At 37.1% G+C, this 125450-nt stretch overlaps 1 long non-coding RNA gene across 1 annotated transcript; it reads right to left on the bottom strand.

Moving 5' to 3' along the window:
• Positions 1-4969: 4969 nt before the first annotated feature.
• Positions 4970-66548, bottom strand: LOC125700993 (uncharacterized). Its single transcript, XR_007380132.1, has 3 exons — positions 66513-66548; positions 21289-21376; positions 4970-5062 (listed from the first exon to the last, which is right to left on the bottom strand). It is a non-coding gene; the product is annotated as an uncharacterized LOC125700993 (long non-coding RNA).
• Between the last annotated feature and the right edge of the window lie 58902 nt (positions 66549-125450).

The following is a 125450-nucleotide window of genomic DNA, read 5'->3' as shown; positions in this document are numbered from 1 at the left end:
AAATGGTACATCAAAGTTGAAATTAGTTGAAATTTTGGAGGGGATTTGAAGAGAAGACAAAGGCAGCCCATATTCAGTCATTTCAGTTGCATGTCTTCTGCATCAAATTTGGAACTGTGAAGCAACAACAGGCTGAACGCAGATGTGACAAATAATTTGGACAATATGGTCAGAGGACAGAAATTTATTACAAATAGTTGCAAGCTTTTCCTAAATTAATGCAGTGTTCTAGCTCAAAAGGAAGCTGTGGGAAGCCTACAGGAAAGGGATCAGAAGAAGATACTCGAGCAAGCTGGGGGCAATTACAGCAAACAGTACACATTCAGAGTTGACACTAACCTAACATCCCACCAAACTGCAAAACTATTAAAAAAAAAATTAAGAAAAAACAAAAATGAAAACAGTCAACCAAAACTTTTTCTTGAGAAAAGAGGCCGCTCGTCAAAATTGACATAAAACAAGTAACATAAAGAAGGAGACGCTCTGCAGAAGACCTGTGAAAAAGATTCCGGGGACTTGCCAGATCTGTGGAGAGGAACATTTTATTGAAGCACGAGTCATGGACATGGTGTACTCTGCTGTTTTTATGGATATGCTTTCTCCAATATGACTTCATTTTAAATAATATTTCGCGTTAAGAAGGCAGTTTGGTGACTTATTATCATTGCCCAGAAGAGAAAGGAACTGCAGGATATACAGAGAGCTGCTGAGATAAATCACAAAAATAGCCAAGCCCATAACCTCCATCGCTGCTTAAGGACGGAGAACCATGCAGAGGCATTCAGTAGCATGAGATCTGAGAGCCAAAAGGGAAAATATTCATTCAAAGACAGAAGATAGGGTCACACCGTCTGCAGTACTGATTGTTATTGGTGCTTTTTTTCTTTTCTTTTTTTTGTTGTTATTAAAGTTGGAAATTATAATATTGTCCATTTATAAAGAATTTTCTGTTTTATAAATTTCAAACCAATGTATGATGGGGCATCTGCCTTTGAGCTTTCCTTAAGAAAGCTGTGAGAGGTTCCAGTGAGTTCTGGAATAGCCAGATAATTAAAGCAGTATCTTCTATTATTTTATAGAAAATTGAACATTCTGTCTCAGATTAAACACGATTTTGGCAAGATTTTTTTTTTTTTTTTTCAATGAATCTCCACAGAATTTGTCAGATGAGCAAGTACATTCAAATTCCTGTCAAATATTTCATTTCAGAAGTTTTGCAAAGGAGAAAAGTTTTGCAGAGGCTTTAGAAGTTTAACTCATGGCCCCCAAGCTCTTAGTAGAGGAAACAAAACGTTGCTTATTAAAATGTTAGAAAGAGGACTCTATTTTTAAAAGATGTTACTATTTGTATTGGAGTTGTAATGGAGCTGTGCCACACCTACATAGAGAACTGGGCCAAACACTGCTCTCAGTTACAGCAGTTTAAATCCTTGGAGGCCTTTATTACTAGGAAAATGGAGTAAGATTTCAGTAAAATCAATTTTTAAAAGCACTAGGAGTTTGCTGTTGACCTCAGCTACAGCAATCTCTGCAGTTTAGCAAAAACACGCTCTCTCTTAAAACTGACTGACGCCATTGATGAATTATGCTGTAAAATTTATTGCTTCAGTCCCTCAGTACACAGAAGCTGCTGCTTATGTTTCTGGACAATGAAGTAACCTGTGAGAAGAAAGAATATCTCAGGCAAGAGAGCAATCTTTCCGAACCAACTGCAGAATTGCTTGCATTGAAATACAGCTATATTGCTCTTGTGTCTGACATCTCTTTGGGGCAGACTGTTCCCAGCTCTACATCTTTGTAAACTATTAAGCAAGCAAAAAACTGACCACAGAATAATTTGGTTCATTCTCATGCAACTGGAAACAAAATGACCACCTTGTTTTGTGCAATATTGTCTTTTTCCTTCATACTAAGTCATCGTGTGCATTATTTCTCTTGCTTTACATGTACTACTCTAGCTCTTCAGAGTTTTAAAGGTGGTGGCTATATTTTGTTTTGTATTATTGCAAAAAGAGATATTTGCCCATGACTAAACGGTACCATAATATACCACAGCCAGACAGGCAGGAACTATTCCACTCCTTCAAACCTGTTTGGAGCATTCTTTGAGGCTTTGGAGCTTTCTCACTGAGATAGAGAAAGGCAAATTTTTGTTTCATGGCCTTCTAGTGTTCCAATGCAGCAGTGTTATTTCCACAATGTCAATGGATTTCCATTTTGCTTTTATTTGTTTTCTCTCTTCAATTTTTGTCTCCTTTAAGGATTGTCCTTGATGGCATCTCATACCTTGAGAATCAGTGATGATACTCAAATAACTTATCCAGTGCTCACATATTAATAACGTGCCTCTAAACTTCCTAAGTCTTTTTATTTTTACCATGTCTTTATGCGCCATCAAGTCATCGCATGCACTCTGGCCCTGCACACTTGACACATTTTAGTAGACAGAAGGAAGAAAACTATCAGTTCTTCCTGGTACCATCTGGGGTTCTTTTTCAGTTACTTTCTTTCTAGCTGCCTAAATCTTAACCCTTTTTTTTTTTTGTTTGTTTGTTTGTTTTTTGGTTTTTTTTTTCCACAGCATCTTCCTGATCTGCTTCACTTGGCTCAAAGATTCCGCATCCCTCAGTCATCCACCTTTGTCACGCATTCCAGACAATGCTTCTGTAAAGCTCAAGAGGGTTTTTTTTCTCTGCTGCTATTCTCTTTCTGCTTCAAGTGCACTGCAATTACAACAGGATATGAACTATCCTCCACTGTTATAGATGTGTTCAATTTTCTCTCTGTTAGTAGAAGTCTTTTCCCATCACTTTGGCCTGACAAACGTGACATTCACACATTGATTGTATATGTCTGCTTTACACAGCATAGCTAATGACTTTCTCTTATCCTGACTTGAATTTTAGATTAGTTTTTTGCACTACTGAGTATTCCATTCCATCAATAATTGCAGAACAATTTATCTCATTCGTGATTTTTTCACCAACTGCTGAAATAATCCATGGATTATATTTATTGTATCATATACCATAAGGTTTTAAACTAATACTCTGTTCCAGTGACTTGCCTCACTGTGTCTTTCAGCCTCCAGACACACTGATGACTTCCATAGGGCTGCATATTCTCAGAAAGAAATACAGTGTGCCTTGTGCGTTGTCAACAATTAAGTTTCCTCTGCAAGTAGCTGTGGTTTTGTGACACTTAATGTTACAAAATTTGAATCTTAATCTTAAAAGCCAAGATGAAAAATAAGTTTCTATCTTAAACCCTCGTTACCATTTCATTTGATTCTTGTATCACTTGCCTTACTATAAAATGCTTTACAGATCATGCTGTTTTTTAAAGAAAAAGGCCAATCCTTTCACAAATGATTTTCCTTTTATCCCACGGGGATCTCAAACATCATCCCCTTTGTCAGCTGCTATTTTGGGCAATGAATCATAGGTACTCTTTATTGTATCACACATCTCTTCATTTTGGAATTTCCATCTTGAGTGTAAATATCAGGTCTCACTTGAACTCACTGGTCCATTCCTGCCATTTTAAAATGCTTTATAGACTTTGAACTGAAAAAAGAAAATGGTAGTGCCACCAGTTTGATTTCAGACATCAGAGAAAAATTTTCTGGAAAGTTCATTTTCCATAGACTCCTTGCCATTACATATGCCGGAAAACTAGCCTAATTTCTTCTCACTGAAGAATACTGTGAGATCCTGAACATTAAGGCATGCAAAGCTATCTCTGAGTCATGCTTCTTATTTCTAGACCACATCATTCTAACTCTGAACAGATCTGATTTACACAAATTAAAAAAAAAATGCAGAAATAAACTTCTGATGGTAAGATAAACCTATTGTCTTTCTGATTGGAAACAAACAAACAAACAAACAAAACACTAAAGTATATAAAGTAAAATAAAGTATATATTTAAATCTTCCTCTCTCTCCAGCATTCCTGAAGATTAAAAGGGAAATGTACAGAATCCACTGAAACTTAGTTCACTTTCATCATTTTACAAATGGGAGAGGAGAAAAATTGAGTTATCCAGGCGTCTTGTTTTCATATTCAAACAAAATTGACCTCAGTGAAAGACTGAGGTAACTGTAATTCACTAGTCATTTTTCTACTTTGTGGTTAACAGAAAAATGAATACAGTGACAACATGACAGAAGGTTTTCTTTTGTAACAAAAAAGAGGGGAATAAATATGTACAAGGGAAATCAGGGCTGCTGTTTCTCAGTGCATATTTTGAGAATTGTAGCCTTTATAGTTTAAGGCAGCCATTTCAATAGCGAGGACAGAACTTATTCTCCGGAAGAGTCTAATGGGTCAAAAAGATAACCAGCAGAAGCAAGAAAGTGGTTACAAATCCACTACAAAAGTTGAAGGGCATGTTAGAACAAAGAACACTTAAAATAAGTCTCCTTTGAAATGCGACTATATTTCACGCTTATCTCCAGACGAGGTTGCGAAGTGATACAAACATCTGTGTGTTGTCCCTCTGTCTCACTGAGTTTTATTGTCGATCAATCACCAAATACTCTACATGCATAACTACATTCCTGGCAGTGCTTTAGCTATAGATTTTTCCCTTATTGTTTTTCAATTCCTTCTTGCGCTACTTTTATATAGCCCTAGTCTTTTTCACTGTCCTCCTAGGAATTATATTGGTGGTGTCAGATTTTCCTATTTCACAGAAAGGAACGACTTCCTTACGTAACATTTTTATCATTTCACCACACCTCCCCATCAACACATCTCTACAAGCACAAACATGAATGTAAGCAACATATATAATCAGTCAATCTCTTTTTGCATGATTGCAGTACCTAGAAGTACTAATCAAGAGCAACATGCTTTGGAGCTGTGATCTCTGAGAATGCAGCCCTCAACCATGAAGTCCTTGCTATCAATCCAATAAGATAAACAAGGTGCAGGCATGAAATGAAAGAGAAACAAAACCACAGACACTTATTGCTAGGGTGAAGACAAACTGGATTCTTAAAAATCCGTTCTCTGTCTCATTTTCCATTACTAGGTCTTCCTCTCTTAGAAAGAATAACTGTAAGCGGGTAAAACAGTAGTTAATCAAAGAAGCTCAAGTTAGAAACATTACAGAAACAAAAAATGCTATCTTAGGCAATATCAAAGGGCAAAACTACCACTTTGATAATGTCTCAGAACAAAGAAATAACAACTAAGGTTTTGGTCTATAAAATCCTATATAGCAGGGTTCCCCAGTTAAGCATGGGAGGATTTGGTGAGGTGCTACTACTCACTGGGCAGCAAATATCACCTTTCAGGTGATGACTATCAATCAAAGAACAAATAAAGATTTGAAATGTTAATTAGCAACATTACTTCTTTATAGCTCAGCTATTACTGTTGTAAGAGGGGCAGAGGAAGGAAAGACAGCTTGATATTGAAGAGATTTTTACAGCTTTCTAAGAACTGATACTCTGCACTAGCAAGTGATGTTTTAGCTATTGGCAGAATTGCAAATAATTGCAGAAGTAATTTTGCAAGAAAAGCCAAAGAGAGGATGTGCTGTTTCTGTACCACTGGTCAATTCACTCTTTTCCTTCTCTTATACATCCTTGAATCTTTTCTGAAAATTGTGAGCTTTCAACCAATATGTTGTTTGAAGATCACATTTGGGGAGTGTGGTTGTCTGCACAGACATTCCAGTTTTGCAAGGCATCTATGTGAGGTTGCTGAAATAAATAGGGCCAGGTAGGCTCCTGGCCTGAGGGTTTTCAAAATACCTACTCCATCTTTGAGCAGCCACTGGGAGAACAGAAGAGCTCATGGGCAGTAAGATACTTGCGATGGGTGCTGGCACAACTTGTGCTCAGCGTATCCAAATTGAACCAGTCAAAATGAATAACCCTGAAAGCATACCATGTATGTAGCAAGCTCTCTTGCCCCTACAACACCTAGATGCTTTAGGAAAAGTAATGCAAAGCTAAAGCTGCTATCCCATCAGCAGGTAAACACCACAAATTAGGACCTATACTGCAACATGCTATGCATAGGATTTTTATGTTACTGTAAGCCCTAAGACACAACTATTAGGAACTTGGCAGGCATAATGTAGACACATTTTGTAACACAGTAGAATTATTCTGAATAAGAACTCAAAAGCACTGCTGCTTGAAGGAAAATCTTGTTCAGAGAAAAAGAGACAAAAAAAAAAATTAAAATGTAATAGCAAACAAAAACAATAACAGGTAGGACACTATTTCTGGCACCACTCCTGAATCTTGCCTGTTAATTTTTTGGTGGGTCACTAAAGCAGATACTCTTGTCTCAGAAGCTATAGCAATAGTAAATCCAGCAATTCTGTGGCAAACCAGATGAAAACACCTGCCCCCGAAAATAATACAATACACTCCTAATGGTGAAAAGAAGTTAGCTATGGAAATTTAATGGCTGTAGAATAAAGGAATAGAATTCAGCCAGTCATAACCACTCAAAGTCATCAAAAAGTAACCAGCTAACTCCAAGGAACCAGCTTTGGTCTGCTGACACCTGCTTCTCAGCGAAAGGAACAGCTGCACCATCACCTAATTTGCACTAGTGAATATAAGTTGATACAGTGAAAGTAATACTCAAAAACCCTCATGTTGGGAGGCAGCAAAGCCCTATCAAATAGCCTGCTTTGACAGTACTGAAGGACACAGTTGAGCCTGGTCCCATGCTCCCTGCAGGTCACACCAAACCCAGGCACATTAGATGCTCTACAGGAGTGTACTGCTGGGCTTCAGGTTGGCTGACTGTGCAGATGTGTGAATGAGCCTGTATTCTTCCTGGGACTGATACACTTCATCATCTTTATCAGTGACATAGATGATAGGATTGGGTGCACCCTCAGCAAGTTCACTGACGGCACCAAGCTGAATGGTACAGCTGACACAACAGAAGGGAGGAATGTCATCCAGAGAGACATGGGCAGGCTTGCAAAGTGGGCTCATATGAACCTAGCGAGATTTAACAAGGGCAAGTGCAGTGTGTCGTGCTTGGGTCGAGACAATCCCAGATACATGTGCAGACTGGGAGATTAACTTCTTGAGAGCAGCCCTACTGAGAAGAATTTAGGGGTCTTGGTAGATGAAAAACTTAACATGAGTCAGCAGTGTGTGCTTGCAGCCTGAAAGGCACATTTATACTGAGCTGCATCAAAAGAGGGATGGCCAGCAAGGAGAGGGAGGTGATGGTCCATCTGTGTTCTACCCTCCTGAGTACCTATTTAGATTACTGTCTAGTAGTCTTCAGCTCCCAGCTCAAGAAAGATGTGGAGCTTTTGGAACTGGTCAAGAGGAGGGCCATGAAAATGATTAGAAGGCTGTAGCACCTCTTCTACAAAGATAGGCTGATGGAGCTGGGTTTGTTCAGTCTGGAGAACAGAAAGCTTAGAGGAGACCACATTGTGGCCTTCCAATACTTAAAGGGAACTTGTAAGAAGAAGGGGGAATGACTTTTTACACAGTCTGATAGTGATAAGACAAGGGGAAATGGCTTTAATCTAAAAGAGAAGAGATTTAGATGTTAGGGAGAAATTTTTCACCAAGAGGGTAATGAGGCACTGGAACAGGCTGCCCAGAGAAGCTTGGATGTTATATTTCTGGAGGCATACAAGACCAGGTTGGACAGAGACGTGGGCAGCCTGATCTAGTGTCTGATTAAGTGGTTGGTAACCCTGCCCATGGCAGGAGGGTTGGAACTGGATGATCTTTGAGGTCGCTTCCAAATCAAGCCATTGTATGATTCTATGAGCTTGTTTCCCTTTAAGATCAAAATCCTCAATATGCTTTCCTGCTGCTTCATCAACATCAGTGGTTATTAGGAAAGGGCACCTTTTAGGACTGTGCAAAGCCAAATTTCTGGTTCATGCTCCTCTTTCTGTACAGTTTAAAATACTTTTGGTAGGCAACTTGAGACAACAATCCACAGATGTAATCTCACACTACACAGATTTGCTGAATCGATGCCATACTGAGTCAATACCTGAACTATTTTCCTTAAGAAGATGAAAACAAGGTGAAATTACTAGAGTTTTGGCAAGTAGAGCAATTTTCCCCACAGGGAATAGGTACAGAGAGCTTGAATATGTATTCCTGAAATACAACAAAGGTATTCAATTAATTTGCATAAGTCAGTATCAATTTCTAAACTTCCATTGAGATACCATAAATAGCACTTTGCAAGCCTATTAATTTAATAGCTCTGATATTTGTTCTATTTCATCATGTGTTTCCTATGCTTTTATTCATTTTGATTTGTTTTTCCCTCCTCAAATATTATTTTAAATAGCTTTCAATAAATTGCTGCATAATAAGTGAAACATTTTATTCTTTTTCAAGGAAACTCAGCAGAAGTATAACAAATAATAAAGCTGATAAAAGGATACATGAAAGGCATACCAAAATCCAGGGGGTTATTCTGATATCTGTACCACTTAACTTCAAGCTCAGAAATGAACCTCATCAGACAGCTTCTTACCAAGGTCTTGGCCAACAGATTAAGGCCAGCATCAAAGCCTTGTAAGTATTGGAATTCTGTTTTTACCCTCTTAACTGTAAGCATGCAACATAGTAATGTGTTATTTAGCCACTTGGGTTTGAAAGGCAAGATGATTATTTTATGGTTTTTGACTTTGCTGGGTGAGTTAGAATTAAAATTAGTTGTTAACAAGAAAACGGAGTATGTAACAATCATGATAGAGTCTAAACAAAATTACAAAGTTTATGTTCATGTACCTATATTTGGAAGAGCGGATGTGACTGAACAAGGCAATTACCTTTAATTTGCAGGGGCTAGAGTCCTGTCATTAACTATGTCCATCACAGTTAGTTAATAATATCGATTAACAAGATAAGAAGCAGAATAAGACATTCATCCCTTGAATGATGCTTTATAGATTTTGTAGTGAATTTCTTTAGCATATTTCAAAAGTAAAATAACTGAATTGGTGGTGAAAAATCCGCAGTGAAGCAAGACTTCAAAAGGCCATTCTGAAGAACATTCTTCAATCAATCTGCTTTTGTTAATAAGGAATAATTGTTGAGCTAAATAAACATACAAAAACATTCTGTGAGTGTATCTGACACACACAGTAAAAATACTGTTTGATTGTTGAAGGAAAGGGATTCCAGGCCCAAACTTTGCAGGACTGAAGAAACAGACAAATTAAAATCTGATTGACTGCAAGCAATTAAGAAAAAACACAGATTTGCCACGGGGAGTTCTGAACTAACATCAAAATGGTTGTCTAAAAATGACTCAGTGTAATCCTGGTTTAACTCAGTAATTGACAGTGGAATCAAAGTATAAATTATTTTGTCGTTCAGATATTATGAAAGAGGAATACAAACATACACGTGTTCCCTCTCTTTCACTCACACAGGCTTGCTCCTCCCCATGTTTTGCTGTAGACAAGCACTCAATCAGTGAGTGTCCTACTATTTTAAAAATAAAACTTTTTTTTTTCCCCTTTATTCTTTTTCTCTCCCTTTTTTGTTTTCTTTCTACATAGTCTCATAACATAGTGATCCATCATCACGTTTGGTGGCAAGCAACCAAGTGGATATCAAACATTTGTGGTACTTCTAAAGCCCCAGAGCCAAACTGCAAATTGGAAATGCACTCCTGGTTACTCCATCAACAAAAGAGATCCTTGATGTGCAATTCTACTCATCACTCCTCTTAAGTTATTATCAGACAGCTGAGATGAGACAACAATGAACGAGCATGTGCCTGATCATTAGCATGTCAGACATACATTATTAAAAACAGTAGGGACAAGAAAAAAGATGAGAGGAAAGGCATTTGCTCCTTTGCACAGACATTAGAAAGCTTATTTTGGAAGAAAAGAATTATAGGAAGGACTGACATAGATATAAGGACTTTCTGCAATGAAGGCACCCAAATCTTCAGCATATTTTAGATAAATCAAGTTTTCAAGTATTTTCTGGTCTGTATTAAAGGAATATAAATGTTTAGCTCATATGAATTGGAAATATACTCTTTCACCTGGATAATGGTTCCTATATCTTGGTATTTCATTTTCCTAATGTTATGAGCAAAGTAACTATCCCACACTTAAACAGCACAAAAGCAAACATTCTGACTATCTTTAAAACATAAGTTCTTGATCACATACAAAGTCATCTTCTCATGTTCACTACTTAAAAAGAGGCATGCATATCTTCAGAGTTTTTAGGATATAAAGCAATCACAAAATGTTAACAATAATATTTGCATGGTTCTCTTATTGAAAACGTTTATCGAGCATTTATCTACACAGTTCACAACAAAAAATAAAGCTATCGTTGGGCTGACAATATCTACTATCTTCATTTAGAGAGGAATTAGTCTCTCTCAAACCATCTGCTTCAATCCACATATATAGTAGAACAAATAGTATATAGAGACATTATACATAAATATAGTAGAACTAATGGGAAAAAGTATCTCTATGCAAAATGCACAACTTTTTTCTTTTTTACCCCACTAAAAATGTATTGGATTTTGTTTATTTCTTTTTGTAGGTCTAGTCAAATTCCTCAGGAAAATTTGCTTTAGCAAATAGATACACATTTAACATGTAAAATTAAAACAGCAAATGTTTAGACCAAGAAAGAGTTGTGTGACATTAAGATAAAGTCTGTTAAGTATTTTACATGGGCTGTCAATACCTAGAGAAAAAGATGAGAACTGACTTCTGTCAAACACTGATACTGTTATGTTCAAAAAGTTCATTGTAATTCAAGGCTTGGCAGCAGGTTTCCCAACATACCACTTGTTTGCAAAATTCTAAAAACAATCAGTAAAATATGAAAAATTTTAAGCAGGTTGGATTGTATACTTGTAAACATCCTAACATCGAAAGGACACTTCAAAGAATGGTGCTTTTGACAGCATTACTGACAAAGTTTGTGAATGCCTCTGGCTAAAGCATCTGAGAAAGGTCCAGAAGAGATACTCATTAAAGTCCCTTAAGTAGTAAGGACAACAAAATAAGTGAGAGTGTGTGACAGTGCCCTGAAATTTACAATGTTGATCCAACATGACTCTAATATGTTGTGTGAAATATAAATCAACACATACCTTTGTCCTTGAAAGTAAACAAATAGATAATAATAATAATAATAATAATAATAATAATAATAATAAAAGGCAACAATACAGTTGCTGTCAAGACTGTAAGAAGTTTGGAGCAGCATGTTACTCATGAATTTCTAGAGAGACAGACATGTCAGATAACACAGGATATTGAAGCCATTAACATTCTTTTTTTTAAGTGCACAAGTTACAAGTGACTTAGTAAGCATTTCTAAGCCTCAAAAATGTTTTAGAAAGAAGAGGAGATGTATTGGAAATCATCCCTCCCGTGCCTCGATTCAATGTTATTTCACAGTTCCATTAGTTGTTAATACCCATTGTTAGAGGTGCTCAAGATACAGAGATACAAAGCCTGCCATGCATTCTGTGGTCCCCCAGCTAGGATTTGTCTTTAAACGAGTTTCTGAAACTAACTCTCTTAAAAGTTTATGGAGAGCAGAAGGATTAAAATTGGAATGTAAACTATATTCATCATCATTTTCTGGTGTCTGCACAAGATCACATGAAATATGAGATACCATCTCAGAGTTACATAGTGGAATGACTCCTGTTGATATCAAAAGGCTACAGCTGAGGCTACGTTCTTATTTACCAACAAACTTAAGTTCACATCAAAAACAGTTTAACCAATGGAGAACTATGATCAGAGAAGCGGTGATCCCTGTGGAGACTGTGATGTGCACTGGATTAGACTGGAGAGAACACAGTGAAAGTTAAGGGAGCAGATGAGAAAAGAGAAACACTGCCAGAACACTGGGAACTTTTGGAATAATTCTGGGAGATAATTGTAGCACTTGATTAAACCATGCTATTGTTTATACATTTTAATGCATTCAGCATTTCAAAAACAAAGCAAAACTGATGTCTTTTTTCACTAAGTACAGAAAACGTGGTTTCTAACCAAATTATTTGAATGCCAGAAGATATAAACTACAGCGTAACCATAGTCTTACTTAAATTCACAGTATATCCACACTTCTTTGAACCTCCCAGGGATGGACACTCTACTGCTGACTTCTGTGGTTGAAATCAAAGCTGTCTCATTGTCTTGTCTGCGTGCTCCCCTCTTCACTATGCTTTTAAAACAACCCTTATCCAGTATACACCTCTGCATCCTTGTAGCTACCAAGACTTTCCTGACAAAGAGAGAGGCTTTGAATGGTATCGAGTGTAATTATTCGATATTTTTATTCCTACAAATACTAACATTTGTTAAAGAGCAGCAAACATCATAAGATACTTTTTTTTTTTTTTTTTTTTTTTTTTCTGTTAACCAGAAGTGGTACCTTTTATTCTAGCTATGAGGCACAGGTAATTCTATTTCTGCTCACATTGCAGATGTCCTGCAAAAAAAGTCAGATTCATAAAACAAGTGTAATTTCTTCTTTCAGATGGGTGCTCAAAGGTGATTTTCTGTGCCAAGATGCAATTCTCTGCTTCTCTAAAAGCACAGATTTAAGATCCAAAGAGGAATTAGAAGCAAAAAAATAAAAAAGCATATTTAATAAATTCAGTAGCATGCCAGACCTCTTACCTGTCTCATGATACTTTCTCATAGATTAAGCAATAAGCATCTTGTTAGGTGAGTGCTTATCTGCAGTTTCCAGACTCTTTAGCTTTCAGTTATCAAGCCCTCTGTTTCTTCCTCTTCTCCTTCATACTCCTGTGATGTCCCTCCTGTGCTTCTTAAGGGCTGTGGCATTTTACAAACAATACATGCTGGTGACAAATGACAAACTGCATTGTTATGCACTTATTTTCATAATTTGTTTCTTGGTAGAAGAGCAGTTCTAAATGGTGCTAATCCCTCTATGCTGGAGTTTGGTATATTTAATTCTGACTGTTGCCATGTGGTTGTGGTTGACTGTGTCCCTGTTTCATCCAATTGCAATAGGAAAACTTAGTGAAGTGGAAGAATTGTTGCCATACAGGAAGGATGCGAAGCTGTTGGAGTGAGTGTAGTGGAGCGCCATGAAGATAGTCACAGGGTTGGAGCACCTCTTCTGTGAAGGAAGACTGAGGGAGTTGGCTTTGTTTATTTTGGAGAAAGCTTTGAGGAGACATCACTATGGCCTTCCAGTACTTATGGGGAACTTATGAACAGGAGGGAGACCAACTTTTTACGTGGTCTGATAGTGATAGGACAAAGGGAAATAGCTTTAAGCTAAAAGAGGGGAGATTTAGGTTAGATGTTAGGATGAAATTTTTTACTTAGTGGTGAGGCACTAGAACAGCCTACCCAGAGAGGTTGTGGATGCCCCATCTCTGGAGGCACTCAAGCCTAGGTTGGATGGTATCCTGTGCAGCCTGACGTAGTGGAGCAGCACTGCCCATAGCAGGGGGGTTAGAACTAGAGGATTTTTAGGATCCCCTCCAGCCTAGGCCATTCTGTGATTCTACGAAAGTCCCAACTCAAAGTGTGCCATCACAACTGTAATGTCTACATTGCAGGGAAAAGATGGTTGCATGGAAAAAGAATTGGTATACCTTGCATCACAGAGGTTAATCTAGACAGCTTGCAAAGCTGTGGAACTCAGTAGATATCCATCTTCTGAAGGTCCCAAATGTAGGTTACACTACCTGAAGTAGCAGGACCAAAAGAGCGTTTGAGCAGCTGAGCTGCACTACGATGCCAGGACCAAGCTTCTTCACAGCATCATTAAAAGTAGGAGCTATCTGACAACCTCTATGAATGCTGTCACACCTAGAAATGGCATGGATATAAGTAAACACATAATCAAGGCCAACAGGCAAGCTTAAATAAACTGAGTCACTTAAATAAACTGGCCCAAGGCAGAACACAGTTTGTTGGCTCTAAGAACCACAGGAGTAGGTTTTCTAACTCTTTGTTCCACATCTCGCATAGGTGAAATAAGAGATTCTGGTATACTGAAACAGCCACAACATTGGACTTCTTTTGCTCATGGGAACTGGCTGTACACATACTGATAACCAAGGACCTACTAACTCTTGTTTAATGAAGCCACAACCCACTGTCAAAATCTAAGCCTTATGTCTATATCTATCTTCGACAGTGCATTTGAGCCCACTGCTGTCGGTAACAACTCAAATATTCACATTTCACATATGAGAATAGATATTGCTTGTGGGACATAGCCACAGGGTTTAAAAGAGTCAGAATTCACATAATTTATTACTCTACCTTTTTTGAGCAGACAAAAGCTCAAATATACCAGCTGTCTCTAAAGGAACTGCAGTTTGTTTTTGCCAGTATTCATCAGAAACACAACAGATCCCAGTAAATTGGCAAGAATACTCTGATTGCAATTCTTAGATAAGGCATATTGCAATGCAAAGATATTAGCAAATATATTTTTGATCAATTGGAGCCTAAATACTGCTCTGAAGGTAATACCTCCTACTTATTTCCATGGAAACTAAAATAGTTAGAAAGATCACAAAAACACTGCCAGAGCAAATTTTCAGCTACATAGCACTATCTTTCAGCATAGTCACTACCATAAGCTATTTGCTTTTGTCAGTGGTGAACAAGAGTCTGCATGGTGCACTGTAAAATTCTGTGTGGTATCTGAAACATCCTCCACCTGGACAAAGAGCCATTGACCACATCCTTCTGGCTGCAGTCATCCAACAAATTCTATGTCCATCAAGTAGTCCAGCCTTCAAATCCGTAACTCTCCAATATAGAGAGATAAGGAAGTGGTGTTGGGCTGTGTCAAAGGCCTTGCACAAGTCCAGATAAATTATATCTGTAGCCCTTCTTGTCCACTGCAAGAAATTTTTCCCATTAAAAAAAAATCTTTAAATACAAAATTCCTTTATGTTTTTAAATTTTAAAAAATACAAAAATAACTTGGAATTTAAGAAGGCTTAAAACATCAGAAGAGACATCAAGTGTGCAGTGAATTCTAATGATCCCTGTTGTTAAGCCAGAAAAGCATTAACCACATGAGATGCAAACAATGCTTCTTCAGAAGTACCATTTTCTTTGTGACCAAGAGTAAATCAGTTTGAAATAGGTTATCAGAATGTTATTTAAGTACTATTAGCAACACCACAGGCCAACATTATGAATGATAATCTAACACTGCTGATGGAGGGTTCACAAGGAAGCACTAAGTTTATGTCACCAAGAGGTGGGCAACAACTGTGATTTCACAGCACAAAAAACTTGTGCCAATGTCAAGACAGTTTGGGTAGAAGATTAAATTAGCTCTCGCTGAGATTCATATTCCCCCAGAGACAATGCTTACTATTCTGCAAGAGTGAATTTTAAGCTAACATTTAGTAACACAGTAGTGCTTTCGATGAAGGTCTGCAAAGGCTTTTTAGTTTAAGAGTCTTTGAATCAAAAGTTGCTACATGCTTAAGTGGATCCAGGTAACAATAAGGTCTGAGGCACAGCTGTTACGGACTTGGCAAGCATACTTTAAACAAATCACAATAAACTTGTTCTGAAAAAGAACAGAATGGAACCCTCAATAAAAAGGCAAAGCCCAAGAGAAACTTGTTCAGGGAAAAAGAGAAGCAAAAAAAGAGAAGGAGAATAAATGAAACAACGAATTGAAACGATAGCAGAAGTAAGATCGATTATTGAAAAATATTACAGGTGATTCTCACAGAGGTGTTTCAAAACTGCTTCTTAAGTGCCATCAATACCCTTAACTGATGTTTCATTCACTGTCTTTTCCCTCTTTACTGTCTCCCGTTGTCTACAGTGAGTTAGGTGTGGAGGGTTCCTGCTGTCCTGAGTGAGGTTATCCTGAGTTGATATGATTTCTTATACGTGGAACAAATTTTTGAGTTGGAGCTTGTGTTTTTGAATAAGTCTAAGAATAACCATTTAATACCTACTGGAAGTTTTCATAGAAACTTCAGTGTATGATTTTTTCAAACTATTGGATGTATTCAAACCCATTTTGAAAAAGAGAGAGAGAAAGGAAAAAAAAAAAAGGCAATATTCCTATTACTTCATTATTTCTACCAGAAATAATCTTTCCCAGGACTGATTCCACGCCCTGTGCCAGATTCAACAGCGAAGACAGAACACAGGAAGTTTCTTTCAGAGCTCATTTCAAGCAGACAAAAATCAAATACCTAAACAAACCAAGCATTTAAAAAAGGTGAGAGAAAATCCCCCAGATACTTTGAAAGCTTTTTTCTTTTTAATCTTATTTTTTAGCAGTACACCACTTGTTTTGTCATTTGTTTCTCATTCCTACTAAAACAACACAAAACTTCAAAATGTAACTGCACACGAAAATTGCAACCAACGTGGACTATTCTAATCTGGATGATGCCTCAACTTCAGAAACACAAAATATGAAGGCTATGAAGAAGGATTCTATGAAGATTAACTGTGCTTCCTGCTGTATATTCACATATTCCACTTCTGCTTTTGCCAAAAAAAGTAGTAATTTTAGTAAATAGGCATAATAGGTATTCGGATAACATTTTCTCCTCTCTGAAAATATTTAAATCATATTAAATATTGACAGTTGTCATCGTCTTGCATATTTCTACTAGAAGGAAGGACAGTCAACGGTTGACACAACAATGATGCTGAAAAAGAGTAAATTGTAAAACTGAACGCATCCTGAATCTGATGACAAAAAGATGTGAAAGGATAACAGTTCAGTATAATTAAGAAAAATCCCCTCATGTTTGAGATTAATATTCTGTGGTAGCTTTCTTTTTCCCTTTCTGAAGGAAAGAAAGAGAAACTTATTTAAGGAAGCTTAACTCAGATTCTAATGAGGTTTCAGTTTAGCCTTCCTGTCTGTTTACTCCAACAAGGAGACATTTTCCACTTAAGAGGCAGATTAATCTAATTAAATTAATTTAAACCATTCTATATGCCTAAGGTAGAAAAAAACAAATCTTCAGTAATTTATGAGTTATTTTTCCGAGATCCTGAAACCGGTGGCAAAAAATTGTAGTGTAATTAATTTTGAAGATGCATCTGATTTGTGTTATTACCCCACACAGCAAAACAATCCCCTTTCCATGGTTGAAGCCATCTCCCTGATGCTTCCTACTGCAGGAGAAAGTGACTACTTTTTTCTTCTTTTCCATCCTAAGGGAAAGTGTTGATCCCAGTAATCTCGCACTTTTACGTATTGGAATAATTAAATTTTTTTTTGAACACTTAAATTGCATTTTGAGGGCTTTTACAAACTTTGGATCTATTTTCCTGTCTGTAAGGATTTTCTGTTCTTTTTAGAAAGGAAACAAAAGATGTTCTGAGCTACAATTTGAAACTGGCAGGCCAGATGATACAACGTTATGCCAGTTCTGAATACTGCTGCTCTGATTATTGACACGAGAAAGTATTGTTCATTTGGATGTCATCTAGATAACACCCCTATCTCCTCAGTTCCCTTTTTTTTTTTTTTTTTTGTCATAGATTGCCTGTAGAAAAGTATGACGCCAATGCAGATATCACACGACCCTCAAGTAATCAAACAAATAAAAATGTACTGTACAAGAGTAGAGCTCTACTTGTTAAGGTTTCTGACTAAGACCGCTGTTTAAATAAGGAGGAGAAAACCACTCTCTGTTTTGCTATCTGTGAGTATTCCAGAGTGATATCCTTAATTTTCACTTAATTCAAAGTTAACTGAATAAAGTAGCAGAGCTTGAATTCTCTGTTTCTTCAATTCCACCGTTGTTTTAATTCTCCTAAAATTTTCTCCAATAATCAACACAGAATAGAAAGTCCTTTTTGTGTTTCAGTTTTTTTACCCTCAGGGTAAAGCCATATAACGGAAATCTTTAGACTCAACCACTGAAAGTGATGTTTTGCATGTCTCCTGCTCATGGTAAAACAAATTGGTGGAATCCGACTTGAACTAATGGCTCTAGACATGGATTTGAAACTCGAGGGCTTGCTTTGCTAACTGTCAGTATCTATCTAATACTTCTGTGTAATGAAGAGAAATCTCTGATTCACTCACAACTGTTTTCACTTTGGGTATATTGCATATCTTAAGTTTCAGCTATAAACAATAATGTTACAGCCCCATTATAATTCATGCACAAAATATTTGCATTTTTCCATAAATGTGTTTCAAATTTTAGCTTGTGCACTTTAGTCTGGAGGGTATCTGTATTCTTAAAATCCCATTTTGAATTGAAAATATACACGTTCTTGTTTTTATACTGCTGAGTTATTTGTGCACATGAGCATTCATGTTCAGATCAGCTGAAATAATTTGCCAATTTGCATCAAGCCAATTATTTGTAGTTCATTTGATTTTAAAGAAATATACCTGGTTCATTTCAATTGTTCTTAAAAGACATTTTTGTAAAGTGTCTTCCTTATTTATGTAGCCCATAAAATATTTTTACGTTCATCCTCATCTCATGATAAAATCAAAAATTTTCTTTAATGCTTGGGCTCGCCTGGCCCACACTGAATGCAGAGGGATTGTTTTGGGCCAATGCTTTGGCTGTTGCTGAGTGATGGGTGCTGCCCAAGGCTGGGCCAAGCCATTCAGTGTGAGAGGTGCAGACATGATGGCACAGTGGCATGGAGTGGGACACATTACTGGCTGTCCTGGGCCACATGCAACCCATAGGCTAGACATGCCTGCTTTGAAGTAATTATATACCTGTACCATTTTCCACAAGAAAATGATGACCTCTGTTTGAAAATATCTCACTTCAGTTACTTCCCACTGATCATAATTCACTTTACATGCACTGAAAGAGAAAGAACCAAAACTATGGTCAGATCCCATTGGATTTGTTGACAATTTACGGCACGGTTACTGTTAAACAAACCTTTGGTATGAAGTAATGAAAGCATTGTTTTTCTGTCTTTTCAAAACACAACATTTGATGTGAACAATTTGGTTACTAACAGCAATGATTTTATGGCTGTAAATTACAAAACAGTCTTTGCTTCTAGAAGAACAATGACTAAAATATTGAAAAGGCAAAGCATTTTTTAAATTTGACATATCTCTTTTGTATAACTATTAGTCATTGCTACCAACCATTTCTTCAACTAGAAATAGTCTTCACATATAAATGAGATTGTCTTTCGTCCTCAAGATCGTGTATAATTTTGTGGATTTTTAACAAATGCATTATTTCTATCTGCTTACTGCAGACCTACTACATTTCATTCAATCATTTGCTGACTGGCAAAAATATCTCACATACCCTATCCCATATCACAACTCAACTATCATTCAGTTGGCAAAGGCTTACTCTTACAACCTCTCTTGTCTAGTTGCCAAAAGATACAAGTAAATGAAATTCCTTTAATGTCAGCGAGGCGTAACTTTGGCGCCTGCTGGAAAGAGCCAAAGCAGCAGTTTCAGATGTGTGAACAACTAAAGAAAGATGCCAAACACATTTTGTGATGCTGACAGGAAATAAATTAGAAACGATAATCCAGAGGTGCGAATGGGTAGTTTGTACCTTAGCAACATTTTCTCTTGTTAGCAATTGTATATTAAGAGTATTTATTATACAATTGTAATTAAAATCTGTGAAGTACTCCCATCAGATAGAAAAGTCAAAGAAATGGGAGTGTATACATGGAAAAGACCATGTTTTAAGACCAGTCCAGCCCGTTTTAATCGGTCTGCAGGAAGATTATTTACTCCTGAAAAGAATGAAGGATCAAGACTTTCTTGAGAAGCAATGCTTATTCAAAGCTCTTTCTGAAATACTTCTGCAACATCAGTTATTTCCATACACTGAAGTAGAAAACGGATATTAATTTGCCTTATTTGTAACAGTGGATGTAAATAGATTTGGATGTCTTAATTTCATGCCATCTGTTCTTTCCTTTGCTTTTATGATAATAACGCATAGGTAGAGATGAAAAATAAAAATACAAGATTCTTTTGAGGCCCTGTATTTGGAATGAGGTGTCACCTGCATAAAGAAAGGGCAAAGACATAATTCATCAGTGAGTGGATTCTCTCCTTCACTAAAATTACAAGGGGAATCTATTCTATTCCTTGGGTTAGCCAGGGAAAAGTTATTTATGTTGCCATATTTCTTCACTTTTTGTGCCAAGAAGCTGAGTAGAATGGCATGAAAATCCGAGCAAGTGTATCAGTGTTTCAGTGAGAAGGCCTTGGGTGCCAGTACTTTCTAACAGTCAGATTAGTGGCTTTGGATCAGAAACTTTAAAGAGGCAATTTTTCTGCCAGAGCTACTTGTCAGGAAATAATTTTGCTATCATTTTCCTCTCTCCATAATAAAGTAAATGGAAGGGAAGAGCCCAGTATAGTCATCTCAGTTTTCTACAGTCTCAGGACTACACCTAATCAGTATTGTTAGTCTTGGGCATGTGAAAATACTGAGACTGGCTTGAATTGAAACACACTGCCCAAGAGTCCAGACAAGAATTTTGATTCTACACTTTCAAATCTTACTCCGTAGACAGAAGTTCATTTGTTTAAATAACACTGAGATTTTTTCATTTAACAAAGAGACTCAGAAATATAGCTTAAAGGGGAAAAATCCCCATTAAAAGTGGTAACAGGCACAAATCTTGTGCAGTAATCTTTCTAAATCTCTGCATATTCCAGAGGGCTGGATAACAGATTTGGTATTTCAATATTTTTAGAAAGCTATCCTCACACTGCACATTTCAGTTTGTTTTTAGAAGCAATACAAACTTCATTCTGCTTCATTCTGCTGAGTGATATTTCCAAAAGCAGAGGATGGAAAGTACCAAGAACGTAACAGTTTATATTCTCATGCTCACACTTAAATGGGTAAAAAATTTCAATCTCAGTTGTGCGTTTTACCAAATGACAATTTCAGCCTACACAGACCTGCCATTTCTTTTTGAACAACTCAGCTAACACAGTTGACCCCAAGATGCATCCAGGATCATTTTTTCCAAGTGTCATCCCTTCTGATTTTCTCTCTAGCTATAATGCAATGGGATGTGATAATAGCACAGTAGGGTCTGACTGCACCCTACTGCAGTCAGCAATGCAGCCACAAGGAGCAACCATCCTCCCACTCAAGCTGTGCTCCAGGACAGGAACTGGAAAGCAGCAGTACTGAGTATGGCACCACCCAACAGAGGACACAACTCTTCTGCTCATCACTGTGGGTCCCCTTTCACAGTTGAGAAAGAGCAGGGTTCCGCAGCTCAAACTTCTTAATTTTAGTATTTAAAAATTAAAAAAAATGAAATCAACATACCCTTTTGTTGCTGACTACTGTTCAGGTCAAGCCCATTCAAAGGGCAGAGGTACTGCAGTGGAAGAAGATTCCTTCTGGAGGTGGATGGCTGTAAAGTAAACAAAGACCACCTTAATCAGATGCAAGAGCACAGAACAGACTCACTATAGTGGGGGCTACAGTACTGTAGAGACAGCAGTTTTCAGTGAGTCTTCAACTACTTGGGCCCCTTGAAGATAAAATAGCTTAAAGCAGCAGCTTTAACTCAGCTCTTTGGCCTCTATCCTTTGTGTTCATGTGGAGAGAGCTCATTGTATCTATATATAAAAATACCTATGCCAGGACATCTTGCAGTTTCCTCTAACTCCTTTTGACATTAATTCCACCACAGTCAATGGTGTTCCATATACATGAACAAAAGGCCCTGTGATATTCGTTAGCTCTGAATGCACCATAAATCTTCCGAAGAATTTAACGCTTAAGGCTCTAAACCATCAAAATACTGTAGAATGAAGTTGTTCACTTCTCTGTGGCAAAGTATGCTAATCTGTTTGAAGTTATCATATTGCTATTTACAGGAGAGGCTTGAACACGATACGGAAATTACTTTCAGATTTTGAAAAAGAAATTTAAAACAAATTTATCTCATACTTTCATATTTTATTATGTTACCTATGTCATCATCACAGACGTAAGTATGACATGAAGTGCACAGAGCCTAAAGAATACATTCTAAAAAGGTTTAGGTAGGTACACCAAGGATGGGACAGGGAGGCTGGTATCTCTAGTGTTAGTCTCCTGGTACACAATGGTTTCTTTACATTGTGTCACAGTAAAGAAACCTTGAAGTGACCCAAGTTTATAATTGCATCATATCAAGAATGCTTTATATTCCCAGGGCCAACCAGTATAAAGGGGAATTGTACCATAAATGAGACCCAAAATCCCAGAGTTCTGTATATTATGGCTTTACATTTCTCTTCCCTTCTGTTTCTGAAATATAGCACATAACATTATGGATAGTTATAACTGTATATTACAAGCAATTACTGGGCAAAATGCTTTTCTTTGTCAAAGTCACTGGCAAAACTTGCATTATCTTCAGAGCAAACAAGCTCAGATCACATCACTGTGTACACTGTGAAAGTGAAATGTGTTGTAAGAAAAAAAAGGAAGACAAATGACATTAAGTAATATATGACGTGCTTCTTATGAAAAAAGAGCACAACTCAGAGAACCATATCAGTATAATAAAATCTGACTTTTCTCCAAAGAACGTGTTAAAAACTCAACACAACAATCTTTGGCACTAATTAAAAAAAAAAAAAAAAAAAAAAAAAAAAAAAAAAACTAAAAAACAAACAAAAAACCTTTAATTTACCTCATTTGTAATCCATATTGTGATGGATCCTAAAAGGCTTATTGTAATGAAACTTGAATATTGCCCAGATATAAGAGCATCTTATATTATTAGCAAATTATTAGCAAATGCAGTGACACATGGCACATGTGCCCTGATCCATTTTTTTCTAGGAAGCTTTTATAGTCTCAGTGCTTTGTAACTTCTAAGAACACTGCATGACCCTGGTGACCCAGGGGAAGATATTTTGGTGCATCAGAATGTAGCTTGTCAGCTCCTACAGTTTTTCTACTTAAGGTCTAAATTATATCTTTCAGGGGGTATACTTGAATCATAGCTAGTAAAGATGACTTTACAGTTATCTCTGGTTTGAAAATACTGCTTCACTCAGGTTTATGGCCCATTAAGACAGTGTGTTTTTCCTTGTAATATCCCCTCTGTGGGGATATCCCCTCTGTGCACTACTAATTTCATTTTAACACGATGATTTGAACTCAACACATACAATTAGTTTCCATCAGGAATAAAAGCTCTTTTGCTCAAGGTCAAATTATACAAAATCTATTAAGCAGGATGAACAGGTTAAATCAGTTCAAGAAAAAACTAGACAAGTCCTATTGTTTTAAAATTATTTTTCTAATTCAAAAAATCTCATTTCGGTCCTGTTTCTCCCCAATAATGTTGTTCTTCCACACATACTGGAATTCTGGAATTCAGTTTTAGTCAAATTAGCAGCAATTATCTACACAGTTAATTAGAACATATAATGAAGCACTGTTTTAGAACTTCACCAAAGAACTCTCTCAATCCTTTCATAAACAATAAATAGAAGTGATGAAGTGATGTAGCTAGTGTGGCATAAGGCACTCTAAGAGAATACTGGGGAATTGTTTTTGTTTATGTTTGTGCTTTTCTCTGTGTAGTTGTTTGTTGTTTTCTTTTAGGTTTTTTTTTGTTTTTTTTTTTTTTTGTTGTTGTTGTTGTTGCTTCTGTTTGTGTGCTTGGTTATTTATTAAAGGAAAATAAAGCAATAAATAAAAGAAAGAAAACTTTCACCACAACAAAAGTTCAGGTAAAACCATACTTATGGGCTTTTTTCCCTTCTTTCATTTGTTAGCTAGTCATTCCTTTAGAAGAGTAAAGGTGACATATCCTATAAAAATTTCTCACTTCTTATTTTAGAAATCACTAAGTTCATAAATTGCCACAGCAATTCTAGAGAACAGCCATTGGTGAATGCGTTCTACAGTGCTTAAATTTTCCTGAATTAACTGTCATGTTCAGTTTTAATGTTTGTCATGTGTCAAATATTACCCAAGTCCCAGCAAAATGAAAGCTTTGATCACTGTCTTCCTTGTGATACCTCCCATTTAGTTTTAAAGATTTGTCTCTAATCTTCCTGAAATGGGAGAATAGATGCATAGGATACTGAATTCATCCATTTATATTTGTATTTCAAATAAAGATCTTCTGTCTACAAATCTATGAATCCAGCAGATGCAAGCAGAAAAATGAAGAGGGTTTCTTCAGGTCTTCAATTACATGTGATCGATTTAAAGGCAAATGTGACACAAAAAGAGCTGAAATTGAGTGGAGACATACAACATACAAGCTGTTTCAGAAAGTAAAGTACCTATGAAGCAGAGAAGAGCTTAGAAGAGCATAGTAGAGAAGGAAGGGGGAAATAAGGAGGAGAACAGAAAGGTATCCTATACAATATGGGGATACTGGAGGAAGGAAACAGGAAGGCTCTATAAAACACCAAATGGATCAGTTGTATCAGTACCTTCTTCTGCAATTGGCTTACTTTAAAAAGACATCTACCTGTCTAAAGACTTTACACGCATTTAGATTTTTAATGGAAAGTTATGTAAATTATCTGAGTCTCTTCAAAACCAAGAAATAAAATGTATCAGCTGCCATGAATCCTTAGCATGAATTTCCCTCTTACAGCTAAATGAGAAAGCGAGCATTGTAGTACCCTCTGATTCAACAATTTTTAATCATTTCCTGTTGAGATGGACAGAAATGGAAATGGAATTTTTCAGTTCACTCCTAAAGCTCACACTCACATCATCTGAAGGAGACCAGCTGCATATTAATGACTGGAGGACATATGAGAGAAGACGATGCATACTATGATCCTGAGGTCTCCAAGACACAGGCTTTATTGCATTTACAATTACATTTTAAAGAGTAGTTTAAGTCTGTACATTTTTCTTTAATACTGGATATTAGTGTTCAAGTTAAATAGTACCTTTTTTGATATAGAACAAGATTCCTCCATCTCATCTCTACTACAGCAAAGACAGCTGTGTTAACTTACTTGATCACATATTGAAAACCTTACCAATTTTCCATATAAGCAAGAGAAAGCTGAAGTACTAAACCTCCAGTCAGTGGAGGTCCTGGTTAGGATTTTCAGATGTGGTTTAAAGACTTGATTGTCGTAACTTTACTGAATTTCTGTTTCACGGCAAATTTAAACAATGAAATGAATACCAAATCCAAACTTAAATTTTACATATAAAAGCAACGTGGCATTAGGCAGCACAGAATACAAGTATTTCTCAATCAATCACTTAACACTGAACCTGTTAGCACCTTTTAGTATAAAAGTCCCAGTTTTGTTCTACTCTTCCTGACAAAAGGAGTCATTCATTCGATGGCACATTTTATTATGCCACTTTGTTTGAAAGTTGCTAGAATTGTGGTTTTATACATGGAGTAGAAGAGCTGCATAAACATTAAAACAGTTTAAGCATCCTCCTATGCTTGTTCTTCCTGCTGAGTTCCCATTGCAGCAAATCCATCTGGTTGGGAAAAATCATTTTGCAAGATTTGATTATTATTATCCTTTTTTAAAGGAAGAAGTGAAGCCAAGCAGAGGGAAGCATAACCAAACACTGTAAGTAAATAAATGTTTCCAGGGGAAAGTGTTTAGCTTGATTTCAGAATGAGTATTTCTAGTTTTATATATGCATATTTAAATATTACAGTTACAGATGCAAGTTTAATTCCAGTCACTGCAGAACCACATCCAACATCTAATCACACCAGCAAGTCAAAAAGTTAAACTGGAGCAAAATCATGCCAAACATAGAAATGGGCAATATCTTATTAGTAACTGTAAAAACAAATTCCAATTTATTAAGAAGTTCCCAATTTCTGTTTCCCATTCCCAACCCTTAGAAAAAATCTCAAGTTCCTGTAGTTGAAGAAGTACCTCATGTTCTTTACTTTCCAACTCTCAGGAAGAGTCTGGAAGACAAAATTAAAACAATTGTAATACACCAAGACAGAAATCTGATTCTTCAGATTTGTTTCTGTAAATATCATAACTTCATCATAACTTTCTTATTTCTAACATCTTTTCAACATATTATTTCCAAATTATAGTTAATTTGACTCCTGCCTTCAATAAATTGTTGGCATCCTCCAGGGTGGAGGGTTACAGGGTTACAATTCATAGTAACAGTGTTTCAAGACTATTTTCACTTCTTGTTTCACCATGAGCTTTTTCCAACAGTCTCAATGAAAGCATGATCATAGGATAACATATACATAACATACACATAACAGTGTATTCGTTAACCCTGTTTGCCTTATTTTTCTAACAAGGAGTCAGAACATACAGCAGAAATATTAAGCACAGTAATGGTTATTCAGAGATTAAGTAATCTAGGTAAAAACAAATTAAAGAGTTGGGAAATTACCCTTTTAAACAGATAGGAATACATTGCTCTATTTGTGATTGTGCTATATTTACATCATAGAAAAATTCTTGAGCATCTGCTGGGCATAAAAGTAGCAGCTACAAGTGATAAAATTTGGTAATAATTATCTGCAAGTGAAATGTGCTTGGGGTACAGAGGATTTTAAACAAGAAAATAGCTCCAAAGTTTCACCATGGGCTCAAGCATTAAGGAAAAAAAATATACAACCTTGCTGTTGTGTGATGTACACCATAATAAGTAAAAAAAATTGCGTAAGTGGTCTTTAACATCCCAGCATACACTATATTATGGTGGTTACAACTTTGCTTGATTTCCTTTGCATCCAAAAGTTCAAACAGGATTGGGCTCTTGTAGTTCTACAGAAATGACAGATTTGTAACGTGCTTACTAAAGCACAAGTTGAGTTGCTCATGAAGTCCAAATGAGTTAGGTTATCTAAAAAATTATTGAATACCAGGAGAAGGGAGAACATACTCAAAGTATCATATAGATGCAGGGTTTATTTTTGTACATTTGCTTTCTGTACATACGTCTGGGCTGTACTCCCTGGAAACTGTTGTATGCTCACACAGTCAGTCAATAAGAATGATAAAATGTGACTTATCCCATTAACCACAAATATGCACTACGGTTTAAATTCAGAATATTCATGATCAATCAACTCAGTAAATCGCATCTTTAAAAGGCTATTAATAAAAAAAGTATTAAAAGAGATGAGTTCAAGGAAACTGTGATCTGTTTGTGGTTATTCTGTAAGTAGAAAAGAGGGACTAAAATCATTCAATATACTACTCCCGTTGGATTATTTGCTCTGCTCCACTGAACACCCATAAGCACATTCAACTACTAAATTAGCACTGCTAAGCTGTGCTATTTGTGTTGGCTATTTTTATACACAGCAGGCAACAATCATTGCTTAATGAAAGACTAGGCTTTAACACCAGGTGTGATTTTGTTGTTAGGAGTTCTGTTTTTCCTACTTTTTGTAGTTTTCATCCAAACCGGTTTTCATCCCCATCAGTACCACCTACTTTTGTCCTGAGAATTGCATGCTGAATGCTGATTCTAAGCTCAGCATGGTGTGCAGTGCTTGACTTGCACTGATTGTCATAAAATGTAACACGCAGCATACTGTGAAGATGTGCAATGGAAGTGTGATTTTTGTTATGTATCTTGAATTAGACATCTCTTCTAATTTCCAGTCTTTTATACTTCAGCTTTCTTTTGCAAAGAAAAGCAAGGCTCTATTTAAAATGTTAGTTTTTCAAGAATCCACCTGTAATAATGAAATAAATATATCACAGTATTTACTTTCAGAATACCACACAACAGAAAAAAAAAAAAAAAACAACACATTTTTTCCTACAATAATGATAAATATTCAGACATCAAGAGCTCAATTTCATACTATAAAAGTCTGACTTTCTACTTTGCTATTCAGCAATTCAAGCAGAAAGAATATTGTAAAATCTTAAAAACAAAAATCAAGGAATTAAAAACAGAACTTCTTCACAATTTACATGAGACAGCTCAGTTTTGAGAGAGTTACAAAACGGCCATAAATTCCAAGTTCAGGCATTTGGAGGCAAGAGACAAATAAACAAACAAAATGACACATGATTGCATTTGCCAGACTGTTGTTGGTTTTGTTTTCTTTTTGACTTAATGAACTTAAATACAACCAGATCGAGTAAAAATATGCGTTTTTTCTCCCAACAAAGTATAAGCAGATCCAATTCCTTTCATGCAAGATTTTTAGTCCATTGTGGAGAAAACAGAGAGCAGAGCCCTAAATATTCACTTTTATAAAATACAGAGACAAATGTGGAACAAACTGGGAGCACCACTTCCCCTGCAGTTTTCATTTTTTAAACATTCTTTACAGCCTGAAAGATGAAGAAGACTTCAGCAGTGGAGGATGTGGGACTACTCTCACAATTAGAGAACACATCTTGCAATGAACCAGGGAATGTAACATGGAATGTAAATAGGAAAATTTGTAATCTATCTTAAAAGTAGTGGAAATGGAATTCAAAAGAATGTATATGAGTCCAAAAACAGCAGGAATAATTCAGGCTACTAGCTACTGTACTTTATCTCAGTTTTCATCTTTAGACTGAAGTACCGCTTCACTATTGCAAAGCTATAGTGTGCAGAATAGTCACATTTAACATGTCATGTGATATGCACAAGCATCCTAATGCTAAAGATAGTCTCTGCTTGTAACAAGTATTATTATTTTCTGTCTTCTACTGACCAAGGTTTCTTCTTGCTGTTGTTGTTTTCTGTATTTTTCCTTTGAAGCGTTACAAGTATCCTCTGTTACTTGTACAGCACCCAGAGCTTTGTCCTTCTCCAAGCTACTGGTAATCAGATTGAGAGTGCTGACCACCCAAGCAATACAGGATAAATTAGAAATAGCTTTGCAGTAATATCATTATCCAAAACTTACTAAGATTGGTTAGGTTTTATTCTGCTAATTATTACTGTAATATGCAAAATAGCGCTGGAAAGATGCTATCTCAGAACAAAACAGAATAGCCCAAGTTGGAAGGGACCCACAGGGATGCGATGGTACAGAAGCCTCCATTTCTGGATTTGAATCCATTGGTGACAATTTAGTCTCATCCTGCTCTATGCACATTTTGAAGCTTATGGAAAATAGGCAGTCTCTATTCCAGTTAACATCAGAATCCATACTTGAATATGTATTTTCCTTAATTAACAAACATATAGGAAGATAAAGTACTGCATCAGTACTACATCATAAAACCTCAATTTTATCAGTATTCTTCTACAATGTAACTCAGTTTACTCTCATAATTGAAGCATTACAGATTCATCATATCGCACACATAAAACTGACATGAAATTAGTAATTATAATCCATGAGCTCTTAAAAACCATAGTGAGCTACATAGAAAACACTATTAACAGTCATTTAAATTAACTTCCATGTTGTGCAACAAAAGTTCACAGCATTCAGAAAAAGCAAGTAGAAACAAGATTTCAGGTCAAAAGAAATAATCATATGATTGAAAAGTATTCACTATTAACAGTTTAGTATATATATCTCTACCATGCAGCCAACAACCACATTTGTACAAGTTTATTTTTACTTCCTAAATAATCAGAAATCTCCAGAATTTCTGTATATATACCCAGATATCACACATATATTGCACCAGGCAGGAGAAAATCAACACATTTTGCTTTTTTCCTGCAACACAAATCATGAAATTCCTTTTGCTATGCTGGCAGTGCTTATCTGCCTACCTAGGAACTTATCACTACTGCAAAAGAGGAAAGTGATCCATTAGTGCCTGCAGCATGGATCACTGTACATCCTGCCACAACAGCCACAACAGTATACCATTCCCTCCAAATCAGTCTTTTCCAGCTAAAATGTGTCAGTAGAGTGGTATTTGTTGAGGAAACCACCCCACTTCTCTTCTATATATTCTATCTGTGTGATCAAAAGCAGTGTAATAATCATAAAATCACAGAATGGGCTATGAGAATATATCTCATATTGACAGATGAGAGTTTAGTGCATAAACAATCACTCTTTTACCAAAGTTTTACCTTGCTTATCCAAGTCATATTTATAGCTTATTGAGAATGCCTTCTACCACTATGTATAATTCACAGCAGTGAGAAACGTAGCTATGTCAAAAAGAACGTATCTCTTCATCAACATATGACAGATCTCCAAGCACCTGAGAAAACCAAAACAGAATACTCATATACCTACATTTAATGGAATGGCTTCTATCAGATCTACACAAAGGACTAATCAGAAGCAACTTATCACCTGGCTTCCGTGTGATCTGTGGTACACTTTGTGGTGCATTTTTCTGAAGGGGATATCAGAATCTCCCTCTCAAATAACAAGACAAAGCCATAGCTAAATTAATCTACTATTGGTGACAGTCTTGCTTTGAGCATTTGCCTGGATCTTCATACCTCCCTTCCAGCCAACATTTCTGTGATTCTAAATTATGCAATTAGAAAGTTATTCATCAACTGGCTGCTCACACCACATTCTTATGTTTTTCTTTAGAAGAGCATGATCTTCTTGTCCAAACATTCTTGTTCCTACAAAGATTTCTCCATTCTTGCCAAGAATGCCCTTTCACTAACATTGAACACTGTCAATTCTCCTTTTGCCAAGTGCTTCATTTTGGCCTGAAACAAGCAGAAAAACTACCCTCAAAAATTAAGTAGAGTTGTTAGGATGGATCTCTAGTGATGAGCACTGCTCAAATCCAACTGCTAATGCAGTGGAAGTGGAAGAAACTTGACCTCTCAGTACTTTGCTTCTCCATTATTTATGTAGCCATAGTATCAAGCATGTACATCTGGATATACGTGCATCCCCTATGCTTGGGATGCACAGTTGCACTGGCAGAAGCTGTAGAAACACCAAAACTAAAAGAAATTCTAGAAATCCTTTGAGTAGGAGATGTCTTGGGGGGAAAAAACCAAACGACAGCGTGATATATGAAATTATTGAGCTTACAGCAGCAGCATTACAAGACTTGGAGGAGGGACAGAGGCCACAACATTAAAGATAGGATTTTTTTCTTTTGTAAGGACAAACTCAGCAGCAAGAGGAGGAGATTGTAACAGCAGTGAGTGAATACAGAATAGCCAGGCTGATCTGACCTTTAGAAGCTCAGAGTATTTAAAGTGTGGCAGTTGCATCGATTTCCTATGTACACCATACTGTATTTCTCCTACACTGACAAACAGGAGACTGGGCTGATTCATGAGAGTCACTATTTGCATGTTAAGTTTATTGACTTTCTCTGCTACAGCTTCTGTCAGTTATACTCAACAAAAATCTTTTCACAATTTATTCTCCATGTTGTTTCCCCCATATAAAAGATTAAAGACAGCCATTATACATACACATACTTCTACTTTCTCTGCCTTTACTACTTTCTAACACTTATAACAAGGCAATTTAGGGAAACCAGTGTCCACAATTTTAAGAAAAATAACGTGACAGCCTATGTAGTCTATGCCAATATTCCTCTCTTTCATTGACATTCTCTTCATTGTACTAGAGAATCAGTTCTTGATTTTCTACTTTCTCTGAGAAAACAGTAGTTTTCCTCACTGGACCTAATATGCAAACATGCTCTTTTCTTCCTTTTGCATCATTGTTCCTGTTCCATTAGCATATGTTACATTGCTTATGATATGGCAAGAGCCAAACTGTCTTCTATGTTCTGGTATTAAAGAGAAGGTGAGGGGATGGCAAAATCACCTCATCTAAGGCTTGAAGAGTCCTTCAAAAATTTGCATTTCAAAGTGACAGGATAAACTTTAATTACATAAGCTTACACATAAAACTTAATATAGGTGCTGAACATTACGATGTTTTTCCAAAGTTCTGTCTGCATCTCATCTGAGTCACCCAGAAAAAGGGACAGAAGGATTGGATCCAGACTGCAAGAGGCAACATAGCTATGTCAATCTGAACTACTTGACACAGGACCACTGGGAAAGGATGTAAGAATTGTGTTTGCAACAGTCCATTGCTGAAAGATAACCTTAGGAGCCTCTGAAAGGGCATGGGGGTGGCTCCACATGCATGAGCATCAGGACATGGCTGCCATCTCTTCTGGGTGCAGTGACAGGATGCTGGAGTAAGAAAAGTGAGGTTCTCTTCCAGCAAGATGAAGATGTTGCATCAAGTGGCTTCCCAGGAACCTAGCAAAAATGATCCTCTCTTCTCAAAGGCAGTCTAGAATCTCTTAGGCTGCACTACTTGCACTAGTACTAAGTTCTCCCCATTTTTCTTACAACACTAAGGAACATTTTTCTGAAATCTCAGCTTATGTTTGAAGCTCCTCTGAGGTAGTTGTTACATATCTCTGGTGTTCTGTCACTCTTGTGCACGCTTAAACTTCTTCCTTGGTTCCCTTAGAAGTTTCTGACTAATGTAATTCGTCTCTCTATTTTCACGTTGCTGGTGCCATATGCTAAGAGCCAGTAGGTCCAACTCTGTATCTTCTTAATCATTACCAAGGCAAAGAGCTTGCAACTGGCATTCCATGATATGTTTATACGATCGTTCCCCTATCAACTCAACTGCATGTTGATGTAAATCACTTGAATATTCAAATTTGATTATCTTTCTTGCTCTTCATAGGACCAGAACGCTCTATTAGATGTTTTCCAGGTACCGCTTTTTGAATATTTTCCTAATTTTCATTTCTACTGTTTGGGTTTTTAATAAGCATCATCACATTCGTAGGTGGAAAAAAAATTATCTCCATATGTATGGCATGCGTGCACGGTAGTAATATAGTCTCACTTGTATAGAACTAAAAATGGTGTTGGAGAACAGTTAAGTAGGAACCTCGCTTGTTTTACTGTGACTGAATTTCCTTCCTCAAATTACTGTTTCTCTTAACATTGCCAGAAACTTAAGCTACCTACTGTCTCCTACGGTCTGTTATCTGCAGTATCTAAGGCACTACAAATGGCTAGCAAAGATTTCTAAAAAACTGCTACAGCAAATTGTTCAAAGCCAAAGCAATTGTGAATAATCAGATGCACTACTTTGGTAAGTTCTTTATGGACTTAATTCTATAATACTCTTTCTACAAAATATAACAGTTACACATTACAAGGATAGCATTCAGCTGTCTAATGAAATGCACCCAATGCCATTTTATATTCTTTAAGATGTGTAAGAGATAAATACTGGGACAGCTAGCATGGCTGAAGTTTTCCACCCTCCTGGAGCACCACTTGAAATCCAGATGTAATTGTGCAGAGCTTCTAAGGCATGATGTTAGATCAATGCTATTTGGCAAGTCAATAACTTTCTAAAAATCTAATTGCTTTAAAAAGAATATATAATCAATAACATTACAATTTGGAAATAAATATATTCTACAAACATAATTAAAAATGTCAAGACTTCAACATTGCAACCCAGCTTACAGCAGAAAATTAGGACATTTACCATGAAACAAAAATCCCATGTTTGACTATCCCTACCACTATACTGATTCTACTACACTTCAAAGAGTCATTAACGAGACTCAGGACGTATTCTGAGATTCTTATCTTCAACACCAAAGCAATCCTTTTCAGTTATCCCTATAAAATACTTTAAAACTCTTATGTTAAATCCTCATCTTTCAACAATTTGACATCATAATACATAAATAATTGCTCCAAAAGTAATGCCTCCAATTCTGTATTATGTTGACTCATGATGTTAGAAGTAGATGTTGGTGTTATGGTAGTAGAGGCTGAACCTCCTCACCAATATTCCATCACATGTTGTTGCTGTGTGAAAGATGGTCGCAGAGGAACAGTCTGACATGGCATGAAGCAAAGGTTTGTCATCAAATTCCTCCATGCAGAAAAAATGGCACCTATTAACATTCATCAATATTTGTTCAGTGTTTCTGGGGACCAAACAGTGGATGTGAGTATAGTGAGGCAGTAGGTGATGTATTTCAGCAGTGGTGCCAGTGACAGTGGGTCACGTCTGCTGGTGCATATTTTTATGAGCATGGCATGAAGGATCTTGTTTACTGCTGGTGAAAATGCACAGCTAATGGTGGTGACTATGTCAAAAAATAGCCTCTTGTAGCTGAGACTTTGCTCTATCAAATAGTTTTAATGTGCTCTTTATCTCTGCTGTAGTTTCCAGGGAAATAAACAGGTGGCATTACTTTCAGAGCAACTTTGTTTTCCATGCATACATTTCCAAGCTCAAATAACACATTTTTCTTGTAAATTTAAATAAGCATGCCACCTAAGAAGAATCATACAAACATGTATTTTGAAGAAAATTCAGCGGTTGAGTGTGTTGCAATGCAGCATCCAACAGAGACATTAAAACCATTTTCAAGATGCAAAAGGTTGTTTGAAAGTTAAATTAATAGCTCCTGTACAATCTATGATGTTGAGAATTAACAAGCTCTAAGTCAGAGAAAAAAAGATTCACTCTGTCCAATTGCGGTCAAGGTTTGTCATACTTATTCCATACACTTAGAAGAAAGTAAGTTCGCATGCATTTTAATAAGATTTTTGCTCACTGTCACAGTTTTAATGATTTTTTGGTCATCATGTGACCAATTAACTTTAATACAGGCAAAATTGGAGGCAAGATATTTCTAATACAATGTTATGATTCTCTTTCTTTGCCTCCTACAAAGTCACGTCTGACTGTACTCAGTTCACTTACAGCACTTGGGATTTACATGAGAAGCAATGAGACACTGCCTGTACTTCCAGTTGTCTCATTTTGTTTTCATATGAATTTTTGCACCTTACTTCAACTTGCATTATAAATCCTTGACTACATACTCATGGATTTGTAGTGACAGAGTTGCAATGAAATTTCAGTAGCTTCTCTGAGCACACTGTTTTATGAGATTTCATCCACCACAAATAATTTCCCTTTGAGGAATTTTTAGTAATTATTGAATGACATTTGCAGGTTTATTTAACTAGTTTAAGGCAGTTCGACTGCTACAAAATTTGCAAGCAGGAAAAGTTATTTCAAATGTTTCTTTAAAGCTGGAAGCAGTCATGTAATATAGCAGACAGTATCAACTCAGGCTTTCACTGTGGCTCTTAGCAAAATGTAATTAATCAAGTAAAAACATTAAAATAATATTCAAGCAATGCTAACTATTCAAGACCTTTAAGACTGTTTAAGACCTCACTTTCCTTTTGGAAAAGCAATAGTAACATAAAAACAAAGTAACAGCACTGACATCACTGAAGTATAAGAAATATGAAGTAAGAATCACCTTCATTTAACTAGAAATGTTAAAGACAAGCTTTCCATTTAAGAAGTCTTTCACTGCTCCCATGAACAAACAATAAGTCATTACTAGAGACAACGATAAAACAAAAACCTCTGAATCCATTTACATCTTACAGTAAAACAGCTTACTACTAGCACTGCATAAAAAAAAAAAAGCCTACCGCCTTTATAAAGCACAAGACCATGCAATATCTATCTTAAGGACTAATGAACTAGAATTATTTTTCAATCTTGGTGTTTATAAGATGGGTTTTGTAACTCTTTCCCAAGAGGACTAATGGTTTTGTTCTAATTAGATAACCTAAGCATAGAGCCAGACTTGAATTTCCCACCAGAAAAGTAGTCAGTTATAAGTTACCTGAGATCTCTGAAAATGTAGGGATTCTAGCCTGTATGGGTCACTAATACAATCAAATGTGTTGTAAGCAAAAACCTCATTTTATTTTTGGTTCTTCATGTTTTAGATTAACACGGATTAAAAGCTTATTACTCATTTGACTTTTACTAAGTGGAAAATTCTCAGTGGCATTACTCTAATGCAGCACACTCTGAGGCAGCTGGTATAAATTGTGAATGTGGCACATAATGATTTGCCTCAAGTATATCATGAGACTTAATTTCAGAGAAAATTCTATAATAGTCTTTTCTTCATTTTAATCAACTTACTCCTAGCCATTTGTTAAGGTGCAGCTTAATTAAAAAGGATCAAGTTTTCATTAGTTTTTGAAAACTTATCCATGTATAAGATTGTTACAAGACCAAGCCACCTATTGTTGCCTTTTTCTTCTTAGCATAAAACATACAGGTTCACACCAGTTCCAATCAAATAGAACTGTCACAATAACAGTTCTCTTTTGAAATGTCACATGAGTTCATAAGTAGTATCTTTTGTTACAGGAAACATTCATTGTCTGTAACTGAAACAAATCTATGAAGTTTGATTTATTTATTAACAAGGAACAATTAATAAACACAGGAGAAATCAAAGACATGGAGCAGTAACTAATCTCACCCACAGAAATTACCCTGCAGTCATAAAGGGAAAAAACACTCAGAAATCACGTGTGAGCTTTCAGCACAGTGTGATGTATGCTGACTTATAAACAGTTTACACTTTTCAGAGACATTTGTGACTAAATAGTGACACGTTGCTTAATGGCAGCAGCAAAATGAAGATGATGACAAAAAGTAGATGCAGCTATTAGTTTTTCCATTTATGCCAAGAAAACATGCCCATCTCCCTTGAGAGATGAAAGTCACAGGCTATGTCTAGACCAAGTCAGAAGCATGACTTGCAGGAAATGCATCTTTGCACAAAACAAGTTGAAGAAACCTAGCTCAGATGTTATCAACAGAAAAAAAGCACCACGCAAATACGCTGCCTAATTATCCTCAGATCTGGCTGGAACATTCTTATTGATACCCGGGCTGGCTAACTAGATTAAAACAGGATTTAAATGTTTTCCTCATCTCATCAAAATCAGCAGGGCTCCTTTAAATTAGAGATCCACTCTGAACTAGAAATAGCTTTTCAGTGCTAAATATTAAAATATTCTGGCCAGTTTGGCTGTAAATATTGGTTTCTTGCCTACAAGAATGTCTACTCAGCTGGATAGCAGAGCACAAGCATTAAGGGCTGGATGCTAGAGATACCTTAGCTCATCCCAGTTATGATATTTTCTCACTAAAATTGCGGGGAAAAGGAGAATAACACTGCACATTGGCATCTGTCCCTGTAAATGGAATGAACAGATGAAAACTTGCCTTTGTAGCAAATAAAATACAACTGTCTCTACACAGGCTATTGATTAAATCTACTTACTGTATAACTAAAGACCTTAGTTCCTCAAAATACAAGTTCTTTCATTCTCAAATCTGAAGTTAAATATCCTATCTATAAGAAAATAATGATGCCTTCATAGCTGAATACAGGACTCCTAATCCATTTAAAGGGACACTGAAGTTATACCTACTCAAGTGAATTTTATCAACAATTTGTCATCACATAGCTCACAAATCAGTTGAAATGATATTATGGACTACACTTGTCCTCTAGGCAGATGATGTAGAAACATCAGTGCTGAAGATTTAAAAACCCATATTTAAGTCTCTTGATTGATAGTTATACCTCTCCTCACCTATTTAGTTTTCCTGGTAAATGATCACCTCAACTGAAAACAAATAATATTTGTACTCTACTTTCTCTCAGATCCCTTCCGAAAGGGGAAAATAGTAATCATCATCATCATCATCTCAAAGAAGTGCAGGGGATAACTTCAGCTAATATGTTCCCATTTTCTTCTAGAACAGCAGTTCTATTCTTCCTGAAGGAGCACTTCCTTACCTGACATTAGGAATGACAGCTTTTACTACAAACCCACCACTGAATGACTAGAATACACTTCTCAAAACAATAAATGCTCCTGTTCATATTGCCAGATTTAAACTGCCAGAAGTTTTTTTGTTTGGTTGTTTTTTTGTTGTTGGTTTTTTTTTTTTTTTTCCAATTAATACTATCATTTTGGCAAACACTCTCAAAATTTGGCAGAAAATGTTCATTCACCATCCCCATGTGAAATTTGCCCCTGAAAAACACAACACATATTAACAGTCATGACAGAAAAATACCAAAATACACAAAGATCCATGGGAATTCCCATCTTTGATCAACGGTAACCAGCAGAAAATGCAGAATCATAGAATCATTAAAGTTGGTAAAGATCACTAAGAGCTTCTAGTCCAAGCCAATGCAACCATGGCCACTAAACGATATCCCAAACAGAGACAATATGAACTCTTAAACATATTAAGGTCCAAATGAGAGATCTGATAAATCTAGAGTATCCTAAAATAGAGAAAGTATGCAAAAAACATTAATTTTCTCACTTGCTAAGCACTGAGCTAACCTTTCTAATGTATGAAGGCAAACATTCCATTTGTTCATCTTAGGAATCCTAAGAAATATTAAACTTAGTGGTCAACTACTGAAAAAAAAAATCAAGACAACTAATTAAATATTTAACAAATTGCCCTGGCTTCAAGCAAAATTTTAAAAAGGAAAGCAATACAGCAAGGATGAGAGGCCCATACAAACATGGAATGACTGCAGTACACAAACCATAATAGGTATGTTCTGATAGTAAGAACATTGCATTATAATAATGTTGAGAAAACAAAATTCAACAAGTGACATCAAGGAAACACATAATCAGAGAATAATCAAGTGACTTGGGATTTGGAAGGCAGTTTCTTTAGGAATACGTTAACTGTTTATGTAGTTGAGTTAAAAAATATGTTAAGAAGAGGGTGTAGAATGACTTGCTAGATGTCTTTGGTAATAATCCAGCAGGTACCACACAAATAGTTTTGTTAGTATTGGCAAAACTAAATAAACCCTGAGGAGAAGTATGATTGGAAAAAGCAAACCTTGTGGTGTAAAATAAACATGTATGTCAAAATCAAGTACCAAGTTCACTTAGATTCCTGACAGCAGTCTAGAGCAGTGAATTGGCAGCCTTATTGTTTATACTACTCTAAATCGAGTGTTACTTTGAAGGAAATTTTCTTTAGCTAATGCTAAGACCTTAACATAGGAAGGTCTCCATCTTATTGACATTTAACAGTAGGAAAAGTGGCTGCTCATCCACTCGTGTATCTCATCCTATCCTATATCCCCATCCCTGGAGATGTTCTACATCAGGCTGGAGGGAGTTCTGACCACCTGATCTAGCTGTAGGTGTCCTTGTTCGTTGCAAGGGAGTTGGAATAGATGACCTTTATAGGTCCTTTTCCAACTTAAAAAATTCTGTGAAGTTATGATTCTATATTTCACCATTGAGGTCTTTGGGATAAAACAGATAATGATTCACCAAAGCAAACATTTTTTCTTGTACTTGACTTAGATTTTAAAAACACAAACAGAAAAAAGAAAACCTTTAAAAACAGAGCTCAAAATTCTAATTAAAAAACATACTAGAAATAAAAAAAAACAATAACAACAAATTGCTCCCAGCGAGACAAAACTGTGGATTTATATGTCAGCTTACAATAACTTAACCATTCCAAGCCAGCAGGTGCAAATGCTGAAGGTAAGGAGAAATACACATTCATGGCCTCATTCTTAACACAGATCTATAATTTTCAAATCTTATTCTGACCTAGATTTTCAAAAGTCTTCTGATGCATTGATATTATGTTACCCAGATATTAATGACAGATTTTGTAAGTGTTTAAAATAATTGAGGGTTTCTTCCACAGATTAGAGTAAATGCTAGGAGTTTTGCAATATTTGCTGTGATTCCTGAATGAATCAGACACAGAAGGAGAACAGATATTTTGTGAAAGCTTACACAAGCATAAGTTTACTTGAGATGAGTGAAGTATTTCCATTGGCTTCAACAGAACTTGAGTTGGCCAAATCAGAATCAGTGAAAGCATCATAATCTCAGGCAAGCTGCCTTCACATCTCCTGCTACGCAGACAACACAAATCAGTGTGACAAATAGTATCCTTCCTAATACAGTTATTTTGTCTGGTAGATGACTCACTCTCTCTCTCTCTCCCAAGACATACCAGTGGTGCCACTAGAAATTATTCACTGAACCATATTTGCTGAGACATATTTGGGTGTCGATAGTATTGAAAGGAAAGTTTTAAAAAACATCCATCCTTGATGGTTGTAATTTTTCGGGCTCAAAATTTCTTATAGTGGCGGTGTGGTTTGCATCCAGGATATGGTTTAGCTGCGTCTGGAAATATAAATTAAAAAAAAAACAGTCTAAGAGCACCCAAATATTTAAAGCACATTTAAAGTACTCTATGCTCAACAGGACGAAATTTTACTAGTTAGCTTTATTACAATGTTGTAACAAAGAATTCTGTCTGCATTGCATGAAAGTTTTGCAGTCAGAAAGTTGTGATTACATATATTTCTCATGCTATTTACTGAGTTATAATTTCTTAAAAGGTTTGATAACTGCTAAGAATAGATTAATCCTGGATATTGTACAACAGTATAATTGCTGCTTAAAGATTACGTTAGTTGTGAAGTCTTCAAGCACTAATTCTACCAGCTACTCAAGAAGCCAATATTTCTCATTTGTGGTTAGGGAAAGACAATGGTGCTTGCTAACTTTGTTACGAAGTCAAAAACCACAGTATGAGGATCATGTCATCCAATCAACTTGAAATTTCCAAAAGATTCAGTAGTGGTTATTATATAAAAATCTTCATGTCATGCAGTCTTCACAAGTAAACAGAGCAGTAAACGCACCACTTGCCTTCACTACACTGGCTACGTAGGAGACTGAAGAAGTTTCTCAAATAGTACCTACTTTTTACAAGCGTATTCCTTTGTCTTTCTGTTCAGAGTGAAAAAATAAAGGATTGTATTTCAACGCATCATTTAATCATACAAATATGTTTTGCAGAAGTAAGCTTTCCCAACAAATTCAGAAGGCTCATGTATTAGAGGAAGGATTACTGTTGCTAATAGTTCCATTGACTTTTTTAACATACAGACTTCCATACACACGTATGTGTACAAATACAAAAATTTTGCATGAGGGGACGAGGCAAACTGGTGAACTACAGACATTCATTCTTTCCTGTGTTCTTATAGATTTTAAATAAAGTTCTTAAATGAGATCAGAACAAGTTTTAGTATTGAATGAAACAGCAGTTGTTATGCATAAGTAGTACAAAGCCAGTCAGAGAGTCCTCTGGAAGACAGAACAATTATTTTCACTAAAGACTTCTTTTTGATCCACATGGGTAATTCTCTAAGTGTTATGTTAAAAAAACTATTATGCTAAGAGGCCCTGCATTAAGAATCTGGAGCTCCAACAGTTACTTTATGAAGCAGATTTATGCCTCGTGACAGTAATTGCTCACACCCAAGGAGCAAGCTGATGCACCATCCAAGAACAACACAGAATATGCAGAGTTATTGCTAATCGGTGACTTTAGGGAACTAATAATGTCTGATTTTTATAACCGGAAAATGACTTCTCATTTAAATAAAAAATGCATACTATACACAAACAGGCACTTGCCTATGTAAATGAACGTAAATGTGGGCATTTCTGTTCAGCTGTTTTTTAAACTAACCTAAATAACAATAAGCGTGGTGTACTTACTACTCTGTGCTTGACTTGCTATGGCTCCAAATGAACTAATTAAGTCCAAATTTAAACTATTGTATTTCTTGAGTTTATATGCTTATTTTAGATGAGCTAAAAAGAAATGAAATCATATAAAAGCAAGGAAAAGTAAAACATCTGTAGGGAGGAAAGTAAATCTTATGCTTATGCTGGAATGAGATCTCTGTATGGGGCAATAGCCAACTCTGTGCACCTTGAATTCTATGTAGAAATTTTAATACCAGTCTATTTGAAGGGGGAAAATAAAATTATTAATAATATTATTAATAAATCAGCTCTATCTTCCTCTTCTCCCTCTTCTCTTGTCCTATTTCACATTTTAAAAATCTTATCAGTTGCTCTATGTCTTTCTTCAGAAAAACAAAGAGGCTAAAAATAAAACAGCATCATAAAGTATACTTTGTTTGATTTGTTTTTCAGATTTTGCTCTGCCAGTAAATTCAAGCATGATCTGAATGGTAACAGAGAGCTTATGGACAATGAGTAATAGCATGACAGAGCTAATTAATGCTATTTCAATCCAGACTGTTTAAACATTCAAGCCTAATTGTGCTAAGCAATGTGATGGTTTTATATAGACACTGGTGAATGGAAAAATTCCAGTGGAGAGTTAAAGTCTGACTGTGTTATTTGGATATAACAAACTCATCCCAGTACCTTCATTACTTACATCTCCTGTTGGTTCTGCAGTCTTTTCTCAAAAAGAAAAAACTCATGCTGCACTATGTTTTGTTTGGACAATATTTCTACTGCTGATTTAAAGAAAAAAACAAAAAACAAAAACAAAAACAAAAAAAAAAAAAAAAACACCCAAAACTGTGATGACTTCTATATAGAACAGCTCAGCTGATGCAGGTTCTTGTGAGTGGCAGCTCTTCCTAATCACCACATTGCTGATCTTGATATGATAGAATATATAAGGCTCTGTATTCTGATTAGCCTCTACAATGTGATCAGAGTTCCTCATGAACAAGAATGATTCTTTTACTTTCTTCAAACAAAGAGAAATCAAAATAATCAATACCAACTGCCTACAAGAAGTCTATTTATTTTTGCATTAAAACAGACAATCCTACCAACATCCAAATTTTCCTTGACAAAGGGAAAAAATGTGAAAGTAGAGAAAGATGGGACAATGATGTAACTTAAAAGAAAAGAGCAGTCAAAAAATGTTTGCATGCTCCCTCACCTCCTCTGCAATGTCTTAGTGTTATTCTTCCTTTCTACAGACATGCCAGCTTTCCAACTACAGCAGCAAGCCTCAGATTTGCACCATCAAACACTACTATTACACTCCCTCTAATTCAGCTTTAAAGGTGTGTGGTGGTACTGACACACTTATGAGGACTTAACAATCTTACCAAGCATTCCTGATAAGGCTGTGTCTTGTGCACCACAGCCCCATAAGTCACTGGCTTCTCATTGATAAAATAAGGGCAGCATTCAATATTTAAACACTGAGAACAACCATATTAATAGTTAGGTTACATTAGGAAAATAGCTTTTGCTGAGTAAGCCTGAATTTCAGATCTGAAATAGTCACTTCTTAGCACTTCTATTAACAGACTTTGTATTAAGATACACAAAATACTTCTTATTGCCTTAAAGAGTTTTATTCACTATTTACAGAGAATTATTTCCTTTCTCTACTTTACTTTTTTTTTTCAGTCAGTCTACTTAAGCACAAGTCTAGTTATCCATACACTTAATCTTCATTATATCAAGATAAAGCTGGTAGTAATTGTCATTCCAATTAAACTGCATTACAGAGCTCTGCAGGATTTCTCTTCTGCAATATTCAAGTTTGCCAGCCATTTATGTTATGTATAACCACTTTTGATACTTGGGTTCTTCCCCATTATGAGGTTCTTAAGTGTCCTACCTGACATTTACATTCTTAATGAGATTCCTAGACCTCTGCTGGGGTCCATAATGGCTAAATATAATAACTCAAGCTGTTTGACTGGATTAAAAAAAGTTTGATTTTACTTTTTTGTTATAGCCAAGTATAAAAATGCTTTGCAGTTCAAATATACTATATGTACAAGCACTTCAGAATTAAATACATTATCTTACTCGTGGTAGAAAAACACTATTAGAGTTGTGGAATACATCAACAGTTTTCCCATAGGAGAGCCACAAAACGCTTCTTTACCACACCTGGCTTTTCTTTCTGCCCCCAACTTGTCTGCCTCTTTTCTGCTGTCTTTACATATACCCCAAAAGTTGTTTCCTCTCAACAACTCTGGGAATAATAAAAAAACCCCTTGGTTTATCACAGCAGATCCAAACTGTGATACCAAGTTACTATAGAATTTTATGGGGAAACAGGTATGCAGGGAAACCAAAACGGCAAGAATCAAAAACATGCTACTCACAGAGGTGGGGAGCCAGCAGGAAGGGCTGCTCTCTCCCTTATCCCTTCTGCCTCCTGTCCACAAGTGAGGAGGAAAGCTGGGATGCCCCAGGCCAGCTACTACTGCTAGATGCGGAGAGGCTTAGGGCAATCCAGGGTGCCTAGCACATGCAGGTAGCAAGGTTATTGTAAAATCAACCCTGAGTTGAAAAGGATCCACAGAGATCAAGTCCCATATCCAGGTCCACACAGCGCTGCCTGAAATCCAAACCCTATGTCTGAGAGTGTTGTCAAACTCTCCTTGAACTCTGGCCATTACGGGGCCGTGCCCACTGCCGTGGGGAGCCTGTTCCAGGGACTCACTACTGACTGGTGAAGAATCTTCTTCCAGTCCTCAACATGACCTTTTCTGATGCAGCTCCATATCATTCTCTTAGGTGTTCCAGACTATAAATATAAATAGGGTTGACCCATTCTGGGTGTTGAACTTCATGTGGCTGGTGATTGCCAAGATCTCTCCACCAGGCCTCTCTATGCTCAAGGCAGTCAACAACTACTCTCATATATTCAACTCCTGCATCTAGACATCATCTCTAGGTCAAACTTTTTCCTTACAGATAAAGCACTTGATCCTGTAGAGAGTGGTGTGATTTAAACTGCTTTGAGAACATCACTGATTTTGTTGGATTACTTTCAAGATTTCTAAGTATCAAATGAAAGCAGAAATGTCTTCAAGTGCAAATTACAGGCAAAGAGAGACAAGAGAAAAATGAAAGTGAACCATGTGCAGAAACTTCTGCTTCTGATTCAGAGAACCTGGCTGAGTCTTCAGGCTGCCCTTCTCCTGACCTCCAGGACAGGATCAAGGAACATCTGGTGATGCTTCCATAGCATTAATAATGGAAGAACAGGATTCAGAAACATTACTGATAAAAGGCAAAACCAAATGTATACCTCATACATCTCCTTAGGAGAACACCGGCAAAGCCAGCATCTTCTCTGCCAACTCTGGGTGTTGGCTGAAAGTTACTGATTTGAGAGCGTTTGGTGGGATCACATTGGAAAGTGTGTTGTAATCATTTAAGAAACATTTCAGGAGGAAGTACTGAGAGGGAGAGGACCTTGGAGAGCTTTTGAGACTGAAAATATGAAAAGTTTTTTTCAGGAACTTAATCTGTATGGATTCACTAAAATGCCACATGACTTCAGAAGACCTCCTTCACTTCCTGAACGTTTGGCAGACAAAGAGGCATTCACTACTCAAAGGAAGGTATGTCTGTTGCTCCTCGTATGAAACAACTTTTGCAAAACTCTGGTGGGAGAGATGGAAAGTCTGATAAAATAAGCCTTGGTAATAGAGGAGATGAAGATGACAGTAAATGTTCTAATCCTAATTTTTTTCTCTGGCTGTTTGCAGGCATTTTAGTGGTAGCATTGCTGAGTACTAGAAATATAGATAAAATATATTTGAGTTGTATCCAATTAGTTTGAACCCATACAATGGAAAGATAAATAAATAGGGATATGAGGAGTCTATTTCAACATAATTGCAACATATCTTGTTTTAGTTGACTAAGTGGTTTATACAGACTGTTAGATATTTTAACATTCATGTTTGTCTTCAGCAATTGAAATTCTTAGCTCGTCAATCTCACTGTCTTTCAGTCCCAAACTGGCTGTGGATCCAGGAGCTGGCACACAGACAATGGCATCCACAGGGACCCCACCACTCAAGTGCCCCAAGAAAGCCACCACCTGAGCCCAGGGCAGTGCTGCTCCAAGCCTGCCAGACCCTGATCCAGCAGCAGGGAGGGAATGGTGCCAGGCAATAATAACCCTTGATTTAATTTCTGAGCTAACATTTACTGAGGTTTGGACAAACCCTGTACTTAGGAGAATCCATCCTTGAAAAATCAGAGAACAGCGTCTGGAAGATATGAAAAGATAAGGCTTTTTTTGGTATAAGGTAATCAGAAATATTTTTAAGGGAAATGATGGGCCAGCCTCACACCTGTCACCAGAAACTTCTATCCTATTTCAGGATCCGTTCGTAAGGAAAATTGAGGTGAAAACTTAGCCATTCAACTTAGATGCCCAAAAAAGAATGGAAATGCACTTTGTTTAATGTCTGAAAAACCTTTTTTTTTTTATTTCAAGACAGCCATTCAAATTTGCACTGCTTGTTTCTTATTTAGTAGGTGAATGAGCAAAGGTGTAGGACAGAGCTCTGCATTATCCACTGTTTGGTCACTTAATAGAGCAGAGAGGGTAGGATAATTCCGATTTGATAACACTTCAGCACTCATTTGGTCAAGATCAAGTGGTTTCAAAACATCAATGATTCAGACTTCCATAATTAATTCATTTTTCAATCATCATCAAGAAATATATTTTAAACTCTACTAACTCCTCACTAAAATATAGATGTTCACTGCAGGGTGAAGATGCTAAATGTAATTAAAACACTAGAGAAACTACTGAAATCTTAGTGAGCAAAGTCTTGATCTGTATCTAAAAGTTTTATAATTGAAGAGAAAAAATAGTTTTTATAGAGTAGGTCGTGAACAAGCTTTGAAATAGAAATGTATTGGCTGGCTTAGCAGTCTGGGATTTTAGTTATATGATATCTTTTTACCTGTTGATATCACTTGTATGTTCTCACATGAATAACAGATAAATACACATTAGAAAGCAGTCATCACCCCACAGTTATAATTTCTCACCTCTAAGAAATTAATGTGCATAATTTGTTTCTGTTTACATGCAATATTATCATGGCACAACAGCTTAAGCAATTGTAGAATACTTTCTGGAAGCCAGTCAGGCTGGATCCTTTCTCTTAAATTAAGCATCAATCCTTCCTCAAGATGAAATGCGACAAATGTTTTTGTCGTGACAGAATGGATTTTTTGCAAATGGAGTTTGGTTAAAGTGGCCTTACAATCATTTTATTTTTTTACAGTTGCTCAATGCACAGTCTCATCTTTCAGTTAATCAATTGAATGATAAAGTATTACCCTCATCGGTGAAAAAGGAGAGCTAAGGAATGCCATGTGTACCTTTTATCTTTTACAGTCATGTTTAGTTGGCTAATAAGATTTTACACGTCCTAGAAACCCTAGCTGCAATAGCTTTCTTAACTTTCTTAAATATGGTAAATACATCTATCTGCCTCAGTGATTTCACATCCACATTTCCTGTAACGCAGAAGTTTTTGAATGCTTATTCCTCAAAGTTAATTGCATAACTATAAGACAAATTCTCAGTGCAAGCATTTGCTAAAAAAAGAGTATACTGACAAAGTTCCCTGATGAAGGGAGAGAATCCCACAGTTTCGACAGCTTAGAGCACTTAGTTCATAGGAAGATCCAAAAACTGAAGAAATTTCATGCAGTAATTACTGATTAAAAGGAATTCCTATTTTTGAAATGCTGTTTCATATTCCTCTAATGGCAAAGATCTTGATCTTCCTTAAAGATCAGTGCATGAACATTCAATACACACAGAGCAATGACAGCATTGGGGATTTTGCCACATTTGGTACATCATTTGAGGCTGAAACGTTAAATAAAAATTGCATAGATTTACTTTGAAGTTAAGAATATATTTGTCTTTGGATTTTCAAACACTGACCATCTCTGTAAATTCTGTCTCTTGATGCTACAGTTCTGTCTTCCTCTCCCTTATCCTCCTCTCATGGGTTATACCAATGTTGCTCATGAGATGAGCTTTCTTCCAAACCTCATGTGATATCACTGCCCCAAATTAATAATTACTAAATCTCTTTTCCTGTAGGTATGAGTTTTGGGTGAACACTTGTTGCCCAGCAGCTGAGCTGCATGTACGGCTGAAGCAGGTATGCAAACAGCCAGTCTTGGCTAGAAACAGCAGTTATTGTGCTGACTCCTCACTGCACATTGAACATGGACCTGAATTTGAGTTGCTCTGGTGATGCATCACATCGATTTCTGGGTGTGGACAGAATACACATCAGTTTTCTTACAGCCTTCGCCCAAATGATTGATCCAGGCAACATTTTTCACCAGATCACTATGTGCTAATTCAATTTGATGGGCACAGCAGGCGGCACTAGGAAATTATTTTCAATAGTGTACAAAGTACAACCTTTGCATCCATACACATTGTTGATGCAGATCAAACGAATTCTCACATAAAACAGTTGTTGGATGTCTTTCTACAAATCAGCACATTTTAGCAACATCATGCTTTTCCTATTGCTTTTTTTGTAGTTTTTTCATGATAATTAAGTGTAACAATCAAACCACCAATACCAACACCACAGGCAAGTTTTCTTCTGCACATAGTACAGATTTCTATGCTGAAAATGCTTTGGATGAATAAAATATTTGACAAAAGTCAAGTAGTATATTTAGCAAAATACATACATTAAAAAAAAAAAGAGGTAAAAAATTTGCATTGCTCTGTATGGCATCAAAAAGGCAGTACAGAAACTGCCCAAAGACAATAAACTGCATTTTTTTTTTTCTACTTTCATTCTGGGAAAGTAAAAGGGGGGAAAAAAACAACAACAAAAACAAAAGAAACAAACAAAAAAAAAACAATGGAGAAATCAAGTTCAATATTAAACAGCAATTAAATGTGGAACTAATAGTGCCCCATACAAATCAACTGAATTCCTTCTATGGATATTGCTAAGCCATCAATTGAAAAAAAAATTTAAAAATGGATCCTACTATTAGTAACCTGCCATTAAACAAACCAGACTATAAAAGAAAAGTATTTTTTATTGATAAGAAATTGCCATAACTCTATAAGTTTATGTTATTCTTTATCCTTTCATTCCAAGAAAAAGAATACAAACAAGTCCTTGCCAGATGTTGTCTTCATTTCTTTCTGTTTTCAGAAGAAAGAGAAAAACACTATTGTGGGGATTGAGGAAGGTATAGAAAATAGAATGAATTCCCTTCTTTTTGAGTCCACAATCTTAAAGTGACATTACTGAGGCTGAAAGGAGTAGAACTTTGGAGCTTAAATCAGAATTGGGATAAAGAAATGATTTCCAGATAAATTCTTGCCACTACAATTTGAAGGCAGGGAAAGCTAAAACAGTGCAGTGGCATTTTGCAAATGATGTAATGCATATTCTGTTAATAGCTCATCGTAGATTGTTAAGGCTCTGATTAAAGGGCAGCTAATTTACCAAGGACTTGAGATGTTAATGGGGAAGAAAAAAAAAGAAGGTAATATCCTCCGTTCCTCTTCTCTCCCCTTTCACCACGGTAAATTTGAGGTTGCTCCAAAAGTAATGCATTTTATTTTTTTTATTTTATTACGTTGGCCTGTAACATCAGAGGTGGATATTGGTGTACAGCAGTAGAGGTTGAACCTTCCTGACAGCATTCCATCCCATTGCAGCATTCTCAGAAGAACCATGCAGACTGAATTACATAGCTGTCTCATCTAGAAGAAACTTAACTATGGCAAACAATTTTCTAGTAGTTTTCTAGTCCAAGGTAAAAGTCAGAGACATTTTACTGCAAAAAGGACATCCATATCCATTAATTGGCTTTGTAAAGCCATACCACAATCAATTGGCATTGGGCTGCAATAAATATTTAACACATGTCCCTTCTAGACAGTGCTGTTTTTAGCACTGATTTCTACTTCAGAGTAGTAGATATCAAGCTAATCAGCTCAACTGTACCATAGATAAATCCTTAATATTAAAATTAACTATTAGCAAAATTGAAAATTCTTCCATGCTTTCAATTATGAATTTAATAAGCACAACAAAGGGAAGGTAAAGATTTCATCACGAGTAACACAGTTGTCTTTACTCTTGCTTTTATGGAGATAGAAGTATGAAAGCCACCTCTACGTGTAACTGTCCCTATAAAGCCTAAATGAACAAATAAGTAAATAAGAATCTGTGTTCATTATATCTATGGCCAATTTCAAGAAACCTGCTTGTTAGATTTAACCTGTAAAAACCTCAAATTAGAAGCAATAAAAGAAACAACTGGATTAATCTAGAGCAAGCGTTCAGCCATTTAAGCTAATTACACTGACCACAAAGAGCTTTCTGTGGAACAGATGCAGTCATCTCTCTGAAGTCTGCTAAATGTTACACCTATTGCATCTCTGACACTTAAGGAAAAATATTACCAGTAGCGATCTGACCTAAGGCCCAATCCTGAAAGCACGCATGTAGCTAACTCCATAATGTCCTACGATGATTACTGAGGACTTTATTCTCAGCTGTCCTATTAAAAACCCATAAGCCACGTAAAAGGGTCAGAGAGCATCTGGGGTTCTTCTTTAACTGCCAGCATAAAATGAGCAACTAAATCTATGAAGGTTGGCCACTAGGAAAACAGTCTCCCTGGTGTTTTAAAAGTAAACCAGTTACCACTGCAAGTTATTTCTCAAGCCACAACACCAGCTGCATTTTGACCAGGATTTGTTTGCATCTGGATTCACTTTTAAGGAGTGGACAGTTAGTAAGCATAACAGATAACAAAGTCATGGCTAAAGAACAGTGAGACAATTCATTTCCATGTGCAGATGACAAGCTATGCAAGGCATTTATAAGGAAATATTGTCATTTTGTCATAGAGAATGTTATATGAAAGAAGTTTATGAACTTTGTGCTTGATATTCTGTCTGTGACCAAAATTTGTCCCTCATGGAGCACAACAGCATCCTGATTGGAGCTCAGATACATTCACAATCAAGATTAGCAAGAGTTTCTAGAGAAACTTATCCACTTCCAATAAAGTGCTGAAACACTTTGACATGTGATAAAGGAAGGCTTGGGTGGAGGAAAAAAATAGAAGGGAAACTATAACAACAAAACGGACATTTGTAATAACAAGGAAGATGTGCTTGGAGCTTACTTTTGTTCCCAAAATCCGTGAGATCAAATGTTAAATATTGCCTGTCAGTCTATATACTCACTTATAAGCTAACACTACCTTAATTGCCAAGGTAATCACACAAAATCCTTCAGTAAAGTGAAATGTGGGGATAGCAGCAGAAACCAGAACCAGTTAAAGGAACACCTGGAAATACAGGCATCTAGTTGCAGGTACATAGTTAATCTTTATGCAATTATCCTCAAAGCAACCTGCCTTTGGATAATGGTCAGAAGATCCTAAGCCTTTATTTCTTGAATTTATTGTTCATAACATTAGACAATGCATCCCCTCAGTGCATTTTTTTCTTTTTTTCTTAAAATACAGGCATGTCCTTTTGACAAAAGCTTTTACCTTTATATTTTCAATATTTATCTCAGTGAATTAAGAAATAAAAAATAGAGAATAAATCAGTTTAATTCAATGTACAATAGAAATGTGTTAACATTCAGTGAATATCTTGTTCACTTCTACTGTGTACTACAGATAATTAACTAGCTAATGTTATTTTCCCAAGCATGGCCTGTTAAATTGTACTGTTCAGACATTTTCTTTTGAATTTAATGAGCAATTCTCAATTAAGAACTACAATAAAATATTTTTAACATTAGTATAAGAGGGAAAAATTTACTGAAGATGGTTTATTGTTAATAAGGTTGCTTGTCCATTCACTGGAGTTCACCGAGTTTAACAATTTAAAATTTTATTGAATTGTTATTGCTGAAAAGCCATTATTTGGTTTATTTTTACTCTCCCATTTCAAGTGCATCTACCTTTAGAAAAGGAAAAAGGCTTTTAATAAACTTATTTTCTACATTGCATTTGCAATCAGAACATTTCTGTATGCAAACTGCACACATCTTGAAAGAAAAGGTAGAACTTTGGAATTAAATAAATTCCAACCTTAATTTTGATTTAATATTACTAAATTCTGAAAGCTAAATCAAATGTTCACAATAGAAGAGACTGGCTCTGTAAAAATATTTTGCCTTTTCAATTCTCAGTGATGCATTTAATTAATTCAAAGTGTTATCCTGTATTGGTAGAAAAACTGCAGTGTTTACAAGGAAGAACTTCCCAAGATTTGTCTTCAATCTAAAAACCCAAATCTTACTACTCCTCCGGATTGCGCAGATGTCAATCAGAATCTACAGGCTTAAATCTTTGACTCCACGAGCATCTTCTTGAAAGCTGCTGCCAAAAGCTGAAGCTCTGTATACTCTCATGTTAAGTAGTCATAGAAATGCCACCACTAACTCCCACACAGTAATGCAGGCTCTGACCAGCTCGCTTTTGTGTCACAGTTATCTCAGCTGCTTCAAATGTGCATAGAATGGCTTGCATCCTGTAAAACACCATACATCTGAGATTGCTATGCTACAGTTTTGGATAGTAGAATTGGACAAAGAATTTAGAACTTCAATACATTATTGCTTTACATCACCAACATTATCTTCCCTAATGCTATTTCTTCCAGAAATTGTTATTTTCAACTCAGGTTTTCCTCATATAAATAAAACGAGCCAACATGACAGGGCGCTCCTCTGAATAATGATATTGCAGTCTTTTTTACAGGACATCATCCAGGACAGTATTTTATTATATTAGCATTTATTTTATAGCATATATTAGGTATTATCTCTTGACAGAAACTGAAACTATACTGGCAGAGTAAGAAATGGTTCTTTTATGAAAAAGAAAAATAACAACCAAAAAACAAAAGTCATTCTCCCAAGCTGCTGTGGGATCCAAAGAATAGCTCCAAGCACTTTCTCTTTTTTGAAAAGATCTTTTGACAATGGAGACCAAGTGTTAAGTTCATGGTAACATTTCCTCAATTATTTAATGCATTCAAAGCTTTTCCTTCAGAAAAGAACACTGCCAACCACTTGATTGTTTTTCTTCTGATCAAGCATAGGTAAAATAATTGCCCAGCTTCTGCCACAGTATAACAGTTATATTTGCATTATACTACGTTATCACCCACTCAATTCCATGCTATGGAAACATAAGGGTACAATTACAATTGCTATCTTTATGCTATAACTCAGACACGCAGCTGAGCAGATGTTCAATTTAAAGCCTATTAGTAGTCCTGTTTAAGCAATGATACTAAATTCTGTCATCTGTTGACTTGCTCTTTTTAGTTCCTTTTGCATTTTATTATCAAGAGAGAAATAAGCAGGTATCTGAAATATGCTTCAAAGCGCTGCCCTTCACTACACCCTGCTGTCTACACTATGAACTTAAGCATTACTTGCTTCACAAAATTATAATTTACTGCATTTAGTACATACTGATACTTTTCCTGCAGTATTCTGCTTGATACCATGTTGTCAACTGATACAATACCAGAATAACATCTACTTATCAACACATACATTTTGGCTACAGAACGCGTGTAATACAATGTTGAATATGGAAGGCTACGTACATCATCCTAGTTATGAATACATAGGCACAACCATTTCTCCAGGTGAAAACCCCATTTACTTCTTGCATTAAAAACTATTTCCCTATTGACATGGTTCCTCTTTTTCAGATCATCTCTCAAAAAGAGAAGAATAGATGCTGTATTGTTACAAGCTAGAAGCACCCACGGATACCCTCCAAATGGCTCCACAGAGAGACGAAGCTTCCTGCAGGAGCATCTGGAGCACTGCCGAGTGGCCATCTGTGTTTTACCGTGAACAGGATTATAAAACTATTTGCCAGATAGAACCTTATGGGATATTCCCCCTGCCCCAAAAGTAAGCTCATTCTTAAGAACGGTATCTGGAAAGTGGGCCTAAAACAACAAAACCTGGATTTAGGCATTTTTCAGTATTTAAAAAAAAAAAAGTTTGCATAAACAAACTTTGTGCACTGTTCTTCAATTTTTATTTGCTCATTGTCTGTTCCTCCTTTTGCTCCCCTCATTTTCATATAGAAATCAGATATTTTGCTTGCAAGATTTTCCACTGCCCCTTTTTCTCCAGCATTTACTCAAAAATAAAGCAACCCATAATTATTTGAATCTCTCACAATAAACAGATTTTGAGAGGAGATAAATCTTTACAGCTCTGTTTAAGTAATTGGAGTGTGACAGCACATCACACTGCAGGAGACGTTCCTCTTAGAAGATTAAGCATTTAAGCTGTGATTGAGTTTGATATAATAGGAAGACTGACAGAGTATTAAGTAAGAGCCAGGACAAAAATCTTAGCTGACAACTGGAAGAAACAGACAATCTCAGAAGATGCGCTGATCACATAGGATCTAATTATAATGGATTAGACACCCACCTAAACCAAAGTACAAAGGAGCATTTCCTTTGCCCTAGAGATGGAGTCCAGACTTGAGGGTGGAGGGAAGCAACAGGGAGGGAGGACCTCCCTTGGAGAAAGAAGCTGTAACTTCTTCGTTTCCCAAACGACTAGTTTTGGCACAAATACACCATGAAACAACAAATCCATTCAATACTAAAAGTTCATTTTTTGTGAGAAGGAGACAAAGATATGAAAGAGACAATTTTCATGCATAATTTAGAGTACCATTGATAAATACTCATTTATAACAAATGTATTTGTAAAGGAAGTAAAAAAAAAGTGTAGCTCAATCTTACATAAATCTGAGTGTTCTACCCATTTGTTAGTTTGCAATAAGACAGAGGAGGGAACAGAGAAAACATCAGAAGAAAAATTTGAGTTCACACAGATACAAAATCAAATTATTACATTCCAAAAAAAACCCCAGTTTATTTCATATTAAAAAAAAAGAGCAGCCATATGTAGTGCCAGCTTTAAATCCTCAGAAGCAAATAAAATAACTCAAGGATCAAATGTCTCTGTGATGTGATTAAACTTTGATGGTTCCTTCACAGAAAAATTCTCAATGACTGAAACAATACATTTTATTCATAACATTCAGAAAAAAAAAAATCAAATCAAGTAATAAAAAAGTGGAAATCTTGGAATTACCATCTTCATAGGCCACAGACACTGAACTGTACTCCTTACTCAGTACAGATAGAAAAGAGTGAAATGTTGCTAAAGAGGAAGGAAATAGCAAAGTAAGTAAAACTCGCTGTGTCCAGTAAGAGGGGAAAAAGAAAAAAAAAAAAGGATAAAATAATCAATTTGGGTTAATACTACTTTAATATTTGCTATAGTCGTAGTTAGATAATATATTGCATCATAGCCAGGTTTGAACAGGGACAAGACTTGGCATAGACAAATATTTCCACCTGAATTGCAAGAGGAAATTCTACAGTTCCTCTGGATGCATGTCCATGGTGGCAGAGCTTATCTGGGAAGTGTTTTGACAAAAAAAAGGTGCAAAGAGATGACACCATACATCTTCCCTTCATGAGCAGCAAATGAACACTTTCCACAAGAGTTTCTAGAAAATTCTTGAATAAAGTTGTCACAAATTAGCTCATCCTAAATAGAAGAGGAACCAAAGTAGGCTTCACTGAACTTGATTTGAAAAGGGAAGACTGAGAAATTAACCAAGTTTGATCAAGTAATTGAGCTGTATGAACCTTGAGGTGAATTGAATCATTTTCAGGAAAGCTACTACAAGTATTAGGAATCTGCAATGTGGGCAAGGACCGAGGAAAGAAAAGAAATTAAAAAAAATAGGAAGGGAGAGGAAATTTTTAGGAAATATGGAGCAAATCAACCACCTCTTGAAGAACATTAGGAATGAACTGGGATTCTACACAAAATGGAAGAAAACAAGCTCATTTACAGGCCAAACTGTCTTGGAAATCAAAACAAGTAACCATGAAGCAGGGTCAGCATCATTGGCAGGCTTTGCAAAGTGTATCAAGAGGAAACAGCACAGCAGATACAACCTAGCAGCAGTATTGTTTCACACCAGCCAGAGGAACTGAAAAATACTTACTCCCGAACATTGGAAAAAGCTGCATGCAAAATCACATGTCTAGTACCAAGGATGTTTAAGCAATCCATCACAATGTATATACTGCCTTGTAATTAGAAATGCAGTAACTTTGGCAGGAAAGGAAATGCTTTGTACAACTGCGGTTTTAACAATACCTTAAATTCTGGCTCAAGCTGTTAAAGAAAAAAGATGAAGTACAAACAAATTTATAAGAAACAGATTGATCCAAACAGACCCAGTATACTTTCTTTTACAATATCTGGCTTCCTCGAAGGAGCAGAGAACAAAAAAATCCTCTGGGATTTTGGGATTCAGTAAAGCATCTTGGCTTAGTACATGTAAGAGTTACTTAGTCATATAGAAGAAGAGAAGGACTGTGTCCAATTTAATGTGAAATGGAGGAACTACTAATTGTGCTGTGGTTTCTCATAGAGTTATCTGTGGACAAATTTTGTTGAGATTTTCAGCATCTTAACAAAGAGCACACAGATATCATAGCACTGGGAAACATTGACTACAGAGGGCCTAGAGGAAGTTCTGGATGAGCTCGTCAAATAGAATTAAAAACCTGGATAAAATAGAGTGAAAAGTTACGCCTTTGAGGACCAGCAAGTTCAGTCATCAGTACAGTGAAGATAAACCTGTGCACACTATTCAATCACAGGACACTAAGAACCATGAGTGCGGCACTTGACAAAGTACTGAATGCAATCCTAGGATCCACTGAGAGAGAAATCATGGTGCTTATTTGATCATTGGAAGGCTTTAAGGGTTTTATTTTAAGATCAGATATATGCATTTTGGAAGAATTTTTAAATATTTTTAATTTTTTATCTCCATCAGCTCCAAAACACACACACACAAGCTCATCAAACACAGTACAAACAGCATGAAGCAAGAGTACGAACTGAAGTATCTATAACAACAGCCATGAGGCTATAAAGATTTCTACCTCTTTGCCTCTCCAGAATTATGTGACTTTTTTGTAAGTATTGAGCTTTAATTCTTTCCTCAGTATACAAGAACAGCAAAATCTTATTGCCTTACTGCATCCTCATTTCACTCCTGCAAATCCCAAAGCCTCAGAGGACAACCGATCACTCTTCTTTGTTTATCTCTGAAAGAAAGACATCCAGTTCCCTAACTTTAACCCAAATTCATATAGCATTGAATTTTTTTTTAGTTATTTGTTGTTTCAATAGAACACCAACAACAAAAATACTGACTTCCAGGCACGTTTATATTAAACAAGCTTTTAACCATCAAGCACATAGAACATGCTTCTGTAGAGTGTGAAAAAAATGACATTAAGTGTTATTAGTTATTTTACAAGACATGTACTGTATAATCTGTTACTAAATGCTAATTTCATCTTTGAAATAGAAAATTTAGTATAATATTTTAATAATCCAGTCTAATTCTACATTCCAGAAAGGGCTTTTTTTGTTGATGTAGAGACCATAATAGAAATCCTCAGGTCAGAGGAATCTGAATTAATTGTTTCTGCAGATAGTTAGTCATAACATATTTTATGCAGTGCATTCAGCATGCAGAGAGCACATATGAACTTTTCAGAGAGCCTTTCATATTCAAATCAGGTAAACATCAAGCCATATACATTCAAGAATACAGCAGTAATTACCATGCTCTGAGGACATGTTGAAATGACATTATCACTTGTCAGCAGGATAGCACTGGCTGCTGTCATTGACAATTTACATTTAGCATCAATGTTAAATTGTCTGCCTATTAGCTTTTTAATGACCCCCCAAAAATTAATGATGTCACATACTTAAGGATATAAAATGTTAGCTTATAACTTTGGTGGATAGCCAAGATTGGCCTATGAAAGCAACACATATACAGCAGCATACCAATTCAAGTTTATATGTCAGTTCTGAATAGGTTATGTTCCAAATGGGAAAACTAGATGATCAAGGAAAAGGGAAAAAAAAAAAGAAAAGGGAAAAACAACAGTGGTGTAACAGTAATTAATAGTAGTTAGGAGAAGAGTATTATGAGGGAAGATTGGCACAGAGTGTTTTTCTCCTTTACTATTACATGATCTCCAAAAGATAAGGAAATATTTTACAGTACCCTAAATAATTACGTCATTCTCTTTATTGTTCATACTTCGTTTTGCCTGAGATGTCAGGTCTCCCTTTTATTTGACAAGACTAGGAAAAAAAAAAACCAACAGTATTTATAGTGAAGAAATAAAAACCTTTAACAAAAATCTCATTATAGCATTCAGAAAAGTGATGGTTGGGATTTTTTTTCCCCGATTTCATGATAAATACACATGGTCTTCTCCAGTGAAACAAATCCAAGCACTGTCTGAAGACACTGATTTTGAAAGAGCAATATTGTTAAGAAATTCCAACAGATCTGAAAGCAGCATTTCCAGTATGTCCTGTACCTGGTTACTTTGCACAAGTGATTGACTCATTTGTGTGCAATAGTTAATTATTGACATATATTCGCCCTGTCTCCATCTGTCATAATACATACACACCCCCTCAGGTACTGAACACTGTTCAGTACACTGAACTACTCACTTTTTCTAGGTCTAACCATTTCTTAGTAGTTTTTTTTATAAATTCTTTTGTCATAATTTTTCTTATCCTTCAGGAGCTGGAAAAGTACATAACACTTGTGCTTGAATAATGATCAGAGATTTTAGAACAAATGAGCTATATTTGAGCTGCTACAGGAACAACAGGAAAATATATTTTCACAACTTCCTTTTCATGTTTCAAAGCAGTGAAGCTGATACTCAAGAAGAGGTAAATTTGAAAAAGTCAACAAAAACTTTGCTCACTCACACAACACAGAGATTTTCTCTTTTTAGAACCACCCTGCAGATGCTGGAAGAATGCATGGTAACATGAAATTTAGAACTAGGAATACATCGAGAGTAAATCTAGGGAACAGTAAGACTCCTGATTAGCATCATTTTAACAATGCATAAACTGTGAAACAAGACCTTCTAGTGTTGCCCACGGAAGCTAAACTTTGCAAAATTTAATTTCTATAGACTTTGATGTGGCAGTAACATGGATAGATTTGACTTCATCCAAGTACTGTAACACTTCTTGAGCAGTAGCAAACTTTCCATTGTGTAAACCATAAATGGTTGCCATTGAAAACATTCTGTATGTGTGGCCCGTTACCTTGAAAGCATTTGAGATATGCCTATAGTAGTAAGATAGCAGATAAAAAGAAAAAAGCAAATACTATGGATATGAGTTTCTTCATGTGTATAATCTGGCTGACATTAAGGATTTCCAAAGAGAATAATGCGGAAATGTCAATAATATTTTACAACAAATGCTTTGCACTACATTCCCCCAAAGTATTGTCAACCCCTAGATCTGAATAAAGTCAGAAGTCAGGTTGCAAATCAGATTCTTCCCATTTCCAGATACCTCCAGAAGGAAGGGAAAGTCAGCAGAAGGTTTTCCTTTACAGCATCATATCACACGTGGGCAAGATAACAAAACCATGACAGGAAGACACTTAAAGAAAGTGAGCACTGGTGCTCGCTGCAGAACTAATATGAAGAAAAACTGCTTTTTATTTGAGTAAAATATTGATGTCCCATATAATAGGAGTCCAGATTTTTTTTTCCATGTGTATTTGGAAAGTGGAAACCAAGTAAATGAAGCAATTAACCAGCACCAGTGACGGGTCAGTGGCACGATAGAATAATCAAGAAGCTTGGTCTAACCTAGAGCAGGATAGGCATTTATCAGTAACTATCAAATTAAAGGATCTTCAAGAACTCCTACTGTGAAACAGAGACCCTCCATTTGATGAGTATTCATTTACTGGAGTTACCCGATCTTCTCTGTAGCAAAACATGCATTTCCACAGACTTTTTATTTCTTGTACTTTACAGGAATTCAAAAAGAGTGCAACTTTTAACAAAGTTTGCATCAAGAAGATGCAAAGAACTGAGCTTGGGAAAGCACTTCTAAGGGAGAATGTACTTTTAGTCTTTCATTACCTAAAGAGAGTTTAAAGGAAGACAAAATCATTGTCTTACCAAAGGTTCACACTTCCCTACTCAAGGGAAAAGGACTCAAGGGAAAAGGCAGAACACAAGGTGCAACTGGAGAAGTTCTGACCGGACAGAAGGAAGAAGCACCACACTGTGAGGGAGCTCAGATATTGAAGCAAGAACATAAAATGTTAGCAAATTTTGCACGTTATGTTTATACCTTTCAATAGAGAATTTATATTTTGCTACTTTTTGAATTTATTTCAGATTTATTCTCTTCTTAAAATCTGTTCTCCTCCTGCTGTATTGTCTTCCTGATCTGCACTGAGGAATATCAGTATTTGGACCTTAGGTGACATCCAAATTTTCAGTCTTTTATCCAATCTAAACCTTCCTGCTGAATTATTCAGCTGTGTTTAAAGGAATCAATCTTCACATGCATAACTTGCTGGCCTGCACTAACAGAATACCCAACATTCTTAAGAACGTAGAGCAGCCATAGTAATATAGAAGACCATTCTTGACCAGCATCTCATCCCAATGACCCACAGGATATCTCTAGCTCAAGAATAAGAAAAGCATACAGCCCATATCCAAAAATACTTTGCAAACTTTCAACAGTTTGTGTCTCAAAGATCTTTGTAGTTAAAATGAATGCCTCCATATCTGCATAGATATTTTTCCTACAAAAATGGAATTTACTCTATCATTAAACAACTCTGTTACACAGATGAAGCTACATAAACATATCAGTCTTATTTTTGCTTTTCCTCATTGTTTTTTTCTAACTTTAGCACTTGGTGCTTTGTGCTTACTCATTATGTTGTTCTTCTTACTTGTCTTGCAGACAGTTACTAAATTTTACTGAAGAGTGAAATGCAGACCAAGAATCTGTTTCAGGATTTGTACAAAATTGTTTTGAGTGCAGAGTGAGTTCCAATGAATACTTAGATTTTTTTTTTTTTCTGGGAAGAGTACAGCTTTACTGGAAGAAGAACTTTATCTCGTTATTAGTTGTTAGCTATTTAGAATCAATGCCTTTCCTTCATGCTCTTAAATGTTGATCCTATGGGATGAAACTGGTGCAATTCTGAGTGCTGAAAACTTCGGTGGTGTCTCAGAGGAAATTTCAGTCAAATGCTCAAATCCATATTAGTACAAATATATCAGTATATAAAGCAATGAAAAACACATAGGCACAAGGTGAGGTACCTAAGTTTAGGCTACAGAAGCAACCCCAAATCATTCTTTCACAAGGAAGTCTTTCTTCTTCAGTCCCTCCCACACCTCTCTGAATGGTTCAGACTCTGATATGGGATTCTTTTAGAGTCCAGGATGCCACGGACAAGCAGATTGAGAGCTGTAGTTAAAATCAGGACTGAATTTTCTAATAAAACCGGGAATACTTTTTCCTCAGAACTGAAGCTTATTCACAGCAATAGAGTAATTGCAATGAAACTGGAACTGCAAAGAGTTTTACAACTCACTCAGGTAGGGCAAGAACTTGGAACTTTACAATCAAGAGTAGTCTATTTTTGACCCGCTAGTCAGCATGAAGAAGCTAACACAGACAGTTCAAGTAGAAAGCCATATTTTAAGTTTCAAACAACTTTCATAATCCTTTAAAATGAAGCCAAACTCTCTGATTTAAACAGGAAATACTATTATCAATATACTAGACAGAATTTGCACAGATAAAAGACAAAGTTCATATTTGTCTCAGTAATTACATGAATTGCCATAATTTTCTACTCAGGATACAAAGGGGGAAGGAGAGTTAGAAAGCAACAACAAAGTGATCTATCATATGTCCTTACTAGAGATAGAAGGATTTACCAAAGCCAAATGCAGGAAGATTTCTTGGTATCTCTAGATAGGATTGGACTCATTCTCTAACATATATAGAAGACAATTAATCTTACTATATTTAAGTGGTTATTCCAATGTTCCAGAAAATAAAAAGTTTTTCCATGAGTTTCGGAGCATCAGTTCATTTTATACAATATAATAAATTTATGCGTAGATTTTTCCACTAAAAATCCTTGAACTTAATCTTTATAAAGGTCATCACTAGAAAATTTCAGTGAGCCAGATGTGGGAAGCATCTTAAAACAACACTAAGGTATTTTTTGTTGTTATGATGTTACTGTTTGTTAATAAAGAAAAACTACACAAGCATCATGAAACTATGCAGGTAGGTGCCATTTTTAATTCAAAGAAAACAAACACAGAAAAAAATTATCCTGAAAGACTCAGTTCATCTGCTATTAATAAAATGCCATCTGCCATTTTAAGTGCATGTATAAACAGTACCAGATAGATGCCAAGGTAATTTAGGTTTTCTAACTAAAGCTAGGCTGGAGCTAATTTCATTCAAGGGATAAATGAGGAAGTCTCTCTTTGCCAACTGACAAATGTAATGATTCATGAGTAATGAAATCTTTTCTCCTCCATAGTCCTTTCCTCTAAACAAGTTTCATTGCTATCAATGGATTGAGAAAGCTATACTTAAAATTAAAAAAATAATAATACAAAAAACAAACAACTGCAGCCAAGGAAACCATCTACTCCTGGAGGAATTTAATCCAATTCTTACAGAAAACTCATGGAATTAATGATTAGGGAACGAGTAGCTGCTTCTACAGAATTCTAGCCCCATGCACAATTCCAAATGTAACACTTTAGGTTAAATTTTAATATAGCAATTGATAAATATTGAAAAAATAGTCATATAGGAAAAGGTGTTTCAATGATAATATTTTTCTCCATTGGAAAATTTTGCCCAGATACGTTTACATTTGATGGAGAGCTTCAAGGGGAAAAAAATCCGTATGATTTTATGTACAAATTCTGTATTTACTCCATTCTCCCAAAGTAAAATATAGCAGCAATAAACATTTCTAAAGATGCAATGTGTTTCTTTTAGCTCTTGGTTTTGATTCTGAGAAGTAACAAATATCCTATCCTTTGCCTTTTAAGAAGCAAGTTATTAATTTTAATACAGGTGTTTGTCTAAGCTGTATTTAAAGCCTCTCAAGTCTGCATCTAAAAAATTTCCAGGGCTCATAATATTTAATATTTCAGTTCAATCTTTCAAACTTAAACTGTAGTAAAGAAGATTCAGTGTGAGATTCATGCCTTTTGAGCATGGACGCAGAAGGGATGCTCTGAAAGTAATGGCTCCTATTTTTTTGTGTTCACCCATGACATTGGAGGCAGATGGTGGTGATATGGCGGTAGAGGTTGAAGTGATTTTCAGGGAAGATTTCTATAATTTCATTTAATTAACTTTTACCAATCATAACTGCAAGATATTTTAACAAATGACACTTTTTACCTGAGGCCAAAATTAGAAAACAATTGTACAAGGTATTTGATTTTATAGAGAAGCTACATAAGCAACCTAATCTAGTCCACACAGTACATTGATACCTCAGAACAGCCCTTCCTCCCTTCAGTATCACTGTGCATAAACAGTGGGTTAGATTTTTGCCAACCTTACATTTCGTGTACTGCAAAGAACCTTGGACTTCTGTAGACCATGCTTTCTAATAGAATGAAAAAATGAATGTGGTCACCACAAGAGATGATTTTTAAATAAAGGAAGAAAAATACGTATTAATAGACTGATACTGAAAAATTATTAGAGGTAGATTTTGCTGCCAAAACACTAAAACTATTGAATAAGCATTCTAGATCCTAGCTAACAAGCAAACACAAAGAGCAGAAATTAGTCACAGTAGAGGAAATATTAAAGGGAGACTGAAAGAATTTCTCTGTATGGGAGATCAGATGTGTCAAAAAGTGCTTAAATGGTAAATACATCATTTCCAATTTATTATAAATAATTATTTTTGCAACTCCTTCGGAGTACTCCAAATGTATAACTGCTGTAGATATGAGTATGATTTCCTGAGGAACATAAATATTTGACGGAAAAGCTATGGCCAATAAGCATTACAGAAACTTAAACATCAAGTCCATTGTTCATTTACCTTGTTTCTGTTATCCTCTAGTTTGGACACAAGGAGTTGAGTTATGTTAAGGTTTTATTGCATACAATAGAAAATATGAACAGTAGTGTTGTATTTTTATTTATGCTTTGTATGAGCTCCTCACAATAATTATTTCTATAATCTGAGATTAAGAGATCAGTAGAAGCTGTTCCCTCCATAATCTATATCTAACGGCTTCTTTGGAAAAAACGACTCAAAAGCTAAAAGAATTGAAAATAAAAATAATTCTGCACCCATTTCTTGTCAAGCAAGCAAACCGAAACCTATCTACATTGGGAGATGATGCAAATTTTATTCTTTAAAATTATACTCCTAACTACTAGTACTTACAGGAATAAACTACCTTTACTGAGAACAAATTCAAATTTCCACACTATTAAAAAATGAAAGCAATGCAATTTCAAAAGGAAAAGAAAAAAAGCTCCATTTCCCTCTATTTGACCTATTAACGAACAGCTAGATGTTTAAAGAGAAGCTTTTACATCTTGAAATTATTTTGTACCCTGAACATCAGATGTGTAAAGACCAACCAAAATAAAGGAAAAATTAACACCGACAGTGAAAGATGTAGCTCTGTAAACTTCTTCTTGGAAAAACATGGCAGTACTTTTGTAATTAATACCGCATCCTGATACTGGTGGTCTGGTTTTGTAAAGCTATCATCAATTGCCTGGAGACAGAAGCAAATTAACTGACTCTCCAGATATGTTTATCTGCAAACACTCAGTGTTATCATCTATATCTTGTGAGTAACTGTACAGATAATTGGGGTGATGACCCATATGAAAATACATCATAAAAGCAATACGGAGAAACATGGAACATGCTGTTAATTCATTAACAATTAATGATAGCTGAAAATGTACCATCTCAATGGCAGGTATTTACCTTAAATTAAAGCACAGAACATCAATGCCACTAAATAAAAATCATCTTGTTCCACATTCAAATTAATAACATTTCAATATCAAGGCCTAGGAGCGACTCTGAAGAGCTTAATTACTGGAACTGTTCCAACACAGCTGTTCATTCCAAGGAATATTGAAACTATTAACACTTATATAAACAGGAAAATACTGTGAAATAAAACTTTATTTACAAACCCACTGCTGCAAGAGTGAACCCTCCTTAAACTTTTATGTTTTGACACCATTTCTCTTGAATTTTTGGCAAAGTTTATTAATATAACTTGGAATTCTACAATTCTCTGTTCCCCTTGTTTTAGCAGAAAATAACCAAAACTTTCAAGGAAAATAACTGTGAAAATTCTGCAATCTTCTACCTATAAGAGACCTAGAGTGAATAAATTTCCTACTGAAATCTCTTTGTCATCCCAGTTTAGTAAACATTCGTGGAAATCCTGACCGGTGTTCAAGCACTAGCAAGGCCATAGAAAACTAAGGTACAGATGTTCATCTTGAAACAATGGACAATGTTTATTTACTCAGCCCTGTGAAGGCTTTTATGCCAACTTCAGCACAAGTACACCAGGAAAATGACTGAAATGGAGCAATTCGAAAGAGACAGCAGGCAATTCCCCCAGAGATACTCAAAATTAAAAAGCCTTTGCCCTAACATTTATGTTGGGGCAATGTAGAAATCAGATCCAAGATGTAGCTCTTTAGTCACACTGCCTTCCTTCCCATAGACTTTAATTTCTGAAGGGAGAGGACAAACATGTCATCCTTCTTTCTGTCTGCGCTATTCTCTTGCAAATTACATGGAGTGCTTTCCTCCTAATTACCCACCTCATTTCCAAAGCTGTCAAAAGGAAAAAAAAAAAAAAAAAAAAGAAGAAAAAAGCTAACTTTTTGTATTTATTTTATTAAACTTTTAATATTCAAATTTATGGGAGTCCTTAAGCCTAAATCCTCACGAGAGCTTATCAAATAATTAATACTCCAGAAATTAACTAGCTGAAACAACATGCACACCCCTCATCCAATTAAGCAGCTGGATAATCCAGAGTGAAAAACAAAAAATAGCTAAAACCTCTTTGCTGCATCCAGGAAAGGAAACATGAGAATATAACATAGAAAAATGAAAAGATTCCAATGTAATGCTAGTAAAAAGTGCTCTGTTCATTAAGGTGTCTGGCATCTGAGAATCTCAACTTCAGTGAAACATCTCTTTATGCTTTAAAAAGTTTTATCTCTTGAAAAGCAGATAAAAGTACTCCTTTCTCCTGTATGACATTTTATAAATATGTGACTCAATAATTCAAAACAAATCATTTAAGCATATAAAATAACTGCAAATTTGTTTGAGAAAGAGCGCATTTCATGACTTTAACTAATCTAGATGCACTTGGGGTGGGCTATCAGCCATCTTCCCTTCTTGGAGGTGCCCTGCTCTATTCCTTTGATACAAATCTGAATTTTTTTCTTGCTTGCTCCTGAAGTGACAGTGTTTCCTACCTCTTCTCTCTCACTTAGAAATACACTTGCTTTTCTCATCAAATCTAGTTTGAAGTTCTATTAATCAGACCAGCCAGCTTGCTGCTCAGAATGTTCTTGCCCCTTCTGGTCTGTTGCATTTCATCTGGCATCAATACACCCAGTATCTCAAAGGTGAATCCAGGATCATAGTACTCAAGGCCCATGCATGACACTATGGATATTAGGAAGACTTTCTTCTCAGAAATGTAGGCATTGGCATAGGTTACCCAGGGAAGTGCTGGAGTCATCGCCCCAGGAGGTGCTCAAGGAATGCGTGGATGTGATACTGAGAGACAGCTAGTGGGCATGGAGGAAATGGCCTGATGGATCTTCAAACCTCAATGATTTTATGGTTCTAAGGCTCATTAGAGTCCATGACTGAATAAATATCAACATTTTGAAAATGAAATTTATCTTCAAGACCTTGAAAATATGAAATTACGTAGCCAGAAAATGCTAAGAAGCAGTGAGGTATAGCATTTTGCATAATCAAAGAATATTAGGGTGTTATAATCACAAAATAAACAAGAGAGTTAGGCAAAATAGACTATGATAACAAAAGAGAACAAATGGAAGGCTTACCCTTATCCTGGGCTCACCCACAAAACTCCAGCAGAGCAGATCTCCAGAAGAGACCCTTCCCCCTTAGTAGCCAGCTCTTAAATAGGTCTAGGAGAGGTGGAGCCAGGCTGCACCCCTTCCAGCAGCACAGGAGAATTGCCTTCACCTGTTCTTCCCTGGTTGACTCATTGCTCACCTTAGGTGATCAATCAGAGGTTCAGGCCGTGACTCAGCAGTTCCCATACACATTTGTTTTGACAAGTTTCATTTCTACTTCCAAATTATTTGAAGTGCTGTTTCAGAGAGAATCATCTTTCACTAGAGCTACAAAGTCCCTGCAGTCCACCTACAAGGCCACAAGTTTTGGAGCACCAGTTCTGTGGGAAGCCTTGTGGAATTCTGGCCTGGAAAGGCAATACCAGAAATTCACTCCAAGAAGTTCAGACTTTGAAAGCTCAGAGTACTCATCCATCCACCAAGCAGGATCTCAGAGGGTACACTAACTTGAGTGTAAGATCGTTAAAAGTGGCAGTGTAGAGAACTACAAGACAGTTTAGATAAAAATATGTCAAAAAATTCCTTACAGTATGGCCAGAGGCCCTCTTCTGGAAGAGGCTCCCTTTTATACGTACACACAGCTGATGAATTGATCACAGGCTACTCTAAGCCCAGGAGAGAAACCAAGCAGTATATTTTGGCAGTCTTCCACCCAGTTGATGACACAAGAGAAGATTTGAAAAGGACATCTTGGTATTCTGGAAAATAAAAATCAACTCTTTATTCTTAAACGTTTTTAGCTGACTTTCCCAAGGAAAAATCTAAAAAATTGCACAAGAGGTGCATATAAAACTAGACTAGCTGGAGACAGCTATAATTTGTATAAAACCATAAGAAGTTTTTATATAACTGTTTAATCTCTTAGCAGCTGCTGCTTTAAGTACTCATTTGCACTGAATATATCACATGTCACTGTACTTATGATCTTCCTAAAACAAAAGAACATCTTCCAAAATGACTATAGCTGGTAATATTCAAGCAGCACCTACTGGCATCATTATATTTAAGTATCTGAAATAGACATTACTGTCAGCAGAATTTTTTTTAAACCTTTCCCCCCTTCTTTCTCTCACAAGAGGTTATTTGAGTTACTTTAGTGTCCTATGTCCTGCAATAAAATGTTAGAAATGAACTATTAAATTGGCAATAAATACTTATATCCCATGAATTTAAGTTTCTCAGATTAGTTAGGTACTTTAAAATTGTGTTCAAAGCAGGTTCTACCAACTACCTTGAATTTTTTTTTTTTTTTTTAGAAGATTGCTGACATTAATTCAGCAGTTTTCTGGAAAAAGACAAATGATAAATTCACCTAGAATACAGTTCAATCTCCTTGTCTGATGTGATGGGGGAGTTTCTCCTGTACGGAAACTTATTCATAAGTTGAATGAATGTGGACCAAACTCAGCTCTATATTCATCAAATTGTTATATTCAATAGGGGAGCTAAATGCAGACATGTCCAAGAACAACAGAAATGGGTAAGGCACAAAATTAAGAACTACAATTGCCAGTTATTTGGGAAAGGTGGGATTTGGCGTGCATCATCAGCTAGGTCTAACTAAAGTTTCTAAAATGATTGTGCTTTCTCTTTCCACCATTGTCAGGTCCCTCAGTATAGGAAGGATTTATGAGTTCCACAGTTTTGCACCTGAACTGCCATGTTCCTTCACGGAAATCTTACTCCCTCTACTTCAGTAATGAAAAGGGTTGCTGTTGGTCTTAAGATGCAAATAAATGTTATGGCAGTTCAGACAAAGTATTTTCTGCTCATTTACCTCAACCCTGTGACACTTCTGCTCAACTATGTGCATGCCCTGCAATATGTCTAGAAGTTGTGTTATGTTTGTTGCTCAGAATGTGTTTAGCTTAATTATATTGTGCTGTCATGTAAATATTCTTGACCTCAACCTGAAAGCACAAACTAAATAAAAAGGTAAAATTTCCTTCCCATACATACCTCCAGTATCCTCATACTGCACTGAAGAAGCCACTAGTATTTATGATACAGCAGTTTGGCTGAAAAAGTGGAAACCTTTCTTTTATGACTAGGGTTCAGAAAACACTGGATGCTACATATCAGAACCCAGGTAATACAAAGAAGCGAAGCATGAACAGCTTTATGAGCACTCTGTTGCTGTAGGAAAGGACAGCAAAGCTGAATGAGGTCAATGAAGGAGGAAGTGTTCCAATGTCAAATATTAAAACTGAATATATTCAGAAAGGATTTACAGAGGAACAAATGGTCTATTTGATGAAATATATTTTCATACAGAAAGACACTATACAGCCTATCTATTTTTATTTTTGTCTTCCGTTATCACTACCTCTTCTGAAAAGAATGTAGATGATTTAAAAAAAAATATCTTAGTATTGTGAAGCATGCAATTTTGAAAGGGTATTTAAAAAAAAAAAAAAGTTTTAAAGCATAGACAAATCCTTCTTGCACAAATATCAGCAAAAATGCAAATTAGTTTATACAGCATTACTAGAACAGGACAGTCTTATTTTTTCCATGGGATCCAATATTAAGTAGATGCTTTTCTAAGCTCATCAATGTCATCCTGCAACTTTCATAACCTGCAGCTCCACGTGAGATATGTTAAGCTTCGCCTTCCTCTTCAGTTCTCAGGCTCAACAATGCTCAGCGGGCAGTAGTCAATTTAGCAAGAGATCTTATCCATCACTGCTGAAAAAGTACTGGGTATTGACTGATGAATGGAAGATAAATCACAAGAGGGTTGTCCATTCAGGCAGGGCTGAATGACACTGACAGAACTCTGCATGAAAGCCCATTTTGTGTCTGCCTGTACAATATGTCGTTTGTAGAGAGTGTTGTTCTCCAATGATATCAGTCCCTTCTCGGTATGAAGCCCTCTCTCTTTATTCTCTTCAACAAAGGTGTCCAGTTTGTGAGAAGGAAAATCCTCAAAGTGAAGAAATGTTATTATGATCTGAAATTCAAGTTCATATGTAGACGTTGGCTTTCTTGTTTGCTACAAACTAAACCAAGTGAAGCCATTTCTAACTTCTAAAGTGGAGGATTAAAAAGGGTGATGGGAGAGTGCTGGGTGAAAGAACAATTCAAGAGAAGGGTTTAAACATTTAATAGAGCAGTAACCTAAATTAGTATTTAATATTACTTATCCCAACAATACATTTCTTTTACTGATCATACCTGTGGTGATGCTTGCTGAAAATGATATTCCCAAATATGACTGGCATTAATTTTGTTTCCTACTCATAATATTACCTAGCTTATTGCTCAATCCTGCAAGGCATAAACACTTCTGTTAGCCAGGACAAGCCCAAATTTTTAATGAAATGTGAAGAATCAGAAGTCCAATTTCCTAAACAACTGTGAGTGAGAAAAGTACTTCAGGAGTTACATAACCTCATGTTCCCACACTCAGATTTTAGTAGCGAATGCTTGAAGTAATATTACAAATGTAATTAACAGTCTAAATAGAATATTTCTAAAGGATCTGTGAAAGGAAATGAGAACAGAGGACACCCTCCCCTCCCTTCCCCCCTTTGCAGAATTCAGAAAAGCCCCCATCTTGGGCATCAGCGTGCATCTGCCCTCACTCAAAAAAGCAGCTCCTGCCAACAGCTGCTCAGCAGGTTTGTGACTCATCCCCTCAGTGGTCAGATAACAGGTTATCCCTTTCAGGACAGGACAGTTACTCTGCTGGCTAATCACAGGATATGCAAAATGGCTCTTTCTAATACCTCACAGCTTCAGTTTAAAGATTAGAATAATAGAATGGTTTCAGCTGGAAGGGTTCTCAGGGATCAGCAATTTCCTACCCAACTGCCACAGGCAGGGTTGCCAGCTACTAGATCAAGTACTACATCAGACTGCCCAGGGGCCCATCCAACCTGGCCTTAAACTCCAGGGACAGAGCATCTACAGCCTCTCTGGGCAACCAGTTTAAAACCCTTGTCCTATCAACAGCATGGGCTAGAAGGTAACAGTTGAGAAGACGTACTTGCATGTGAAAGATAACAAAAGATAATTATTTTCCCCTTTGCCTGCTTCTAAGGATACACGAGATTTGATTGAACTCATTTAAGAGGTATCTGAATAATACATTTACCTATGACAGAAAAAAACTCTGTATTAGAAGGAAGGAGAACTGCCTCCCTCCACTGCAGAATTAAATACCAATTGCTGTTGCCAAACAGTTCTATTGATTCTAGGTCATTCGAATAAACATTGTCCTGAACAATTAAAAAGGCTTCATCAAAAACTGAAGACTCATACATTCAGCTAGTAGTCAGCTACTGTACTGCTGCACATTAGGGTAAATAGATGGAAAGGTACTGAATTAGTTTTTGCCGTGAGAATATTAAAGTAATATCTTATGTGACTTACGTACAATAGATATGCAATTTTCTTGCAGATGTAATAAGAAGGTTTAGCCTTACATTTTAGCCACTGTTCTATTGTGCAATGATAGAAAAAGTGATCAGTTTTATTTTGTGTTATTGCACATTTTTAAGAGATGTTAATAATCTGTAATTCATCCAAAGAATAAAAGTTTTTGCTTTCACATAGAAATCCACTTTCTGTCTACCTCCTGAATTCCTCCCTCCATGAGTAATGCAAAAGCTCAGCATTATCCATGAGATATACCGGGAGGTGGTAGGGAGGAGCAGCAGGAAGAAAGAAGGTTGAATAAATGTGTGATCTGTCCTACAGATAGCACAACTCAAAGTTAACTCAGAGCATTAGCATAAATGTGAAACTTCAAATCACTATGCCGCACCAGCTCACAATAAATATGCACACGTTCCCTAGGCTCAGGATATCAGTAAATGTAACTTAATCTACCAGCATTCCCAAATAAACTGTGCTTATATTTCTTCTCTGTTCAATTAACACCTGTGAAAATTTTGTTCTAGTTCAAGTAAACCATCTGTCTGAATGCAAGATACAGTATTTCTCATGTAAAAAGCAAAGGAAGAGAGAACTTGGTGGGCTTCTTGAGACCTCAGGAAGAAAAACACATGAATCTTATAGAGCTGCTGAAGGAGGGTCATGACTGATACAAAAATATGATTGGAAAAACAGATACTGAGTGAGGAGATAAGATTTTATACCCAAACACAACTCCAGCTTTAGTCAAATGACCTTGAGAAGTGAATTCCCCTCTTCGTGCCTTTATTTTCTCATCTGCATGAGCAAACAACAATGCTGACTCCACCTCACAATGTATTTTAAGATTCAGTCAATGGAAACCAATTCCATGTTTTACCCAGGTGTTAAATTTCCCTCACAAAATCAACTAAATTTCCAGAGGAGATTCACACCCAATCAGACACCTTTCTTCACAAAGAAAGACAGTCAAGCTACAAACATAAAACCACTAACAGGGTGAATCCACCAATATATCATGCTGCATGGTAACCCAGCTCGAGGTCCCATTGCTCTCTCCCTCCACACCCACTCCTCAGTTGCTGGGCTGCCACAGTGCTGTGCCATTTGCTTTAAGTTAATTCTGCTTGAGGTAGGTTAGTATATGACCACATGTGATGATACTTGCCTCTTGTGGCAGTTACCACAGCTCTCCCGTTAGGGCAAGGTATGCTAACACACAGGATGAGGTACTCCTCCATTAGGGCCCAAGTGCTGCTTGCCACGGCTGGATTCGGGCCCAGGGCCACCCAGCTCCTGGAGTTTGCCCTGTCTGTGCTGCAGCCCTGCACAGCCCACACATGCTGGGTCTATGTCCTGCCTGGCCCTGGAGTAGTGCCTGATGCCTGGGGTGGTCCTGCTTCGTGGTGAGGGACAGCCACACTGGCTTAGGCAGCCAGGGCCTGGCCCACTTCCTCGCTGCTTCCCCCCGCTGCCCATGGCACTCTGCTAGGTTGCTGGCACCGAGCTACTCAGAAGGCTGGGCTTCCCCCTCCTCTGCTCATGGTGGAGGGACTCCTGTTATCATGACTTCCTCTCACAGCTTTGGTATTTTTGGCTCTTTATTATAAAAACAAGCCACTAAAACTATGCTCTTGTTCTCACTTTCCTGCAAAGATTCTCTTTTTTTCTGCTAATTTTTTTTTTTTTAAATTAGATGAGTAAACTGATCACTATTCTGCAAAAGCGAATAAAAGAATAGCGGTTGGTCAGTGTGAATTCTAGTCACATGTTTAGAAAAGAAAGAATTTTAGAAATGTTAAGGAAAAGTTCAGCAGATATGTTCACAGTCACTTTGAATTCACCACGCTAACTCGATCATCGACATTTTCCTTTGGCTTTCTGAACATGAGACAGACAGAAGTAACCTTATTTACATAATTACAATTATACACAGTAATGAGATTCCATCTTATATCTATATAACAGCTTCCCCAAACACAAAGGGAAAGAGTAGGTCTCCAAATCTAAGCCTTGGAAGACAAAACATTCTACAAAATAACAGTTAATGCATTCTTATATGTACTGTGCAATTCAGCGATATAAATGAAACATTATATAGACACAAATATTTTATTTATTTTGGACTTAAATAATTCAGGAATCCAAAATTATGTTTAAATCCACTGACACAGTATATTTTGCCTTTTTTTATTTAAAAGAAAAGCCCTGCAATCTACATTTATCATTCTCTAGCCAATGGTGAAGTTCATAAAGATGCATCAGTGTGACTGATTTTATCCAAAATGCTTGTTGAAGAACAGTTAGAGACTGTATCTCTAAAAATTCATAAAGACCACACTATGATGCGTTCCCAAATAGTTTTCCATAAAAATGATAATTATGACATTCCTAAAGGCCCATCTTGCTCTCTTTGATTCATAAGGGGCCCACAAGTGCAAGTACTACTTCCATCAAACCATATACTCAGAAAATTTCTGAAATCCAAGCTTCTAAAGATATGACTACAATAAATTTTCTGAAATTAAAAACAAAACAAAACAAAAGAATGCTGATCAGTATTTCTCTGGAGCAGCAAAAATGCAAATTTTGCACATTGGAATACTACACACCAGAGGTAGTTTTCAGCAAAAGTTTCAGGTGTGAATTCTCATCTCTTAACTCTAATTCCTGTTTTATGACATCCAGCCTGTAATCTCCCTGCTCAGTTATCATCACAGCACAGAAGGAGAGAAAACGGAAATAATGAGCAAGCTATAGAAAGGTAAATTCCATAGGTGTACAGAAAAGCTTAGGTGGGAAAGGTCCTTTGGAAGTCACCTAGTCCAAACTCTTGGTCCTAGAAGGACCAGCTTCAAAGATAGATCAGAAAGTTGAACATTCAGCATAGCCAAGCTATCAAGCTGTCCAAGGATATAGATTCTTCACAGCCTCTTCAAGTCTGTTTCAGGGCTTAACTTTTCTTTCCCTCTTAAGTTCAACTTGAATTTCCCCTGTGGCAACCTGTTACTAGTGCCTCTGGTGCACTTCCTACATGTATGTCTCCTTCTTTTCCACAGTCTCCTTTTAGTAGCTGGAGTTAACTGAATACAATTCAGTGGCAGCAATGCAGCAAAAGGGAACCTCTAAAAAAAGCGAGCATCATGCAGATGAGCTGGTCTTAGTGCAAAAAATGTTAGCACCTAATGCAACGCATAGTGGCAGGGGCACAGGGGACAACATTATTTATGACCTTCTGACGTTAATCACAGAATGGCTCTGGTTGGGAAGGACTTCAAAGATCATCTAATTCTAAACCCTCTGCCACAGACAGGGTTGCAAAATGCTAGATCAAACACTAGATCAGGCTGCCCAGATTGCCATCTGGCATGGACTCAATTGACTCCAGCAATGGGGCATCCACAGCTACTGAAGGCAGCCTGTACCCTCATCGCCTTTTCAGTGAAAAACATAATAAATGTAATATCTTATTGACCTGAGCAGGTTAAGTCCTATTTCTGGACAGTCTTCTCCAAAATAACTGAATAACCAGTTCAAGTACTCTCAATAAGTTATAGAAGACATTCGTGTGCTTTCAAGTTATTTTTCTTCAAAAAAAAAAAACAAAACAAAAAACAACAGATTATTTTATATTAAAAAATACACTTCAGGAGACAAAGCACACACAGGAAGGTTTGAAGAGGTTTTCAGCTGATTCAAAATATCTTTTCTGGGAGTAAGGACTCTGTTTTCTGAAAATGTAGAACAATGTCATTAACACAACCCCATTAAAGACAGATTGTTGTCTATCTCCAGAAGAAGACTGAATAAATAAAGCCAAGTTCAGTTTAAACGGAAGCACATGAATTAAAAAAAAACCACAACTATTTAAAATCGCTTCAGATTAGAGCATCTGGCACTGCACACATTAGAAAGAACCTAAAATATTACAGCTCTGTTTTCTGTTTTAATGGATAATTGGTAACACTAGATTACAGGATTTGCAGGTTCCAAGTGCTGTATTTTCATAGAGAAGAGTCTCCTTTCTTTCAGGCTTAATAAGCTTGGCCCATATCAGCTTTTCTCACATCAGTCCAAGTGTCACATTTGGGTTGGGGGAAGCTTGTTAGCAGTAATTACCAGCAGTAGGCTCCATTATTTGCCAAAGTAATTTTCCCTGCTAAGTACCACCAAAACTGCCTCAAGCCTTTAATTTTTTTTGCCTTCCTCGGCTGCCTTTAAGCAGGCGCATTTTCCCATGATACCACTGCGGGCTGCGCGGGATGGGGCAGGCCCAAGCGCTGGGTATCAATGTGGTCTTGAGAGACGGGGTCAGGTCTAGCGAAAGCCTTTCACAAACAGGGCTTGAACCCTATTAAAGATGCAAATCCACCCTCTGAGTGGGGATTGTTTCGGAGGCATAATGGGGTTTGAGGAATGCTGCAGCAGCCTGCTTTTCAGCACAGGCCTTTTGTCCAAGTCTTAGCAAATTTCTGCAGCCTGTTTAAACGGCAGCCATTGTCCCCGTGGCTTCATTGATTTCTCTCCCTGCCACCAGCTCACAATGGGCCAATATGAACATCTTTGTTACTGCTTTTGTACTGTATATCAGAGTAATGTTTCAGCAGATTGGAGCCTAGCAGGAAGAATTAGACCTGTACTACACAGAGCATGATGAATTGCCGGATTTACATATAATTTCAGGGGGTATTTCTGGTGGCTCTCTCTGAATGGTGTTGTGTCTCGAAGGATGTAGTGGACGGATGAAGTGACAGAAAAGGAAGTGATTTAGATATTCACTGACAGCTTAATACCAGCTACAGACAAATTGTGGCGATTCTCCCATTGCGTCCCCCCGCACAATGAAGACGACAGGTGGAGGTGAGCACCCATGCAATCTCTGGGCCTGCATCTGTGGTCCATGCACACAGCCGAGAGGAGAGGGGAAGCAGATTTAGCTTATTCAGTAGGAGGTTGCTCCAAAACAACCCAGAGGTGCCAGGGCACACCACCCTGGTGTTCTGATCCCACTGTTCTTGGCTAAGAGATAAACTGCTGATTGAGTCAGGTCTTGACATTACACAGGCAACATATTTCCAGGTCTCGACGTGCTGTGCAGCACACTTCTTAGAAAATACTTGGGCTCTATGTGAAAAGGCATCGCTTGACACAGGCTAGAACTACCCAATGTCTTCTGCATTTTTAAAAGACTTCTTACAAGCTTTGGTTTTTATAAATTCAATTTGTATCCCACAGTCAAATACTAGATGTCTTTTTCTGTAAGTTTTGTCAGCTACACTTCAATTGTATTTAAGATTTCTTTTTAAAAATAAAATACTTGGTCTGCACAAACTACTATCATTCTAAAACCATGTTGTTTATAGTGGACTTTAGAATACATCTTAGCAGAAGTAAGCCCCACTGTTTAAACTCATAAGGCTTGACAGTGTTTACATAGTTTACAAATGTGAACCATGATCCACATATGGATCATATTTTGCGTAATTGGCACTAAAACGATGCAATAAGGAGAGATAAGTAAATAAGTCTGTAAAATGGTAAAGTAACAGTAGAAATAATAAGCACTAATTTCAAAGTTTTCAAATCAGAAGAAAATTTGTATTGACAGTAAATTAAAATAAAGGATGGAAGTACTTTTCCATACAAGGTAGGGGTAAATCTACAACAATCAGGTATTAAAGCTTTTCTTTTCTAGCTTGCAAAACACCCCAAATTTAAATATGCTGCATTGATTTTGGATAGAAATATGAATTGTAGGTCTAAATAGTGAGAATGTATAATATCTTTAGTACTTTTTTTTTTTTTATAAAGATGGAGATTTATGTCAGAAGTGAACATTTCAAAAAGGCTGATTATTTGGATATTTCAGCCCATAACATACAGTAATACAGGTAGATTATACAGAATAATCTAAAGAATCTTCAATTATCTAATCCATTACAGAGAAGAACATAAAAAATAGGTTTCATTCTGCAAAAGGAAATGATAAAATTTCTGAGATGTCAATGGCCACTGTAAAGTACAATCTAAAAATTAAGATATGTTTGAAAAATGAAGTGTAGTTAGCAAAAGAATCAAGTTTGAAAGAGTCAAGAGATAGAAACAAGAGACATTTTTATGAAGATATTTGACTACATGGTGCAGTGTTGCTTTTCAGTTCTAATGGTCAGAAATCCATTCAAGATACATTCCATCATTCATACTACTTCATCCTTATCCTAACCAGCTGTTAGTCCTAAATTTCCACCACAAATAGGTATTATCAGAAGAAAATCCAGGACCCTTTGGCAATTGTTTGCAAGGTTCAATAGCCATTCTAACTTCATTCACTATTGAGATATTCTTTGCACAGAAGTTTGGATTCCTAGCTAGGTATTTATTCAGCTCCTTAATTTACTAATAGTCATTCCCAAAAACTTTGAAAGCACATACATATGGTTGTTAAATTTCACTTGGAACAGAAAGGGCATTGCTAAGAGATTTTCTTTACAGCAGACAGGTAGCAAAACTAGTTCCTGAAGTACAAGCAAGACTAAGATAGAAGAAAAGGCAGTTTGACACCCATCCATATTAATCCTCAATGATAACAATTACTTGACTTTCCCTCAATCGTTAGTCATGCCAGTTTCTTTACAAGTATTCCATAAAGAACTTTGTACAAATTCAAATGTAACAATGGAGAACAAACTGAAGGGATGCAAAAAATTGCCTTTTGTGGCATTCCTTTGATGTTTTTGAGTTATATGGAATGTGGTAACTTGAGGGAAGCAACTCTTTCCAAAGCCTCTTTTAAATGGTTGTACGTGCAATTCTGGCAAACAGATGAATTGCAAAGCTGGATATGCCCTTATATAAAACAGGGCTTCAGATTCAGACAGTTCTTATTATTTTATTATTATCTTATTCTTTAATGCTGTGTTTTGTTTTGCATTTACAATTTGAAGCCTACATGCTTTTTGGAGAATTTGTATCCATCAACCATAACTAAATTAAAAACAAAAACAATCTACCTCCCCAGTACAACTCAAGCTGTAAAAGTCAAGTTTGCTTTTTTTGCCACCGTGCTGATGGAACTACCTATCTAACAGTAACTTTGTTGTATTTGTCAAAGAGGTTATTACTGGAATGAACACTTTGTGAAAGTCTGTTTCAAAGAATTTCTGAAGTAGTTTGATATTAATTTATTTTGGTAAAAAGGAGGTCTATTCACACAGATTTTGTTATTCCATTGTTCCATAGATCATCCTCTGTTCTAGCCAGAAATATTAAACAACATCTATTGCCAAGAAAGCCAATGGTCAGCTGTTTCACATTGCTAGTATCACATACTAGCTGAATATAAAGACTCCTGGCTACCTTTCCCAATCTCACTTCCAGATGTGATGCATATTTCTTCAAGTCTAATTAGAGTTACATTTTAAATTATATCCTAACATTTTCCTGATATCATTACAATCATCAAACTGTGGTTATGTAGATCACATAAAATAAATCTGTCCTCTTATCACTTTGACTTCTGATATCATTCTAGCCCTACACTTCCTTCTTCACCTTCATCTCTCACTTCAATAATATTTTCCTGTTAGCATATGAATGGCATTTATTAACATTGTCTCCAGTATGGAAGGTTTTACAAAGTCAGTCCTGTTCAGCTGTCTACCAAATGCATAGCATATTCTCTAAGAAATCAGAGATCTGCATTTATTTAATTGATAGAAACATTTATTAAAATGGAAACTTTCACTCAGGCCCTTGAAGACACACAAAAAAAATCATCTCATACACTGTTAATATTTCTGTGGAAATTATGTGGAAAAAGCTGTCTTCTGTTCCTTACAAAAAGTAACAACAGAAGTACAACACAAGACAGTTCACTAAACAAACATTTTGGAAATTGAGGAGTTTTGTAAACTGCTACTACTTAAACTGCATGTAAAAAGTATTTTGCTTTCAAGTGGAGAAGCTTAATGAGTAACTTGCCAAGTCTTCAAGCATGTCTACAATGATCAGAAACAGAGGTTTCCTAATTTTGATCTACATTAGTTCTAGCATTCATTGATCTTCTGACATTCCAGCATAATCATCAGTACTTCAAATGCTAAAGTAAAAACAAAACACTACACACAATCAAAACCATCCTAATACACTGAAATTTCTACTCTAATCTTGATGAATGGGGAACTATTGCACTAGCCGCCCCTGCATCAAAAAAGAAACAAAAACAAAATCTCAAGAACACCAATCTCCAAGGCAAATATCAAAAGTATTCTTCATTTTTTACAGTTTTCAAGCAAATACCATGGAGACTCATGTGTGGGTTTTTGTTTGCTTTTTTGTTTTGGTTTGGGTTTTTTTTTTTTTTTAACTATTCGCTCTTTAAGCCTGGTTGTCGATATATAATCTTCAGCTTGTCATGGATACACAAGCCAAACCCAGGGGAATTTAATTTCTCTATGAATAACACAATAGCTTTGCTTACGGTGCAGTTTACTTCTAGTGCTTCAGAGAAAAGCGAAAACACCATTAAACAGCAAATTATTCACTACGAGGGAAAAACCCTGATCTCTTCCATAAATCATGGGATTAGCAGAATATAGATATAGCACAGAGATCTCCTTAAATATATCAGTGCTTTGGACAAACACATCCTTTGTTTCACAATCTTAAGCTGTCGTCTGCAAAAGTTTTCCTAGTTTATCGTACAGCCTACTCTGTAAGAGTATCAACTGCTACCAGCATTCCTATGCTTTTACTTACCCTCAAGTAGAAGGAACACTTTTTCCAACTTCCAGTCTTAATTTCTGTGTTATCATTTGATACATTATCTTTTGAAATAGAACAAGAAAACACATAAGGCTGACTCCAATGAAAAAGAAGTGGGAGCTGACAAAAAGGGACCAAACCGGTGCAGAAACACATTTCTGTTACTTAGAAAAATTAGGCACTTTGTCTTAGAAGCATAATTATATACACAACTTACTCTGTGATTTTGTAATGAGATAAGGATCTATATTCCTTTATCCTTGACTGCTAGTTAGATCAAGGTAGATGTGACATACATCAGTCTAGGAGGAGTCATTGTGTGGGCAGTTCAGCAGATACAATCCTTTACATTGCCTGTGCTTTGTGCATTTTCATTATTTACTCATTAAGTTGTTCTCACTTCCTGAGATAAATCCAAGTATTACGCACTTTGTTGCCACCCAGCATTAGCTCCTGATGGATCCTGCTGTCACCCTTAAAAAGAACTAATTTTCCTGTCTCAATTCATATTCATGGTTCCTTTTATATTTCAATGTCATTCCCATTTTTTCTTCCATCTTAAATACACAGGTTCATTTGCCATTTTGCAGAATCCTCCACTTCTCAAATATTATTCACAGTAAAAACATGGTCAGTTAGGAGAACTTTTACAGAATCACAGAATGGCCTGGATTGGAAGCGTCCTCAAAGATCATGAATCTCCAACTCCCCTGCCACATGCAGGGCAACCAATCTCCACATTTAATACTAGACCAGGCTGCCCAAGGCCTCATCCAACCTGACCTTGAACACCTGCAAGGACGGGACATCCACAACCTCTCTGGGCAGCCTGTTCCAGCACCTCACCACTCTCTTAATAAAGAATTTCACCCTGACATTCAACCTAAATCTTCCGTCCCTCACCTTAAAACCATTTCCCCTTGTCCTGCTGTTATCTACCCTTTCAAAGAGTTGATTCCCCTCCTGTTTGTAGTCTCCCTTTAAGCACTGAAAGGCTGCAGTGAGGTCACCCTGCAGCCTTCTTTTCTCCAGGCTGAACAAGTCCAGCTCCCTCAGCCTGTCTTCATAGGGAAGATGCTCCAGTCCCCTGATCATCTTTGTGGCTCTCCTCTGGACCCTCTCCAACAGCTCTCTCTCTTGTACTGGGGGCTCCAGACTTGGACACAGTACTCCAGATGGGGCCTCACAAGAGGAGAGTAGAGGGGGACAATCACCTCCCTGTCCCTGCTGGCCACCCCTCTTCTGATGGAGCCCAGGATACCATTTGCTTTCTGAGGTGCAAGAGCACGCTGCTGGCTCATGTTATGTTTTTCATCCACCAAGACCCCCAGGTCCTTCTCTGCAGGGCTGATGTTTCAGAGCTGGCATGGCAGGGAGGTTTTTGGGGAATGAAGATGGGGTGAAGTCAAGTGGTCTATGGATAACTTAGCATATAATAAGAATGCATAAATGCATTCAGTAAACATGACACTGAAAATACATGTTGCTCTGAAAGTAATGCCTCCTATTTATTTCCATGGGAAATGCAACAGATACAAACACTAAAATAACACTATTTGATAGAGCAAATTCTCAACTACAAAGCACCATTTTTCAATGCAGTCGTCACCATTAGATGTTCATTTTTACTAGCGATGAGTAAGAGCCTGCATGCCACAATCATAAACATCTGTACTAGTGGAGGTGAACCACTGTTGCCATTACTGAAATGACCACATACTGCGTCACTGTGCTCAACCTCTACTGCCATACCACTACCTCTGGCACCGTAGGCCACCATAATAAAATAGGAGGCATTACTTTTGGAGCATCCATAATAATATTAATGAAATAATAATCAACAAACCAAACAGTTTATTTGCATTTTGAAGTTAAGAGCCTTGTACTCAAAGCTAGAAGTTCAGTTTTGAAGTTCAGTAAATACTGGAAGCTTAAGTTGGGGAGCTCTAAACAACATGTAAACTAATTATTGATTTTTCCCCTTAAGACAGTAAGCTCATTCAAAGGAAGAGAGATAATCCTCTTAATGTTTTGCTGTAAGAACCTCTAGGAACACTTAGATAAAATAACACTATAAATAGGTATCCATTGAGAGTTTATTTGCATTTCATTGTAACGGCCTGATGGAGGTCTGAACAATATTCTTTAAAGCCAAATAAATAGGTTTCTAAAAAACTGCTTTCTACACAGTATGAAATGTTTTCTATATGATTAAGATGTCACAAATTTTATGATAAACTGTACAGTCCAGTATTTAAAACCATTTGGTCCATTTACTTTATCCAAGGTAACGTTAAAGGCTTGAAAGTGCATTTTTGTCACAGTGACACCTCATTGCTCTTGAGGTGGCTTGCACCAGATGTTTAGCTCTACTTACTAATCTAAGCCTAAATATATTTCAGGGACTGCAAAAAAAAATCTGGAAATGTGATTTTGTTTTTCTTCTTTCAAGAAGCCATATGTATTTTTGTCTACCTCCCCCCTCACCTTCACTGTGCTTCTGTAATGGATATAATTACTGAAGCACTAAACCAGACATTTATTATTACTCAAATTTAGACACACTTATGCTTACATATCCTGTTCTTTAAGTCCTGATCATGAACAAAATCAATAGTTTATTACAGGAAGAATTTTTCATGTGTCACTTCAAAATTACACCTCACAGTACTCCGATGCTGAGAGATTTCCTGTCACTTTCATTTATTAGTGATCAGGTCTTAAATTAGGTAGAAAAGGTTTAGTGAAACTAAGTTTTCCATTTGCAAATTTCAGTTTCTTTCCTATTTTCACCTAACTATCTTACAGCATTTGTCAAGGCAGTGAGAACTGAAGCCTGGCAATACTCCTTTATTGTGATTGGATGACTTTAGACATACTATGAATAACCAGATATTCATTAAATAGTGTCATGGTGTAGGCAGTGAAAAATTGTAAGGGAAAAATCAACAGTTTACAGATGTTTCAGTCTAGTTTCTGTTTCACACTACATAAATCAAGTTACAGTTGATAACAAGATTTCACAGGTTAGCTACAAATGAAGCAGAAAGTAATTTGACATGCCATAATTAGAGATGCAATTTCTGACCAGTGACAGTCCTTCCAGCAGCTGCCTAACAGGTAATATATATGCTGAATTTTGGTATTTGTGGAAGTATCTAAGGATTCAGGAGGAGTCTCAAATTCAGTAGCAGAACTGGAGTAAAACAACATATGTTTCCTTATGCACTAACAGAGGTACCACAAATGTGCGTTTTTCTCACTAAACAAGTAGTGCAAAAGCACAAGAACTTATTTTCCATGGACCTCTTGTACAAGCTGCCATTCTACAACATGATTTCAAATGCAGACCAAAACACAAACACGACACATAGCAGTTTATGCCAGCTACAGTACCCATCACGTCTTTGTAAGTAGGAAGGAGAATAACTGCTATGCCTTACTCATCTCAAACTTGCCTCCTGTTTGCAATCCTGTTGCTGCAAAAGAGAAAGGACTGTAATATTACAGCCAGCATAGACAGACGTTTCCAAGATTAGGTGCAGAACTGCTCCTGGACCATGTCCACAATGACAACCCTGCTATGGTTGTCATAGACAAAGTGTCCTCCATCTAATTCTCCAACAATTCATCTCCCCACAGCAGGAGCAAGGCCCTCTTGCCCTGGCTCAAGAGTCCACGGTAGAGCTTTAAAAGCGCAAGAAAAGACAGATCTTCTCTCTGGTCTTTTGGCTATGCATCAAGGTAGGATGGAGGAGGGTAAGAATGTTCCAGATGACATGAGCTCAACAGGACCACAAGAGAGAGGAAGAAAAACTAGCCACTTCCTTCCCAACAAAATTCCTCAGGGAAAAAAAGTTCTCTCAGGGTCTGATCACACATTCTGAGCTCACAATGACCTCTTATATGATTTCTGTTTCCCTTAGCAGAAGTTGATCAGCTGCTGTGACAAGTTCAATTTTTTTTAGAGTGTTTGGGCATCTGCAAAATATTCAGTGGATAAACTACGTAGGATTTCAACAGCAAAGTAGCAAAAGTAGCATCATAACTTTAAAGATAAATTTGTTTTGCAACATTTGTATGAGTTCTAACAGTGCATCTTTTTGTCCTTTTTTCCTGGGAACAACATGCATCACTGGCATACATTTCTGCCTTCATTCATGTATCTACTTTCCACACAAGAGGATAGGAGATGACCACAGAAACTATAAACTCTTCTTTCACGTCTGCTTGGAGTCTGCTCTGTAAAACATTAATATTTTTGTGCCTTTAAGGCTATTCTACTGAAGTTGAGTGAGGAGAAACACGAGAAACACAATTGCAATATCTTAAGACATTAAATTTAAGGCATTATAAGATATTGTCTACCTGGATTTCTGCAAGATCTTAGACACAGTCTTGCACTGTATTCGTATCTCTGAATTGGAGTGATTTGAAGGCTGGAATATTAGGTGGATAAATAATTGTTTGGATGGTCACAGCTAGAGGTTGTTGGGAACAGCTTTATGTCCACATGGAGGTCAGTCATGAGTTGTATCCCCCAGGGGCCTGTCTTGGAACCAGTGCTTTTTGACATCTTTATCAATGACAAAGACAGTGGGATTTAGCATACCCTCAGAAACTTCGATGACACCAAGCCGAGTGCTGCAGTTGACACAATAGAAGGGAGAGACCTGGATTCACTCAAAAAGTGGGCACATGAGAATCTGGAGAAGTTTAACAGGACCAAGTGCAAGGTGCTACACTTGGGTCAGGGCAATCACAGATACAAGCACATACTGGGAAAAGAACTCATTGAGCCCTGCAGAGATGGACTTGGAGGTCTCAAAAGACAAAAAGCTGGACATGAGCCAGCAGTATACTCTTGCAGAACAAAAGGCTGCATCAAAAGAGAACTGGCCAGCAGAGAGAGGGAGGGGATTTTACCCTGCTACTCTGTCCTTGCCAGGCCCCATCTGGAACACTGTATCCAAGCCAGGGGCCATCAGTGGAGCGAGTCCAGAGGAGGACCAGAAAGATGCTCAAAGGGCTGGAACACCCCTCATATGAAAAAGGACTGACGGAGTTGGATTTAGCTTTGAGAAGGCTCCTTGGAGACCTCATAGATGCCTTTCATTAACTTTAAAGGAGCTTACAGGCAGGAAGGACTTCTCACTTACAGACTTCTTACATAATCTGAAAGTGATATGACAAGGGGAAATGGCTTTAAATGAAAAGAGGTTTAGTTAAGGTGTTAGGAAGAAATTTTTTACTCACAGTAAGGTGAGGTGCTGATACAGGTTGCCCAGGGAAGCTATGGATGCCTCATCTCTGAAGGCATTCAAGGTGAGGTTAGACGAGGCCCTGGACCCCAGTCTGATCTAAAAAAGATCTTTCTAGAAGAGGAAACCAGTTATAACTAGAACACTCATACTAGAGTGTGAAACTCAATACAAAAGCAAACAAAAGTTTCTATCAATGCTGACAACACAAATACTAGTTTACCTGAACACTGGAAGATCCAAAAAGACATAACTGTATCCTTAAGGAATGCAAACCTCATGAAGTCCAACAAGGACAAGGGGGCAACCCCAAACATCAGCACAGACCAAGTAATGAAGAGATTGAGAATAGTCCTGTGGAACTGGACCTGGGGGTACTAGTGGATGAAAAGCTTGACGGAAACCAGCAAACTTTGTTTGCCCATCAGAAAGCCAATTAAACCCTGGTATTGTGGTTTAAATCAGCAGGCAGCTCAGCACCACGTGGCTGCTCACTCATTGTCCCCAGTGGAGAAGCCCTTATACAAATCACATGTCCATTCCAACAACAAACATGAGAAACGAACATGAGAAAGTATTCTTTCAGTTTATTATTACTACTTCCTTCCCATTATGCCACACTAAAAAGATATTCTCAGCTATTCTGTTATTATTGTGATATCAACTGTTGAAATCCGTGGAATTTTTAGTCATATGGAAGAACTATAGAAAACTTATTAATAGAGTTTTTTTCTGCACAGAAGATCCTATCATCATGAAGTAACCTTAGTGACTGCGTCACTTGCAAAAAGATGAGAAGCTCACAGTCCATGAAGCAGTAATAACACATGAAAAACAACCTTGCAGTTGTCTCTGGATACACAACCTTATGCCTAGAAAAACCGTGAAAAATAAGCCTCCTAATAGACTTAAGTTACTACTTCCAGACAACTTCACCTGAATAATTACTCTGTGGTCCTTAGCAAACAGTGTAGTGTCATGCATATCAATTCAACACAAGCTGCACTGTGTGCTCAGTCTCATCAAGAACTCTTTTACCTTTCACTACAGTTGCTTTGGGATAATGAAAAAACATCATAAACATAGTTTGGAGGCAGAGATAAGTATGTTGGAAAAAATGTTAACATGATAGATACATAGTACATGAGATCATACTGGCAGTTAATCTTCTTCAGAGGATGAACACATCTCAAACACAAAAGAGAACTTTGGCCTTACTAGCAATAGGGGGCTAGTAGCATATATAGAAGTATTGAAAGTATTAACATTAATGAACATACTTTACATTGTGATAGAATACTAGTAAGATGGTAAAATACCAGAAGTAATAGATCATGAGGATAGAATGTTAGCCACATGATGTTTTTCTCAAGACTAGAAGTTAAAAATCTCAGTGTTTACATCATGCAGTTTGTACCAGATACGATGTTTTGGAAAGAACTGTCAAAAATCAAAATGTTACTATGAAATATCCTACACCCAACAATGAACGGTGCCATAGAAATGAGATAGATGTAAACCATAATTGTTCCATTCTTTTGGCCCATATCTCATTTGGGCAAATGTGAGATCTAAGAGCAAGTTCCACTATTACAGAGCCAGGAATGGAAGAAGTGGATTTCTGGGGGAACATTTCATCTGGAAAATGAATTCATTCTTGTACCCTAGCATATGAAGCTTGGTAAGCTGCCTAAAAGAAAGAGGATCCTAGAGAATGAAAATAAAGCAACCTTATTATTAACAGACTTTCCCAGATTAAATACCGTAGAGCAAGAGGTTCTAGTTTGATCCAGTCCAGAAGTCTTATACTATGATATATTTAAGCAGCACTAAATTTCATCCATGTGGTAAGAGTGGTTAGATCTAACAATTGATATTTTACCAGCTGTGAAGTTCATCCAATACTGAAAATGAACAACTTTTCCTACTTAGCTGGACAAAGAGTAGGCATTCTCAGCTTAGTTCAGAAGCTAGACATCAGCTTTGTAGCAGTTGGACTAGAGTTCTGGCTCACAGATAGAAGCACCAAACTTATACATCAAAACTCAAAAAAAAAAAAGTAGTAAAAGCCAAGGTAATTAATATGCATTAATATGGAATCTCTTAAGTTAGCCTGAAAAAGGAACAAAATCTGTACTAAACTCTGTAGCTCCAGCTCTTCTTTATTTCTATCTCCCAATATGCTGTCTTCCTTATGGCAAGAGATACTATCCACAGTGAAGCAGTCTCTGTAAAACTGAGGATGTGAGTGTGTGCTGTCCATTTGCCTTCAAGCAGTACTCGCTGTCTCCAGGATGAACACTCCTCTGTGTTGAGCACCGCACCAGCATCCTGTGAAACAGTAACTCTGCTCTTAAGCAGTTCCTACTTCCTGGCCCCTCTTGCAAGATGCGTATTTGAGCAGATTGCAATGGATGTATCTCCTTGTTCTACAGAGAAAATGTCTTGTGTCTCAAAAATGGTTTCTTTTCAGTGCAGAGAAAAGCATCTTTGATAGTAAGGCAGGAGGTTTTAGGAATTCCTTTGGAGCTGCTATGGGGGACTATAATTCTGTCCATGTCATCCTCTTGTCTCAGTAAGCTTGGTCTCTTAACTTGACATTTTCCAATTAATTCACTTCGTCTATCACAATTTCTAACCCAATATTGTCTATATATATGTATAAAACCAAGCAAAAATAATTGGAAAGATAATATAAACACTGTGCTCTGAAGGGGAGACATAGCACATAAATTACCAGGTGCCTGCAAGCTCGTACTGTTCTCAATCACTGTTTCTTTTTCTCTTCTGTAATTGCTACTGAGGAATGTATGTAAAACTGGTGAAACAGGTGATTTACAATTAGCTCTGCATAAACACAGATCTTCCAAAATGAAAGATTGTCTGGTTCATTGTCTAAATATTCTTCTGACAGCAATTTTATTCCTGAACATGATTGCAAATACTGAACTCTTCAGCAATTATAGGATAAACAAGAATTAAGCTGAAATTTTCTGTGTGAAATGCTTTCCTGATGTCATTATTTGGTTTTCTACCAAGAATAAAAGAAAAAAAAGGAAAAAAAAAAAGGAAAAAAATAAATAAAAAACATTAAAACAGGGAAAACAAAACAAAAAGAAAAAAAACTTCATAGTTTTATTTGAGAAATGGGAGTAATACCATGTAAGAGGGTCTAGTAGCCAGGGTACCAAATCCAACTTAGTGCATCTTTGATTTAATCATTTTGTTATTATTAGTGTTGCATTTGTAGGCTTTATAAAGAGTTAAGAAATCTTTATCAAGAGTTAAGAAATCATTAACTACTGCTACAATGATGATAAACAAGCTCCTGACTTATTAGATTAACAAGGAATAATTGTTTATCCAATTGCCTGATATTTTATAAATGGAATCTTCAGTATGAAATCAAGACTTACTCGTGGATGATCTGTGAACAACAAGAATGGGCTACATTTGTTGGCAATAAATATCATGATTTGTGCAACTCCTTGAGCATATGTCGTGCATATTTTTATGTAATAAGCTTTAGGCCATTTGTTGATGTAAAGTGAATATCATCCTCCAGTTGTCAATGTAATGAAAGAATTTAATAGGCCTTCTGCTAGGGCTGCAAGGGGGCAGATTAATTCAGAGAGAGCAGCAACTGCAAGTCCATCAGAGGGAAGATCAGTGGGGAAGAACTAGCTGTGGGCAAAAAATCATCCCAGTTGCAGGGAAGAAGGTTTTCTTTTTTTTTTTTTTTTTTTTTTTTGCTTGTCTGCTTGCTATTTTTTGTTTGTTTGCTTCATATAACCTTACATATTAGACACAATTTTGTCAGTCTGCCGCTGTGCCTGTCACAAGGCAACAAAATGTAATAGAATATTGGCAGGAAAATTCAACCTCCATTGCCATGACACCAACATCTGCCTTTGCCATTATGGGCCTTTTACTCTACTATCTCTTTTACAGCTAGGTTTTCATGTGCCTTGTTTTAGAACCACACACAACTTCTGTTTCTACTGTGAAAAGATGTTGCCAGAAACTCATTTGTAATGTCCCTGATAATCATGCAGGTAGCACAGAGTGTGTGTGGGGGGGTGTGTGTTAAGATTTTGGAGGCAGCAGTCAGTGAACGGGAACTTTCACATTAATGGTATTCCAGTGGCAGAAAATTCACAGGTGTCATACTGATTTTAGTTTGGATGGAACCTGGCACAGAACACACTAAGATAGCTTACAGTACTGTCATGCCTAATGCTAAATACACAGAGATGCAAACATCTTCAGATACATCCCTTTCAACTAACCATTTCCTATAAAAATATTGTTGAATCTCTAAAAATATAAATTGTCTTCTAGCAACAGAGTATTAAGTTACTCTCCACAGTGGTAAACTAAGGATTATGATTATTATTATTTTTAAGATTAAAACAGTAAACCTCATTTGAAGCCATGAAGCTTAAAGTAAGACTTTGGGTTGGGGTCTTGAACTAAGACTTCATTGTTAAGAGAATCATTCAAGCTGGCTGTGCTGAGCGGGATAGCCATGAGCTGAAACATGTTTTACTTTCCACAAGGAAAGATCTGTTCTTTATCTCTGGGAATCCTGCTGAAATCCTGCTCTTTGCTTTTGAATCCTTGTCACTGGCTGAGGGGAAAATTGCTTTTTCAGTTCCTATAAATAAATTCTGTTCATGAAATCAGGTACTGTAACAGGTAAAGCATCAGCAGACAATCCTCCTCCCTAAGGTCAAGTGAACAGCATGCATAATATTCATAGTCCTCATTGGCCCAGTAAATGGGTGTCTTAGACCTGGAAATTCTTTCCTCCTATATTGTATGGCTCTGCAATAGGAAGGTCAACCATAATGCTATAACCAAGTTATGCATGACTTACATCCCTTTACTCCTGCCTCTCAAAATCTCACAAGTATTCATGATTAATTAATTGGCATATGCAGTTTGCTATGCAGCACAGTAAGAAAGCCTGAGGTATCACAGGCATTCATTTTGGAGTCTGGAGAGAAAAATAGAATTATCATCATTCAGTTTTGAGTTGCATTCAAGATTACATTGAAGTTATAGCATTCAATTCTGGTTGCTGTTTTAGAAGATGGAAGGACACTTGAGATTGAAAAGGTCAACAAAATGATAGTAACTAATTCAAAAACAAGATGTCAGTGACTGGAGTTATAAGAAAGGGATTAACCTATAAGCAATTTGAGTGGAATGTGTTTTTTAGTACACAAAGGGTAGCTGACATACAAGATCAAGTAAATTGGCAAGGTCAGTATCAAACGCACTAATAAATGAAGAAAAAACTGAGTAACACTCACAAACAAAACCATCTAAAATACTGCCTAGTTTAGGAAAAAAAACCACTATGACAGCAACAGATTACCACAATTTGCAAAGTCTGCAAACTCAAGATAGAAGTTGAAGGCACAGAGTGTCCTTGTTCACGTGAGAAAGGCCAAAATATGAATTCAGATTCCAAAGCTTAAGTAGCAAAGCAATTATAAAGTGGTACACATCTGGGTAGGCACCAGCAGATGAGGGTTTTTTTATTACTATATTACATCAGAAAGTCTTTGTTTTTCTTTCAAAGTTTGAGGAGAAAACATTTTCATACTACTGTAGAGAAGCGGACATTTGAGATCTTGGGATGAGCCATAAATCCTGCTTCATACAATTCCAACCCCTTTAAACCTCAGACACCAAAAGAATTCTGTCACTCTCTTTGCCACTGATTAACAGATCGTATTAGGTATAAGTGTGCATAAACTGGGTATAAAATGAACTACTCCAAAGCAGAATAATTGGACTATTGTTGGAACAAAAGTTCCTTCATAACCATTGGATAAATCTGAAGAGCATCTTGCTCTTTATTTCCTACTGAAAGTGAGCACCAAAAGTACCCAGTTTGGTACATTAGAACCCCAACATATTTCTGATACTAACTGCCTGAAAAACATGAGAACCAGTAAGTATTTAATATTTAAATTATGAGAGTTCATAATAACTGCAAGAAGTGAATAATATCCCACTCAAAAAAATGGAAATTTGAGCTCTACTTCTCAGAAATGTAAGTATATATGTACATCCATATATGTACAACACATGTAAGCAAGCAAATATGTTTATAATAATAGAAAGTAAAACAGAATGTAAAATAGAGAATCTTTCTAGAAGCTGAAGAATAATTTAAGGCTGAAGACCGTTTGTGGAGTTAACAAAAAACAAGAGGAGGACTGAAGTTTACAGAAAACAAACACTACTGAAAGACAGAAAATTAATTTCAACAAAATTCATATTGATTTACCTAAACAAACAAAGATAGATGGCCCTTGCACTACTCTGTGTTGGGATGGAGAAATTTCTTTAAGTTGTCATATAGAAGAACCTGTCATGGTTCAAATTTGAAATTAAGTAACATAGTACAATCACAGGGTCCAGCACATGACAAGAATGTTAGAGCATTGTCAATACTTTAAGAATGATGCAAGATCTACAAAGGGTAACAACCTTTTTGAAGAGTTTGTAAAGCGTCATCCTGGTGCTCCTGAGAGCTTTCCGTTGGCTGCAAGGCAAAGAACAACTGAGAATTGCTGCACACTCATGGCATGAGTATGAAAACCAGCAATATTACTAGAAAATCTGGCACTGACAACAAAGAGAAGCTATGGAAGAGACAGGTAGCTTAGAAGTGTTGGTAAACTGGTGGCAAACAGCACAGATTCGTATATGTTCTGTTCTTCCTTTGGGAAGATAACTTTGCCACAAGCTGCTGCTTAGATTTTGTGTAGTACATGAGGTATTTGTCTGGAAATTACAACAGAATTTCCACAGCATACATTTCATGGTTTACAGAGGGATTGTAATATTTTGTAGGAATTAAAAAAAAAAGCAGTAAAATGATCATCTGCAGTAAGAATCAACAGTACTGGGTTAAAGCTAAACCATTAAAACATTTATCCCTATAATGGAAATGTCATCTGGGGGACAGATGTTTAAAAAAAAAAAAAAAAAAAAAGAGGTAACATGAATACTGTTCCAAGTATGCCTATCCCTAGAGAAACATAAGCCACAAATATTTCAAATTTCAGAACAGAAGGATACATTTCTTAAGGTGTGGCCCACATAAGCAGCATGTCATATGTAGCATATCCATAGCAAATCAAGGCTCTTTAGTGATCAATTGAACATACATCGCTAATATCCTGAGTAGTAAGTGACAGAAATCCATCTGCTAATTCTGACTTTTGTTATTAGGGTAAGACAGAATTACAGAGGGAGCCAGCTGAGGTGGCAGAAGTCACAAACCAGGGAGCAGACAGCACTGCCATTCAGAGGCTGCCTGGGTACAGGCATGGGCAGGGTGACAATGGTGTTCCCTTCCAACAAACACCCAGCAGCACAGCTACCCTGACAAACCATCTACTGGCTTCATCCACTCACCTCTTAACTTTTGCCATTCAGGGTGATAAAAAAAAAATACCAGTCTGGCCATAATCTATACAGTGCCTGATTTCAGTAGAGTTTATTTCTATTGTAAGTCAGTGAGAATTTGTCATTTATATTGGTTGTCAAATTGAAAACTGATTTTTCTTTTTTTTTTTTTTTTTATGCTTTTGTCCTGGTGGACTTCTGTATAATTGCCTAGAGAATGATCAAGAAGCTTATGATAGTACAGATGTAGGCAAGGTTACCTGGCAGATATGCCTGAATACAGAACACATAAAAACTGATAGTAATAAAAGAGAAGGCAAGAAGCCCCTCACCAAGCTCTCTACCTGACAGACTGCACTGCCTCAAGGGTAGAGCTTCCTATATGTGTTTTTTGTTTTCTGCTTTGGTACAGAAGAAACTAATTACTTTCGATGGCCAGTTTTATTCACATGAGCATAAGAATAAAATTCTATTGGTGACATAGAATGCCCCACATTAAAGTATCTGTTATATTATCTCTTGTGCTCAGGGAGTCTTAACCACTGCATCAAAAAACCTCACCTGAAACGTGGTGTCAGAAGGGATTTTAATTTTGTTGGTGCAGCTAAGCCACAAGAAGAACACAGTCATAGCTCAATTAAAAAGGGCCCTGCATTATATCTAACAAAACCAGACATTACTTAGCCTAAATAAATACATAAAAGAATCTTGAGCAAATTAGCTATGCTGAATTCTTCCATCACTGTGTGAGATCAGCATCTGGCCCCCAGACTAAGATACAACAAAGATGAAGCAGACATGGTTAGTCATGATTCAAGGTGGCTAGCCAGATGTGAAAAGGACAAAGAACATAGTCCCTCAGAGCACCAAGAGTTGCTGGTTGCTGGTCATACTATATCACATTAGAAATCCTGGTAGAAATCTATTAGCTTAGGGTCATTTTACCAGCACAAGGATGCCTTAACGAAGTTGAATCAAGACCAAAGGACTCATTTCCAAAGTGAGTTTGGTAAACTCCAGTGTGCTTCAGATTATTAAGATGAGAAAAATTCCAGGGGAAGATGTTGAGGTGGATGGAGTTACACTTACTGAAGCCAAATAATGATGTGGTGGAAGGTAGATGTCAAGACAAAGAAAAGGACTCTGACATCCATGAAAAATAGAAATTAGTAGCTAATTGTAATGGACAAATGCCCAGCTCACTTAATACACTGGTCTTCAATAGCTGCTTCAACTGTTTCCTAATTCAAGGCCAACATGAGAATCTATTTCTAATTGAAACCAGAAAGAAACACCAGTACTGTGCTTAGCACAACAAACTAGGATCAGACATTGTGGCCTGTTGCTCTTCACAGATTTTATATGACCTTGGACAAGTCACAATCTTTCATTTCCTTATCTTTGAATGGGGGATTATATTCCACTGCTTCACAGTGTTGCTGAGAGATAAACATTTGTTCAGATAATGTACTGATAACATCTGAAATACAAAAATTATTAGAGCTATTATCTTCAGGGCAAGGATGGAGATCTTGCCTTTATTTGCACTGTATTTACCACAGGATGGGCTCAGTCCTGATCAGGGTCTTTAAATGCTGTTGTGACAAAGATAACTAATGGTATAAATAACTCTTTCAACATGTGTGGGTACATAATATACAAAAAAGATAGGGTTAACAGGTGAAGACTCACTCTACAGAGAAACTCTTAATGAAACATTATTTAAAAAAAATAGTAATGGAATTAGAATACAAAGTAAAAGATGGTATAAATTAATGACTGAAAAATATTTCTTTCTGATATCAGTTTATGGGTCTACTTAAAATTACCTCAATCCCAATTTGTAATTAGCAACTTGGAAGCTAACAACTGTGGACTTCATCATTAATCCATTCAGATTTATTCAAGTTCTGAACAGTGAAATGTTCTGCCAATTTTCTCAGTGTCCCCCAGTGAGTACCACCATAACTAACTGTGATTTGCATGTCATGACCATCTCAGAGAAGCACCAACCACAGCTACTACAGGGAAGAATTTATTTTTACTTTGAGAAATATTCTGGATTAAAGGGGGGCCCTTAAGAAAATTTTCACCAAGCTAAATAGATAAAAATGTTCTTACACGCAGTTTGAACTACTGAATTATATAGGTTGATTCATAAAAGCTATAGAAAAAATTACTCACCACTATTAAAATGGTGGCTTTTTGATAAATTTATATATATATTGGTTTCTTCTGTATTAAATTATGTAAGACTTTTGCTTAATGGGTAGAAGAAAACTATTTTCTCTGTTAATCTGGCACTACTCATGAATATTAAACTCACTTTGAAATTAAGGAAAATACAGTGCACAATACCTTTACACCTACTTCCTTCAGCTTGTGTCAGGGTAAACTAACTAGAAGAATCAGAATAGAGAAAATTGAGGGCAATGTTTATCTCAGGATCTTATTCGAGAGAGAGCTCCAACGAAATTTCATCATTGGAGGATGACTTAATTTGGGACCAGACTCATTGGAGCTGAAAAAAAAAATAGCCCCTGGTGTTTGTTTTTTTTTTTTTCCTCCCCATTAGCAATATCATTTAGTTATACAGATATTGCCATATCACATCACTTCTTAAGGGAGAGTAAAAAAAAAAAAAAAAAAAAAAAAGACTAGGTCCATGGCTTACATTCACTAAACAAAATTGTGAAGAAAATTCAAGAGATGGTCTGAAAAATAACTATTTCTATAACTTATTCATTCAGCACCACTTCATGTTGCATACATGCAGTATGTCTTATTTCTTCGTAGTACCAATCATATGCTAATATTCTCAACTTATTTTAACAATTAAGACGACATAGGAACTGTATAGATGTACTTAAAGATAAATCTTTGTTCTCAATGCATCATATAAATCACTGTAAAACCATTTCAAATACTAATTATTGTTTACCCTAGTTGAAACATTGTCTTAATCTTTAGAATGCTTATATTGGTATTTCCACAAAAACATAAATCAAATAAGTCAAAATCAGAATGAGGCAGAGTGGATATTTACTCTGATGACTGAACTTGTCATGATAAATACTAATGTCTCTTCAGCAAACATTGCTATAAATAGGGATAAAAATCAAAAGCATGTAAATTTGCTGCATTTAGCTGAAAATTTTTGAAGAATGGCCATAGAGATGCACATTGAGCTGAATGTCACTAGAAATTCCTGCTGCTGGGAGCCTGCTGTGCAGGGGGGTTGGACTCCATCTCCAGAGATCCCTTCCAACCCCTACAATTCTGTGATTTTGTAATTTAACATCTCTCTTCACCTTCTTTATGAATCTCATGCAATCTCTCTTTTGTTCACACACCCTAGCAAAACTCAGGTGTAAGCATGAACCTCTGCAAATTATTCCTCCTCCTCACTGTTAGGCAGCTAGTCCTCAATGTAATGTACTACCCAAAATGCAGAATGAGAAGGTTCACTACAAGGTATTCTGGAAGTAGTGTAAATAGCATGCATACTGATTCCGCATAAGACAGGATAAAAAGGCTCTTCCTATTCAAATATAAAAAGCTTCTCTCTGACAGAAGACTATTTTTTTTTTCCTCCTCTCTCCTCTCCATGTCACTTCTTAAAGTTTGTTTTCTTGTTCTAAAAAAATAAACAGCTTTTTGCTTTTCCCTATGGGTTCTATCCAAAGAACCTCTTTGGAGTGAATAATTATCAAATGTTAGGGAAATATTCTTACATGGATTTTTTGTATGACAAAACTTTTAAAGGAAAAAATATGTCAGAAGTTCTTTCAAAAGGTTTTTGTTGGCTCTTTATGAAAAGTCTGGACTACTCCTTTCAGCAATCTTTGCAAACAAATCTTTTATCTTCTTATACATGTTTATTTGGAAGAAAGTCTTCTTTCTTCTCCTTTTTCTTACACCTAAGTTGAGGATGGAGTTTAAAAGCAGAAAAAAAAAAATACATTTTAAATATTTTTTTTTGGAAAAATGTTTAAAGTTTGCATCACTTCTGCATAATATACTTTCATTATATGTAAAGCTGTCCTGCTTGAGAATACATCCAATACTGAGCCCACAGTAGTTACTGGAGCAGAAAGGTGTTTAGCTCAACGCCTCTTCTGGCTTAGGCTTCAGGGAAAGAACCCTTATTTTCAAGCCTTTTAAAAAGGAAAAGAACGAGATACTTCTCACACACTGTGAGTAAAAATCATCTGCAGACAGCTTCTCCTGCTGCATTGCCTTCTGCCTCTGACTAGAACTTAGCCATCTGCTGATAAAGATTTCAGTTCTGCCCACCTCCCTACTTTCACTTTTCCAAAAGACACATGGGAGAAAGAAAGAAACAAAATAGAAAGATGATCTATAATCAGTCCTGGAAAGGAACTTTCCCAGAATAAATAAGGAAAAGCTGAAGTTTCAGCCTACAGTAGTTACACATTGTCTGAGCAATGAGTTTAGATTTTACATATTTTTATTTTTCCTTATTTTTATTTCTATAATAATAATTTGCATTTGTATCATGTGAATTATTATCATCTTCCTCTTCAAATATAGAGATCCAGCTTCAACTTTCAAGATTTGGTTTCTGCAAGTCAGTAGTGCTCAGACTTGCTACCTTTGGGAAAGGGAAATCCAACGAAGGACATAATGCCAGTGTCTGAGCAGCCACTTGGAGATTAACTCGCACTGAAGCTGCAATATCTGTTCAGAAATGAAGGAGCTCAGCCTATGAAACGAAAGGGAAGAGGAGTACAAAGAAATTAGTCACTCATTCTGTATCTTGCTTTAGAAACAAGCCAACCACATGCCTGAGTGACCTTACTCATTTGCTGCATTAACTCCTTTAAGCAATCAGCTATTGCAGTCCCCTGACCTGCCCTGACTACTCTATTAAGTCGGAGGCAATCTCCTGGTAAGACAGTGTGTAGCTCGTGAACTGTCACCTCCAGCACTTTACCACATGAATGAAAACTTCACTAGGAAACTCTGCTCCTTTTATAACCATATCCAGTCATCATCTATTCATTCTCTGTCAAAATTTCTTTTGCATTTGCAAATTTTTATTGTAAACTCTTAGATTGGTTTAGGAATCTCTGGGGGCTCATTTGTACTCCACAGTGCATTGTGGGGCTTTTTTTTTTTTTCATTACATTTTAAAAAGATCCAATCCCCACGGAGTAAGGTCAGAAGACTCACTAACCATTGTGTTCAGTAATACAAAGACAATGTTCTGTTCTTATAAAATTCAGCAAAGCTTTAGTCAAGGAGATTTACATACCCAAATCCCTTGACAATAGAATCCATCAGCCCCTGGAATTATGAGATGAACAGGGGCACAGGTTTATCAGGGCGTACTACACCCTTTTTGCTCCAACAGACTTGCTCTGTAACAGTTTAATTCCAGCTGTTTGTTGGAAAGCATACAGATCACACCATTTGTGTATCATTTAAACAACAGCTGAAAAACAATGCAGAAAAGAAAGTTGCTGGTTGATGCCAGGAAGACTGGAAGTGGCTTTCTGTAAGCCTGCTATTTTGACACATTCAGCGCTGAAGATATTTCTTTTCTGTGACATTTTAAGGATAAAAACAAGGCCGTTATTACCTAAAGCTTTTACTTATCAAATTGCAATGTGTGTTTGTAAGACAGTTTATTTTCATAGCTGAAAATAGTAGTGGAATTCCATACCATATTTCTGTACAGTAATTTAATATAGATATAAGTAAAAGTTCTACAATGGATCTTTAAACGCTGATAAAAGACTGTTTTGATTAAGCTAATTGCAAGAAATATTTTTATATTTTATAATTCGTTTCACAAATTGCTTTTAACCTATTGTGTTGACTTTTTAGGAAATATTTGTAATAGTCCATATACTAATTGGATAAGATTATGGATTAGGAGTTGTTATGCTGAGACAAACTGAGTATTGCTCTGATATCCACCACCTCACTGTTAACTATTCCTGCTTTCTCAGAGGCTAAAAGGTTAATTCTGCTCTTGCTTACATAGAAATTATACCAGCAGGATACTACAGGAATAAATTAAAAGACAATCATGTCATAAATAGCAAGTCAAAGCAATGCAAAAATATACCATGAAAAATATACCAAGAAGAAAACAATTCACTTCTTCTTTAGATTTCAAAATAGCTGCTACACACAGAGACCCACACAGAAATTGGGAACCACTGCTGCAGAAGGCTCTCTCACAAAGCTTACTTAGATGTCAGTTCTTAATATTATCTGAAGGTGAAGATGGGAAGCGCCTTGTTAGAAAAAGGAAAGGCAATCTTGCTGCTTCTACATTAGGCAGTTGAGACCACTTCAGGTCAGGTGACCCACAACATATTACCAATTACAAATACAGTAAAAGTGGATCTGGATAAGACAGATCTGAGGCAGACCGACAGTGATGAACTCCTAGTCATTCTGGTGCTCAAACTGATAGCTCAGTTTTCCCAGAACTGGAAATGAGAGCTGTAATATTTGGCTGTCTCCATTCCTGGCATTTTGATGGGGCTCAGGGGAAATGGGAACAAGTAACAAGACAACCAGTCAACCCAACATAGCCCATCCTTAAAAATGCTCTTTATGACAGAGGATCAGCACAAAACTGTGTCTTATACATTGAACAATATCTCTTTTCATGAATTTTTTTTATTTCATGGAAATGTCTCATTGATGTCTGTGTCAACAGTAATGTTCCTAATACAGTGAAAGCTTACAGATACGGGGCAACAAAGCAGCTACAAGCAGCAAATAGCAAAAGAAGACAAAAATTAAATATAACTGCTCCAGGTTTATTCAGCTGGGAGAACTGGACTCCAAAAATACTTTGACAAGGTGAATATTTAATGGACAAAAATTTTGTATTACAGAATTTATAGAGACAAGACATTACTTCAAAATAGTTCGAAATATATGACTGTTATCCAGAGACTGGTCTTGAAATGTGTGCTTTAGAGGTGTGAGAGTATCAAGTGTAAGAGTAACACTTGTCTTGATCTTTATAAGAGAAAGGAAGTATTTATGCATCTCAAGCAAGTTAAACGTGAAAGTGAATTCTTTTATTTTTTATTTATTTTTTGTCCCAGGTAGACAAAATTCTGTCTTAAAATGAGATTTAAAGGGTGAGGGAGCTCTGCATGGAAATGAAGGAATGCTGTATGCAAGTAGAGTTCCATCACCTCCTTTGACCATTTTTAGTACAGATGGAGAAAAAGTAATCCCTCATACTCTTCCTATGGGCCCTGCTTTTAATCCCATGTTTCTCAAATTTTTCATTTTGCAGATCCCTAAGAATTGTTAAGTTAAACCAATAACATCTCAGTGATACTACTACAGAACAGTTGCTTCTCTAAGTTCCTTACTACTAGAGTTTGGTCACATATCCCAGGTGTTAGGTATGTGCGATTTAGAAGACATTGGTGTGAACTAAACATTTATTAATCTAGAATACTCAGTATTAGTATTAATTCTATGCGTTTGCAATAGAAACTTCTGAACATATGCTGGTACAAGAATTGGAGTAGACACAGGGAGGGAGTAGGTCTCTAACAACTCTGGTTACAGCCAGCTATGTGTAATAAAGTCTTTAATTAACTAGTGCAAGTGATTTCTGAGCTCTTTTGGGATGAGGAGGTGGGGAGAATGGGATTACAACTCACAGCACTAAATCAACATGCACCATTATAGGCACATGTGGTGCAAGTGGAATTCAGTAGAAGTTTTAGACATCTGAGGCCAAATCTCCCCCACTGCTATAAAAGTCATCCCTTTAAAGAATAGGAGTAAAGGTCATAACAGCTTGTGCCAAATATAAAAATAAGAACTAGAGACAGGAAACAGTGTTCAGATGTTACAGAGATTTAAACCTGTTTTATGTCTGCTTTGGGCCTTCCATTGGTCCAGGGACTGCACACAAATCCTGCTTTGACCAATTCAGGTATTGTAGAAGCTCACTTTTTAACAGGCATGAAAACAACCATACAGCAGCTGTTAAGAAGCTGTGCCATTGCTGTATGGTATATTGCAACAGATTGTATTTGTAAAAATGAATAGATGGGCAGTAACATATTTATAGCTATCCCATCACTTTTTGTTAGGCTACTGAAACATAACACACTTAAACTGTTAGCTACACATAATAATGAAATACTAAAGCTAATTTCTTAAAAACAGGATAAAGCAAAGCTATAAGAGCCAAGAAAGGGGAAGTAGGTTCCAGTTCTGCATTTCCATCTGGATTCACAGAAAGTCCTGCTTGGCTGTGCGTAATGAACAATGTTTTCTAGGACAGGATAAAAAAAGCAAAACATTTGCTTTAATGTTAACATAAACTTAAAATTAAATTTAAAAAGGGATTCCATGTTAAAAAAAAATCTAGATAAGACATTGCATATTCAGCACGTGTCTACAGATGTTCTCCTATTAAATCAACTGTCACAAATGCCTGGATGAAAAAACAAAAGCAAGGAAAAGTTGCACTGATTACATAGAGCAAAAGATGGAGACTGAAGAACTGGAAGAGATGAATACTCCAAACAGCACAGAAATTGAATGTTATAAACTTTCTTCCTAGTTCATAATGTCAACTTAATTGCCTGTTAACATTTTGGTTTTTATTTCATTCTACAGATTTCAGTGGTCTGTCAGCACTGTGAAAATTTACGCAGGTAAATGCATATTTTCTATATTCACTGTGAAGTGAGGTCTGAACCTGGGAAAAGAAAGACTAGCCCTACAGTAAGACAAATTGTACATGAGATGAACAATACCAGGCCTCTTTTGTTTCCAGCTAAAGACCTTTGAATAAATGTCCTACATCCAGTAAGTACTACACCACTCAGTAGTTAGTATAATCAAAGAGATGTCTGCATTTGAAGTGGAGACGAACACATCCACACCTCTTTTAGCTGGTATCAGATGACCACTGATTTTTCCAGGTGAGGAGTTGCTTCCTGCCTTTATCCAACACAGGAGATTAGATTACTGAATTTACCACTGCAGTCCCAAAGATAAACTGGGTCTTGAGGAAGGTTAGCAAAACCCCTCCAAATCAAGTATGACCAGGATTGGACTTTCCAATTCTAAGTGAAATGTCTTTTATTTTCAAGTTTCACAAGCAAGCTCTTAACTTTCAATTGTACCTGAAGTATCTTAGAGAACAGATAATTGTGGGTGGGTTTTTTTTATTATTCCTATTTATCTTCTGCCAGAAACATTTTCCATGCTTCTCTCATTGCTATAAAGGTTAAACTTATCACACTTTCTGCACCATATTTGACCTATGAATAAATGTCTAAAGTTCATTTTTATTAGCAAATTCCTTAGCTTTTGAAACAAGTGGTATTATAATCACTCCTATGCATCTGGGAAAACTGAGGAAATTATTATAATACAATCATTACATCTGGTAGAGAGGCTATAATACATTTGCTGCAAGTTGACATTAGTACTTGCAGATCTTGCATACTAGTAACTTTTACTTATAATAGTGACAAACCTAGTTCCTGACAGTATAACATTACATTTGTTCAGTGTATAATTGACAAATGCAGAAAGCATAGGAATAAACATACATTTCCAGACAAAATCGTACCTGAAAATATATATACATGTATATATTAAACAAGAGAACTAGGCTAGAAAGAAGTGAAATTAATCTTGGGTTTAATACTACATTACTACACAACTGTTTAATGAATACTCTGTTTGGCCTATGTACAGATGCTGTGGCTACTATCCATAACATGTACTGTAAGCTTATATTGCTCAGCCCTAATGGGGCTGCTTAAAGAGCAAGCAGCAGTACTTGCAGCAGGTCCTTGAACTGAAACATCTCAGTACACACTTAGAAATAAAAAGAACTGTTGGAATGGCGTCTTGATTCTGGTGCTTTTGTTTCCAGCCAGTTCCTGCAACTTGTTTCCAGTGTTTCCTTGTTTTGCCAGAGCAGCACTTCAGGGATGGAAGCAATCACTATAGTACTTTAAAGCCCTCTCAAAGGAGGTAGGAGAGAGAACAGAATAGGGCCTAGGATAAACCTCAAGGGGTTTCCAGTTACCTGGTAAGACACAGACAGCAGCTCTTGCAGGGACATTTTGATCAAGAAGATAGAGAAGACATTATAAGAGTTTACCAAGGAATGGTAAACCATGTGGAAAAAACAGGGATAAAGATCATTCCCTGGTTTGAAATGTACCTACTTCTGTACAGTTCGGTTGTAAATAAACATCTTGCTTTAAGAAGGCGATTTAGTAATCAGTTACCATGAATATTGTTTCCAGGGGTAAAAAAAAAAAAAAAAAAAAAAAAAAAAAGACTAGAGACATACAAAGCTGAGTTAGTGCTGCTGAGGCAGCTGTGGTGAATCACAGGGGACTGCAGCCTACACACAGTGGGAACAGACTGTGATTCAGCGAGGAGGTGATGGATGCCTGCAGTTATTTATTCTGGAGGGTGCCAGGGTGAGCTGGGAGTGCAGTTATCCCTGCAACTGCAACAAATCCTCTGACTAATGACATTTGTGTTTTAAGTCAAGCAGTGTTGAAAAGCCAGTGAATTTTGTACTTTCCCAATTTTTTCTCCCATTCCCTTGTAAAAAAAAAAAAAATAAATAAATTGCTAAGAGTAAATATAGTTAGCATGTAAGTAGCAAAACACCACCACAAACAGGACCTATAATAACTAAACCAAAGCAATTAAATTAGTACACAGTAGCTAAAGTACACAGTCAACTGAAACAACTATCTTTATATTGCTAATATGAAGAACACATTGAAGACAGGTAAACTTATCACTCAAATCTACTTCCATACCTAATACCACCTACTTAAGCTCTCAAGACTTCCATTTTAACAGTGTGCTTGATAACTTATTGCTTTCCAGTGTCATGAAATGAAGGTGAGTTTGAGAAGTTTTGGCTGCTGCTATTTAGTTACTATGCCCCAAAACAGTGCCTAATACCTACTGTATCTGAGAAAGTCAGTCAACTCTTCACAGGCTCAAATCAACGCCACACAAAGTAAAACAAAACAGAAGGGAATTGTGATTCATTCAAAGGGCCGTTGGCAGTCTCAGTAAACAAAGACCTCTTTCAGAACTCCTTGCTTCATCAGCACACAGAAGCTTGTACAAACTCAAATAACAAAACAATACATCTTCATACGTAGTACAAGATACTGCCTTTAAAGCACCTATTTAAGGCCTTGAAGCCATTGCTTTAAAACCACAGAATCATTAAGACCATCTAGTCCAACCATCAACTGTATAACCAATGAATATGAAGATGCTATAATTACAAAATAAACAAGAGAGTTAGGCAAAGTAGACTATGATAACAAAAAGAGAATAGATAGAAAGCTTACCCCTACCCTGGGCTCACCCACAAAACTCCAGCAGAGCAGATCTCCAGAAGAGATCCTTCCCCACTGGTAGCCAGCTCTTAAATAGGTATAGGAGAGGTGCAGCCAGGCTGCACCCCTTCCAGCAGCACAGGAGAATTGCCTTCACCTGTGCTCCTGTGGCTGATTCATGGCTCACCTCAGGTGATCAATCAGAGGCTCAGGCCGTGACTCAGCAGTTCCCATACATCAACTAATACTTGTGACTACTCTAAACTGTGACCCTCAGTGTCATGTTTACCCTTAAACATCTGCAGGGTTAGTGACTCCATCACCACTCTGGGCAGCCTATGCCAATGCCTCACCACTCTTTCTGAGAAGAAAAGTTTCCTAGCCTAACATCCAACCTGTACCTCCCCTGGGACAACTTGAGGGACATTCTCTCTCATCCTGTTGCTGCAACCTGGGAGAAACTGATTCCCACCTCACCACAACCATTTTCCAGGGAGTTGCAGAGAGAAATAAGGTCTCCTCTGAGCTTCCTCTTCTTCATACTGAACAATTCCAGTTCCCTCAGCTGCTCCTCATACAATTCCCTGCTTCTTAACACAGGATTAAGTGAAGGTGTTGTTGGAGAGCACTGTTCATAACCAAAATTCCTCAGACCAACTTGTATCACTCAGCCTTAACAAGTGGCACATTTGAGCCATTGCTGTTAATAGCAGGTAACAATTAATACAATGCAAGTGCTTCCTCACTCTCGCAGCTCACTCACAGTCATTAAGAGCCACATGGGGTTGTGGCATGTAGGGCTGGACCCTGAGACATCAATCTGTGCCAAAGCAACGTTGTCTTCAGTGCTCGCTTTCCCTTCTGTTGCCCTAAGCACCTATGCAGGGGAATATAGGGGAATAAAGGACAGTGGTGGTGTACAGCGAACACATTTCAAATGCATACTGCAAACTTGAAATGTATGCATTCAAGCATTTCCTAAAACATCCCCAAATTCACACTATTTGGTTCATGTTCATGGAGAAGCAAGCAGAGAAAACGTCAGGAAAAAAAAAAAAAAGGGAAAAAAAAAAAAAAAAGGAAAAAAACCCACCAAAATACTGCTTCTTTCAGACAGATTTCTATTTTCTATCTCCTGTGTCTGAGTCACTGTTTACCCCAGGCTCAGCAGGGCAAGAGCATTCAATCCTGCATATAGCTGTTTGGTGATTTTTTTTATTTTTTTTATTTTTTTTAGAAAATAAATTTTTTTAGAAAAAAGAAAAAAATACACAGAAGAGGATAATGTAGGGAGATAGGTTACATGTGTCCAATGCTATACAGCAAGTTGTTGCTGATTAGTGATCTTCTGTAATGGTAATGCAGCAAGGTCTCTGGGGGATTGCAATTGATCTCTTTTGAAGAAATACACTGTGTCCCTTCACTGACCCAGCCTCAGAGACTACAGAGTGCTCTGGCAGTGGAGAGTGAGAGGCACTTTTAAGGCAATGGTAAGAATTTAGACTATACTGGCGCAAAGTTCTAAGCACAGTTTTTTTCCTGTTTGCTCACTTCATGTCAGTGCTACTTCGGTCAATAGTTGGAAACAAGAACAATTTTAAATCCCCCCAAAAGTCTGAGTCTCTTACACTCCCAGTATCACAGAAACCACAAGTTTTGACTATGTCTGCTTGTTGAAATGCATCAGTAATAAGATCATTTCCAAGAAATCAGAGGAATCTGTAAAATCAGACTGAGCTGTTCTATTCCTCGCAGAAGTTTGTTTGAACTGATCTTAAAAGTTTCAGTGATGGCGATTTTGCAGACTTCCTAGGCACTTCTTTCCACTGCTTATATTAGCAAAGATTTCTACATCGCAAATAGTGAATAAAGTTGCCATAGATGCCTGAGGATTAGGAAGGCACAGAGAGACACTGGCTTATGCCTGTAGAGGACATAGGCATTGAAGCAGCACTTGATGTGGAGGGAAAAGGCATCTTCTCATTACTGCAGAAACACAAGTGAGGAACTCCTTTCTTGGTCTTGAAGCCCTGTTGGATTCTCTTAACTAAAGTCAAATCCAATGACATTGAATTATACAGATAAATGCTTTTCTTTAAGAACAGATCACACAATCTTCCTAATCCAAGACAGCCTCAGCCAAAAAAACTGTGGGAAAGAATCATCCTTGGGTTTCACCTGTAATTTACTCAGTGTATGGGTATCAATTACTAGTTTATAGTCTCATGCAGTGTCTCCAAATTACCTACCATCTTACTGTTAATAAATACCATATACTGTTAATAATACTGTTGTTTCAAGCTTATCCATTGCAAGTGTCAGATGTTAATAAAACATCCAGAAAGATGAGAAGAAATTCTGATAACATGATATTGAATTTATTAATCTAAGATAAAGAAGCAAGGCTAATTGTTTACAAAAACTTTCTTAAAATTTCCTGAAAAGCTGCCTGTCCCCCCCCTTAAAATGCTACCTGAAAGACTAATTTTCAATGGTCAGGTCTCAATTCAGACAATTTTGTTATGTGGTGTAGACATTCATATTTTACAGCATACTTACATGTTTTCTTCATCGAGCTGGACTTCTGAAATGTTCAGAATAAAGAGATTTTAAGAAAAAGGTATGTATCCACAAGGTTGTAGAGCTTTCAGTGTCCTGACTATTCTACTGTACTTATTTTTTATTTATATCCTCCAGAATACAATAAGGTCTACATTCTTGCCATACTTGACTAGCTCAGGCACATAGAAGTTCACTAAAGATGTATTTTTGCTAGTCTTTTTCAGCACCTGATAACTGCAGTTCCTGAGAAAGCATGTTTTATGAGCTATTTTGACACAGAAGGAGGTATTACCCCCATTGTTCTGTTGTAACTCCAAATATCTGCTCCTCCATAGCTGCCATTCATATAATGAGCATTGTGTACTCTGTTGCAAATGAAGATAGTAAAGAATGGGCAAGGGTCTATATGCAGAGATATAGTTTGCCAACTCACACTCCAGCACAGTTCCAGCACTGAAAGGTTTTATGTTGATGACTGCTGTGCAGCCAACCCACCTGTCAAGATACAGAGAGAAGTTACTTAAAATAAAGAATGCCTGGTGTAAATCAAATATCAGTGAAAGGAGGCCTTAATCTCCTGCCTCCAGTTCCACAAAGCATTGTGACAGTTGATTTCAGACTTATTTACAGAGCTCCTTTCACCTTTTCTCCGTTCATTAATTTGCTGGGAAAAGCTAAATGGGTGGATCAAAGCCTGTTGTCCAAAGATGTTATTGCAAGTACTGCAGATTCCGGCAGCCCTACCCTTTACCATCCCACTTAAATGAAATATTCCCTCACACACACTAACACGACACAAAACGAGCAGTCTGTAGAAGAGTGCAGTTGCATCACTATCATTATTTAGTATCAGGATGCTTTTTAATTTTATTTTTTAGAATTTTACTATCTGCATGTTTGGGAACAATTTATTGGTCTTGACCTCTCTACCCTTCTTGATCGTGGGAGATTTTACTGTTGGTACAGATATGAGGACTGCACAAAGAAAATCCTTCATCAGGTGTTTTACATTTATTTGCTTGGCTGTACCTCTTCAGGATAGGAAGAGTCCTGCAGAAACTCAGTGTATGGACATGAAAGGGCACATCTTTCCATCCATTGGAGGGATCTGGCTATTAGCCAGACACGCTTTTTGTTTTAGCATTGTCTATGGGTTTTGTACTTATTTGCCTTTTTTCTCTGTCTTAGATTAAGAAGTGTTCGAAGTCCAAAGGGAAAGAGGGACTGAAAACAGTCATGTGGGGGGCTGTGAAGAATAACATTACTGTGAAGCTGGGATAATAAACAGTGACCCACGATGATCATTACTGAGCAGCCACAAAAGTGTTGGGAAAAAGGGAAACATCATTCAGCTGCAATGGTGTCTGTAAGCAGTGGTTCCTACAGCAGCTGAACATCCGCTCAGGTGGCTGGAAATTCAGTAGGGCTTGAGGGGCTCAGACATGCCTGGGGTTTTGCTATTAGAAAGTTTCATGTCCTCTCAGCACTGACAGCAGGAACACATCTGAAGTTGTAGAGCATCTGTTCAGTTCCCTTTTCTAATGTTGACCATAGGCTCAGCACACAGAACATTTAATGGTAACCCCCGTGTACTTCCTGACTGATACAGGATGCTGTCTCCCACAGCAATAAAGGAAATGATCGCCTCCCATATACATTCAAGTAATATTAATAAAATAAGAAGTACGTAATAATAACCAGAGCTATGTGAAATACGTACTTCATGAACCAAAATGAAACTGGAGAAATGGCTAAGCATAAAAGGTCAAGGCTCATAAACTGAACATAATCTCCTGTGCTTTACGCCTTCCTTCTCACAAGCAAATTAAATTTTAATGATTTTTTTGGGAGCTCTTACTACTAAATACTCTTTCCAACCTTATGTATGAATGGCAGAATAACCCTAAGGCCAAAGCCCACGTGCTTCTACATGAGAGGTGTTAGATTATTCCCTAATGTATATAGCATGCAACATAACAGTCCTGATGGGGTGGTGTGAGCAAATGAGATTGAAGGATTTGGTCAGAGCTGGGGAAGTTGAGATTGTTACTCCAATGTAGACAATCCAGTGAAAATACAAGGGTGCAGTGTTCACTTTGCATAGGATTAAATACCCACACCAACTGTAAGACTTGGAGAGATCAGGCTTGAAGTATCCAGCAAAAGTAATTCATGAATATATGCTAGCAACTTCAAGGAATACAAATATGTCTGTTTTTTTTCTTTTTACTTACTGTACTTCAGTATCAACATGTCTGTGTCATTCTGAACACTATCCAGCACCCATAATTAACAATGACAAAAGAAGATTAAGACCTCAAATGGGTTCTAAGATATTATTATTTTTCTGCAAAGATTTATGCCTGTGTACAGCCTTCAAACTGTTAACTGTTCAAACTGTACTGAGTCATGAAGTGATATAAATCAAAAACAGCATGAAATTAATGTGGGCTCTAGCAAGGCAAGGCTTGGAGGGCTCATCTAGTGAGTCTAGGAGATTCTAGTACTTCTAGGAACTTTGCTTGTAGTGAGACTACAGTAAAGCAAAAGAAATCAACTTGAAATACAGTACAGGCTGAGGAACCATGCAACCTCAAGCCATCTGCTTGCTCTACTGTACCTTAGCCAAACCATACATGGCTCCTTAATCTTATCTCACATATTCATTCAAACTGCTGTATACATGACAATCAAAATTTGGAGCAGATTTTTAAAAATTGTCCACTGTTCACTGTTATTCAGTTATTCAACCTAGTTATTCAGTTTGCACATTTATATAAAACTTAATTATCTCCACCTCCAAAAAATCAACACAAATATACAGATTAACAACGTTTTGCATTACTACTATTTTTTATCAATTTTCTGACGAAATGCAGCTTCATTATATAAATGAGTGCTCTTAAAGATATTCCATACTGATTCAGATGCATCAAATGAAGTTACATGAGAGAGGGATAGTTTTTCCAATTGTACTCTAAACCATTAAAATATAAAACTCCTAAGTACAATCATAATAAACATATTTCTACCCTCCACATGCACATCACAATTAATTAAAAAAAAACACAAAACGCTACATTTCTATGAAATTGAATGGTTTTACAGATGAGAAACATGAAATAAGATCCCCCCCAAATCAGCAGAGGAATCTCAAATAGAACTTCTTACCAGTTCTTCCTACACCAGTTGTCAGACACACAGGGAATAAATGTTAGTTTTGCAATTTCTGTTGCTTACAAATATGGGAAATGTGACTGACAAAAAACAAGAGAGGAAGCTAAGATGCATGAATACATAAAGCAAGCCTTTTCAGATGTGAGACTATGGTGATGACAATTACAAAACAAGCCTCTCAATAAAAATCAGATCGTCTCGAGGTCATTATCACACTTGCAGAAACCCCAAGCATCGCTGACTTTTCACAGCTTTTGTGCTTGCCCATCTGTCGTTGCTTCCTCATACGGCGGTGGAATGAAGGCAATAGAAGCCATCAGTGTAATTAACAGGGCTGCTATCTCCGGAGGTGCCCCCTTTTGTGGAGTGCAGCTCTAATGTATTCTTTAGAGGCATACAGTGCAGCCAGGAGCTCTCGTGTGCTTCCAGAAAACCATGCTTCACTGCTTCAGCCTACACTGCATACTTGCTGGGTTAGAGACACTTTCCCCTCATGCCATGAGAAATGCATTTTGTTGAAGGACTGATTATCATTCAGCTTTCCAGCCTAAACACAGACTAATGGCATGCTCTAATAAACTCACCAAATGAATAAGGACTTTGATTATAAATTCCAGAAATTCTGTGCCAGAAAATGCTGTACCTTCTCTTTTCTACTACTTATAGAGGTAGTGGAAATACTACACTTCTTTGCACGGGCTCCCATCTGTCAGTTCTGCTTCAAAATATTTCCCTGCACAAACAGGCAGAGCCTCAAACACACATCCACTCACCTACCCAACCATTTTTGGAGAATTTGATCTTAGAAGAGTCCGGAAGTTGCAGCTACTCCTCTCTATTCACCTCTTCTTCCTCTGAGATGGAAAACCAGGACTTGTTCTTTTCAAATGCACACTGCATTGTCATTTATGTTGATATAAAGATAAATTTAAATTCATGTGATTTTGAGCTGTAGATTTTGTAGCATGTTTCTGAGGTAGCTTTCCTCTCTGCCAGTGCATCTTGTCTGAGAATCATGCAGCCAATGCTAGGTACCAAATTCAGATTTTACCTTAAAGTTAAGTTGCTGGTTTTCTTGGGGTGGAAAAGTTCTGCATCTCTTGTTGCTATTTGTGGTTTGGAGGAAAAACACCTTATGAAGAACAATGAGTTATATTCAGATTAGATAGTTTTGGAGGATAAATCATAGAATCATAGAATGGCATGGATTAAAAAGGATCTCAAGAATCAGATGATTTCAACCCCCCTGCCATGGGCTGGGTTGCCATTCACTGGACCAGGCTGTGCCCAGAGACACATCCAGCCTTGATTTATATTGATGCCTCGATGTATCCAGCCTTAAATGTATATTTCAGGTCAAGAATGGATATTTATTGGTATCACAGCATATTTTACATTACATATAATTGCTAATAATTTATCAGATAGAGATCCGAAGAGCCTCTCCACTCCAGAGTTAAATCTGTGGGAAGACAAATTTCACACCAGTACTGTAAAGGTACAATTGACCTTGCGAGTTCTCCATGAACAAGCAGTATACCTTCTCTGGATTAAGTAAAAGAAGCAAGGGGAAGGCTAATTAACAAACAACAACAAGAATTTTCCACTAAGGTAACAAATGATATAACAAACAAGCCCAGAAGACAGTTGTAAGCCACTGAAGATAGTGGAGAAAGAAATTCCCACAGGAGCTACTTCTACTTCAGTTTACAGAACCGACATTCTCAATTCTATGCTTCCCACAGAACTACAAGTTCAATGTAGCAGACTGATTTGGATTGGAAGGGACTTTAAAGATAGATGGGTTCCCACCCCACTGCCATGTACAGGGGCACGTTCCATTATCTGAAGAAATCCCCATCCAGTCTGGCCTTGGATGCTGCCTGAGATGGGGCATTAACAGTATATATAGAACATACAGAATTATGCAGCAATAATAACATATCGTCATCTCAATACCCACCTGTTTATGAGTTCAGTCTTACATCCCTAACTCACTCCATTAATATTCTGCCTTTGCTTTAAGAAAGTGATATCCCTTTTATATTTCTATTACATGAAAGCAGCTCGATTATATTTCTATTATTCATTTAGCAGTACTCACCACACTTGGTAACAGAAACCACTACATAGATAAAACTATTCACAGCCCTGCTATTTATTTCTCCAGAATTTTACAATGCCAAAATTACATTGTTTTTTCTTTATTTGACATGTAGCTGAAGGATAGTCTACCTCTGGACAGCTAAATTTCAGGTCCATGTGTTATCAACAGAGAAAGATCCTACCTTCAGAGTCCTGAATTGCTCTCAGAAAAAGCATTTCTGTCTTTGTGTTGACTATATTGGGAGCTTCATCTTCTGAAGCACTCATAGACACTTCAAATATGAGGAGTTGCAATAACACAATGTTAGAAGATTTTTCAAATAAGGAAGATGTAGGAGTTTATCTTTTAGGACGGTTTACAGACACCAAATATAATATTTAATCTATGCTGGCACTTGTGATTTATACACTTTTACAGTCCTCTAGCACTAGTGTAACTAAAGCAAATGCAAAAGCTCAGGACTTGAATCCAAAAGAACTAGAAAGCATAGAATTAAATTGTCCTTTAAAATTCTTCATCTCTGTGTAGCACAAATATTTATTATAGGTGACTACATGCTGGTCAAATAAAAGAGCTAATGCTGAAATTCATTAACTCTTATGCAAATCTTCTGATCACATCTACCCTGGTATAAATCACAACTGCTTCACTCATTTCTGTACTGAATACTCCTTTCTGCTTCTTCCCACGTGTGCGACTGACAGTTTTGATGGTGGCGACCGTTGTTGCTCTTGGTAGTGGTGGTGATTTGTTTTATCAGGGCAGATAGGGCAGCTGCCTTCAAATCAGTTTTTACCTACACCAGGGGTAGTTATAAGTCAGTAGGACTGGCTGTATTTTAAGATTATGGGTAGGAGCATAAAATAAAAAAATACCTGGAGATATTTTCCTCTGGGTTATGAAAGAGGGGAGAAATCAGGTGCTGTTTAAAGTAGAGACTAAGAAAGTTTTATTTTGAGACTAGGGAAGACAAAGCAAATCAAAGTCCATCCATGCAGAGGACAAGCTGATGGAGTTTTGCAGCCAGCCACAGTGAGATCAGCCAGCAGAAACAAGCCGTGCTCCTACATTGTCCCATCTGATTTCCCCCTGTTAAATTATACTTGTCTGGGCTGCTTCTGTTACAAGTCTCTGTAGTGCTTTCCATCTTTCACAGGGTGAGATTACTTATCCTGTGGCCTTTTTTTCTTGCACAGATGTCTAAACCTATATACGCCTGTCGTATATCTATTAAGCCCTTCCTGTGAAGACCTAATCTATCTGCCACCAGCAATCTGCAGAACAGCTGTGAATGGCAGAGCCATCCTGCTAACAGTGACCAACACCAGATATTTGGGGCCAGGGGTAACATTTAATTTCCGGCTAAATGAATAGGTCAATGACTTTTACTTGCATGAAAATTCACATTTCATAGATTTCACTGCATGCATCTATCTAGCAAGAGCTGGCACCAGGACATCTGAAAAAAAAAAAGATGGGTGCTGTTTGCAGTCCTGATAGCTGCCTGTACCTTTAAAAACTGACCAAAAGTACCATTAAATGAATACCGTAAATGTCAGTCAAGGCTAATTAGCGTCTATAAAGGTACTTCCTGGCAATAATTGATTTCTTAATCCAGATCCCAATCTGCTCTACTGATATTCTTTAATGACTTTCTGAAGTCAGTGATAACAAATTGGATAAGAAAAGATGTTTTCGTCAACCCAGAGGATTCACAGGAGACACAAAGACTGAGTTAACATGATGCTGTTGCCAAGAGTGACTGAGCAAACAGTGTTTGCAATTACAATTCACTCCCCTAACTCAGTTTCCAGCAAAGCAGCAGCACTTTAACTTTAATTATGGCTGCCCCAGAGTAAAGGAGGAGGAAAAAAATTGCTTTCCACTACTTATTCGTTCTTTCGACTTTCACACTCCTCAGCAATCTTGATCATGTAATTAAACTCCAAAGGCTATTTGCTGACAACCTATGGTCAAAACGCAACGGAAGACGATAACAGTTCTCCTGTTGGGTTCCCTCCTTCCTGTAGGGCTGTTTTCTGCCAAAGTGCTTCCTTTGCAGAAATTACCATATGCCATAACCAGGTCATTTGGTAGTGGGGTGTTGTGTAGGTATCTGGCAAAGCATAAATCCGTACCACTGCAATTGCTTGAAGATAAATTGCATTAATAATCCATTTTTTTTTCCTATGCCTTTCATTCATATGGGAAAACAGTAAATTCAGCTGCTGCAGTGGGCAGCAAACATTTGTGCCTGATCCTAGTCTTCTCTTCAAGGCTGAAGTTCAGCCTTACAAGTAATAGTAACAGCAGTAATATCAGTGAAAGCAGTGCATAGCATGGAGAGAGAGCTCTACACCCTGTAAGGAATGGAAAACATCACTGGGAAAAAAAAAATATTCAATTACGAAGATTTTGAAATCCAAATCATAAAAAACATTCCCAGGATTGTTTTATATTGTTTTCTGGCTTGTATCTACACACTGCAATATGCAGACATATAAACTGATTTTTCTTCTACTATTGAAAAAGAACATAAACAAAGCAAGACTTCTGATGGACTTTCTACAGAGAGAAAAAGTTTGTTAGTTTAAATTGCAAGTAAACCTAGACAAGCACAACAGTTCTGCCATTTCAACAGACTCCTACCCCTCCTCCCTTGCCTTGCTAATCAGCCTGGGAATTGATAGCATTCTGAGTCTGCAGAAACAGGAAGCATGAACATACATGGAGTGGGACCCAGAATGAATGGCAGGACCCCTCGTCCACAGTCCACCATGGATAATAGCAGCTCTAACCCAGCAATGCTCACTTCAGCCTTTATTGTCCAAAGAACACCACAATGTTTCCAAACCTAACTTTCATCACCCTTTCTCCCAAAAGAGAGATTTAAGTGGAATAAAACACAGAGAAACAATACTTCAAAAGTGGTGACACCCAGACCAGGAGCACTGGGGCCCAGCACCTCCAAAGCAGGAAGAAAACTCAGGCCATGCTCCTGTTGTCTGCCCTGTGTGAGGCTGCAGGAACAGAGATGTGGCACCTATGCAGGAACCAGGCTCTGCACAGTGCTACAGCTTCATCCTGCCCCTTCCCTATGCAGGATGCTCCTTGTCATAGCCAGAAGCAGTTGGGCACACCCTCTGGCATGGAGCAGGGCACATTGAGGATACAGAGGGAGAGGATCATGAGGGATTCCATCCTTTTCCCACTGAGCAATATTCAGGGTAGAGCTTCCTGTTTCTGCCACAGCAAGAGCTCACTCTACTTCTCATATGTTCAAGACACAGAGGACAAGCAAGTCCCACCACCCACCCAGCCTCAGCACTTATCACTTGAGAGGCTGCATATAAAGGAGGGGAGGGCTCCTGGTTTGTACACGTGGTAGCCATCATTTGAACTGGATGCAAACCTGGGCAAGAACAGGGGACTGAGTGTTTCTTCCTTACCTTTTATAGGTCACATCTAATGAAGTTGCAGGCAGGTGTGTGGTGCTGGGGCCAGCCATAGCGCAAGTGAGAGAGCCTGGAAAGCGCTGATTTGTGGCAGGCAGAAAACCAGGTCTCAGATGTGGCAAAAAGAGGGAGGCTTATGCAGGGACCCAGAGGGATTGTTTATATACAAACTAGGACAGTGCTCAGAGCTGCTGGATGAAAACTGAGCATGGAGAAAAGATATTCCCCAAGAGCCCAACGAGGCTCATCTAGCAGCCCTGGACTCCTGCTTTGTGTGTTTCCTTTTTCTGGTACTTGGTAATTCTATTTTGCCCCAAATGCAACTTTAAAATTGGGAAGTCCTTGATAGCTCTTAAGAAGATTTCTTTAAAAGGAAAGACTCTTTCCAGGGCTCTGGTGATTTTGGAGATCAGACATACATATGCTTCTCTGAACCAAAACAGAATAGTTATTTGGGCTTCCCCACCTGAAACCAGCTCAGGCACTGTGAGCTGCAGCTTTATGGCAGTGAGAGCAGTCAGACTTCCCTGGCTGCTTCAGATCCCTGAGCACATGCTAAGGCTTTTCCTTCCATTGATGAATTCTGCCTTTTGTTGCCAGCACCTAGGAATGTTACACAATGCCCATGTCATTGTTTTGCCCACAGCTTTATTTTGGTTTCAATGAGCTAGTGAACCTAATGTCAATTAAAGCACTGGGAATGTCAGTATTTTAATTCTCTGGGAAGACGCATCATTCTTAGCACACCCTAATCTTGAATTTCAGCTTTCTTCCAGGCCTAGACCTTTGCTAAGTACGCATGGACAAAAGCTCCAAATTAAGCTGTGGTCTGGTGATTCTGAGCAAAATGTGCCCTAGGGCTTAGCCTGAGAGCATCAACTCATTTTCCTTGGTGACCCAAGACAGATAACTAGCAGCTAGGTTTCCAGAGGTGAAAGGCTGCTGTCACTAAGCCACTGCAGCAACTTAATTGAATGTTTTCTCTCAGCACTACCAGCGAAGACTGCTTTTACTATTTGCTCTGTGTCAGGATTAGTATGGAGTATTTGCCTGGCTTGGCTCTGAACAAAAACTGTAAAAGAAAAAAAAGTTTGCAATTACTTATTGAGTGCCATTCTGACATATCCAAGGGTCATTCGCACAGCCTTCCAGTCCCTCTAGGTCAAAACTCATTTCTGCTTTGGTAAATCACACACAGGGTGGCTTTGTTGTATGTTATGACCTGTCTCAGATCCACAGATCATCAGGCATCTAAATTTAAGAGCAGAAATTCCATCATGCCTTTTATTTCTGTTTTCCTGCAGAGCTCTTGTTTTTGTATTTCCATTCTCTCTTTTTTTTTTTTTCTTTCTTTGTAATTGCAGACAAACAGAAAGGCTTCACCTGTAATATTTTCCTCCCTTAGGTTTTCCCATTTCTAATTTGCCACTGAGGTGAGGGAGGAGCCTGGAGTCACCAGGATGTTCATTAATTTCACAGAAGGGCAATGCAGATGAGCTCACTGCCTGAACAGGTAGTGCTTGCTTTTCTTCCCCACCCCTTCACACTCACACCCTCATAATGGAGATGGAGGAGAGATAATAAAAAAGGGAACAGGCAGCTCTTCACCATTTGTGAAACTAATGAGCCCCTTCATTTGATCTCATTATGAACGTGCCACCTCTGGCACCTGGCTGTGGTTCTGTTCCTGGCTACAGCCACATCAATTTTGAGGCACGCTGATGCATTACTAACATACGCAACAGCCAAATCTCTTCCTTTCAGCCTTATTTTTTTTGTCGTTGTACTATCTGGGACATTCCTCTCTGCATTGCTCCCCCCTTGAGAAGCTCAGAAGCCTAGATTGAAAAGAAATGAGACTATTAATTAGACCTTCTCTAAATGAGGGCTATCCTGACTGGGTGTTGTCTCCATCTCACTCTTTGTTCCAGGCATGTTCTGCAAGATTAATTCTTGTTTACACAGATTAATACAAGTATCTCCAGCTAGAGAAAAAAAAAAAAAAAAAAAAAAGAAATCTATCAGCCTGAATAAACAGCCTGATTCTTCTGGAAGTGGACAGCTGAGATTCACATAGAGGAGATGCGTGCAACTCTTAATCTTCCACATCTTCCATGCACTCCTATGCTATCTCAGTAGAATAGCATCTTCCTGTTTTGAAGATCTGATGCTGAAGTAGTTGCTGTGTGTAGTAAAGGAAAGAGACACAAACAGTACAAAGACTACCTGTCATCTTTTGATGCTTGTGTACTATCCAGGAGTGGGAATCTATTGTCATCTCTCCTGGCTATTTGGAGATCTTCCTGAAATGAATCAGTAATCTCATGCTAGTTCAGAGGAAATACACACATGTTGAAATTTTGGATTTTTACCATAGGAACTGAGGACTATGCAGATACTATCTGAATTTCCCTAAGTAAACTTCTCTACTGTGAACTGAAAATATGAATGAAGTGCATATAGTGCAATACTAGGTTTTGCTTAACTATCACAGATGAGGATAATAGTGAAATCGTGGAACAGCGAATGTCAAGGAGTCTAAGACTCCCAGCAGCTATTTGGATCATTACTGTTAACATTATTATTATTATTTCTTTAAATCTTTGCTAGCAACTCCAAAGCTAATTACACCCTTACTGGCTGCAGAGTATCTTAGCGTAAGACACCTTCTCAGACTATGAGACTAATGGAGAACTACAGTACTCTTAGCAAACTTGTCTGACAGGAACAAACAAACTGACCACCAGAAAAATGATACCATGAATGTTCCCAAAATGCTAAAAGATCCTCCATTTGTTTGAAAGATCATTAATTTTTCAGGAACATTTACATCTACAAATACATAAATACCCATATTTTTCAAAGCATACAGCATGTACTGGTAAGTTTGTTTTCAAAGAGCAGAAGTCATGAAATAGGAAAGAAAAAAAAAAAGGAACCATTAAGGTATATGGTGGTTTTAAAAGAGATAGCTATACCTTTCCAAAATTTTCATTTCATAATCAAAGGGGAAAAAAATAGACAACTAAGTGAATAAATTCTTTAGGTTAAGATTATTTCCTGCATTCACAAATTTAATACAAGAGGTGCTCTAAAAGTAATGCCTCCTATTTTATTATGTTGGCCCACAGTGTCAAAGGTGGATGTTAGTGGTGGAACCTGCCCATCAATTCTCAGTTACGTATTGCTGCTATGTGACAGCTGACGGGTCGTCTGGCACAACTGGCATCAGGTATGGAAGAGCAGATGAAGCAAGGGTGTGTCATTTAATTCTAACAGGTGGAAAAAATGGCACCCATTGACATCCATTGACATTAGCTGAATGTTGCCGGAGATCAAACATTTGATGTGGTGGGTGGTGAGTTTCAGATCATAGCATGCAGGACATAGTTCATTGCTGGTGAAAACAAACAGCTTATGATGGTGACTATGAAAAATAGTGATCTTTATCTAATAACTTGCTCTCTCAAATAGTTTTGTTAAATAGTGCTTTTTGTATCTGTTGTGGTTTCAATGGAAATATAACTAAATTGGAGGCATTTCTTCTGGAGTTATCTACATAAATTCACTTAGCAAGAAATTTCAGTGCTTTGATAAAGTTAATGCAAGACTATTGAAGTCTTTTCTGGCTGATAAATAAAAGACAAAGTCTTCTTTTCTCCACTTCAGTGAGGGATAGCAGCTGCCATTCTTCTGGAACTCCAGAGCACTCAGCACTACTGGACATGATATCCTGCTGTCTTGCACAAGAGAGGAAAAAATGTTGTTTCTTCATCAAAAGAAGCATCCAAGCATGCTGCTTCCCACAGTTTACTACTGAACTGTGGGACTGAGTATGAAAGGATCCGCTGTCTTGAGCCACCTATAATATAAAGTTTAGGTGGACTAATGGGAGAGCACAGTGACACCCAACAAGATAAAACATGAAGACAACTCAAGTGCTGGGATGAGTACCAGCTGGCAGCTGAATTCTGATAGGCTAAAGACAATATATGTGGAGAGACAGTAGTAGATCCCAACAGTGCTGATCACCTCAACTTCAGAGACTGCTGGATTCCTTTTTCTACAGAGTTCTCATGGAGAAACATCTGAGTATTGTGCTTTCTAATGTATTCAGATGGCTGGAATGATGACCTTGCCTTGGAAATTCATAGCCTTGTTGCCTTTTGACAGAACTATCTTAATGCAATAAATAAAATTGAAAAGCACTTTCTATTTTTAATCTAGTGTGAGCTAGTACGCAACCACAGAATAATATTTGTTTTCCTAAAAAATAAAAATGTTACCTTTATAGCAACTCTGTTCTTATGGATAGCTTTCTAGTCAGCACAAATCCACTTCCTAGAGAGTTCTGAGGATTGCCTCTTCAGCCCTGACATGAGCCTTGCACCTGTCAGTGACCTGACCTAGACACTGGGTTACTACTTCAATAACTGATGGCAGATTTCACATCCTCTGGGTAGAAAATATTGAAATAACTCTTAGCCACTGGATCTTTACTCTTTCACATTATTTCCTTCTTCCTGCTTTTAAATCTCCATACATAACAGTAAAAAACCCCTTGTCTACATTTCATCCCATCGTTAGCAAGTATCACATGTACAGCAAAGAACAATAAACAAAATAAAACTTTCCCATAAGAAACAAAACAAAACTGAAAAACTTCTATTGAGTAATTTTATTATTCAATTACCTTTATTATTAAATGTTTTAAGTCTCCAAACTGGCTTGCCAGATGCATATTCTATGTTGAAATGGAGCCACATATAATGAATTTGTATCAGAGAAAATAATACAAAATAACACAAAAGAACTAAAAGCTCTAGGAGAAAAATAAATAAGAATAGCAAATGAAGAAGATATTATGAGATCTGACTGAAAATAACAGGTTATATTAGATTGGATTTATTTGAATAGACAAAGTCATGAGCCTTAATTCTATCCCTGGCAACTATGCCCATAGATGTTTGGTCATAGAACACTTTACAACATCTATTTTACTTGACATAAGCCATAAAACTTTCTTAACTTCCTTAACAAACTTAAAGCCTACAATAAAAGCCCAAAAGCTAGAATTATTGCCAAGAAGCCAATAAGCCACTTTCCCAACATAACAGGGAAAAGAAAAATCAATAAAATCCCAGCTAACTCTAAGCAGACTGCTATGTTCCATACCACAGAAGGCAGTGAAAAAAGAACAAAATCTAAAGCCTTCACTGTTTCCTACTAATACAAGCAAAAGGGAAAATCCTCTTCCAATCCCAGATTTGTCAGTTGTACTTTGAGAGCTGGGTACAAAATAATGATCATCATATGAATTTCTACAGCTTTTAGGAATACTGGGATGCTCTGTCCTTTCATCATGTTTCTCCCAGCTCAGCATTGTGTTGAAGGAATGCAGTTCCAAGGTTGCAAATGGGGGAGGAGTAACAAAGTAGGCGATTAATGCAGGCCTTCAGATAGTACCAGTATAAAACAAACAGCATGCAATCACTGATTGCAACTGCTTTAAATTCCTTTTAACAACAGAGCTTCCTCATCCTGTCTCAAAAATTCCATCTGAAAATAGCTTATTCTCTTCTAAGATTAAGTGAAGTTTCAGAACTCTGTTCTGGTGATTGGAAATCTTCTAATTTCCAGTCTAAACTTATTTGCAAATATTTGATAGTTATTTTTTACCTGTCTCTCTCTATAACGACAATCTTTCCTCATCCCCAGATATATATATTCACATCTCGTCAGTCAGCTTTTTTCTTGTTTCATAAACTAAATTCTGCTTTCACAAGAGATCTCTCGTAAGATCTCAGTAAGAGAGATCTCTTGTGAAAGCAGAACTCCAATAGGGAACTCAATTCACTTGTTCTTCCTATGAAGTTTTTTCTGCATCTGTTGATTCCATTTATCTTTCTTCAGCACTGACCACAAGAACTACCCACATTACAGATTTTTCTTTTCTTACCAATATAATATACACTTAGATATCCTGATGTATGGGAACTGCTGAATCACGGCCTGAACCTCTGATTGATCACCTGTGGTGAGCAGCAAGTCAGCCACGAGAGCCTGGCTCCACTTCTCCTGGAACCCATTTAAGAGCTGGCTACCAGCTCTTAAATCAAAGAGATCAAGGGATCTCTTTTGGGGATTCCTCCTCTGGAGTTTTGCAGCAAGCCCAGGACACAGGTAAGCTTTTTACCTATTCTCTTTTTGTTATTATAATCTGCTCTGTCAAACTCTCTTGTTTATTTCATAATTATAACATTGTTATATTCATTGACTATACACCTGAGCACTATTAAAATTTATCCTTGAATTTTTATAGCTCTGTCTTGCAGCACTGTTATCATCTGAACATATCACTGTTAATCCACCTGGATCTCCTTCCTCTTCTGCTACCTCCAGTTCATGAATTCTTACTGAATATTGATGAAAGTTCATGTACAGGTTTTTGACTGAGGCTTGCTATGACTTGTTCAGGCGATTCTGCTATCACTTCTTATTGTAACTTCATGTTGTTCCACAGCCAAAAATGTTTCCTCTGTAAACATTTCAAAAAATACCTGCCATAAAGACCTAAATACTAATGATATGGTATCTTTCTAAACCAACTCCTCAAGTAATCTTTGAATCTGTAACATTTAATAGCAAAGCAAGAGAATGCTAATCATTTCCCTTCCTTTCTTATCTATTTATCTGCATATCAGTCTATCTAGGGGTCTAGCTCCAACATATCCTGGTTAAGTAGTGAAGAAAGGGATTTGGATTTTCATGAAAAGTACTCTATTGTCCACATCATAGTCATTCGTTGATTTACAACTGTATCTTGCTGACAATGATTTAAATTATTAGTCTCATTAAAAGGGTGAGGTTATGACTTAAGGTTAGGATAGTTATCAAAAAGTGTTACAAGGCTAAAATAGTATCTGCATGCAGTTCATTTGTCTATGTACGTAAGATAAAGGTTAGGGGGGCAGACGTTTGAGTAACGAAATGTCCTACAGCTCAGTAATAAAATTATGGAGTGTATCTTGCATATGAGGATAACCTGACTTGCAATACAGATTTATCCCCACCCTCCTCCCCCCACCCTCCTCCTTTTACAACTATTTGAAGTCTTATCATCTGGTAACTTCTATTTGAGATTGTTTTGGCCTTCTGAAATTCCCCTGAATTTCCATGTAAATACTTAAGCCTCTGGTACTCGACAACATAGAAATTCCATTTTCAAAAAAAGAAATGGTTAAACATCTTCAAGCAGAAGAAAAAGATCTTCAGTACTGTGAGGAAAGGTTTAGTTTCTATAAATACTGGCCTATTTCCTGTTCATTTGAAAATATCTGTAATGTGGGATGCATGTCTGTACAGTAGCTAATTCAGAAGGGGTCATAGAGGTTTCAGATTTCCTTTTGGAAATTGCCAATTAGCAGATTCTACATTGAGTTCATTTTTCCTCAGTGGCACATCATTGTAGAATGACAAATTACAGGAAGATATTTAATACTATATCATAAATGATGACAAAAATTCAAGCAACTTTGGGTGGGCTTCAATTGAAATCAAATGTTTTGACATTAATCTTCCTTGTAATAAGATATGTTTCACAGATAGCTACTCCATGGCACAAGAGTTCTAATAAACAGGAGTTCTAGGAATACTAATAAACATGGAAATAAAAGAGGTCCAGCCCTATACATAAAAAGCTCCAAATGCACGTATGTGGTCTGAACTTTTCAAGAGTATGATCAAAGCTAGGCAGGGTGAATGGAAAGGCTCTGGAACAGGCTTGATGTGATGACAGCTAGAGAGATGCTCTGAAAACATCTGAAAATAAATTCAAGCTCTGATAGGACACTCTGGCAAAAGAGATACTATTGCTTCATTCTCCTCCGTGTCAGGAAATTATCTCTGATCTGTCAGTGCTGGTTTCTCATTTTAGTGTTTACGTTTCTGGCTCATCTCTCACCAAATGGCTTTCCTTTGTATATATGACAATTGATTAGTAATAAAAAGTAACAGGGTTATAAAAGTAGCACACTATCTATATTATGAAATATAATATGCATCTATAATATGAAATATTCTTGCACATAGCCAAGTCTAATCTACTTCAAGTAATATCCACCACACAACAGATAAAGCAAAGAGCCAAATTAGTTTCTACTATCACGGGGCCTTTGTACTTTAACATTCCTTTATCCAGTCTCAGCATTTCTAAGAAATTTTTAACTTTCTCCTGGGCTCTGATCCACCTTAAAAGCAGCAATCATATTCCAATCGATTTGGTGAGATGAATGTTATTTACACTTCAGTTTACACCTTTTTCTAAGATTTCATAAGAGAATAAATCCACACTTCCAGGGATGGCTGTGCATGAGGAAGTCTTGAGCTGTTAAGCAGAAGTGTTAGACACGTATGGGAATGTATTAGTAAGGGTCACACCTCCATCTTAAAATTTTTTAGTGACAGTGAGAGCATAAAAGACAGCAGGATGGCAGAGAGATTGATTCCATGTGATTTTTTTTTTTTTCTTCTTCATACACGTTTTTGAGATTGCTAAGCACTGCTATTCAACAACCTAGACTGATCATATCACCATGGCACATAAGAGATTTGGGATTAAAGCTTTGAAGAAACTCCTTTAAGTTACGTATGTAGTGTCTACACTACATATGCCAAAACCAGTAAATATTTAATGCATGCTTAAAATGACAGATTACTAAAAGCATTTTTGTGGTTCTCATAACATAAATTCTTTAGAGCACCAAGGTGTAACTGACAGCATTCTTTCAAAGCCATCATACCTACATGAGTCAGGTAGAAAGAATCTTGTGATGACTGCACTAAAATGAAACAGATAAACACCAGTGCATTGTATCACTTTTATTCTTGACTCCTTCCTTCCCTTTTTTTCCTGTGTATTTTTTTTTTTTTCCTTCTTCTTCTTCTTCCCCCCCTCACGTGCAACAGTTTTCCTGGCCATCACAGAAATGACAATCATAAAATGGCTTACATTAGAAAGGATCTCAAACTCAGACTGTCTAGTTCCAACCCCTGCAATAGGCAGGGTTGCTACACACTGAATCAGACTACCCAAGACCCTGTCCAACCTAGTTTTGAATGCCTTCAAAGATGGGGCATCCATGGTGCTTCTGTGCCACTGCCTTGCCACTCCCTGAGTGAAAAATTTCCACCTCACATCTAATCTAAACCTCCTCTCTTTTAGCAGAGATTCATCCCCTATTTTTATAAAAATTGGTCTCCCTCATGTTCATGAGCTCTCTTCAAGCACTGGAAGGGTGTAATTGGGTCTCCCCATTATCTTCTCCAAGCAAAACAAGTCAAACTCCCTTAATTTTCATAGGAGAAGTGCTCCAGCCCTCTGATTGTCTCTGGATCCACTCTATAGCTGTATAATCAAAGAATATTAGGCTGTTATAATCACAAAATAAACAAGAGAGTTAGGCAAAGTAGACTATGATACCAAAAGAGAACAAATAGAAGGCTTACCCCTATCCTAGACTCACCCACAAAACACCAGTACAGGTGATCTCTAAAAGAGATCCTTCCCTTCCCCCCAGCCAGCTCTTAAATAGGTCTAGGAGAGGTGCAGCCAGGCTCCACCCCTTCCAGCAGCACAGGAGAATTGCCTTCACCTGTGCTCCTCTGGCTGACTCATGGCTCACCTCAGGTGATCAATCAGAGGTTCAGGTTGTGACTGAGCAGTTCCCATACAATAGTCTACATTCTACATTCATACATACAGTCAGCCTGTATGCATATCTGGGATTGCCCCGATAGAAGTGCAACACATTGTGCTTGACTTACTTAAATCTCATTAAGTTTGCATGGGTCCACTTTTCAAGCCTGTCCACATCCCTCTGGATGGCATCCCTTCCTTCTGTTTTATCAACTGCAGCACTCAGTTCAGTGTCAGCAAACTTGCTAAGGTTCACTTAATCTCACTATCTAGCTTGCTGATAAAGCTACTGAAGAACACCAGTCCCGAGGTGGAATCCTGAGCTGCACTACTCATGACCAGCCTCCACATGGACATAGAGCTGTTGACCACAACTCTCTAGCTACATTCATCCAAACAATTCCTTACCACTGAATAGTTCAGCTTTTAGATTCATATCTCTTTAATTGAAGGAGAGGTTGTGATGAGGAGGGGTTTGGCCTCTTCTTTCAAGCAACAAACAGGACTCAAGGAAACGGCCACAAGTTATACCAGAGGAGGTTTAGATTAGACATAAGAAAAAACTTTTTCTCTCAGAGATGGTCAGGCACTGGAATGTCCTGCCCAGGGAGGTGGTGGAGTGGCCATCCCTGGCAGTGTTCAAGAGGTGTCTGGATGAGGAGCTATGAGATATGATTTAGAGGCTTGTGGTAGCAATAGGTAGTGGCAG

The sequence above is a fragment of the Lagopus muta genome, chromosome 1, assembly GCF_023343835.1.
Source record: "Lagopus muta isolate bLagMut1 chromosome 1, bLagMut1 primary, whole genome shotgun sequence".
Lineage (NCBI taxonomy): Eukaryota > Metazoa > Chordata > Aves > Galliformes > Phasianidae > Lagopus > Lagopus muta.
The sequence above is the reverse complement of the archived record's forward strand: the minus strand, read 5'-3'. Positions and strand labels throughout refer to the sequence as shown.